This window comes from Sitophilus oryzae, unplaced genomic scaffold (assembly GCF_002938485.1).
Source record: "Sitophilus oryzae breed Bouriz unplaced genomic scaffold, Soryzae_2.0 scaffold_1525_pilon_pilon, whole genome shotgun sequence".
Taxonomy (NCBI): domain Eukaryota; kingdom Metazoa; phylum Arthropoda; class Insecta; order Coleoptera; family Curculionidae; genus Sitophilus; species Sitophilus oryzae.
In genome coordinates, this window is record NW_022146198.1 from 49873 (window position 1) to 194051 (window position 144179).

The following is a 144179-nucleotide window of genomic DNA, read 5'->3' on the forward strand; positions in this document are numbered from 1 at the left end:
ATATTTTCACTGCCAGCTGAGGTACGGGGTCTTTTTGAATTTTTTACCATTTGAAAAATTGCCCAAAACTTTTGTATTTCGCGGAATAATAAAATTTTGTAAAAACGTTCTTAAGGCACTTTTTTAGGCACAATCCAGTGGCGTAGTCAGTCTTTTTCTATACTTGCTCTTTTTGTCAGAAATAATAAAAAATATAATTTTTTAAATTGAAAATATAGTTGGCTATGAACTTAAAAGAATGCTGGCGTTTAACCCTTTCCAACGATATAAAGTTGTGGGTATCTATTTCTAAGAATGAGAGAAATATTAGGTTTTTTATCTTTGTATCGAAGCGGGCCTTGATTTTATATTGACCTAGTTGCCTAATTATTTTTTACCACAATTTAATATTCTATATTATTATTTATCTGCATAATTAAAGACTTTTGAAAGGGTAAATCAACATTCTATATTAGTATTACTAATTACAATTAAAACGCCAGGGGTTACAAATTGTGAAATATTAAATGGAAAATTTAGAGAGAATTGGATTGGAACATGGGGCACATATCTTGGTCTGCTAGGATCCTGTGATTTAACTCCTTTCGACTTTTTATGGGTAAAATTAAAGGGACCTTATATATAAGAGAAGAATCATTGGGACGAGAAGACTTGCAGAAGGCTACTAGGCAAGCTTTTGGACTTATTACACCAGTTCGCCCTAATAAATCGTTGTAACTCTTGACGATTTCAATGACTTTTTTTAGAAAACTACGAGGCATATTTTTTAAGTAAGTACCGTTTGCGATTCCCGCCGCCGCAGCGCTACGGTCGGCGTTCCCGCGCATGCGCACTGGTTACCTACCTGGTAGTGTAGTTTACCTGGTAATGAGACTAATCAATGCAGCATGCTGTTGTGGGGACATTGAACAATCTGCGCCGTGTAGTCCAAAACAAAAAAACGTGGCAAGTTGAGTAAGGGTATTGTTTGCTGCATGACAATGCCAATCCACATGTGGCTAATCGGACCAAAGATCTCATCAAATCTTTTTAAATGCAGGAAACTCTAGGATCATCCTCCAGCCTGGCCCACAGTCTGGCGCCCAGTGACTACCATTTTATTCCTGCACTTGAAGGAAACACCTGGGCGGTCAGCGTCTTCGGGCAATAACGAAAGTCAAAACGGATTTGTGATACAGTGGTTAACCAGTCAGGCCTTGGGGTATTTTATGAGGAGGGTATTGAAAGAGCTGGGTACCACGTTATGACAAGTGCCTCAATATTCACGGAAATTGTAGAAAAGAGTAGATTAAAGGTACAGGCTTTTCGTAGCAAAAATAAAATTATTGCGATATCTTTTGCACGTTTTTTAATTCCAAAACGATACTTGCTTAAAAACATGCCTCGTATGTTCTCACTCAAAAATACTTTTAGTTTTGTTCTTTGTTTATTGTATAGATTTCCAATTGTAATTAATAATACTAATATAGAATGTTAATTTACCTTCTCAAAGTCTTTAATTATGCACTGGGCAGCCTCAATATTCACGGAAATTATGAAAAGTAGATTAAGGTACAGGCTTCATGTAAAATAAAAATTATTGCGATATCTTTGCACGTTTTTTTTAATTCCAAAACGATACTTACTTAAAAAACATGCCTCGTATTCTCACTCAAAACATACTTTTTAGTTTTGTTCTTTGTTTATTGTATAGATTTCAATTGTAATTAATAATACTAATATATAATGTTAATTTACCTTCTCAAAGTCTTTAATTATGCAGATAAATAATAATATAGAATAAAGTAAAGTAAAGATTTCAGTTAACGTCTCCTTTTTGCTGCCAGGGCTAATCTGGAATTTTTTTAGTTTTAAGTTAAGAAAACATAATTTCTTGATAATCTGACAACTGACAATAGGTAGTAGATTAAATTTACATGAAAGAAAATACAGAAAAGATCCAGTGGTTCTCAAAATTTAAGCAAAAAAGCATTTTTTGTTTAAATTTTCAAAGTAAAATACCTCGGTTATTTTGGACTTACTTGAAAAAACGGTAAAGAGGAAGAAATGTTTCTTTTGACCAAATCTACCCCTTAAAATACTTCAGTACTTATTTCCCTGGGACACCCCTAGGTAAGGGTCAATTCACCCAAGTAAGGGTGATTTTCGCTCGAACGAAAAAACTCTTTTGCCTCCGATTTTTTAAAACGTTGAAATTGTCTTGATCCAAATTTGTATAAAAGATCAATATCGGGTCGGGACATCTAATTCTTACTGAAAATAGCTCAGTTTCACAGGGTTCTACAGTTTTATTTCCATTATCGATACCATTTGATCTTGAATATGCTACGAGTTTGGAATCACGGTTTTGAGAAACTTTTAAGACTTCCTGATTCATTCAGTTCAATAGCTGGCCCAATCCTCTGTGAAATACATTATTTTTAGATTTTCAGGTATATACTTTCTTACAGATTGTAGAAGAGAAAAAATCTCTTTTCTGGCACAGCAGCTGCCTCGTCGTATACGTGTCTTAATTTTGGTACAATTCTCATCACGTAACTTTTCCTAAGTTTCTACATTTGGCATCTTGTAAGATACAATGCCATGACTCAAACGAAAAACCCTAGGCAATACCTAATAGCGTGGATATAAATGTGTTTTAATAAAGGGAATACTGGTGGAAACTATACAGAATGAGTCTTAAATAAGTGAAAATATTTTCAGGGGTGGTATATTATGTCACCACCAGGTGCCAGGACACGTTAATGAGTTTTTTGTAAAAAAGATGTTGAAAATCGTGCTTTTCTTTAAATTTCCCTGTATATTTTAGAAAATTTTTAGAACTTCCTGTTCACTGCAAATTTTCCCACGGTATAGTTTCTTAATCTTTGATATTACGACACAAAAGAGAGATGCAAATACAGAAAGATTGGCGGCAATTTTTTTTTTTAAAAATCGGTTTTTAAATTCAAGACTTTATAACTCGGTTATTCCCGGACTTATTTGAACACGGTAAAGAGAATAGGTATGTTTCTTTTATTCATATCTACAAGCCCTGAAAATATTTGCACAAAGCAAACAAAAAAACATATCAAATGGAACAAACCAAACTAAAAAAATTGTAGATGTTTATTAAAATTATAAGTGTCTCAGAGGAAAACATCTAACAATAGTTATTTTAAAAATTGGTGTTTATGTTTAAAAGCAACTAACCATTATATTGATGCAAACTGATTAGTTAGTTAGGCAGTCACTAGAATCTTACGTAATTTTAGTTAGAAGATTAACCATTTAATTTTTGCTAAATCAATCTTTTTTTGAGTTCTGATCGGGACCGGCCCATCTTTCCACCGGCCCACCGGGAATTTTCCCGTTTTCCCATATGGCCCATCCACCCCTGGTCGTAAGTTCTGAGGAACTTATTGGATTGTCTTAGACCGCTAGAGCACACCCATTCCAAGTTACGGATGGAGTCTTCCAGATTCTTCAGTTCCGCTTTCAGTTACTAAAGATAGCCAATAATTATCAAAGTAAGTAATGCAAATTTGGGCGGACGAATTTTTATACATACATTTACAGTAAAGTGTTCTGGCTCTGACAGGTGGCAGGAATATGCAGAACTGAACGTTTTCGACAAGAAATATCTAAAAATAGTGGGAATTCTATTCTATATTAGTGGGATTCACTATTTTTGATAATTTTCTAAAAAATTTATATTTCTTCAACTCTGCTGATGACGTGACACTCCCCACGCATTATTTCGATTCTCGAACTGATTAAAAATCAAGGCAGTGGCGGACTGGCATAATTACCCAATTGAATAATGAAAATGAAAACTGCACGGCGTGAAAAAAAGTGACGTGCCGCGAATTCGCCAAAGTAAAACGAAAATGTCTCGGTTCGAAATATTGTCTATTATTATTCAAGGTTGGCGGTTTTTATTGCCGGAGCCAACATAGTTGGCGCCTCATCGCTGCCAGCCCAGAAATGTGCGCCAGAGCATTGTTGCCGATAAAACAATAATTCACTATAAAAATCCGATTACCTTTATTATACAGAGTGTAAATAAATAAGCGCGAAATTTTTTGGATAAAATTTCTCTATCTGGAGTTTTCTTACCGTTCTAAGTTCAAATATACTGTCTGACGTCATGCATGTCTGTGTCTCGGCGGAACTTTTTCAAACAAAGCCATAAATGCAGGTAAAATTCCACAACTTTTGAATTGATTTTTTATCTTAATGTGTCCATTTTTTTAATTCAGATTAATTACTGGATTAATTCAAAATAGTGATGAACTCACCTCTCTTTTAATAGCTGCTATACGTATATCTGCACTGTCAGTTTTGGGGCTAACCTGCAACAAAAACAAAATTCTATAATTATTGAGATAAAACAGACAGAATTCATCATAAGAAATATTTTGATTATAGAGTTATTGAAAAAAGTTTATAAGAAATGAATTCGGCATGTCAATAACCCTTCTGCATCACAAGACTGGAAGGTAGTGTTTTAAGTTAACATCTCCTTTTTGCTGCTGAGGGCTAATCTGGATGGGGTCTAGTTTTTTTTACGCGGAATCCGAACCGTGGTCCTCGTCATATCATGATCAATAACCTACCAAGTTGGCGAGTATCCAAATCGACTCTTACTTAGGGTACGTTTGTGTTGGAGCTGCGATAAACGATAAAAGCAGTGAATTAGCGCTGCTCTTATCGTTGGTCAACTGCCAAGCGTGGCTCGACGCGTTGCTCCAATATAAACACCTACATATAAATTAATATGATATATAATAATATTCTTTGATTCGCTACTATCGCTGCTCTTATCGTTTATCGCCGCTCCAACATAAACGCACCCTTACGAAATATCCTCGGAAATATCCATATGCATATACAGGGTGGTCCGAACTGTATTCCGGAAACTTCGGCAGCATATTCTGCAGATGAAAATAAGTAAAAAAGTTCTTATAAATGTATGTCCTAAAATGCTTAGTTTCGGAGATACAGGGTGTAGAAGTTTCATTTTTATTTCGATTTTTTCCAAATAATTTCTGCAGTGACGTCAATATTTGGATGAAAATTGGTGTCTGGGAGGTTTTTGACATGAGAAATTTGATGTTGATGTCAATATGACTCCTACTAGTAGAGGGCACCACCTACATATGTTTTAACTGGTTTGAAGAGTAGTAACTTTTCGTCCGTACCTGTATAAAATTACTGAGTAAAAAAATATACATTTACGACGTTTTTTAAGTAAAAAAGGTCTCTTGATAAAAACTGCTATGAGTATTGGTTTTCGAGATATGTTCACGCATCTCATTATTCTTTTTTTTTTGATTGGGGTTGGGTTTACAATATTTTATCATTTGTACAATATAAATGATGTGCAAAAATAAGTAAAGTTTAATTTTTTGTTTATTTTTCTTTACATTATTCGATTATTAATTGTTTGGTTGAGAATGATCACATAAATCAATAAATTAAATTCAATTTCGTTTCAAAATTCAAAGTCAGATGATTTCTCTATTGCCCAGTGCGCGCGATCATAGTGCGCGTACTACCAGAAGACATTCGCAATTCTGCCGGTGTGTAGAGACCAAGTCGCAAACACTAGTGCAGAGATCCGACACTGTTTCTATTTTTCTGGTACTATTTTTTCGCAACAACGTTACGTGCATCCGAAGAGTGTGGGCAAAAAAAGGGTAAGTCATTTGAGTGCCCTGGTATATTTATTTTTCAATATTTTCTTTTTTTCAATTCTCTTTTCGTTCAATTTCGCAACAAGATATTTGGAATCGAAATTATCAATACCTGACGTCATCATTGACATAAATTAAACATGTTGACTAAATAGTTTATTAGACTGACGTCATAAATTTGAAAGGTTTTGTGACCAAAATTTCAACAGTAACTGTTTTATCATTTTTTTGCAGAAAAATTTATGATTAATTTAAAAAAATAAAAATTTCCCAAATTTATTATTTCAGTGAAATAACTATCTACTGGACATGTTTATTTTTCGTCAATAATGACAGGTACTGACTATTTCCATTCTAAATATCTGGAGAACGGTTGCTCGTAGTGATTTTTACAAAGAGACATTTTTTACGTAAGAAGTCACAGAGATCTATATTTTTTCCCTCGGTAGTTTTATACAGGTACGGACAAAAAGTTATTATGTTACAAAATAGTTAAAACACAGGTAGGTGGCGCCCTCTACCAGTAGAAGTCATATTGACATCAAAATCAAATTTATCATGGCAAAAAACTTCTAGACACCAATTTTTATCCAAATATTGACGTTACTTCAGAAATTATTTGGAAAACATCGAAATAAAAATGAAACTTCTACACCCTGTATCTCTGAAACTAAGCACTTTAGGATATACACTTATACGAACTTTTTTACTTATTTTTATCTGCAGAATATGCTGCCGAGGTTCCCGGAATACAGTGCGGACCACCCTGTATATATCTTATGCAACTTTTTGGAGGACACCGTATATATACGAATTTATATTAACATAAATACCTCCAGTCAAAGTACTAACTGAAAGTACCAAGGGCGTAGATAAGACGCTTGACGAGATACGAGAATTGAAATAGTCATTGACTATGAAAGGATTTTTTTAATTAATATCCGATATATAAGAACACTTTGTATGCTTTTAATTATGTTGATTTATCGTTTATAATATGTTCGACCTAATTAAAAGCATACAAAGTGTTCTTATTGGCCAGGACAGATTAGTGGGGTTAACTCTAATCAATATCCATAAAGATATTGAAATAAATGTTGATGCTGTTATTGATAGGTTTTCCAAACGTACTAGAAGTCTTGATTTTGTTTTGTAGTTTTATTTATAGTTTATAGTTTTTATAGTTTTTTTTTGATAGTTTAGAGTTTTTTATTTATAGTTTATAGAAAATTAACTAATAAACGTCGTTGTTTCATTTTTGTTTATGTTATTTACAAATCTATATTTTAATTTAGTTATTAGTTATGTTTTTATATCTTTTTGAAGACAAAAAAATCGCCGTCGTCTTAATTCGACAAAAAAATTCCGACGGTGATTTTTTTTGCGACTTAATCATAGTACCACCCCCATAGCATACACCTATCTACGCCCCTGGAAAGTACCATCAAAAGCGAGGCGGTAACCGAAAACGGCTGCAAATTCGCAGAAATAATTATAGCGGACTTACTGCGCAAAAGAAATAGCATTCTTATTTCGGCACAAGATGTCTTTAACCTCGTTCTGAGAATTCGCGATTAGTACCGACTGACGTCTATTTAACTCAGTCACATACACCGAAAAAAATGTATGCTTCGTTTAAGAAAAAAAAACATCAAAAAGAATACAAAAAAAGCCAAGTTTCGCAACGCAAGCCTTCCACTACAAAAAGTTGTAATCTAATCTCATGTAAAAGTAAAACCAAGTCAATTTATTTTATTTAGTTTCTGTTTCAACATTTTTATTATAAATTGTTAGCAGATGTAATTGTAAAGAGTTAGTAAACGATACTATTTTCACAATTAGCTTTGTGTTTCCACAAATGAAATTTAAATCATAAATAGAATTTTTTAGATAAATTATTTTTTTTCTATTCGATTTGCTCACTGTGTCCCTCCATCTTCAAGGTCTTTACCAAAACCTGATCTAAAACTTCTTATTTCACCATTTTAACTGCCAGATAAAGTGTTTTCATTAAATTTTTCTGTGGTAATTATGTTATATTTTCTGTGGGATTTATGAAAGAAATACGTAGAATACAAATATGGCATGTTTTGAAAGAAAAAAAAAGAAACTACATTTTTGAGAATTTTTTTAAGACGCGGCATACGTACAGTTGTACAAATATAGGAAGAGGCTTGGGGATAGCACCGGTCGCCGTGTTATTTTATATTTCTCACGTCTCTAGCTATACTTGTTAGGTTATACATACATTTAACCATGGACTATCAGGAATGTATAGTGCGCAGACGTATGGCTATCGAATAATCCAACTACTACGTTAGTTTTTGAACGCTGGTATAGGTCGGGAGTAACCCAGTTTCGTGATCTGGTCTGATCGATACTTGATCCAGACGCGACGGTATTTGACAGACTAGAATTTCTCTCACAGAATTTTAGTTTTTCAAATTAAAAGTTCTGAAATATTATTCTAACGGGACTATTACAGTTATTTTTTGGGGTAAATACATAATATAAAATAAATCATTTAAATCAAAATAATATTTTTAATGTTTTTTATTTATTTCAAAAAGACTAAGAACAATTTCTCTGTGGATTTTTACCGGAACTGTTGTCAGACAAAAATATCTGATAGATCAAAAAAGGTAAGTATAGTATAATCGAAAAAAAAACGGCGTTAAGTTGGTATTAATATACGACCAAATAATTTGCATATCAAATAACAGCAAACTTCTTTTCCATGCCAACTCTGATGTCGTTTTTTTCGATCGTATGGAATGTCAGCAACATATATTATCTAGCTACACTACAAAAATATAGAGAGTAATTTTGAGCAATCATTTTTTTCCATAATTATACATACTCAAAATAATCCAAACTTTTCCTATTGATTTTATCATTCCATGAACTATTTGTCTATTTTTTAATTTTGTCCGCTATACTTGGTCGTGAATACCAATATTTCCGAGAATATTTATAAAATTTTCCGGTTTCTGATAATGCTTGGGGCGATGCTATCTTTAGTGCATTCACATTAAGTTTTCCAAGAACTTTCATTACATTTAGCTTATCTATCAGTAGAAGAGGTGGATTCCTGGAACTCTTTATTTTATGAATTCCCAACTTAACTCAACAATTTATCAACAAAGTGTTATCAGAATATATTAAAGGAAATATTTGCACTGATTTACCCCGAAAATACCAAAAAAGATAAGTATTCTCTCCGTAAGTTGTTTGGTGTGGATAATTATCAGTGGCGTGCATAAAATGTAGGCAAAAAGGCGTTGTTTTTACCTCAGACAATATCACAAATTTTTTTTAGCCGACCATACCAACAGGTATGGTAGGCTATTAAGACCGTCAAACATTTTTTTTTTAATTTCACTGAAAATGAGTTATTTTGGTCATAAATGACCTAAATACAAAATATTTTCATGGTGTCTGTCTGTCCGTCTGTAACACGATAACTCAAAAATCGCTAAACCGATTTTAACCAAATTTGGCTCAAAAATACTGTGGCACCCGAGAATCTGGCCATTAGTTTTTGGTGGGGGTGGGGGGTTGGCAAGGGGGGGGGGATATGGGAGGGTGTTAAAAATTTTAAAAAATCGTAACTCCAAAATTACAGTAGCTAGCGAAACGCGGTTTTCAATTTAAGATTAGGAATAATATTTGCAACAAAATTTCTAATAACCTCAAAATCAGTCAAAGTCGCAGTTTTTGAGATAATTGATTATTAACATATTTTAGTATGGGCGGCTATACGTGCCTCCCGGCGCCTATTTTTTTATATCATTCCATTGTAACTTATTACTAACCCAACAAATATTCGCAATATATATTTTTTATCTTATATCTTTGTCACTTTATGTTTAAACATAAAACAGGCGAGAATCAAAAGATAAACTAGAAAGAAAAACATCTCGAAAAATAATACAGAGGGTAATTAATTTTATTCTATTAAAATATATAAATAGAAACAAAAAACACTAGATAAATAAATCAGAGAAAAAAATGAAGAAAAAAAAAATGAGAAAATGCAAAAAAAAAAATAAAAAAGAAAAGAAAAAGAAACAAATTTGTGAGAACAAAGTACATTATAATAACACAAAAGATTATACAGACAAAAATAATTGGATAAAGACCAATAAAGACAACAAAAGCAAATTCTACCGTTCTTTGTTACAATCATATTTTCAAAACTGCGTCTTCTTCGCTTTATTTGCGCCTTTTCTATTTTTAACTGATATTCTCTCGATTAGTATTCGATTTGTAAACAAAGTGCAATGTAATGATAAAGCTTGAGTCATTGTTTTAACTTTTGATAGGATGATTTTAACGTTCAAGTGTCTGAACTTCTTTGTTCTTTCACAATGGAATGCTGATAAGTTATCGATAACAATAAAAAAGAAAAATTTGCTTTGTCTGTAGAGATAAGTCGCCATATACGAAGGCCGACTGTTGCCAAGTTTACTTAATCACAAATAGATATTGGTATGACGAAAGAATCAATATAAGAAACGGGATATATTTTTGGAATACACAGACTGGATTTTTTTTTTTATAATAATTAAATATACAGGTTGGTCCGAACTGTATTCCAGAAACTTAATTAGTCCTGAAATGCTTAGTTTCGGAGATACAGGGTGTAGAAGTTTCATATTTATTTCGGTTTTTTCCAAATAATTTCTGAAGTAACGTCAATATTTGGATGAAAATTGGTGTCTGGGAGTTTTTTGACATGAGAAATTTGATTTTGATGTCAATATGACTCCTACTTGTAGAGAGCACACCTACATATTTTTTAACTGGTTTGAAGAGTAACAACTTTTCGTCCGTACCTGTATAAAACTACTGAGTAAAAAATATACATTTACGACGTTTTTTACGTAAAAAAAGGTCTCTTGGTAAAGATCGCTACGAGTACTGAAATTATCAATACTTGTCATCATTGACATAAATTAAACATGTTGACTAAATAATTATCAAACTGAAATAATAAATTTGAAGTGTTTTCTGCCAAAAGCCCAACAGAAACTGTTTTATCATGAAATGTCCAACCAAGGCTAGGCCACAAAACGGTGGGTAGCCATGCAATCAATTTCTTTTGAAAAAGTTGATAGTAGAGTATTCGCCAAAATTCACGGTAGACCTGACAATGAGACAGTCAAAGACAGAAAGACAGTCAAAGCTTTAGTTTAGTCAAAGCTCTACAAAACAGGGCATTGTAAGCTGAGTAGACACCTAAAGATGATGGGATTAAAAGAAAAAGCCATGGGCAGGTTTTGGCAATAGAAGAAGACAGAACAGAACACATTTATGTCGGTGCGACAGCTTGGCAAATGTGCGATGTTTTGCACTCGGCAATGATAGGACATTGACAATGACCTAGATAAGGATAGGACTGCAGAATGTAACCTAAAAGTAGATCTGAAGAGGTCGCAGTGCAACAGGTCAATAGCCACCTCGAAGAATGTAATCTAATCTGGAAGTCCAGAAGTTTGTTATTAATCAAATATTTTTTCATCAACCTGTAAACTTCGAGTCAATTTTACTTCTCAACCACAGAATTGTTCTATCACCAGAAGACTGAAAAAGAAAGAAATAGTTATTTAATGTGATGTATAATGTACGATAAATGTGAACAAAAGCGTAGACGATGCTGAATGATGACATAGTGCACGAAAACAATGTATCTAGTGTATTAAAACTTAAAACATAAGAAAATAGACGTCGCGTCGGTGGATGCTCCAGATTCAAAGTCTCCTGCCTCACGTTTTCGGAAGATGATCAATTCAAAATTGAAGATGGTCATGAAATAAAACAAAGAGAAATAAAGATAATACAAAGACGCTGAAATAAGCTACATTTTGACTAACAGATTCAAAAATTACTTGAGCCTATAAAGGGTTACCGAAGAAATAAAAAATCAACAATCCAAAACTTACCACAAAAATCAGTTGGTCCATGACGCTTTTACAAACAAAAACTAACTGATTCCACTACATTTCCAGCCTGTACTGAGCGGTAGATTTGGGATATGGTTTCCAAAATCACCACACGCTATGGTGCACCACCGCGAAACTGACCCCGATTCACCGTCTCCTGCTTCGTACTCTCTTTGTACCGGGCGTACGTATGAGTCTTTAACCTCGCCGATTGCTAAAATAAACTCCAAACAAACGATTAAAAGACACACGACGACACCGCACGAATTTCCTTTTCGGCCTCCAAGGTTACACAGCGTCGCCGCCCGTCGGCCGGGAGAAAGGTTGACGCACCCGGTGCCGCCGCCGCCGGCCGCGGTTTTTCCGACGACGCCGATGACGCGTCGCCGACGCCGTTGTTCGCCAACGTGAAGGTCTCCGGTCCCCGCGACTCGGTAGAGATGTAGACGTTTTTAAAAAATATCGATACGAACTACTGCTTATTCAGTACATGGTTATTGGTTACCCGCACTTGTAATGGTGCAGGTGTTCTGGGGTTTCCCCATTTTCCCCACAGAATCTGCATTCGCTGTTGTTTCTTATCTTCAATCTACTGAGATGTTCATTGAGGAGACATTGTCACAAATTACCTATAACAAATGCGAAAGAAAGCGACTGCATCGGAAACCGCTCGGCAAACCCGACACGTCTATTGAGTGGTGTAAATACACCAGTCGTTTAGTCCGGAAACCCATGCTGTGTCGTATTCGCTTGCTGGAGTGACATAGTGCGTGGTTATATGTTTCTTTTTAAAAACGCGTGTAGGATTTTTGTTGAACTGTTATTTCTAAGTTTTGGTACTTTGTATATCTTATTTAAAATGGGATACAAATGTGTTTATTTATAAGGAAAAATAAGATATTTATAGTATAAAAAATTAATTTATTTAACAAAATTTAATTAACAATGTGACAAAATAGTTACCTGTCTATTGGTTCTATCGGACTTTTTTCGACTATATAAATCTTTATTTGTAAACTTTAATACATCAAATATTTTCAATCTAATAAATCATTTAATGATGTAAATAAGAGGAAATTTCTCACATGGGTGGTCAAATTCTATAGTTTTCATTATATCAAACAGCCTCCGAGAAATGTTTTCAACTCAAAATGCCTTTAATTATGTTTGACTACATCATTAAAAGGGGTCTTCAAATATATCAATGTGATATTTGTCTAAAATTTGCAAAAGAATCCGAATCTCTGGATAACTCGAAATTATTTACCCATTTAAAAGCCTTTGATCATGAAACTGGAAAAATTTGTTCATTTTATTTACAGGCTGGAAAAATTATTTATATTAAATTTTGATGAGTTTTGCACTGAAGAAAACATTCAGAGGCTGTTTGATATAATGAAAACTATAGAATTTGTCCAACCATGTGAGAAATTTCCTCTTATTTACATCATTAAATTGTACGGCCATTGTTCGGCCATTAAATTGGCAAGTTGGCCAGCTTTTACTGCATAGACTGTAAAATTAACAACTGACTGGCGAACGTTACCATAGAGAAAGTAAGGCCATTTAATTTTTTTACCGTTGTAGTTTGATTTCAATCAAAAATAATGAAGCGGCGGTTTGTGATAAGGCTTAAAGTATCGAAACTATTAATATATCGATATGGTAAAACATTCCTAGCGCTCAGAAGAGACAAAATGCGAGGCATATAACTATTTCGGGTGTATTTTTTGGACGTTTTTTACTGTCCGGTATTTTATTGTTTCTGTTTCGATGCGACGTACATGCAAGGTCGAGGACTTTTCTAGATACGGATTTCTAGAGTGTGATTCCCAAAAACAGTGGCGTGCTGTAGCGATAAATAAGCGTATTTCTATTTCTACGTAGGTAGTTTATATTTGAACTGATCCTATTTCAGGGTGTTCCATTTCCGTGTCTTATGGGGTTTCTCGTCTACGAGTGGAGATACAAAAATACGATTGATTGCACATCACTATTCTACCGTATGATCGAAAAACGGCGTCAGCGATGGCTATGAAATGAAGTTCGCTGTTATTTTATATGTATATAAAATAATATGGGAAATGTCATCGATCGTCATTTCCAAGCCAACTGGACGCCGTTTTTTCGATCATACGGTACTTTTTTATGAAACTAAAAATCTTACACACAGATTTGTCCTAATTTAAAAATGTTGTATTTTTCGACTCCTTTCGAATCTTCGTTACCTTATAACTTATCGAAATGTTAAAAAATAAGTCCCGTAGAGTTTTTTACGTAAAATCCAGTGCCGTAACTAGTTTTTCGCTGGAGGCTGTCATTTTCGAAATATGACTTAAACTTGTTGTTTTTTAAATGGGGCACCCTGGATAATATTGTTCTGAACTTTCTAAAAATAAAATATACTCTATACCTATTTTCATAAATAAGGTAAAAAATGCATTAACTTTATTAATTAATTATTTTTGAATAATAATAATTTAATTGTAATATTATTTTAGAATAAGAATTCAAACGAATGTTTTTAACATATTTTAAATTATTCCTAGACATACTGATGCGTTTAAAAATAACAGTAATCAATACAGAGACATACAAATTGTATAGGTATCGCGGAGGCGAGTAACAATACATTGTTCTATGGTGTTTAATCAATAACAGACTAGACATTTACGTATTAACAAAAACGCGCGATTAACGGATAATTATTAAAAAATTCCATTTTACCAGGCAAAATTTCCATGCCCGTCGAAAAGGAAACTAAAAATAATCGTTCTACATAATTTTATGACCGATTTTGACACCTTATACGTATAGTCGCTTTTTATAATACTGATAAACTTCAATATATACGCGGGTCATAAAAAATGCACGCCATTAATTTACGACAATAAGTACAAAGGCATAAAAAATATTTTTTAGCACCGACTTTATGTCAATATTAAGTAAAACTAATAAAACCATGATTTAATCTAAAGCTCTATCTACACCACAGTCTACACCCTATACTACGTTTTACTTGTCAGTTAAACCGGAGGCCATCTAGAGAACTCAAGCAGCTCTGTTCTCTGTAGACGGTCTTCCTTTTTAGCCCCATCTACACATAACGTTTTACCTGTCAGGTAAGTCTAATTAAAGACTATAGTACATACTGGACTATTTACCTGAGGTTTTATCAATTACAGCATCGTTTACTGAGTTTGAAACGAAGAAAATTAGGAACTTTACTAAAAAATTATATTTATGGTCTAAATTTCATTTGTAAACATGCAAAGGTGATTGTAATATAGTATAATAATAGTATTGTAATATAGTATATAGATAGTATTCGTTTGGTAATAGTGTGTGACCAATCCACCTCCATTTTCCTAAGTTTGATCTCTGATACACCTGCCTCTGGTTGGTCAAGCTCCATAAATTCCCATTTCTGATAGTATTTAGCCAGAATATTCCTATACAATTTTTCGCAGGCAGCGGTTTATGAAAACTTAGTTTAATATCATTTAAGAGGATATTAAAAAAAAAATGGCGACAGGACGCAACCCTCCCTCACCCCATTCCGAATGTTGATGAATTCACTTCGTTGACCCTTATGCAAGACTGCACATTGAGCCTCGCAATAGAGCGCCTTTGTGATCCAATTTTGTTAGGAATATTAGCTCTGCTGAGGGCTGGCCAAAGAGATTGGTGCTTTAGGCTATGAAACGCACGCTCAAAATCAACAAATATCAGGTATAAAGGTGAACGCCATTCCAATGATTGTTCCATGATACGGATTATACGGAGTATATTTATATGATCCACACACGATCGCTGAGGTCTAAATCCTGAAAACTAAACCGGTTTAAGGCAGGAAATATATACAGGGTGAGTTAACGATAGAGTAAAGTCCATTATTTCATTTGTTTCGAGGTTTACAAAAAAATATTAAATATAAAAGTTATAGAGATGGTTAAGATACACATTTTAAAATTATTATACAGTATACAGGGTGCTTCGAAAAAGTGTGACGAATATAACATATGTTTTTTTAAATGCAACACCCTATTTTTTATTTTATTTTTAGATTCTGCGTGAAATTCCATAACTTTTTTATATATAATGTTATATACCTAAAATTAATGGTTTTTGTTATATTTAAATTTGTTTAAACAAATGTTAGATTGCAGTGGGTTAAAAAATTGTCAAAGGTGGCATTGATTCTAAAGTTGGACAACTAAAATTTGGCAGGAGAATTTTATAGAGATATAGAAAAAGACCTATGTAAAGATATTTTAGTTAGATGTTACAGGATGTTCAAAATATATTTAGAAATTTCAACTACTTAAAATTAAGGAATTTCAATTTTTTTAAACAGTACACCCTATATATTATAATTTTTTCTGATAGATTTTACCAAACTCTTCAACTTTTATTAAGAATGTCATATACCTACTTTTATTAGTTTGCGATTTATTCCAATTTTTTCTATTTTTACCCATATTTTTAATACAGTTGCGCTATAACATCATAATTGCCATGACAAAAAGTAATAATTATCACAATTTCATGTCTGTTAAGCAAAATTTGAATTTTAGTTTAATTTGTTGTAATAAGTATAAATGGTAGAGATAATAGTTACAGATTTTCTTGAAATGAATTAGTCAATGTGATTGATATACACGGACAAGCTTAGAAAACCACATCTTTTGGGGATCAGTACTATATATTATATAGTACCTACTTTGCTAACTACTATAAGGATAGATGTATATTATCTAGAAAACATCTTCAGTGTATAATGGGACGGTTTCGCGGCAGCAGTAATATTGGCTTTACCAAATGAATTATAAACCAGAATTACTACGAGAAAAAACTTTACTGTATGTCGAAGAAAATTCATATATTAGTAGTCTTCAGCAATTAGGTAATCTACTATTACCCTAATCTGTGGCTATTCGCCCCGACGAAAAATCCCAAGTGTCATCTTTCATAATATAGAAATACACCAAGAGATTCACTACTGCGATTTAGTTTATTTCACTAAAGGTTATTAATTTTAACTAATACCAGCAATTGTAACTAATTATGAAGCTACTTGTTAAAGGTAAGTAATAAATAGTTTTGTTTTGTCATGGCAACTATGATTTGATAGGGTAATTGTATTAAAAATATGGGTAAAAATAGAAAAAATGGGAATAAATCGCAAACTATTAAAAATAGGGATATGACATACTTAATAAAAGTTGAAGAGTTTTGTCAAATCTATCAGAACAAATGATAATATATAGGGTGTCCCATTTAAAAAATTTGAGATTTTTTAATTTTAAGTAGTTGAAATTCACAAATATATTTTGAACACCCTGTATCATTTAACTAAAATATTTTTACATATATCTTTTTTTTCATCTCTATAAAACTCTCCTACCAAATTTTGGTACTCCAACTTCAGAAACAATGGCACCACTGACAATTTTTTACCACACTGCAATTTAACATTTGTTTCAATAAATTGAAATATTTACAAAAAGTATTAATTTTAGGTATATAACATTATATACAAAAAAGTATTGGAATTTTACGCAGAATCTAAAAATAAAATAAAAAATAGTGTGTTGCATTTAAAAAAACATATGTTATAGAAGCCACACTTTTTTGAAGCACCTTGTATACTCTATAATAATTTTAAAATGTGTATCTTAACCATTCCTATAACTTTTATATTAAACATTTTTTTGTAAACCTTGAAACAAATGAGATAATGGACTTTACACTATCGTTGACTCACCACTCACCCTGTACAGTATTGTCAGTGGAGATGAATCTTGGATTTACTCTTATGAACCCGAAAAAAAAATCCGAGATGAACCAAAACCGAGGAAAGTTATCCGTGGTCGAAGTGTTTCCCAAAAGATGGTAGCGACATTTGTCTCAAAAGCGGGTCATGTAGCAACAATTCCTCTGCAATATCAAATAACTATTACTGCTGATTGGTACATATCTATTTGTGTGCTTGAAGTATTTGCTGGGTTTCTAAAAACCAACCCTCAACGAGGAATGATCCTCCACCAAGACAATGCAAGTTCCCACACAGCTCAAAAAAACCTTGAACTTTTAAACTCAAGAAAAAACATTCTGGGGTGTCAATTGTTCCAGTCCCCAGAAGATGCAGACAGCGCCTTCAAAAACGCAATTTTGTAGGTATCAACAAGCGAGTGGAATAACTGCTTTCAGAATTTTATTTGTTTCGAAGGATGCAAAAATACATTTATTTTCCCGGAGAATGGAGAATACTTCGAAAAATAATAGCGTTTAAAAGTTTTGTAATGTTTTTTTTTCTACCTCTACATGCAAAATATAAAAGACAACTACCGTATGCACATTTTTTGTAAATTTACCTATATTTTTTTCAGTATAGGCACAACGACAAGTTTTGTTGGAAAATTGAATGATCCCGTCAGTTTTCAAAACGTTTTCCTATTTGAAGGTTGAAATGACGTCACCACACGTGTTCTTGTTACTTCAAAATTCCAACAAGTCCCGTTCGTCGAATTCAATATTATCCCAGAAAATATTTGCAGTGTAAACGTCTTGCCCACTCAGTTTTTTTTTCATTAACTCGAATGATGTAATTAATATTTGAACTGATGCAATGTGTATTGAGTTCCAAGATTTAATCACTCATCATTCTTTGTATGGAATTTAGTCGACACAAATCATTAAATCAAGGTGAATTATGTATTTATTGATATTTATAATGTTCCTGTAAAGCGTGGCCTACACGTAACGTTTTACCTGTCCGTCTTATCTGTTCAGGCAAAACGTATCAAGTAAAAACTTATGTCTAGACGAAAAACGGTCCGTTTTACTTGATCTCAATTAAGATTGAAGACGTTTTGCCTACACTGAAAAAATATAAGTAAATTTTCAAGTAATAATATGGATATATTACAACATCTTTAATCAACGACTTTAATGATTTCGACATATAAAATAAAAAAAAAACAATTCACACAAAAACTTGTTAAATAAATCAATATTTAAATGATTTAAATGAAAAAAGTAAAAAGTGTCCAGACACAACAATCATTCACACTCAGACGTATATTCAATATTAACATTCTATAGTTTTGTAATGTTATGTTTGTTTTTATTTTTTTGATTTTTTTTCTTTTGGTTTTGTCTACCTTCCTGTGCCCATTGATTTGGTTTAGTTTTGAATAAGAATCTCGATAAGAAAACTGTTTATATTTACCCTTATCACTAGACACGACAAAACGATTTCCATATCTATCAGACAAAAAAGCATAAATAAGCCAATTATTGCAAACTGCTGAACGCAGACCTGCTACAAGTTATCAGTTATAGCATTTTGTAAACAATGGCGGAAAATAGCTGGCTACACAATTCCCATGAGATATTTATTAACGTAGATTAACATGTGAACTAATTTGCATGGTTGCCTAGTTGAGAACAAGATGTCTGACAAAAAACCATGAGAACATTCGTGGTACAGGAAAGCAAAAAAATATATAGACAATTAAAAGGGCTTGATCATTGATAAAAGTCACTTTTTTTCATTTCTGTAGATTTAAACAGCGGTAAATAATGAATACAATCACAAATATGGAAAAACTTTCATTATCTTTTGAAGAGTAACATTTCTTATGAACAAAATATATTTGAAATTGTTCACACAATGAATATTTAACCTTAAAACTAAAAATAACTGAATGGCATGTCATAAAATTGTATTGTTTGTATGGCATCAGTCTTCAGGGACAAAACACGAAAGTAATTGACATATAATTATTAATTATTACAATGCACATGCACCAAATATTGTAAAAAGCTTTGAATTAAACGACTCGGGATAGAATACATCAACAAACTAGACGAGATCGCAAAGGGGTTACAATATGGCTGACTTGACTACCGGTTGATCAGTAACCTTCGTTTTTTTCTAAATGTTAAAATACAAGGCAAATTACATAAAATAATTTGCTGGTTTTGTTCATGTTGAACCATAAAGAAGATTATACCTAGACTTATTATAAGATTTTTCTTAAATAATATTTTTTTACTTCATATGTTATTATTTCTTTAATATTTTTTCTGTAACTCTGTCACTGGTATCAGTGGCATACGATTAAATTACAAACTGAGCGGGCATTCATTATATTATTACTCAGCAAGAGCAATTTGGCAATTAATAAATATAATTTGGGTTTATAATCTAATTTAAACCTTTAAACAGCTATAATTTATTCCGGTATACAGAGGCGTCCCGGATTTAAAGCGATAAATAAGTAAATATTGTTATTTATTTTAGTTACTTTTATCTACAATATTGTTTTTATTTTGTCCTAATTATTTTTGACTAGTATATGTATAGGCTTGGTGCATTTCAGTTGATTTTAAAAATTCTGACCCCAGCGCTCAATACGGCAGAAGTCAAAAGCTTTCGGCTCTGTATATAACCGTCCAGACACTCGTTACTAGTGCTGATCGCATTAGAATAATATTGAAATCGTGGCTGTTATAATATTCAAGTATTTTAGTTTTTTGCTAGCGCAGTTATTGAGAACTCAGTGACGAGGGGTTTGTGTGATGTAACTCAAGAAAGAAGGAAACAACAGGGATACATATACATAGTAGTGAAAAATTCTTCCATTATTTATCATGACTTTAATGTGGGAACAAGCGTAGGTACGCTGCACAAGCAATTATTTTTGAAGCCTGAATTTCATTACCTGACACAATGTTTTCCACTTTGCATAAAGTCCCATTATAAAATTTCAATTGGGAAAGGCGGTTTGCAAAATTTTGCAAAAAAAAAGAAGTTTTTCTTAAAAAAAAACAAAAAGAGGAAAGAATAAAACAAAAGCTTTCATGCATCGGGCAAACAGCATTGCTGTCCTTCGCCGAGCTAAAAATAAAGGCGCATCCGAACTTCGGACATTTTCTGGGAAAAACTAACGTCACAGATTTTGCACCTCCTCTTGTCAGTGTAGTAGGTTCTACTAACAAGGCATTATAAGCTTAATAAGCATCTAAAGCTGATTGGATTGAGGAACTAAGCCATGTGCAGATTTTGTCAATGTGAAGAAGAAGCGCCAGAACACTTTTATCTGTGCGACAGCCTGACAAATGTGCGGTTCTTTATGCTAGGCAATGATAAGCTAATGACAAAGAGCTAAATGGAAGGTTCAGTCTCCAAGTTGCTGGACTTTTTGAAAAGGAGAGGACTGGAACGGGCCCCCGATCCGGCAGATAGCCAAAAATCTAATCTAAAAAATAATTTTAAATTAATATTTCGTGTTTTTGTCGAGGAACAACATTTTGATACGTGTACAAGTCTAGTCTATCGATTTTCTGATTCGTCATCATTCTGCCAATTCTGTTGTATTGTCGTCAATTCACCTAAGCGACGACGCTGTTAAAATGGCTGGGAATTAGCATTGTTCGACCAATGGAGGATCTTCTTTTGAAATCCTTTCGAATAGTCGGCGGCATTGTTCATTGTCGTCGAATTGAGGCTACGACCGCGACCAATTTCTTAAAATAGAATTGACATTGGGTTGTTCGCGGACGAATTGTCTATGGAATTCGCAAATAGCCCACCTCGAGAAACGCTTGAATACTTATCTGTATACGGACCAGTGGTTTCAAATAAAAAAATAAATCTCTGATTTCAAAGAGAATGCTTTTGCTTGAAAGTTTTGAAGACATAGACCGTTGCTGTATTGTGACTGATGCCTGCAACTCTTGTACGCGTTACACTGATTAACAGGTTTTTATGTTTTTCATCATACAGTCTCAGTCATCATACAGTCTCAGGGCTTTTACAAAAGCCAGTATCTGAGACAGTTTGACAGAGGTCAGTTCTCCATCTCCGATATCAGTAGTATCAAAGTTCATGGCACGAATGGTTGTAGTCTTTGCGATGATTTGCACTCAAACAAAAAGTTGCCCCCTCCCCTTCTAGGCATTGATTAAATATCATTTTTCTTGGATTTATGCAAAGTGTATAAATCTGGACAAACATTGTGCCAGAAAACACAGTAGAGGCTTCAAAAATAGTTACTTATGCAGCGTACGATCGTTCTCAGATTAAAACTAACACTATATAACAAGCAAAAAAACAATATTGGAACATATGTAATTAGAAAGACTACTTATTTTTGACTTATCCAATAATTTTTGAAACATATATTTTATATTTTTTGTTGTCAATTATTGTTCTCGTTTGCCTTTCTTATTTATGTGCATTTGTTTCTATTTATTTATTATTATATTATTTTATATTATTATGTTATTCCATTTTAACAATTTGGAAGACATAAATTATTATCTATCTAATTTTTTGTAAATTTACCGATACTAACTTAATATTGTATACTAACAGTTGGGGATTGGAACCTTTGGTTGGTATTATAACAGCTAAATGAAACACTAATTCACCACAATACACCAAAACACTTTACTTTTAAACATTGGACGCGCGTTTCGCTAACCATGTTAGCATCATCAGCAGATGAGAAGTCCTCTCAGTTCTCTAGACGGTCTTCTATCTTATTCAGTGCAAGTTTATTTGATACTTCTTGACTGAACAGGTAAGACGTGAGGTAAAACCTTACGTGTAGACAGGGCTTTAGACACATTTATGTAATAAATATCGAAACAAAATGTAACCTTTGCCGCAACATTGACGCCAGACAGGCCACAAACTCACCAGACCAAATAAAATTAAAAAAAAAGAGCAGTAAAATGCTTAACGGGCGACTTTCTATAGTTTCTACACGACAGAGAAACAATGAAACCAAAACACATATTGTATCCGACAAGAGCGCGATTAAGTTTAGTTCGCCCCATTGCCCACGTAAACGTTTCGATTGGCCAATCTATCATTGTGCTCAGACAATTTGATCGCGTTATTGACACGCAGGGGTGAGTTTGAGAATTGTAATAATGTAATAACAGACGTTAAGAGCTGAGCAAGCTGTTTAGCGGAAAATACATTTGATTAACAGTACCGTAACAGAATAATTCATCATGTATGATTGAAAGAAACGGCGTCAAAGACGGCTGGGGACAATTGATGATAATTTTGGCGAGGTCAATCTATAGACGTCATTTTACTAAAAATTGACATAAAACTTGTCAAAAATTAATACATATTAAAATTAATACTTATAGAAAGATTAAAAAAGGATTGAACGTTTCCAGATATACAAATTTATTTCCAATAAAAAAATTCTCGAATTTTAAACTAGACACCATTTAAAAATCAATTTTACTAAATATAAAAAAAATTACAACCTTCTTAGGGTCAATTCTCAGTAAACGCCATTAAAAACAGAAGAATACGGGCCAAGGAAATGCCGTCTAGGGCTTGACTTCGCCAAAATCGATTGTCATTTCCCAGCCGTCTTTGACGCCGTTTTTTTTTTCGATCGCATGATATTTTTACACATTTTTATCAATTTTTTTTATCAAATTTCATAATATTGCAGGTACTTAGGTAATAAAACTTCAGTAATTAATCAGATTATTTGCATATTGAGTAGATACTAAGTGTTCATTTTACTGTTTATTCATGGTCATAAGACCTATAAATTCTTCGTCATATCATAAAATACGCAGTGATACATAAAATACTTGGAATACTTCAATAGCTATAAAGATATCTATACGTTTAACAAACGACTATATTAAAAGAGATATTAACTTAGTAATTAAATACTTCACATACAAGAAAATAAAGAAGATGGAATAGTACAAATACACAATTTCTAACAATAAGTTTATAAAATAAATTTCATATAGGAAATACGTATAATATTTTAATAATAAAATATCTATGTATAATGTATGTGAGTTTAATTGTAAATTTTAAAATTTGGCGCTCCGGAAGGAAGTGTTGGTACTGTCACTTGTCAATGATGCGTTAGGGGAAGGAGAAGAAGATCAGAAGATGGAGATTGTACGGTTTGTCGATTATGTATTAAATTGTAAATCAGTGAAAATACAGTCAAGAAAATATTAATATAGTCTTTAATTTATTGACGAGGCCGCCTGTATAGGTGTAAGTATGTAAATGATTACATTAAATTAGTAGGTAATAAAATACATCTACGTCATATACAAAAAAAAAACAGAAATTCATTTTTGAATGCTTGAATTTTCCTTTTTATTTTCATTTCCATGTTTCAAGATGTCTAAATATAGTTTAGTTTTATTATTTAGTGACCCCAAAAATCTTTTGGCACACTTTTTCAGCTGTAATTTTGTAGTAAACTTCATGTTTTTTCTTTCGAACCTCACTAAACCCAACTATAATTGATAAAACAGAGAATCGCTACACTGTTTTTTTGCAAATAAATTTAACAAAGATATTTTGATCAAACTGTCGAAAACGCCTAGAGAAATATTTAAGCATAAACCACCACAACATTTTAAGTTCTTTTTAATTCCTTGTTTTTCTAATATAAAAATACTAAACCACTGATCTAAACTCTAAACCCCTTCAATTGATTGAAACAAAATACCCTAAATCTGTTTTATCATCGAGAAATCCGATTTTCATGCTTAGTTTCAATAAAAAAATTAACTTAGTACTTACCTAGAATAAACTATCTACTCGATCAAATGGTTCCAGCAAATGCAGAAAATGTGCAAATCATCATTGCTCCACTTACAATCACCCATTTTTCAATGTAGCCTCGACGGTTTCTAAAGAGTTTTAATTTTTTTCTCACCGGCCTCAATCAGTCAGTCAAACGCGCAGAAATACTAGCGAAATTTACCGTTTGATTTTTAGGTTATGTAGTTACAAGCAAGTTCCGACGACGGTGTTGCACAGCGTTGCACAACAAACTGAAACTTTTCCTATCCCATATTTTCGTTCGTTCAAAGAGATTTTTCATTTGTTCCAGTTAGGACAGGAGTGTGCGGCAAAAAGTTAACCTAATTTAATTTAAATCCCGATAAATCCGGTGCGGTATCTATTTCGCGGCCTCGACTCGTCAATTGGTGGAATTATCTGAACAGGACCGGCTTTAATAGATTTTATACTACGATCATCAGGAGTAACAGAACATCATTTGATATAGAACAAGAAATATTATCAGAAAGCTAGAATTCTTAGGTAAGTAATTTATATTCGGAATATATTGACATGAGTGTCAGTTAAAAAGTTGGAAACTTAAGATTCTAATACTAATTAGAGTTTTTAAATTGACAGGGTCGGCTTCAGACATATGATATTATTAGGACATTGTGCTATAATAAATTAGATCTGTAGATACACGAATATATCGAAATATCACTGATTCAGATTAAGATCCATGAAAATCCGTTAGTCTCAATGATGCAGACAATACTAGTATGTCATTTAATAGGTAATGTGATGTAGGTATTTTTTTATTTTAGGATAATTAAGTATTTTAGAAGATTAAGATTTCCATATTCTGAATAATGAGTTTTTTGAGTAGAATAGATGTATAGGTATTTCTAATTTAGTTAGATTATTTTTTGGCCATATATGTTGAATATGGTGAAAGATACCAAAAGAACATTCAAGACAATAATCTCCTTTTTTTCGATCATTTGTTGAAAAATGTGAAGAGAATATTAAAAAAATTAATCAATTATCTCATGGTTACGCTAAATCGCCTTGAGCAACAGTCTAGACGGCAGTAAAGTCAAACAAGTCGACCCTGAATAATCTCCGGCTGAAAAAAGTTTCTGAAAAACCGTTCCTCCAAGGAAAAAGATCTATCGAGCAAAACGTGGCAAAAAAGGGGAGCGATCCAAGGTTACGGCACGGCGTGACGTCAGCGTCTGGAACTTTCAGCCAACGACCGGCATGTATGTGTGACCCGATTGTGATAAAAATTGATCTGAGCACAGCACGGGACACCTTATCCCACACGTAGCTCGCGCCGCAAAAATCGCCTGTTACCAAGCAGAATCGACCGACAAAAACCGGCGAAAAAAAGCAGGCGGCGTAGTCATGACCGCCTTGCTTTTTAGGACAAGGCTGTTCCGTCATTCGCCGGCGACGAAAGAAATTAGCACTACCGAAGGGGGCACCATTCACTCTTCCTTTTCGGAGGACACACTAAGCACTGCGACGATTCCCGCTCCTATCCCGAATTATTCTCCCTCAATTACAATAGTCGGTGGTGCGTATTTGACAGAGAAGGGACGTTGCCGGATATATCACGACTTTCCGTGACGAGGGTAGCGGCGAAACTAATTCCTGCTGGCGCGCCGCGAACTCCGAAAGAAATGATCGAAGTCGCGAAGCGGAGCCGCGCCAGATATCCGCGGCGCAAAGGACCAATAGGAACGCGCCGCCCACCGAACTCGAACGAATGCTGGCGAGCACGCCGGCGGTGCTGTGTAACGCGGACTGTCTGGGTCCTTAACCTAACATAATGACCGCGACGTGAACCGACGTTTCGTTGGTCGTTCGGTGTCCTTTTCCAACGCGCTGCCGCTGGCTGCTCCTGCTGCCGCAGTATGGATCGGAGAATTGCAGCAGGTCTCGACTGATGGGCGCTCTCCTCGCAGGATCGTATGGGACTTGGTTGTCTCGGACTTTCCGCGAGTCTGGAGAAAAACGGGGGGTTGTGCAGGAGTGATAATGACCGGATATAGATGGCCGGTGTTGCCAATTTGCAGTGGTGGCTGGTCATAAAGGGTACAAGGGTTAAAGAACACAATATCGTTTGAGTAGTGATGTTAATATTTCGGAAACTTTTGATTGTTGCAGGAAATTTTCGAAACTTTCGGAAATTTATGAAATTTTAGGAAATTTTACAATTTTACATATTTTTTGTTGATACAATGAATAAATTAGATAGACATTTGATACCAACATGTAAGTGAAAAAAAACAATAAACATAATATTAGTTGTTATATATTTAATAAACAATAGATAACTCCTAAAACTCATAAACATAACATATAACAAAAATTATTTGGTAACATTTGTACTTTGTGCATAACCATGAACTATGACTGTGAACTTAAAAAAAAACAAAAAAGCACGAAATATAAATTTAAAAAACGTAAAACACAAATAACTGAATTATTCTATTCCGGAATACTTTTCAGGCGCCGAGCTGGTCCCATCTTCATAGGGTATTATAGTAGTAGTAGTGTAGTATTAGTAGTACTGTCTTCGTCGGTTTTTATTTCCAAATCAGGTATATTTGATGTATCATCTGGTTCTGATTCTGAAGGATGGACCTCTACCTCTACGGGTTCTAGTAGTTCTGGAGGAGTTTTATGTTGTTGCATATCATGTTCCATATCCACTTTTTGTTTTTGTAGTAATAATTTATTGTTATGAGCTACGAACATTATTTTGCCGGCTCTTTGTGCAGTTAAGTGATTCCTTTTTTAGTATGGATAAAACTGTAAGTACTGAAAGTTCTCTCAGTGGCTGCAGATGACGTTGGTAAAGACAGCAGAGCAACAGCTAAATATTTCAATTGAGTATTATTACATATTGCTTGCCACCAACTTAGACAGTCTACATTTTTAACTGACATCCAAACGTAGTCGAGAGCCCATAAACCCGATTTGGCGCAATAATTTGTTACATCTGTAAAATGGCTTCTTTATTATTGACAAACTGAGGATGTTTCTTGGTGATATTGTTGATAAATTCCATAGCGGCTATGTGTTCTTCATTGTTAAGGTGCTCTCCCAGGAAACAGAGGGGGCCAAGAGATTCGCGGCAAAATGCATTATTTTAAGAGTCATACGATTTAACAATAGGCATACTTGATACACTTTCGTTAAATTTTTGCTCAATGTCTTGAATTTTGAAAAGAAATTTCTTGCAAAATTCGGATTTTTGCGAATATTCGCGATTTTGGGACCGAATATTTCGGAAATTTCTGAAATTTCCTGCAAAATTCGAATGGAAATATTCGCTACCAACATCACTACGTTTGAGGGCCTTCTTTTTTCACGGACGTCAATTCTAGACTAGTGTGGGGTTGAGTGTGTGCTGCAAATACAATGGGTGAGTGTAGCAATTTTACGTTAGCCGAGGGTCACAAGGGTAACGAAAGATGAAATAGCCAATCATGGCTCATCAACGCCATTTATAGGCCCAGAACCCTTCTTTGGCGTTGCGAAAGAAGTCACGAAACAAATCTCTAGAATGGTAGAGAAATTCACAAGGGCAGAAACAGGCGAAAAAGTTCATAGTAGAACATTCGCCAAAATTCACGCACGATAAGCAAAGACAGAAACATAGTCAAAAGTGTAGTGGGTCTACTATCAGGGCGTTGTAAGGCATGTGTAAGTTCTGTCAATCTGAAGAAGAAACGACAGAACATATTTTACGTCGGTGTACTGGGCAGTGATAGGCTATTGGCAGAGATCTATATGGAAGGTTCAGTCACCAAGTTGCTAGACTTTTTGAAAACGATAAGACTAGAGAATGTAACCTAAGGATCAGAAGAAGACCACAATAGATCTGCAAAGGTCGCAGTGGATAGCCACTTCGAAGAATCTAATCTAAGGGCACAGGTGCGCTTGCCTGCCAAACCGCCAAGCTAAAGCGAAAGAAATAACTAGATAATTGAGTGCATGATGATAGTGTTTGGCTTGGTTTGGTATTTCTAGCATGAAAACTAGAAGGATAAACTATGTTTTTTTTGTTCAGAACTCACGAGCCGCCATTGTCAATTTGGATGACGCGATCGCTTGATTGTTTCTTTTGTTTTATGTTAGTTCTATAGTGGTCTCATTCACTGGAAACTTACCCCCTACCGTAGATTGCCATGCCAATACTCAAAATATGCGCTTCCGTAAAAAAATGTGATTCCATAGCAATTAACGATATTTATAATAGAATAATTCCGCCCATCGCCTTCTGACGTTGTCAGTTGTCACCCACGTTAAACGCGTAAGCGATCGAGCCTTTTCTTCTCGGGTGTATTGTTAAGACTCATTCGTCCGTCATTATGACGGACTTTCATAAGACGTATGTCATTATGACGGAGAGTGCCATGTTTGTCCTCAAGATTTGTCCTTCATTCAAAATTGCCAACATAGATAAAAATCGCAGGTAAATCTTCCAGTGCATACGCTAGTCTTTAATCAGTTTTACCTGACAGAGAGATAAAACTGCTGAAGATGATCTGTCGTCAGTTCTCTAGACAACTTTACGTTATAACTGACAGTTAAAACGTGATGTGTAGACGGGGCTTGACGATGAAAATTGAAAAATTTCTAACCATTTTATACTTATTAGTTCTTGAAGGTGCCGATTTCTCCAGCATCATAGTTCCGAGAAGAAGAATTTACGGTTTTCAGTTTTTTGGTAAAGAAAACTGATTTTTGCTGTTCGGTTTCGCTTTAATTGCATTATTTATTGCAATTTTACGCATCATTAATAACATGTCTCAAGAAAATAAAATACACGTTCTGGTAAACTTACAATGTAGCAAGCAAAAGTAACCGAACGAGTCACGGATGCCTCGGAATTGAACTTGCCCAGCAAACAAGGGCGTAACTTGATTTTTTTTCAGTAAGGAACAAAAAGAAAATCTAATATAAAACCAATGTATATTAAAAATATTTGCTTGAATTCGTTGTAAAAAAATATGTGAGAACTTCAAACAAAAAGCCTGGTATGAGACTAAGATCTCATACAATAGAAAAATTAACTGTAGGGAATATAAAAGAATTTAAATTTTGTGTAGATCTTATGTATACGCATCTCATTAATTTAATGATGGTAGATGTAAACTGTAAATCACCGCGACCTTATAGATCTATTGTGTCCCCCTTTCTTGAGTTATAACTCATCATACAGTCTCAGGATTTTGACAAAAGTCAGTATTTGAGACTGTTACAGGTTAGTTTTCCATCTCCGATGTCCACCAAAGTTTATTGCAGGAATGGCTGTCGTCTCGGCACATTCAATGATGAGAGGTGTTTCCCCATTTTTCCCACAAAATTGGCTTTTGCCGTTGAGCCGGGGGGTGCCGCCCCCCCCCCTGGTACTTCTGGGCACCCCCCAGAGAAATCCTGAATTATGACTTGCCTACGTATTAATTTTTATTTGCTTGTGATCCAGTAAAAATGACGTTTTCTAGTTTTGTTTAGTTAACATTTTGTTGTCTTCAAAAAATGTGTTAATTTTTGTTTTTTTAGAAAATATGTAGGTATTTAAGTAATCTACGGGATCACGGTTTGATAACCAAGTCTATTAAATTTATTGATAGAGAAATTCATGTAAACGTTTTATTCAAAAAATGTGTTTTTTAAAGTTATTTTTCATTTTTAAAAAAACAAAAGCCCTAGGCCCCTCCTGGGCTCCTCCCCGACCCCCTCCCCCCCCAGGCCCACCCCAGGATAAATTTCTAGTTACGCTAATGAGCATACTACGGTTAGGATTACTAAAGCAAGCGATTCCAGTCTACCCCATCATAACTACGCCATTGACAATAAGGTACCTAAGTCAATTTTCGGAAAAGAAAAAAAAAACGAGATGTTTTACAGGTGCTTAACCAAATTAATGGACAATTTAAAGCGTTCTCATCGAGAAGAAAACACGACTGCTGCCGCCATTAGGTTATGGCTAATCGTAGCTACTCAGAGAACTAAGTAAATGAAGAGGGATCCAACAACTCACTGTAAAGGAGATATTAAAAAATACCGTTGGTAGATTAGACTAAACTATTTTATTAATTTACGAATTATAGAACATTTTCTAGTTTTAACCAGTGTGTATTATAAATAATAACTAGATAATACAAAATCAAGTATTCTAAATCTGCTCTAGATTTACTAATTTTTCTGAGCGTAACTACGTGAGTTTTTCTCTTTGTTGCAGTCATAATGTCTGTTGGAATCTTACACTATTATCTAAAGTAATGACTTAATTATGAAGTATGTACGTCGTTAAGAAAGCAGTGACAGATACGTCGTTAGTGCGTTTCTGAATTCTAATTTACTACTGTCACAGATTAGCTATAGTAATTATTTTAATATATACAAAAAATAGCTCTAAAAACCTAAAAGAGTCATGGCTTGATTAGTTTTCTGTCTTTCGCCTTTATTCTCCACCTATTAACTTTTATCCCCCCCTTCTCAAGTCCTCTCAACGTCTCTTTTCTCTCTGGTTCCCGGTCTACCCCTCCTTCTCTTTTCACCTATTTCACGTCTCATGATCATTTTAGTAACTCTTGTTTCAACCATTCTTTCCATATGTGCCAGCCATCTCAGTCTTTGTGCTCTTGCTACTCCCGTTATATAGACGGCGCACAATATAGTTGCTTTATATCTTCGTTTGTTCTTCTGGTCCACATTTTGTCTATCTTTTTTCATCCAAAAGTCTTCGTCAAGGTAGTAGGCTATTAAGATCAAGGGCGTAGATAAGGGGGGGGGGGGTACTGGGGGACAGTACCCTCCCCCCCTGACGCTTGACGAGATACGAGAATTGAAATAGTCATTGACTATGAAAGGTTTTTTTTTAATTAATATCCGACATATAAGAACACTTTGTATGCTTTTAATTTTGTTGATTTATCGTTTAGAATATGTTCGACCTAATTAAAAGCACACAAAGTGTTCTTATTGGCCAGGACAGATTAGTGGGGTTAACTCTAATCAATATCCATAAAGATATTGAAAAAAATGTTGATGCTTTTATTGATAGGTTTTCCAAACAGCGCACTAGAAAACTTGATTTTGTTTTGTAGTTTTATTTATAGTTTATAGTTTTTATAGTTTTTTTTTGATAGTTTAGAGTTTTTTATTTATAGTTTATAGAAAATTAACTAATAAACGTCGTTGTTTCATTTTTGTTTATGTTATTTACAAATCTATATTTTAATTTTTGTGTTATGTTTTTATATCTTTTTGAAGACAAAAAAATCGCCGTCGTTTTAATTCGACAAAAAAATTCCGACGGTGATTTTTTTGCGACTTAATCATAGTACCACCCCCATAGCATACACCTATCTACGCCCCTGATTAAGATCGGCAAAAAAAAGTTTTTTTTAATTTCACTTTTAATCTAAATTGAATTAGTTATTTGGGTTATAAATGACCTAAATACAAAATATTTTCATGGTGTCTGTCCGTCTGTAATACGATAACTCAAAAACCGCTAAACCGATATTAACCAAATTTGGCACAAAAATACTGTGGCACCCGAGAATCTGGCCATTAGTTCTTTTTTTTGGGGGGGGGGGTTGGTAAGGGTGTATGGGAGGGGGTTAAAAATTTTAAAAAATCGTAACTCTACTATTTGCAACAAAATTTGTAATAACATCAAAATCAGTCAAAGTCGCAGTTTTTGAGATATTCCGTGTTTCCGTAATCCGTTTTTGAGAAAGTCCCTTTGGAGAACTCCAAACTCCGATCGGACGCGACCACAGGTGGCGAATAGGGGAAATAACTGCGGACCAAAATTGGAAAAATTCCTTTACTTTGAAACTAAATGAACTGCCTACAAACTTTGTATTAACATATTTTAGTATGGGCGGCTATTAGGGGATTCAATCCCGGGATTTCGGGATCCCGGGATTCCGGGATCCCGACATTTTTTATCGGATTTTTTCAATCCCGGGAAAATAATCATAGATCCCGGGATTTTATATAATATAGTAAAACGCTAGTTTTAAGGTTGTATATGCAAAAATTTTCTTTTAGTTGAATTCCTTATAGCGCCGCCGCCGCGCGCCGCCGACAAGTGATACGTCCGTCGGTGATTCCCGGAATAATAAAAAACTTTTGAAACAAGAAGTAGCAAACCTATTAAAACGACTAGATATAACAAGTAAAATCATATTAGATTCTTCAGATAGTTCGAAATCGGATGAAGATTTGCCAGTTGCTACTATTCAGAACAGGTACCAGGCCTTAAATGATGACCTGTCATTTTCGGAGGGGCTAGATGAAGCGTTAACCAAAAAAATGTCAAATCGAATGACAGTGCCACCAGTAACAAAAACTGAAAACTTGGAAGCCCAAATAAAAAATGAAATGGATACGTTCCAGAAGAGTGGACAACGTGGAACAAACTTACAACTAGCTTTTGATTTTTTAAGTACAATACCACCTAGAAGTGTAGAATCGGAAAGGTGTTTTTCGTCAGCAGGCTTGACACTTACAAAATTTCGTTCTGCTATGGGAGATGACACAATAGACAATATTATATTTTTGCGCTATTTTTTTAAAAATATGGAATAATATTATCAATCCAGTTTGTTTTTTGTTTTGTTTGAGGTTTTTAATTTTTGTTTAATGTTATTTAAGAAGAATATTTACTTATTTTTGTGTTCCAAAGACTTTGTTTTTGTTTTAACTAATTAACGTTAATTTTAATAAAATGCTCTTTGAAAGTAACATTGGTAACATTATTACTGAAATCCCGGGATTGAATCCCGGAATCCCGAGATTCGGGGTTAACAATCCCGGGATCCCGACAACATAAAATTGTCCGGGATTGAATACCCTAGCGGCTATTCGTGCCTCCCGGCGCCAATTTTTTTTATTTTTATTAGAAAACATCCGAAAATTTTAGCCAGATTCACAAATTGTCAATTAATGTCACCCCATCCGAACAAACTATTATACATATATTCACCCACTGGGAAAATAAGTACAAAAAAATCCTGGCCTCCTGGACTAATATGTATGTCTGAACCGAGCTTTAAATAGCGGAGACGCTAAACTTTATTGTTAGATCATAACTTAACTTTAAACAATGATGATAAGCATATTTTTACACAATATTTCTATAACAAAATCTAAATTTAGAATTCGAATACAAACAACAATTATTTTCAATTTTAAAATTGGTAGATGAACTTGCATCCGAAAAAAATTGATACAACCATACAACTATTATAGTCATTCTGACAATGAAATAATAGAGACAAAAAATACTATTAATCATTTCTAGTTACCTGTTCTAATGAATTCTTACAGCTTGTTTAAAAAGTTTCAGGATGAGTTTGCGTAAATTTCTGTATTGTAAAATCGAGACCTTGTCAATTGAGTAAAACAAAAAAAATACAATTATTATAAGGGGGTGGTATATCGGGACAGAAAAACATGTAAATCGTTTGTTTTTTTCATCTATAGTATGTCCAGTGGGAGGATCCCTGACAGTGACTGTTGTGTCTGTCATTTTATTTAACAGGAAAATTAAATTTTCCTGATTTTTCTAATGCATATGTGTGTAGATCGGAATAAAATACCTAATAAATGGAAGTTAGCCTATATCACTACTATATATAAAAAAGGGAACAGAAAAGACCCGAATAACTACAGAGGTCTTAGTGTGAATTGCAACTGCAGAAGACTTTTTACAAAAATAATTAGGAATAAGTTAGAAATATCTACTTACAACAAAATCAGTGAAGAGCAGAGTGGATTTACTGCAGGGCGTTCATGTATAGATAATCTATTTACTATCCAACAACTGATAGAAAAACGGAATTCACGTGAAGGAGATACACATCTAGCTTTTGTAGACCTTCAAAAAGCTTACGACTCCATCCCCACAGTTAAACTTTGGTACATACTGGAACAACTTGATGTGGATGAATGTCTCATAAATTTAATTAAGGTGCTGTACAACAACAACACAGCTCGTGTTAAGAGCGGTAACAAACTGTCTGAGGTAATTTTTACAACTAAAGGCCTACGACAGGGATGTCCTCTGTTGCCACTTTTATTTAATCTGTATTTGGAAGTGGTTCTTAGGGACTGGAAGAAGAGGTGTGGGGGAATGGGCGTCCCTGTAGGAGATGACTGTTTGGTTACATTGAATTTTGCCAATGATCAGGTGGTCATAGCTCAAGATGCTTACGACCTTGAATTCATGATGAACAGGTTAAATTCGGCATACACGGAATGGGGCCTTACTGTGAACATTGATAAAACGGAATACCTAGTGACCAATTCAGATGATAAATTTGACATTTTTCTTACTGACAATGCAAAGCTCAGACAGGTTGAATGGTTTAAATATTTGAACCAGAAAGGGACTGGACAAAACAGAAGTATCTGCTAGAATAGAACAAGGGCGGAAGATTATAGGAGCACTGAATGGCATCTGGTGGGACAAAAACATAAGACCAAACACAAAAGTACATATTGGAAGAGCCCTAGTGGAGTCCGTAGTAACTTATGGGTGTGAAGTTTGGACCTTGAAAGCTGAACAAAAGCGAGCTTTGAATGCACTCGAAATGTACTATTTGAGACGCAGTGCGAGAGTATCTAAACTGGACAGAGTTAGGAATGTGGAAATCAGAGCCAAAATGGATGCCACACAGACAATAGTGGATAGAGTCGAACAGAGGGGCCTTAAGTGGTTTGGACACTTGCTACGCATGGAACACCAAAGATGGCCCTACCGTATCTACAGCTGGTCAACTCCTGGAAAAAGAAAAAGAGGACGGCCTAGAAGATCCTGGAATGAGGCCATCAGATGGGCAATGGAGGACCGTAACTTGGAAGAGGAAGATGTTCTTGATCGTAACAGGTGGCGGTTAGGCGTGGGGATGCGACGTTAGTTGCGACAACCCTGGAATATATATATTAAATTTTCCCTAATTTTTTGGATATCTTCTGTCCGAATCTTCGTTGAACAGACACAAGGTTTTATTTGATACGTTTTAAGTCAAGAGGTAAGACTGATTTATATCGTTATGTGTAACAGTGTACAGGGTGGGTCAAATTAGACGCTTTTAAAGGGAAACTCCCGTTTCTATAGGAGATAGACGAAAACTAATATCGGTGTTTGGAGCTCAATTTTTATCAAAAACATGATGGTGAAAACCGCACGTCGATATCTGTTACCGTTTATGAGTTACGGGGTGTTTTTCAAAAATGTGCATTTTTAACAAATCGCTGTAACTTTTTTGCTATGGAAAATTTTGTATTTTTATGAAAATATTTCCAAGGCATCTTTTTACGTAGAATTTAATGGTTTAAGTATATTTTTTTTTAATTAATAATTTAAGAATTATCAGAAGAAAATTTGATTTTTTATATGGGACACCCTGTATATTTTTAATTCATTGACAAGAATTTAAAATTATCTTTCCAAAAATATAACATACTTGACATTTTGCTCGATTCCTCTTTGAGATATAGAGTTTTTAAAAATTCGCCCACTTTGAATAAGTAGGCTTTGAACCGTGCCGGCTGTAATGCAAAAAAATTGTAGCTGTGAGCAGCAATTAAAACGAAAATAATATTTGCAATGAGAAATTTAGAATTTTATAATAATTTAAACTATATTTAATAACATCAACACATTTAAACTATATCTAGTAACAATAAAAATTAATAGCAACCCAAAACATGAGATTTTGCTACAGATGTTCGGCATGTCGACCGTCCTCTGTTATGAACAGACGAACGAGACCGTTTTTGAACATTTCTCCCGGAATTTATTAACTCAATGGGGGTGAAAGATACCCTCGCATAACCGCTAAGTACTTCTAATTCCTGTCTAGATTATACAGGCAATTTAAAAATAAAGACCTTTATTCTTTCGCAAAGATAAAAACCCATAGGCACTAAGTCCGGCGGCCTCGACAACCAACGGCTGGGATTTTAGTTAACTAATCAAGTATTGTTGAAATTGGCTGCAAAAGTTAGCTGATAACTTCAGCGTTCTGAGGCGGTGCCTAGTCGTGCTGGAAAAATATGTTTTCTAGTTCCATTCGGGGCTGATCATCAATAAAGGGTCCAAAGCCTACTTGTTAAAAGTGGCGAACTTTTAAAAATTCTGTATTTCGAAGGGGATTATAACAAAATATCAAGTGTGCTATATTTTTGAAAAGGTAATTTTAAGTTGTTTTCATTTAATTAAAAATATACAGAGCGTCTCAAACAAAAAATCAAATTTTCTGTTGATAACTCTTAAATTATTAATTTTGAAAAAAATATACTTAAACCATTAAATTCTACGTAAAAAGTTGATTTGGAAATGTTTTCATAAAAATGGAAAATTTTCCATAGCAAAGAAGTTACAGCGGTTTGTTAGAAATGCACATTTTTGAAAAACACCCCGTAACTCCGAAACGGTAAGAGATATCGATGTGCGGTTTTCACCATCATGTGTTTGATCAAAATTGAGCTCCAGACACCGATATTAGTTTTCGTCTATCTCCTATAGAAAAGGGTGTTTCTCTTTAAAAGCGTCGAATTTGACCCACCCTGTACATTGTCACCCAATGTATGTCGTGAAATTTCCATAATTGTCCACCCTGTTTCAGACATACGTCACAATAGGATTTGTTAAACAATTGACGTATATTCTCAGACCTGGGCTAGTAACTTAACTTATTTTTAAAGATCATGATGAAATAACGAAAAAATTCGCACGCTAACGCATTGCTAAAAAATATACAACGTAAAATTTTAAAGATAATCGTTCCGATTGCGCGATAAATTTCAACAATCGTTGCGTGTTTCTATAAATATTTGACGGTTCATCCGATAAGGAGAATTAACACAAAAGCCACCCAATCTTGACAGATTGACACAGGCTTTGTCTAACAAACACAAACAATACGAAAAGTTTCGTCCAATATAGTTTATTTACATAAATAATATTGACGTTAATGCATATTTGTTTTACTCTTTGTCTACCAAAACGTACTAAAATGTTTGTAGCATAAAGTATTGTCTACACATAACATTTTACTTGTCAGACCGTCTAGAAAACTGAGGACAGTTCTCAAGATTGTCGTCTGTTTTTGTTTCTTCCACACATAACATTTTATCTGTCTGGTAAGATGGATTAAAAACTAGCGTATACCGGGTGCGTCTCAAAAGTCGCTCACCACTATAACTTTTTTATTTTTTCAGTTAAAAAACGAGATTTGGTATGTTAGTATATGACATAAATTAGGATTTATTGGCGTATTCAATTGTTTTCGGTCACTTCCTGTTTTATCGACAATGACTGCAACTTTTGATTTGTAAATGGGACGCTCGGTATTTTTTTTACTTTATTCGATAGAAAATAACACTCTGAATAGAATGACATATCATAAATCAACTTTTGATATTTTCTCATATGGTTTATTTGAAATTATAACTTGCGGTTCGTAACGAAAATTTGACTTGATCTACCAAGTATGTGGTATCCACCATCCAATTATTCGTAAAAAAATGCTTTTTCCAATTATGCTAATGAGCCACCCTCATTCCATTTGAAAAAATTGAGATATGAGTAAAAATACGATTTGAGCATGTTCTAACTGGCCAGGGCAAGATACTAAAAACATTAGACGATCAAATCTATTTTTCCAAGGCTCAAGGCTCCTTGATTAAGAATTATGTTTTTAACATAACCATGGCACTCTAGATTGAATTTTAAAATACGATTTTTTATTAAGCGAGAATATCAAAAGTTGACATATGATATGTCGTTCTATTCAGAATGTCATTTTCTATCGAATAGAGTGCCATGGCTATGTTAAAAACATTAATTCTTCATCAAGGAGCCTTGAAAAAATAGATTTGATCGTCTAATGTTTTTATTGTCTTGTCCTGGCCAGTTAGAAAATCCTCAAATCGTATTTTTAATCATATCTAAATTTTTTCAAATGGAACGAGGGTGGCTCATTAGCACCTTTGGAAAAAGTATTTTTTTACGAGTAATTTGATACCACACACTTGGTATTCCGAGTCAAATTTTCGTTACGAACCGCAAGTTATTATTTCAAATAAACCATATGCGGAAATGTCAAAAGTTGACATATGATATGTCATTCTATTCAGAGTATTATTTTCTATCGAATAAAGTAAAAAAATACCGAGGGTGCTATTTAAAAATCAAAAGTTGTAGTCATTTCCGGTGAAAGAGAAAGCGACCAAAAACAATTGAATACGTTAACGAATCCTAGATGAATTTATTGACACTTTTTTGGCATTAAAATATGTAGCACTTATAGTAACTTTTACTCTCTAAATTTCATTCGAATTTTTAAAAGTACTTGGAAGGAAATTATAATAAATTGAAAGATTATTAAGAATTTAACATCCTGTCTCGTAGCGACAAAGCAGAATCGGACCCATGTTGATATGAAAAATAAATCTTATTTTTACGTGAGGAATCTTCCCACGAGAGATGGCACATGTTTTTTGAAACACCCTGTATAGTAGGTGCAAACGGCACCCCTCTATCTTTACTAATAACGGAGACACCGTATGATTTCAACTAAAATGGGACACCCTGTACAACTTTACTCTAATTTAACCGCCCTGGTCTCTCCTATAGTTTTGGAGATCCCAATGGTCGAATTTGAATGACCCTGTATATGACTGATGTATACCTCATTAGTAAAAGTTGTCAGAAAAGAACAAATTACTAGCGAGCCGGATGTGGCAGTCTTTCCGTCACTAGCCGAATCCGTCAGTGGGTCATTAAAAACCCATTCAGAAAAAAATAGCATTCCGGATTTCCGAACAAACGGAACACTTTCCGCCTTTTAACTAATGAAAACTTTTTTAGTTTTTTTTTTATTAACCAAACAGGCCAAAGTCGTTACCTACCGAAAATTGAAGTGTTACTTTTGATTCAAGTTTTTACGTATACGTTTGTACTGAAAATAATTGCAGAAATATATTTAACCACAGAATTTTTTTAGATATCTGCTTAAGAGGCATCTATTTATTACGTGAGACGCGTTATAAGAGCGTTATTTATTTAAAATCACACTTTGTGCTTTATTATTTTTATTAAGGTTACTAAGGACTAGCAAAATAAAACACTAAATCACCACAATACACAGATGATTTGAGTTTTAATCATTTCCGGATAATGCTAACATGGTCAGCGAAATGCGCGTCCAGTGCAAAAGTAAAAGTGTTTTGGTGTATTGTGGTGATTTAGTGTTTTATTTTGATGTTGTAACACCAAAGGTTCAAACCCCCAACTGTAATAATAGTAAGGACTAGTATTAGAGATTGTTAATATCGTCATCTAAAATCATAATGATAACATTAAAGAATAGTTAAGTGCGAACTATTAAAATTAATAGGGAACGTTTATTCTAATTCAGTCTATGGAGACTAGTGCATGGTCCTACGAATGACTGTTGGTCCGTAATAATGACTTGGTAAGTCACTATTACGGACCATTTTAGGGCATTGCAATTCTTTTTTAGTGAATTGAATCACACGATTCACTTTCTCATATTTTAATCGAATACTACGATTCGTTCATTTGAACGAACCACAGCACAATTTACGTTTCAGAAAAACAAGAATCGTAACTGGCACTACCGGCGATAATTTGATAGGACAATTATTTAAGGGACCAGAAAAAGAAATATACAGTTCTTGTATTTGTTTTTCAACACTTTATGACATTGGCGTTATTGGATTGACTATTTTTCCAATAATATATTAAATTATCAATCCAATTTATATATACTAGGTATTTATTAAAGACTTCTTAATACCAATTTAATATTTTTAGAGCCATATTTTAATTCCGATTTAATAATCATAATAAATATTATATATTACCGCGCGACCGAAAAAAAATGGCGTCCAGTTGGCTTGGAAATGAACATTGATGACATTCCTCATATAATTTTACATATAAAATGACAGCAATCTTCATTTTATAACCATTGCTGACGCCGTCTTTATAACATTGAGCAGAGGCCAACAATATTTATTTGGAGTTGCATAAAAGCACGATTTCCATTTTTAGTCCGACATTTAATAGTCGGTAATATCATTATAACAAAAATATTAACGTGAAAATTAAATACCTTACAGATACTCTCATACTAAGCACAGTATAAATAAGTATTTTTCTTGTAAATAACTTTCTTATGGTCATTTTATGTCCATGATGTTTGTTTAGGGCTTTTGTTCAAGTCTAAATACTGGTGTCTGCATTTGAATTTTTGCCTACATTACCGCCGCGCCGCTTAGAAACGAAAGATCGCGTTGTGATCCAATTCAATTCTCACGATTCTTTTTTACGGCTCATTGTTCAAATCTTATGGATCCGTGCTGGCCACGATTCGATTGAACGAACCATAATGTAAGCAATGAAACAATTCTTACGACTCTTTGAACGCACGATCGCATTGTGATCCGATTCAATTCTCACGATTCTTTTTTACGGCTCATCGTTCAAATCTTATGGACCTGTGCTGGCCACGATTCAATTGAACGAACCATATTGTAAGCAATTAATCAATTCTTACGACTCTTTGAACGCACGATCCCATTGTGATCGATTCAATTCACGATTCTTTTTTACGGCTCGTCGTTCAAATCTTATGGATCCATGCTGGCCACGATTCAATTGAACGAACCGGATAGCAAGCAATGAATCAAAAATTAATCAAATCTCATGACTCATTTTTAATACTCGTTAAAATGAACGACGCCTTCAATCTTTGCCCACCTCTAATTGAAACCGTGCACTGGTCTCCATAAACTGAATTTATTAATTGTTTTATAGTTTCTTTTTTTTTCGTTTTTTATTTTGATACAAAGACTAAAAATTAAAGACCCAAAAATTTCTCTATTTTCTCCAAGCAGTCAGCAAAACTATAGACATCATAACATCAAGTTCCGAAAAAAATCATTCAAATCGTCCACTCAATTCGACTGTTATATCGGTATCGACGGTGAAAAGGTTTAGAATTGCGACGATAATCCAAAGAAATCGTTAAAACGAAAATTAACCTTGAAAATCTACTTCCGTTTGGCCCAATTCATAATCGTGTACGTCAGCGATCGTAAACATAGTTTAGTCTTATCTCGTAGATGACGCGTTAGGATTACGCAAACGTCAAAAGCGCGTCGGGGCTCCAATATAATATTTTTAATCATTAAGAGATTAAACACGTAACACTCATTATGATCTATTCTTACCGATGAAGCGTTCAGCCAGTGGCGTAACTTCATATCTTTGTAGATTGTAGATTGTACTTCTTTGAGTTATAACTCATCATACAGTCTCAGGGCTTTGACAAAAGCCAGCATCTGAGACGGATTTACAGAGGTTAGCTCACCGATATCAGTCGTACCAAATTTTATGGCACGAATGGTTATCGTCTCGGTACAGTCAGTGATGAGGTGTTCTGGTGTTTTCCCATTTCCCCTACAGAATCTGCATTCGCTGTTGTTTCTTAGCTTCAATCAACTGAGTGTCCTTTTAAAAATCCCGTGACGATCCGAAGATTGTTCTTACTTAAATCAAGGAAAATCTTTGATTTTTCTCGGTCGTAAGTCCTGAGAAAGTTCTTCGAGTGTCTTAGACAGTTGGCAGATTCCCATTCCAGGTTATATATGGAGCCTTCCAGGTTCTTGAGTTGCTTAAGTTAGTTTCCACTTGGGAAGCAGAACGATTCTGGTCCAGTTAGTGGAGTATTCGCACAATAATGCTTAACCATCTTCTGATGCGTGTCAAATACTCGTCAGCGAGTAACGGCAATATTAGTATGGAGTATTTGCTCCTTTTTTAGCTAAATGCTTGGTCTTGCACTGTTGGTCTTGGTCTTGCAGATCAAATGCTAGGCTTGGTTTTGCTTTTTGTGCAAGACCAAACCTGCAAAACCAAGACTAGTCTCGCTCATCACTGCAAGAGACATGACAAGACAAGAAATCATTGGCTTTCTTTGAGATTTAGTCGTGCCTACGCCACTGCTTGCAACAAACGTCAGAAGCGGTCTTTGCAATATACACAATCGGACTTTGTAGTCGCGGCTAAATTTTGTTAAGCAATCCATTAAGTTAAGTAAATGTTGGCATCAGGGCGTAAATTTGACGTACCGCTGAAGAGCGGTGCACAAACTGATGGAATATCATTCGAGGACGCACAGCGGACACTTAAAACACTATCTATGCGCGTACGACATATGTGGCCACTCAAGAATCAGCACGAGCAAAATCCAACAGTGGCATCCGCGGCGTTTTCATTAATTACCTACAAAAAATTATAATACGTATGTAGTATTGGCTATTTAATAAACTTAACTGTTTTGTTGGCATTGGCGGGGCTAGCATTCTTTATTAAGAGTTCATTTCACATTTCATGTAAAATTGGCTAGGTATTTTTACACAAATGAAGAAGGAAATTAAAGATAAAGGATTATACTATATCCGTATTGTAGCACATTTTTAGACAACTTCTTTATTTTTAAGTTTGGTCAAACATGATCAAACATCAACAAAATATTTTTTGTTTGGATTAAATTTCTTCAAAAATAAAGACATAATTTAAAATTCCATTACAATACTAAAATAGATTGAAGTTTTGTGATTACAGTGATATATAATTTATATGGTTTTGTAACAAAGTGCTCTCTGTTTTATGGCAAATGCTAAAGCTCTGCAAACCTTAATCAAGCCTTAATCACAGCACGTGTGTTTGGAATTTTGGATATGGCTGAACACGACAGGATCAGGCTAAGCCTTTGGCAGATTTCTGAAATATAACATATATTTCCTTCGGCCACACACCCGCTTTCCCCGACCCTTGAGAGCGATCCGAACAGTGCAGCGTAATTAGTTGGTAATAGACTGTTAAGGTCGTCAATTGAATGATAATTAATAAAAATAAAATTTATTACACATTGTAATAATTATAAACTATAGAGCTAGGGACCAGAAACAATGGAGGAAATATTGACTTTTGGAAAACTTTAACAGTTAAACTCGTATATACACTCTTTATCTATACGAGTCGTTTTTTTAAGTATTAGCACCGGTTTCACAACGTCCATTCATACACTCACACAGAGACACTTTTAAAGTAATTATTATCGTATGACTGTTGCGTATTGTTCGGCAACTGTTGGTATGCGTAATTACAATAGAATGATTACGGGCGACCGGATGTGCTATAGCGGTGCCTGCTTAGGCTGTGTACGCCATGGTTGACTCAGTTCCTTGACTGATGACGCGACGGCGCGGCGGTGGCAAGAGTATGGGGTAACGCAAGGCTATCACGCGGTCCTTCGAGATAATTACCGTAAATTTTACTTAAAATGGCTACTTCAAATAGAAAAGGTTTGAGCTTCAGTCAGAACCTCGAAATTAGTGAAATAAATTAGTGGTTAGTATATGCAGATCTTAAAAAAAACGATTTACAACTTTGCTGTAAAATTAATAGGTGCGCCATTATTTGGACAGTTCAAAATTTGCATGGGATTTTCTATGTTTCCAACGACCATGCACCACCCGGTATATCCTTTATGACTTTATCTCCTTATAGTCTTCTTGATAATGAGATTCATTCACAAGAAGATTATAAGAAGATTAAAAGTTCAGTTTAAATTAACATTAAATACATCATTTTTGAACCAGGTTCAACGATAACAAGTAGAGGTGGGCAAAGAATGAACGAGTATTAAAAATGAATCGTGAGATTCGATTCATTGCTTGCAATACGGTTCGTTCAACTGAATCGTGGCCAGCACGGATCCATAAGATTTGAACGATGAGCCGTAAAAAACAATCGCGAGAATTGAGTCGGATAACAATGCGATCGTTGGTTCAAAGAGTGTGAGAATTGATTCATTGCTTACAGTACGGTTCGTTCAACTGAATCGTGGCCAGCACGGATCTATAAGATTTGAACGATGAGCCGTGAAAAAGAATCGCGAGAATTGAATCGGATAACAATGCGATCGTTGGTTCAAAGAGTGTGAGAATTGATTCATTGCTTACAGTACGGTTCGTTCAACTGAATCGAGGCCAGCACGGATCCATAAGATTTGAACGATGAGCTGTGAAAAAGAATCGCGAGAATTGAATCGGATAACAATGCGATCGTTGATTCAAAGAGTGTGAGAATTGATTCATTGCTTACAGTACGGTTCGTTCAACTGAATCGTGGCCAGCACGGATCTATAAGATTTGAACGATGGGCCGTAAAAAAGAATCATGAGAATTGAATCGGATCACAATGCGATCGTTGGTTCAAAGATACGTGAGAATTGATTCATTGCTTACAGTACGGTTCGTGCAACTGAATCGTGGCCAGCACGGATCCATAAGATTTGAACGATGAGCCGTAAAAAAGAATCGTGAGAATTGAATCGGATCACAATGCGATCGTTGGTTCAAAGATACGTGAGAATTGATTCATTGCTTACAGTACGGTTCGTGCAACTGAATCGTGGCCAGCACGGATCCATAAGATTTGAACGATGAGCCGTAAAAAAGAATCGTGAGAATTGAATCGGATCACAATGCGATCGTTGGTTCAAAGATACTTGAGAATTGATTCATTGCTTACAGTACGGTTCGTGCAACTGAATCGTGGCCAGCACGGATCCATAAGATTTGAACGATGAGCCGTAAAAAAGAATCGTGAGAATTGAATCGGATCACAATGCGATCGTTGGTTCAAAGATACGTGAGAATTGATTCATTGCTTACAGTACGGTTCGTGCAACTGAATCGTGGCCAGCACGGATCCATAAGATTTGAACGATGAGCCGTAAAAAGAATCATGAGAATTGAATCGGATCACAATGCGATCGTTGGTTCAAAGATACGTGAGAATTGATTCATTGCTTACAGTACGGTTCGTGCAACTGAATCGTGGCCAGCACGGATCCATAAGATTTGAACGATGAGCCGTAAAAAGAATCGTGAGAATTGAATCGGATCACAATGCGATCGTTGGTTCAAAGATACGTGAGAATTGATTCATTGCTTACAGTACGGTTCGTGCAACTGAATCGTGGCCAGCACGGATCCATAAGATTTGAACGATGAGCCGTAAAAAAGAATCATGAGAATTGAATCGGATCACAATGCGATCGTTGGTTCAAAGATACGTGAGAATTGATTCATTGCTTACAGTACGGTTCGTGCAACTGAATCGTGGCCAGCACGGATCCATAAGATTTGAACGATGAGCCGTAAAAAGAATCGTGAGAATTGAATCGGATCACAATGCGATCGTTGGTTCAAAGATACGTGAGAATTGATTCATTGCTTACAGTACGGTTCGTGCAACTGAATCGTGGCCAGCACGGATCCATAAGATTTGAACGATGAGCCGTAAAAAGAATCGTGAGAATTGAATCGGATCACAATGCGATCGTTGGTTCAAAGATACGTGAGAATTGATTCATTGCTTACAGTACGGTTCGTGCAACTGAATCGTGGCCAGCACGGATCCATAAGATTTGAACGATGAGCCGTAAAAAAGAATCATGAGAATTGAATCGGATCACAATGCGATCGTTGGTTCAAAGATACGTGAGAATTGATTCATTGCTTACAGTACGGTTCGTGCAACTGAATCGTGGCCAGCACGGATCCATAAGATTTGAACGATGAGCCGTAAAAAAGAATCGTGAGAATTGAATCGGATCACAATGCGATCGTTGGTTCAAAGATACGTGAGAATTGATTCATTGTTTACAGTACGGTTCGTTCAACTGAATCGTGGCCAGCACGGATCCATAAGATTTGAACGATGAGCCGTAAAAAAGAATTGTGAGAATTGAATCGGATCACAATGCGATCGTTGTTTCAAAGATACGTGAGAATTGATTCATTGCTTACAGTACGGTTCGTTCAACTGAATCGTGGCCAGCACGGATCCATAAGATTTGAACGATGGGCCGTAAAAAAGAATCGTGAGAATTGAATCGGATCACAATGCGATCGTTGGTTCAAAGAGTCGTAAGAATTGATTCATTGCTTACAGTACAGTTCGTTCAACTGAATCGTGGCCAGTGCGGATCCATAAGATTTGAACGATGGGCCGTAAAAAAGAATCGTGAGAATTGAATCGGATCACAATGCGATCGTTGGTTCAAAGTGTCGTAAGAATTGATTCATTGCTTACAGTACAGTTCGTTCAACTGAATCGTGGCCAGCGCGGATCCATAAGATTTGAACGATGGGCCGTAAAAAAGAATCGTGAGAATTGAATCGGATCACAATGCGATCGTTCGTTTCTACGGCGTGGCGCCGGCAATTAAAAAACCTTTTCACTAGTGAAATAAAAAAAGTGGGTTGAAAAAAATATTAATGATAATTTTTTATTCACTCAATTCTATGACAGCTACGGCCAATATTATATAACATTCGATCAATTTAATTTTTGAAAAAGATAGTCAAATGTCTTCTCTTTATATCACAGTGGCTGTGGTAATCACTAAATTTGCCATTTAGGCTATACAGATTTTTTTGACAGGCAGTTTTTTCCTCCAAAAATTTTAAATATATTTTTTTCAAAAACGGTTAATGATGTTATAGGTATAGAGTGTTTGATATCAAAATTCACAAAGTTTTACAGAGAATTTAAGTATATAATAAAAAATGGGGGTAGCCATTTAAAATAAGAAAGGTGGTGTCAACTTCCGGCATTCCCTGAAGTGCCGCCATATTGAAAATATTTTTAATCGATAGATCTCGTTGTGAAACACTGATGTGCAAAAAATCTCCGATCTAGATATTGTAGTTCTTAGAAAGAAACTTCTAATGCACGCTCAGCCTGGGACACCCTGTATATGAATTGGACTGATAATTTAATATTATTGGGGGTAAAATAATCAAACCAGTTACGCCAGTGTCATAAAGTGTTGAAAAACAAATGAAAGAACTGTATATTTCTTTTTCTTGTCCCTTTTAAGTAATTGTCCAATGAAATTATCGCCGGTAGTACCAGTTACGTTTCTTGTTTTTATGAAACAAGAATGAACGTATCATAGGAGTCGATTCAATACGAGAAATTGAATCGTGTGATTCGATTCACTAAAAAGAATCGTAATGCCCATCACTAAGAAGTCATTGAACAACCTATTAAAATTTTGAACTTGGTTTAAATTTGAACTCTTAGCAGTAACTCCTAGATTCTTCTAGAAGTTATTGGCCTTAGTCTGCCACTACCGGGTATCTGTCATCTTTTATTGATAGAATAAGAGGAAATACTGAGGAGGTTTATAATATTATAATAATAGCCTTCACTAATGTGATTTTTTCTAATTATCGACGACTCATCAGTGACCGCATATTTTTAGATCTCGTTTTAGAAAGTAAAGCAGTTATTATATTATTAAAAAGGATATGCACGGTTACTCATGTTGAAGATAACGCTTGTTAAAAATAAAATGTAGGTCGAATTCGATTTTCTCCGGTTTTTACATACGCGCTAAACACGTACACGCAAAAAATCCGCCGATTTCAACTATTTTAGAGCGGACGCCCCATCGAAATAAGTTAACATAGAGATGTTTTCAAACTTTTCATTTTTTTTTAATTAAAATATAAAAAAGGGTATAGCCGGATTAATACAGAAAATCTGCCCCGCGGATTTTTTGACTCGCACTCAGGGGATCGATTTGGTGTCGAATCAAAATAATTCACCTAAATTTTTAGCTCTTTAACTCAAACGGTTTTCGAGATTTTCAAAAAAAAACTGTTTTTCAATTTTCCTTTTATAGTAAAATTCAAAATTAATTAATGATGATTTTTTTCTAATTCTTAGAAGTCTAAGGCATGAAAAAATAATATGATCATGATTCTTAAACGAAAAGCCGATTTTTAGCGGAGGAAAGAAAATTAAAATCTTCATTTTTTTAACCTATGTGAAATATGTTACTCACTAAAAATCCTCAAAAAATGTCTTTTATATTCCTTTACACTCAAGGAATTTTTTTGGGCCAAGGAGTATTTGTGCCGAAAACTGAATACTCGGAACCAATGGGCACCTACCCCAGTATCCTTCAGGCAGAAATTTGCGCTATCGAAAGATGCGTACAATTTATCTTAGATAGGAACTATCGAAAACAGGAAATTGCCATCCTATCCGATAGTCAAGCAGCACTTAACGCGATCAACTCAGTAGCCATCAATTCGAAGTTGGTCAAAGAATGCCTGGAGAAGCTCAACAAATTAGGCAAAGAAAATAAAGTCCTCCTACTCTGGGTGCCTGCTCACCAAGGGATAGAAGGCAATGAAAAAGCAAATGATCTAGCTAGAAAAGGAGCGAACACTAAACTAATTGGACCAGAACCGTTCTGTTTTCCAAACGGGAACCAACTGAAAGCGGAACTGAAGAATCTGGAAGGCTCCATCCGTAACTTGGAATGGGTGTCCTCCAACGGTCTAAGACACTCGAAAAAGTTCCTTAGAACTTATGACCGAGAAAAATTAAAGGTTTTCCTTGATTTAAGTGAAAACAATCTTCGAATTGTCACGGGGTTTCTAACGGGACACTGTCTCCTCAACGAACACCTCAGTAGGCTGAAACTGAGAAACAAAGGCGAATGCAGATTTTGTGGGAAAAATGGGGAAACACCAGAACACCTTATCACTGAGTGCGCCGAGACGACGACCATTCGTGCCATGAACCTTGGTACGTCTGATGTCGAGGATGGAGAGCTGGCCTCTGTGGAGCCGTCTCTTAGATACTGGCTTTTCTTAAAGCCCTGAGACTGTAAGATGAGTTATAACTCGTTATAACTCAAGAAAGGGGAACACACAATAGATCTATAAGGTCGCGGTGATTAACTCCCCTCCTAAACATTCTACATTCTACAAGGCCACACACTTATTAGATTGCATTAATGTCTAACAATGCGAACTTCAGTGTTGGGACTGTCACTTTTTGAACTGCAGGAAAACTGTGTTTTTACACACAAAAACATATCGTCGGACTTATTTTTTTATAATAATCTTTATGTTTATTTCTTGGAAGGATGTATTTTTAATGAAAAAATATTTTCTACGCACTTTTTTAAACTAAACAAAAATATAAGTTAGTTAAAACAGAATATTTTAGAAAAAAATGAGTTTTTAATTTTTTTTTGTAGTACCAAATTACTTCCTCGGGAAGCATTTTAGAGAATATGTTGATATGAACCATGGGCGCCGGACAGGGGGGGCAAGAGGGGGCATTTGCCCCCCTCTGGACACTGAAACAGTAAAAATAAAAGTTACATTTTTACATCCATCTGTAAAAAAATAATCATTATTATGAAATTTTGGTAATTATTGGGAAAACTGGAAATCGTCAGATTTTCACCAAAATTGGTATACACCCTATTTTGAGGTCGTAGATTACGAATCTGAAGTTTTTTCTTGGCGGTCTCTTACCGTTTTTCAGAAAAACGGAAAATTATCTCAACATCGAATTTTTCTTAATTTCTCATATTTTTAAGGTTTTCTAGCACATATTTTGTTAGGTATTCAATAAACAATGATGTTATTGCTATTTTCTGTTACTTTTTTAACCAATTCTATGCATAATAGAGGAAAATTTGCTAAAATAAATTTGTAAACAATCTGAAAATGTTGGGTTATGTGTTTCTGGCATTTAAAGCAACGTTGCCAATGCTAAACCTAAATTTAGCGTGATTTTTTCGCTCATTCTGGGATTACGAAAGGCAGTCGCCAGAAGAACGGCTGCTTCCCATAATTGCTATTTTACCAACGAGAACTGACTATTTATAACCACGAAGTTGCACGAAAGAGATTTGATTGCATTGCTTACAACTTCCATGCGGAGGGTGTTAATCTTTTGTTGTTATATTATATCAAAAAAAGATTAACCCCCTCCGCAAAGAAGTTAAAACCAATGCAATCAAAACCCTTTCGTACAACTTTGTGGTTATAAATAGTCTTTATATAACTTCTTTGCGGAGGGGGTTAATCTTTTTTTGATATAATATAACAACAAAAGATTAACACCCTCCGCATGGAAGTTGTAACCAATACAATCAAAACTCTTTCGTGCAACTTCGTGGTTATAAATAATATAATATAACAAAAAAAAGATTAACCCCCTTCACATAGAAGTTGAAACCAATGCAATCAAAACTCTTCCGCGTAACTTTGTGGATATAGGTAGGTAGGTATATTTAATTATTACCACACTACCATACCAATAGGTATGGTAGGCTATTAAGATCGGCAATTTTTTTTTAATTTCACTCAAAATGAGTTATTTGGGTCATATAAATGACCTAAATACAAAATATTTTCATGGTGTCTGTGTGTCTGTCTGTCTGTAACACGATAACTCAAAAACCGCTAAACCGATTTTAACCAAATTTATCACAAAAATACTGTGGCACCCGAGAATCTGGCTATTTTTGGTGGGGGTGGGGGGTTGGTAAGGGGGTATGGGAGGGGGTTAAACATTTAAAAAAATCGTAACTCCAAAATTACAGTAGCTAGCGAAACGCGGTTTTCAATTTCAGATTAGCAATAATATTTGCAACAAAATTTGTAATAACATCAAAATCAGTCAAAGTCGCAGTTTTTGAGATAAAAAAAAATTGGAAAAATTTCTTTACTTTGAAACTAAAAGAACTGCCTTCCAACTTTTTATTTACTATATACGTGCCTCCCGGTGCCAATTTTTTGACATCCTGTATACGCACTTCTATGTTAACTTATTTCTCTGATGTTGCCACATACCACGCTGCTAGCATTCCGGACCAGACGCTGTAATAATAATTAATTCGAATTTACAAATACATGTTACATAGATAGCGTCATAATCATTTATATAAATTTCTGCAAATGTAGCGCGGTTTTCGGAAGCGCTTACGTTTATCATCACGGTTATTTTTAATAGGCTTACCAATTTTAGCTAGAAAAAATCATGTTTCGAATCTTTAACAGGAATCTTCTATATGGCAAAATTTTAATAATTATCATTATTTCATTGGTTACTTACTGTTGTATTTAGGGAGGTTCTCGATGAGTGTATATCTGAAAAAAAAAATGGAATTTTTAAAACAAATACAGGGTTAGTCTTAAATAAGTGCAAATATTTTCAGGGCTGGTAGATCTCGATAAAAGAAACATTTTTTTTCTTTACCATTTTTCAGTCAGTTTTTTTTCAGTTCTTTGAAAATTTCAAAAAAAAATATTTTTTGCTTAAATTTTGAGAATTGATTCATTGTTGTAAATTTAATCTACTGTCTATGTTGTCATATTATCAAGAAATTATGTTTTTTTAACTAAAAACTAAAAAAAATACAAATTTTCAAAATTTGTTTTTTACGAAAAGACCCTCATAATCGTGTTTCTGGGGTCGTAATACACTACCCCGAAAATATTTGCACTTATTTAAGACTCACCCTATATATTTAACAAAAATTGTATCAAGTCAGCTTTTACCGTGTCTAAGCAAACGGTTTTTTTACTTTTTTTTCCTTATAATTTATAATCTTATAACTTATAACCTGTGTCCGGTAAAGTTTTTTTATGTAGAATCCAGTAGCGTAACTATCGGGTGGGATCTGTCATTTTCGAAAGATGACACAAACTTATGTTTTTTTAAATGGGAAACTCTGTATATTATTTATTATTTTATTTGCCTTGTTATGAGCGTTCTAAATGCTCTATACTTATTTTAATAAATAAGGGAAAGATGCATTATAGTCTGTCCAACGAGAAGATCCTTGACAGTGATAGATGTGTCTATCATTTTAATTTCAAAGTAGTTTATTTTATTTTACAAAGAAAAAAGTTGGTACAACTGGAACGCATAGCAGGAAATCAACAGGAAATTAATATATTTAAAATTTGACTGACAAGTGATTACTTCAAAATATTGTGAAAGAAACTGTATAAAACTGAAAAAATGTAATCGAGTTATTTTATTTAATAAAAAACGGTATGTGTTAATACAAAACAAACAAGAGCAAGACAACACATACCAAAAAAAAATATAAAAAAGAACTATTTCTTACTTTCAAGCTTTATGAAACTTCCCGCAATTATGATTATATTTATTAATATAACTTATGTACATATACAAATTTGTAATATTCCACAGGAATAAATAACAACAAACTATAACAACTTAAATAAAACAAACTATTTTATTAATAATAACACTTACCAAATTTTATACCTTAAAGGTTGATTAATTAACTTTAATCTTAATTCTTTTAAACCAGTACCTTTTGACATTATTTTTCTGCAGTACTAAAATCCATTATTTACCTATCGTGTGATGTCGATATTTTACAGCTACTCCAGTTTTTAGTATGGTTCTTCTACCATATTCGAGATGCACTTATCTACGACGAGATGGTATACGACTTTATTGATGGTAACTTTATTGGTGTATAAGACTTTCTGCCTGGGCAGCCAGTATTAACCATAAACTGTGCTCTGGGTCTACAGTTAATTTTCACTCGATTTTTCCTCTACTTGACTTCAAAAGACACAAAACACACGTAATAACAAGAATCAAATTGCATCATCTTCCAAAATGCATGGTATTTGACAAAAGTTGACACAAAATTATAACCACAGAATATACTAACGAAAAAGAAGCCCAAGTTCCTTGTAATAAATCGGTTCCATTTTCGTAACGCCATCTCTCGACATAGCTGACATTATAGGTTAGCCAAAGGGGTGCGGGGCCGGGGGGAATTGTAAAATACACTTTTTTATTTTATTTTTATTCGCTATTTGCAATTTTATTTTTAAAACATATTATGTGAAACAATCACATAATATGTCTTAAAAATAAAATTACAAACGGAAACAAAAGGAATTAAATAATCTGAAAATCTACAAAGTTTATTGATAAAAAAGTTAGGCTATGCAAATTGATAAGTATATTAAGTATAACCTCTTTGGTATAACATTGTTAAACAAACATTAACAAATCATAACATATCAGATCATAGAACTAAAAAAAGTACTATTACATAAAAACAGGTGATACAATACTTCAAAATTAATTTTAACATAATATTAAAACCGAAAAATCAAACTGCAAACACAACCACACTTATCACAACAGAAATTAACACACACTTCCGCGGCAAATGTCCAAGAAAGACTGATCATTGATCATTCTGATTGGTCCTGGTCCGGTCGTAGCTCACGTCGTATTGTCGGTAAGCAAAATCCCTGTCCAAAAATTTTGACGATCAGCGCCATCATCCGTCATAATTGGGAAACTTTTGCTGGAAGCATTTTTAATATTTCACTTACATGGCTCTGATTATAACCTATAATTTGGCAAGACTTTGACAAGCGTCAAAAATCTAAAGGCGAGTTCATACGCATTGGCGTCCGTTTGTCGTTCATCGTTCCGTCAAACCAATAAAATTGATATACGATCTGCCATTTTTAAAATAATCCAATAAAACTGGTTAAAAACCACAAGACACGACGCATGACGGATTTATATTTAAACCTATCCATAGTTAACTTAAAAATTATTAGAAACTTTTTTTAATAAAATAAATAGATTGGGATGGGACGTCATCTGCTTTTCTTTTGTCATCGTCTGTCGAAATCTTACCTGCGAAAAAAAAACAGAGTTTATTTAACTTTTTAACATAAATCAACCTACAGTCAAAGTTTCCAGAGTGTACCTAAAAGTGTGTTATTTTATTAGCTGACCATACCAACAGGTAATTTCACTCAAAATGAGTTATTTGGGTCATAAATGACGTAAATACAAAATATTTTCTCATGGTGTCTGTCTGTCTGTCTGTCCATCTGTCTGTCTGTTGAAAATAACCGCTTACCAAAATTGAAAAAATTCCTTTACTTTGAAACTAAAAGAACTGCCTACCAACTTTTTATTAACATATTTTAGTATGAGCGGCTTTACGTGTCTCCCGGCGCCAATTTTTTAATTTAATTTAACCAGATAATTTTGCTTTCTATCGTGTTATATTAATATTTTGCCCTGAAAATAAATTTGTGAAGTTTTTAGAGAACACGCTGTCAACAAGAGTTATTGATATTTTTGATGCACATAAAAGTTTGGGCCATATTATTTCAAAAATGACAGATTCAAGAATGAGCGAAAAACTATTTACGCTTCTGAATTCTACAAAAAAAACTCATAGTTTTAACGTTTCCGATAGGTTATCAGATAACCGAGATGCGTGGCGAGTCGAAAAATACAACAATTTCAATTTCGCCCTGTAATTCGGGACCTAAGGGGGCTAGGACAAATCTGTGTGTAGAATCTTTAGTTTTACAAAAAAGTAGCGTAGTAATGTAAAAACCGCATCTTCGTGCCTCTACTCATAAAGTAGAAACCCTGCAAAACACACGAAAATAGGACACCCTGTACAGGGTGGGTCAAATTCGACGCTTTTAAATGGAAACACCTTTTTCTATAGGAGATAGGCGAAAACTAATATCGGTGTCTGGAGCTCAATTTTCATCAAAAACATGATGGTAAAAACCGCACATCAATATCTGTTACCGTTTCGGAGATACGGGGTGTTTTTCAAAAATGTGCATTTTTAACAAATCGCTGTAACTTTTTTGTTATGGAAAATTTTGTATTTCTATGAAAACATTTCCAAAGCACCTTTTTACGTAGAATTTAATGGTTTAAGTATATTTTTTTTAAAATTAACAATTTAAGAGTTATCAACAGAAAATTTGATTTTTTATTTGAGACACCCTCTATATTTTTAATTAACCGAAAAGAATTTAAAGTTACCTTTCCAAAAATATAGCACACTTGATATTTTGTTATAATTCCCTTCGAAATACAGAATTTTTAAAAGTTCGCCACTTTTAACTAGTAGGCTTTGGACCCCTTATTGATGATATGCCCTTAATGGAACTCGAAAACATATTTTTCCAGCAAGACGACGCACCGCCTCTGAAAGCTGAAGTTATCAGCAAATTTTTGCAGCCAATTTCAAGGATAATTGAATAGCTAACCAAGATCCCAGCCGTTGGCCGTCGAGGTCGCCTGACTTAGTGCCCATGGATCTAATCCTATGGATATATTTGCGGAAGAATAAAGGTTCCTTATTCTTCCGTATAATCAAGCCAAGAATTAGAAACACTTAGCAGTTATGAGAGGGTATCTTTCACCCCCACTGAGTTAATGAATTCCGCGAGAAATGTTCAAAAACTGCCCGTCTGTCCATAACAGAAGACGGTCGATATATCGAACACCTGTAGCAAAATCTCATGTCTTGGTTTGCTATTTATTTTTATTGTTATTAGATATAGTTTAAATGTGCTGATGTTGGTTAAATATATTTTAAATTGTTATAAAATTCTGCATCTCTGATAGCAAATATTATTTTCGTTTTAATTGATGCTCACAGCTAGAATTTTTTTGCATTACAGCCGGTGCCGTTCAAAGCTTACTTATTTAAAGCGGGCGAATTTTTATATACTCTATACCTCGAAGAGGAATCAAGCAAAATATTAAGTGTGTTATATTTTTGAGAAGGTAATTTTAAATTCTTTTCAATAAATTAAAAATATACAGGGTATCCCATATAAAAAATCAAATTTTCTGTTGATAATTCTTAAATTATTAATTTTAAAAAAATATACTTAAACCATTAAATTCTACGTAAAAAGGTGCTTTGAAAATGTTTTCACTTATAATATCACAAGAGCTTAAATTATTTTCGGAAATTTTTTTGAGGGCACGAATATTTTGAAAATTATCCCGAGTCGAAGACGAGGGATAATTTTCCTAAAATATTCGTGCCCAAAAGAAAATTTCCAGGAATAATTTAAGCTTGCGTGGTATTCGGTAAGAAAATTTCACACCTAAATTTGAAAAAAAAAATATTAATCCAACATGACATTTTAAAATAATTTCAATTTGTTAATAATATTAACAAATATTATTATATTTTTAATTAGTTACATCAAATGCTAAAACTCAAATGGGTAATATTTCAATATATAGACATTGTAGTTCATTCACATTATGATTGTAGATCTTATGTTTACCTTTTCAACTGTCAAAAAATTTCCACTAAAGTTTCGTGGCGCCTCGAAAAAAATTCCGGAAATTTTTTCAGTTGCCATGGTAACTAGTCAACATTAAAGCATGTTATTGGTTGAAAAGTAGAGGTGTGAAATTTTCATAAAAATACAAAATTTTCCATAGCAAAAAAGTTATAGCGATTTGTTAAAAATGCATATTTTTGAACAACACCCCGTAACTCCGAAACGGTAACAGATATCGATATGCGGTTTTCACCATCATGTTTTTGACAAAAATTGAGCTCAAGACACCGATATTAGTTTTTGTCTATCTCCTATAGAAAAGGGTGTTTCCATTTAAAAGCGTCGAATTTGACCCACCCTGTACAGAGAGCCACTAGAGAATACACTAGGTATGTTATTTCAATTATACAAAGCTCTACATTCTAATAAACCCTCAGATTAATGATAACAATAATTTAGATAGTTAGTTTGAATGAAATTACACGAAGACAGTTGAAAATTTTCAACTGAAAATTTTGAATAAAAAATTTATCGGGGAAAACCGAAATTAAATTAAAATGCCGCGCCTTCGTCGGGTTGTCGTAAAAACGATAGTACAGATATTTTCCCGACGACCAATCAAATTTGCGCACGCGAAAACATAAAAAACCCATCATTTTTATCTCTCTCTCTCTCTCTTTCTACTTTCCTTCCGAACTTGCCGAGTCTAGAAGCGTAATATATCGGCGGAGCAAAAAGAGAAACCTACCTTACCTACCGAAATTACTTTCTGCTGGCGAGCCACATCCGGGAACGAGCGACTATTTTTGCAAGAAATCACCTATTGGCCCGAAGGGCAAAGACTGCCTGTCTCTTTTTTAAAATTAGAACATTTTGCCCAATCATTTTAATTGAAATTCTTTTAATTCTTGAAATTTTTGAAAATATTGATTCTTTCGTTTGACAAAAATGTCAAAAAAGTTGATATATCCCAAATAACATTTTTGGATACATTTTAGGTAATGTTACTAATAATCGTGTCTGTTTCTAGACACAAAAAGGAAACGGTATGTCGCAAATAGGAAACATTTTCGAAACCTATATATTTTATATGGCGTTATTACATGTATTTCCAATGTTGTGGCACTAGACGTTTCCTGAAATATTTCGATGAGGAATCAAAACTTTTAGAGGAAATGTTCCGAAACATTTTCTGCAATTTGTGTCCAAGATGTTCCCGTTTTCAGCAGCCACTGTTTCTAAATGTAAAGTAACAAAATACCAAACTAAAATAGTCTGTCTGTGTGTGGATTTTAAAATGAAAACAACCATCAACGATATCGACCTCCGCAATAATTTTTTTGTTTTAAAATTTTTGTTTTTAGGTTTCCTCATACAAAAAATGTCAGGCAAAAGCAAATTCATCGTTTAATTTAATAATGTACTTTCATATTTGTATTGCACCTTCTATATATCATTATTAGCCAACATGGAGGAATTTTAATACATTATTTTATAAAATTAACATGGAGTCGGACACAAATCATCTACATTATATCATATTTGTGTTTAAAAAGAGAGAAACTCGTGTTTCGAAAATAAGTCGACAATAAATGGAAACCTTGTTTCCCAAATGTTTCGATTTAGCGCTATCTGTGTAGAAATTTCGAACTAGTCACCTGTCAACAACGCCAATCAAAACTTGTGGTCAACATAATTAAAACATTTTTATTTACTTATTATGACACAATTAAAACAGAAAAACATAATATATTCCATTGTGGAAAAAAGAGAAAAAAATTGCTGGTAACATTTTTGGTCTCCTGTTGGGTATGGGTAGTGGCTGCTGTTACATTTATTCCAAAAACAAATCATCTCTGTAATGCGTATAATAAATTATTATAAAATCGCATAAGAAAAATATCTGTATTTGTACTCACCATATATCCTTCTCCTTCTTTCTGCTTTTTTAATTATAGTGTTATAAAAACTAGAAGAATGCTTAAATGCAAAAACTGCAGTAGAAAATCAAAACAATAAAGTAAGGTTATGTTCTCATATTTAACACACTATCAAATAAATTATGGAAACTTTTCATGCACAAAACGGGTACGAAATCTTTGTAAATATGAGCCACATCTGTTTCTTAAAAGTTTCGAAAAATTTGTGACACTAAGATCTTTATTGTTATAGCTTATGTAGTGAAACCATATTTTGGTAAAATGTTTCCAAACAAAAAGCGATTTATGTTACGAAATATATGTATCAAAAATGTGACGAAAGTATTTCGCAATGTTTCTCGGTAGAGATTTTGTTTCGATTTTGTGTCTACAGATGCTACTTGGGATGAGATGTCATTCTATTCAAAATGCCATTTTCTATCGAATGAAGTAAACAAATATCGGGGGCACCATTTAAAAATTAAAAGCTGTAGTCATTTCCGGTTCCGGTGAAGAAGGAAGTAATCGAAAATAATTGAATACGTCAATCAGCCGACTTGATTTATGTCATATACTGTCATATAGCTCTCATTTTTTTTGTTGGAAAAATTAAAAAAGTTTTGGGGTGAGAATCAATATCATTAAATCCTGATATTAATTCATAGATTTATTTTAGATTAATACTTTATAAAAAAGATATACAGAGAGAGACGCGGTTATATTCAGATTTATTTTCAATCGTAGCGATTGGTAAATTGTATACCAACAAAAAATTATCGAATATATCTATTATAAGAGAGCGTTTTGTTTCACAAGGTGCTTGCACCCGGACGTTAGCAGTGTCAGAGTATTTTTAAATAGGTTAGTTTCTCTTTGGTCGTTGATTCGGTGTTTAAATTACTACTTTATTCGTTTTTTTTTCTCGTAAAGAAACTTATATTAATTTTATTTTTAGTGGACTGATTCACTTAGATTTATTTATATAGACAGGGCATCGATAGCAAAAGAGATGAACAGAGAGAGAATAGATACAGAGAGAGAAATTTCATTTTTATTTCGATTTTTTCCAAATAATTTCTGATGTAAAGTTAATATACGGATGAAAATTGGTGTCTAGAAGTTTTTTGACATGAGAAATTTGATTCTGATGTCAATATAACTCCTATTTGTAGGGAGCGCCACTAATATGTGTTTTAACTGTTTTGAACAATAATAACTTTTCGACCGTACCTGTATAAAACTACTGAGTGAAAAATATACATTTCCGTGATTTTTACGTAAAAAATGTCTCTTGGTAAAAATTGCTACGAGCAACCGTTCTCAAGATATTTAGAATGGAAATAGTCAATACATGTCATTATTGACAAAAATAAAACAATGTTGAGTATATAGATAGTTATTTGACTGTAAATTTTTCTGCAAAAAAATGATGATAAAACAGTTTCTGTTGAGCTTTTGGCACAAAAGCATTTCAAATTTATGATTTCAGTCTAATAACTATTTAGTAAACATGTTTAATTTATGTCAGTGATGACAGGTATTGATAATTTCGATTTCAAATATTTCGAGAACCATTACTCGCAGCGATTTTTACCAAGAGGCCTTTTTTCCGTAAAAAAATTGTAAATGTATATTTTTTTACTCAGTAGTTTTATACAGGTACTCTTCAAACCAGTTAAAAAATACGTAGGTGGCGCCCTCTAGAAGTAGGTTAGTAGTTATATTAATATCAAAATCAAATTCCTTATGTCACAAAACTTTCAGACACCAATTTTGATCCAAATATTGACGCTACTTCAGAAATTATTTGGAAAAAATCGAAATAAAAATGAAACTTCTACACCCTGTATCTCCGAAACTAAGCATTTTAGGACATACATTTATGCGAACTTTTTTACTTATTTTTATCTGAAGAATATGCTGTCAAAGTTTCCAGAATACAGTTTGGACCACCCTGTATTATTGCACTTTTAAATCTTTTTATATTATTTGTAACGTTTGAAATTGTTTAAAAAACTATCTGTGACGTTTGTAAAAATGACTTTTTGCTAACGCTCGTCCGTCAAACGTATCTATAGCCTCACCACCCATCGAAATTGGTGATATCGATTATTTGTTTCTCAAAATTGTTGGTCAAAATTAGTGGTTGGTCAAAGTTAGTGGTTTCAGTTAGTAGAAAAAGTTAACTAGCTTTTATCATTTTTGTCTTATTTAGCCGAAATTTAAACATACGAAAAGAAGCAAAATACCGTGGACTACTATCAGTGACGTCACTGGGTGTAAGGCGGTAAGGCCTGTAATCTGCGACGGCCACAGCATTTTCAACGATATCAAAACCTACTTGACATTGATGAAAGTTTATATCAAGTTTAATTCAGATTTAACGCCCACGTTGGCAACGGTGTCCGATCCAAGACGCACAGCAACGTCCTCGGGGAGAAGCGGGCGACGTCGCGTGACGTCAGCGACGCCCCCGTCTAGACGAGCGCCGCCGAGGCGTCTCTGCTGCGCACACCCGGACATGCATCGCACCTCACCCTTTCCGTCGTATTTTAATATCCCTCCCAGCCCGATTCTTGCCTGTGAAAGACTGGCGAGACAAGGTCGGCGATACCAAAAGGGTTGTGCGGGAAAAGCGTGTCTTGATATAGTGGAAAAAACACTTAAGAGGGATAATTAGAAAATAATATTTTCAGAAATTTCTTGAATATGCAATGAAATCTGTATCTTGGGAGAACAGAAGCCTCAATGTCAAATTTTACACATTTCGATAAGATGTGAGCTAACATAAATCTTAAAACTACTGAGCTTATACAGGGTGCTACTAATTCGAGGTACGAGCAACCGTAATAGATACGTAGATGGTTAAATTCGGGCAAAACAATCCGTTTTTTGGAAAAAACGGATTTTTTTGAAAATCAATTTTATTTCTTCCTGTCGTTACTTTTTAGAAAATAGAAAAACTAACTGCACATTCTCACAGCCACTTTATTAGGGCTATCTGATAGTATTTTTAGATTTTCAAATTAGCTTATAATTTGTGAGATACAGAGGCCAACTTAATTTTTTTAAATACGGACCTGCATTTTTTATTTCAAGTTTTGAAAAAGCTCGGTCTCCTGAGTACAATGATATGCCACACTTAATATTCTTTTGGTTCGGACATTTGAACACAATTTATTTAAACTAATTTCAAGTCCGGCTCTGTTTTTTTTAATATTTAATCTATTCACACATCGTTACAAGATTTCAAACTTAACAATGACGTGGAGTAAAACATTGAATACGGAAAATCAAATGCAATAAAATAATAAAAAATGGTATAAAATAAATAATATAAATATAATATAATATAAACAATCAAAACATTTCCCTGGAAGATGGATTGGAAATGGCAGAACAGTATAATGGCCAGCGAGGTTCCTGTCGTCCATTAAGAAGAAGCTATGTTCAAAGAGCTATAACGAAAAATAAATTTGTGCATTAGGGAGGGTTGTAACCCTTTCTAACATGTAGAGCATTAGAAACTAGTTTGTAGAAGTTTATTTATTTATATTAACTACGATTAATATTATGCATATTATTAGATCGTACACTGAAATTTCAAATTCATAATGAGAAAATTTAAAAATAATATCTTTAAATTGCTGGCCTGTATATTATTTTTTTGATAGCATATTATCAATTTGCTCGATTTTCCTTATTCAATGATAATTAGCGCTGATCAATATTATTGCAATGAACATAACCAGATTAAATAATTTAAAAAAACAGAGTCGGACTTGAAATTATTTTAAATAATAGTTAAATAGTTTTGTTATTGTTATGTTACCCAAAACAAAAGAAAAATATCAAGTGTGGCATATCATTTATTCAGGAGACCGAGTTCTTTCAAAACTTGAAATAAAAAATGCAGGTCCGTATTTAAAAAAAATAAGTTGGCCTAGGTATCTCACAAATTATCAGCTGATCTAAAAATATTATCCGATAGAGATTTAATTTTCTAAAAAGTAACGACAGGAAAAAATAAAATTGATTTTCAAAAAAAACATTTTTTTAAAAAAACTCAGCAATCCTTGAAATTTTTAAAACTTTTTTAATGGCATGGTGAACATCCCAAGGAGCAACTTTGCCTCATTTTAATTATCTTCGTATCTATTACGGTTTCCGAGATATACCAATGCTCGTACCTCGAATTTGTAGCACCCTGTATACTAGAGCAAAGCATTCATGATGTGATGGATTTGGGCAGTTGGGTGACTTCAAGTGTGAGATTGTCCGCTGAGGACATCAGCATTGATACGTTTTATAAATAGCCATATTATTGAAATTTTTGTATTTATATTACTAAAGATGATATTATTGCTTGTTATTCCTTGACTAGCCATTAAACAGAATAAGTTATAAGAAAATTAATGCTATTAAATTCGTTTCAGCCTAGTTTTTTTTTTATTAATAGATATTTTGGTTAAATAAATAATACTGAGTTAGAAACACTTTTCAAGGTAAAGAATCCCACACAGTGGTCAACCCTGCGATTGGGTGTTATGACCCTACGATCCTGGACAGTGGTGATGAAACGATGTGGGAGGGAGGGGTATACACGTGCCTTATTGGTATTTGGATTTGCTGCGTGGGCCCTAAATGGGAAAAGTTAATGTCATGGGACGAAGTTAAAAATAGACATTTCAAGGATAAAACGCTACGTGGAAAATATTTACTTTAAAAGGAAAATGTACACCGCTAGTTTTTTAAGGGGTTGTAAAAATATGATTACACCAAATATGAAAAAGATGTTAAAGTAAAAATCGTGGAACAAAAAAGTAGAATAACAACAGAACATACATCTTTTTTGGATGCAGGAATATACAGAAACAATATAACAGATTTTTGGTACCAGTCTAAAAAAACTACCTACATTGGATATAGTACCTTGGAACGACATCGGTAGCATACTCAGAAACCTATATCCCATTAAAAACGTAGAATGTAAAAAAATGCAAAAGTTTCGCAACACAATTCTTCCACTATAAAAACTTGTGAAATCTCATGTAAAACCAAGCCAGTTTATTTTATTTAGTCTCTCTTTAAGCACCTATTCAACAATTTTGTTATAAGTTCTTAGTATCAATATTAGTCATCTTTATTTCTGTAATAATTATAATGAGTTGGCAATTGCACAGCACCATAATTATAAAAGAATAATCTACCATCTCGATTACTAAGTAAATCTAAACAGTGCCCTTAAAAATAATTTTTTTTTTAATTATAATAGAATATACAGAAATAAAGATGTTTAATATTGATACTAACAATTTATAACAAAATTGTTGAATAGGTGCTTAAAGAGAGACTAAATAAAATAAACAGACTTGGTTTTACATGAGATTTCACAAATTTTTATAGTGGAAGAATTGTGTTGCGAGACTTGGCATTTTTTACATTCTATGTTCTTGATGGGATCTCATTTCTTTTTGTAGGTAGTTTGACTAGAAAAAAATCATAATCCTTGAATTATTGTTGGTATATTAATATACAAACAAAATCAGAAGAAACCGCTTGGATTAATTCTAGTTTTCTACCTTTTTCAGTTTTTCCTGACTAGAGAATCAGTTACCGGTAGCGGCTAGGCAGCTAACTTTTAATCCATAAGGATATTTTGAGATTTTTCATTTTTTCCTTCTTAAAGCTACCTAAAATTCGAAATTTGAAGTTTCTGACATATCTAGAAGTATCTTAGAATTTTGATGACTGTCAGTGAATCAATGTCGAAATTAAAGAAATTTGACAAGCGATAAGTCATAAACTATGAGGTATAATTACTAGATATTTTGGTAACCTAGCCAGCTATAGCATGTCCTCATGTGTAGTGAAAATTAATATTCTTGCTTTATCCACAATGAAGTTACAGGGTGGTCAAAAGTGCCACTAATACCTTCGAGAAAAGGATGGTACGGCTGCAAGAACAGTTAACTTAATAGGACTGATCATTCAGCCAAAAGTGTCTGCCAGGTGCATGCGAAAACTCCTCGCTTTGTGACGTCATTGTAGTACTTGTCGGGGTTATTAGTCCTTATCCGGCAACCAATAATACACACACGTGCATTATTGGTTGCCGGATGCAAAACGTTCATTATTTAGTTTATTTATCATCATCAAACATCTTATATGTATGCAGTATAGAAAATTAACTGTATAAATCGTATTAAATACTCGGATAATGCATTTTTCAGAACATCAGTTCCCAACATCACCTTTTGCAGGCATTCTTTTTAGAGTACTTCCATATTTTGCTTTAAAATAATTAATAGACAATATCGTAGGCACTTATTAAGCACTTTGTCACAGTCCACAACACAAAATGAACGTATTTATACACTCTATAGATCTAAAAACTTTAAAAACACCTTTTTCACATTTAAAATTGACAAAATAATTAACTCAAAATTTCTCAGCTCTTATTTTTATAAGTTTACCATAGGCAACTAATAATACACACTATCATGACAAGGACTACAATGACGTCACAACTGTCAGCTGAAGCGCGGGAAGAGGCGAACGTACGTCTTATGAGGATGAGCAATCCTAGTAGTTTACCGTTCTTGGTACGGTTGTGCTCGACTTGGTGTGCCCCCAGATAACAGAGCAAAAATATAATGCAGTTCTGAAGAATCTTTGTCACAGGAAATCGTCAATATAAGAAATTACTTAAAACAAAATGGGTGATTTATAAATTTCATACTATCAAACAACTATCAAGAAAACTGATAATCATATTTGTATGATGAAAATTTTTATATTACATATTACCTACGTCTCTCAACTTCTATATATCACGTATACTTAAATAATTCGGCCACGTTATGCGGAGGAATACTGACTGTATGAAAAGACTCATTTCACAGGACAAGGTTCCAGGAAAAAGGCCGCTCGCCCTCCCATGGATAGACCAGCTATTAAAGATCACCCACAAGCCACTGCACACGCTTGTACATGAAGCACAAGGGGAAGATGGGGAAACACCAGAACACCTTATCACTGAGTGCGCCGAGACGACGACCATTCGTGCCATGAACTTTGTACGGCTGATGTCGAGGATGGAGAGCTGGCCTCTGTGGAGCCGTCTCAGATACTGGCTTTTGTTAAAGCCCAGAGACTGTATGATGAGTTATAACTCGTTATAACTCAAGAAAGGGGAACACACAATAGATCTGTAAGGTCGTGGTGATTAACTCCCCTCCTAAACATTCTACATTCTAGTATTGCTTTCTTTAAAATTGTATGCAAAAGTCCGGAAAACAGGGCAGCAGATGCATAATATATGGTAAGTTTATGGTCGCGACTAAATATGTGTTTGACTAAAACTGTTTTTCTCTTTGTGTGTGCGTCCAGCCTTACTTTTTTTTGTTGCTTTCGTCAAACCAAACCGATTCATGGGTAATTCCAAAAAAATATTAACATAAGCCATCGACACCTATTTAAATATTAGAATGGAAAATATTTATCACATTTCTGAAAACTATTTCTGCTAATTTTACCGCATTAACCATGATTTTGCGTGTTATAATTTTTAAATTCGTTAATGACTTAACGTTGACTGTTGCCTCGCACCATTACGGGACAAATACCTTACTGGTTTTTCAAGTTCAATTAATGAAATATTACACCAAGGTCCCCAGCACATATAATTGCTAGTTTGTCTCTCCGCAAATGCTTTAAATAGAACCAAGCAAATATGTTACATGAATCATTCAATCGACGACCTTTCCTTATTTAGTAAAGGCACGGCAACACCCACAACTTTACTGAAAACACACGAATTCAAAACTAAAATAAGAATCAGCTGAGATGTAAAAGTGAAATCGTTTCATTATGTTTCGGTGGATCGAATTATGTGTTTATTCTTTATGTGAATATGTTAATTCAAAACAAGTTCTGTTAATAAAAGAAAATCTATTTTTAAATTATATCCTGTTAACAGCAGCTGTTATGTAATTTATGGCTTAATTCAAAGTCTATTTGAAAAAAAACTGAATATTTTATAGTATCCACATCCTAGTTAACTTAATATTTATACGAAGTATCATTAAATTATTTGAAACTTTGGACTGATTTTTATTTTACTGAATTCTGAGTTATCTTGCGTTGTATACAATAATAACTCACCCAGCTAACTTTTTTTGTCAATTTTGTTGTGCGGATGACTGATTGACTAAATGACATGGAATAATTGAGACCAAAGATTGAGACCAATCGTTTTGATAGTTGCTGTCATTTGTTCTCTATATTTTTGTGTATACTTCGATTTAAGTAAAGGGAAATTAAAACAACTTTGGGTGCACGTCATCAATGACACCGTGCGTCGTCTTATATGGAGTTTGCTGGTGGTCGTATTATGATGTGCAACCAAAGTTATTTTAATTGCCCTTATACTCTATCTCCGATATCAGTCATACCAAACTTCATGGCACGAATGGTTGTCATCTGTGCGCACTCTGTGATGAGGTGTTCTAGTGTTTCCCCATTTTCCCCACAGAATCTGCATTCGCCGTTGTTTCTTACTTAGGTTTATTTTACTGAGGTGTTCTGAGAAATTTGTTCGAGTATCTTAGACCGTTGGAGCATTCCCATTCCAGGTTACGGATGGGGTCTTCCAGGTTCTTGAGTTCTGCTTTATGGTGGCTTCCACTTGGGAAGTAGAACGGTTTTGGTCCAGTATGTGGAATGTCGCTCTTTTTCTAGCTAGATCGTTTGCTTTTTCATTGCCTTCTATCCCTTGGTGGGTTGCCACCTAGAGTAGGAAAACTTTATTATCTTTGCCTAATTTGTTCCGGTTCTCTAGGCATTCTTTGACCTGAAGAATGCTGGTGTAGGTGCCCATTTGTTCGGAATATTTACTTTCCGGCCCAAATCCCTGTCCCTGCTTTGGTTTTCGAAGCATCAGTATACCAAGTTATGGTATGGTCTTTTACCTCAGCTGAGCAAATTTTCCTCTTGTTCAATCCTTTTTATTGCTCAATACTACAGTGAGCTGTTTCTCAAAGTTGTACGTTCTTGGTATATCATCTACTGGGAGTTGGGTGAGTGGAATTTTCCTTTTGAAGGTCCAAGCTCCTCAGCTGACAATTCTCCCAGTACTATTTATTGTCTAGGATATGCAGACGACATTGTAATTATGGTCAAGAGTAAGTTTAAATGGCTTGGTTCTCCTTCTGGTTACATTTGCTCTCGTCCATTAATATATGTTTAATAGTTCTTGAATATCGTTTCGACCATCGTGTTGTTTCTCGTCCAGGACCGTACATCATATCGGTGATTTGGGTGCAAAAAAACGCGACAGAATCCGTTCCATTATCATTCCCACCCACACCACCGTCATCTCCGACACCTCTTATGGTCGTCGTCGACGAATGAGGCGTTTCCATTTCCTTCCACGTCTTCGTCCGCTAATTCTGTTCGACCTACCTTAACAGTTTCTAATTCTTCGGCCGGCACCCACCCGATGGCCGATGGTCCGATCGTACGATCGCCATCGTTTCCATAGAGAGGTCCTATGTGTATCGACATCCTTGTTATATTATCGATATTGTTACGTTGCACGTTCTCATTTCTATGACATTGTGATGCTTTCAGTGGGTCCTTTAAATAAACACTTTTAAACGTAGTAGCACAGATATAATCATCAGGGTCTGTTTTTTTCTGGTCAGTTTTATTTCAAAATACCTGTATTTTTTAAAGGACTAACATGCATTGTATTAAATTGTTTAGCTTAACTAAAGATTCACGTTTCCAAAACCAAAGCAGGGATAGGAGTATTTAGCCCGAAAACTAAATATTCCGAACCATTGGGCACCTACCTCAGCATCCTTCAGCTAGAAATCTACGCTTTTGAAAGATGCGTACAACTTATCATAGATAGGAACTATCGGATATTAGTTTCAGATAACAGACACTTTAGTTATGCCAAAACAAGCTATTAAGTCCCTTGGCATATGGCTCGACACAGAGGAATGTGGACAGATATAACATTCCTTCAGGATGGACTAACCTGGTATACAGACGGGTCAAAGACCGCTGAAGGAACAGGAGCTGGAGTATTTGGGGAAAGACCAAGGGTAAGTTTATCCTTTTCCTTGGGTAAACACTCAACCGTATTCCAGGCAGAAATCTTCGCCATTCTACAATGTGCAAGAGAAAACAATAGAAGAGCTTATTCAGGTAAGCTCATCAATATATGCTCAGACAGTCAGGCGGCACTTGGGGCGCTTGTGAACCCAAAGCTATCGTCGAGACTCGTCTGGGAATGCCTGGGTGAACTGGGAGCTCTGGCACGAAGGAACAGAATTATTCTGGGTGCCGGGCCACAGCGGCATCCAAGGCAACGATAAAGCCGATGAGCTAGCTAGGCAGGGATCATCGGCATCCTATCTTGGTCCAGAGCCAGTACTGGGAATACCCAAATGTATGGCCCGTAGTGCACTAAAACTATGGATCAAGGAAAAGCACATATCCACTGGAGAAACAGACAGGGGCACAGGCACAGCAAGGCTTTTATCCAAGGACCTAGCTCTAAAACCGCAAGAGAACTGCTAATGCTTAGCAGGAATAAAGTGCGGATTACAACAGGCCTCTTGACAGGACACATGGCTGTCAAGTGTTATCTGAACAAGCTCAACCTGTATCAAGGAAGTCTTTGCTCCAGACTCTGCGATAAAGATCCTGAAACAGCGGGGCACATAATATGTCATTGCGAGGCTCTGGATCGCAAGCGACACTCTTTATTTGGGAAAGCTAGGCTAGAACCGGAGGAACTATGCTCCCCCATCCTATCAAGGACCTTCATAAGCTAGTGCAGGGCACAGGGATAGGAGAATGGGTGCAGATATAGAAGGGGGACAAACACAATAGGCCTAACAGGTCGCAGTGTTTCCGGCAGAGGACGGCCCCTTGTTATGGAAAAAAAATGGCTTGACACAAAAAGAACCTTCGCTGAGCAGATAAATAAAACCATACAAAAGGTCGAGAACACCACGCGTTTATTAACTCGACTTTTACCTAATATCGGAGCATCAAAATCATCTAGAAGGTGAGTTCTCATGGGTGTGATGCATTTACAAATCCTTTATGCAGCTCCAGCGTTTCCCAAGGTGACGAAAAACAAATGACTTGTACAAAACTAGATAGGATTCAAAGAACTGCATGCATCCGAGTTGCACATCGAGTGCAACAGAGAGCATTGAGTGCGTATCGTTCAATATCGAGAGAGGCCTTAAACGTAATATCTAAAATTCCATAGAACTGCAAATAACAAAAAGTCTTGAAGTTTAGGAGGGTTGGGTTGGAACGAAAGAGCCTAATGAAACGCTGGCAGCGAAAATGGGACAACGGAAAATACGGACGCTGGACGCACAAGCTTCTCCCAGACATCGATACGTGGATGAACTCGAAAGGTGAAGTGGACTACTTTTTGACTCAAGCACTTTCTGGACACGGGTGTTTTAGACAGTATCTCTTTCAATGAAAAAGGTCAATACTGATCTTCGCAAATACTGCTGCGCACTGGATGACGTTGAACATACGTACGGTACGAGTGTTCCCGATGGTATCAACAAAGACATCGATTTCAAATACTTACAGGACTTATATTTAATAACTATAATATGATGGAAAGTTTAACTAAGAGCATAGAATCATGGGAAAGTGCATATAGGATGGCCAGAGACATTGAAGGGAAAACAAGGGGAGAAGGGTTTTTTTTAGTCGGTAAGAATCCGACACTACCAAATATCACAAACCACTGGCATTAAGGAGTCTAATGTAAGATTTTTTCCCACCTCCAAAAAAGGAACTATCGGAAACAACAAAGAGCCATTTTATCTGATAGTCAAGTAGTCTTAAGAGTGACCAACTCAGTAAAAATAAATTCCAAGTTGGTTAAAGAAAATAAACTGAAAAAAAAGTGCCAGCCAGGGTTCGGAAAACTACATGTTACTTTTAAAAACTACATAAACTACATTACATGTAGTTAATGTAGTTTATGTAGAGGGTGTAGTTTATGTAACCTATGTATATAACTTTCAAATGTCAAAGGTTTGTGGCGAGGTTATAATAAGTTGAAGCTTTAAAAACACATAATGTATTTAAGAAAACAGGAGAAATATGGCTTTAAATATATACATATATTTACATCATATTATCTCTATTACACCTCATACAAAAGAAAATTATTCATAATATCAATACATAGTTTATTAACGTAGTTTTCATGTAGTTAATGAACGGGAAAAGACGTAGTTTTTGAAGAAAAACTACACGTAGTTAATCAGGTAAATTACGTCTTAATTAACTACTTCCGAACCCTGGTGCCAGCCCACCAAAATATAGAAGAAAATGAAAAAGCAAACGATCTAGCTAGAAAAGGAATGAACACTGCACTAACTGGATCAGAGCCATTCTGGTTTCCAAGTGGAAACCAACATAAAGTAGAAGTCAAGAACTTGGAAGACTCCATCTGTAACCTGAAATGATATATCGGAGATGGAGAACTAACCTCTGTAAAGCCGTCTTAGATATTGGCTTTTGTCAAAGCCGTTAGACCGTGAGAGCTGCCGCCATACCCTACAATCTGCAATGTACAATCTACTCTCGTTGACATACTATCGATACAATTTCTAGAATTCTACATGTCTACTGTTCCTGTGCCACGAGAAAGGTCTATAAATACGTGGAGACGGTTGCCGGTCGAAGCAGCAACATTCCAGCCGATGCAAAACAATAACAAAAAAGAGAAGAGACTCGGTTGCCGGCGAAGATCGCCAACGCGAATTACGATCGCGGCCGTGGGGCGATGTTGCCGATGGCCATGCATTCCGAACGCGAGATCATCGATGTCAAGACAAGAATTTACCTAGGCATCGATACTGGGAGAAGGCATCGATACTACTTCCTACTGTTGAGATCGGCGTTGTATAAGTAAGCCGATTCAAAAAATCAAGCTATATAACATAGGTAGTTATGTCTAACAGTGATATGTTGCCAAGGGCTGCTATGTCTAGCATTGGGAGACCGTGGAACTGGCTTAGTAAACCATAGAGCGTTTTTGGGTCAGTTCAATGGTTTCTTCACTTCACAAGCAGAACCGGAATTCGACGTGTGGCAATCTCAGCACACAGTGACATATATATATCAGTTTTTTATAGCGTTCTCCGTCGCCGTTAGGACTTCATGCGCCTCCTTTGTCTGTGATCCCAATCTCCTAGTTACAACTTCCTTTGCTCTATCAATTCCTTGGGTCTATCAATTCCCTGATTCACGGAAAATGACAAATGAGAAAATTATTACATAATTTTTAAATAGTATTTTAGACACACCACATAACAACCATAATAATATTTACATATTACATCCCATAGCTCATATTAACTTTGAACTTTCCATTCCTTCTTTTGTTATTACTTTCTTCGTATAGAATAAATGTGATAATATACATAATTATTTCTTTAAATTAATAGAATTCTAAATATTGCCATTGCGGTTATTCAAAGTTATCTGCACATTTCCTGTCCGTGTCTATCTGATTCATTTTCAGGACTGTTTGGTGACGCGGCCTTCGGAAAAACCAGTGTCTCAACATCCTGAGTTTTGCTACAGGTAGGTGGTATACACTGAATAGTAAAGGTCACAAATATAACGTCTGCATTCATTAATACGATGATTTTTATAGATGCAGAACATAAAATTAAATTTTATTACTCACATGCATATATTCATAACCTATCTTAACACCTTTAATCTATTATGCAATATAAAATAATTGATCTATTAGATGAAATTATTCTTGCTAAAAGTTAATGCAGTTATCAGTTGTGCATTATATTCGTGATTGTGTCTATTGTCCCTGATCCATAGATTACCCAGTTACCCAAGCTTTCTGCCAATGAAATACATTTCTCGAATCGAATTCTGGTAGAAATGGAGAGAAAACACACACGATGTTTCGTTATTCAATTCAATGTTTGCAATAGCCAACATCTGTTGTTTCTACCAGACTATTTTTTAGTTTAGCTGGATGGTGCAAGCAAGCTTGTTAGGTGTCTCATAAATTGACTTGGACACTAGGACATGTAAGTAACGAGGATAATGAATTGGCTGATTCTCTTTTCGTAAGAGTGCTAATCTATTCTTCTTCACGTACACGACTCTTAACTCAGGAGCTTGGAGCACCCTGAAAAAGAAGATTCTGATCCTTTAACAACCAGTAGATGACATACCAAGAAGTACAACTTTGAGAAACACCTCTCTGTAGTATTGACCAACCAAAAAGAATTGGAAGAGAGACGCTTGCTCAGCAGTTAAAAGACCATACCATAACGTGGTATACTGATGTTTCCAAAACTAAAGAATGAACAGGGATAGGAGTATTTTGCCCGAAAACTAAATACTCAACATCAATGGGCACCTACCCCAGCACTGGGGTAGTTGCCTAGAGAAACTGAACAAATTAGGCAAAGAAAATAAAGTCCTTTACTCTGAGTACCACCCACCAAGGGATAGTAAGTAATGGAAAAGCTAACGATCTTGCTAGAACAGGAGCAAACACTCCAATAACTGGACCAGAACCGTTCTGGTCTCCAAGTGGAACTTAAAGCAGATCTCAAGAACCTTGAAGACTCCATCCGTAACCTTGAATTGGAATCCTCCAACGGTCTAACACGCTAACACTCGAAGAAATTTCTCAGGAGAAAAATCAAAGATTTTCCTTGATTTAAGTAACAACAATCTTCGGATTGTCACGGGTTTTAACAGGACACTGATGTCTCCTCAATGAACACCTCAGTAGATTGAGGCTAAGAAATAACGGAGAATGCAGATTCTGCGAGGAAAATGGGGAAACACCAGAACACCTCATCACTGAGTGCGCCGAGACGACAACCGCATTCGTGTCATAAACTTTGGTACGACTGATATCAGAGATGAAGAACTAACCTTTGTAAAACTGTCTCAGATACTGGCTTTTGTTAAAGTCCTGAGACTATGATGAGTTATAGTCGATTAATGAATAAGGTGACTTTCCCCTCCCCATACAATTGATTCCTTTGGCATCCCACACGCATCTTCCTTTGGCATCTTTGAAAGATACTTGAAGGAAAATATCAGTAAGGTGATTTGTCATTTCATTCTTTGAGATGGAGGATCGATGATCCATCTATTTAGATTAGTAAATATTTTTATTTTGATTACTGTACCCGGCAATTATTAGGCGTTTATTTGGTCATAAATTATCTCTACAATAATCTTCTACTCCTTTACGATAAGAATACTACAACAGAAAAGAGTGTAGGAATGAATACAAGATACTGGAACTATCTCATCTCTCTCTCGGTTTTAAAAATAGATACACAGGTTCGGAACCATGGTTCTAAATGTAAACCGAACCCGCGAATAGATTTCGAGCGGCACCTGGCAACTGCGGAACCGCCGAACCGTCTTGCGGCCGGTACTCGCGGATCCTGCGCGACCTTGCCCCGACCTTGGGCTCGGCCGGCCCGACGACGGCCACCAACCAGAAGAGGCGCGCGTGCATCGCTCGCTTAGCAACTGCAAAAAGGCCCAAATCGGTCGCGTTGGAAACGGGGGCGGTCTGACGTCATCGCGGGCGGCGGCGGAGGGCTTTCAGCTTTCTATTTGGCGGCGGTTGCTGCCGACTTTCCGTTGCCTACCCGTCGGGAACCGCGGATGCTCGCGACCGTCACCGCGCAGATGGTAGAAAGTCTTTCACGTTTCTCTTTGCGAAGATAACGTTAATTTATCTGTAAGTTCTTCGATGGTACTTGTCTTGTAATTCGAGTTAAATAGTTTTGCATGGCGCTGAGTAGATTTGGACTGGTCGGTGAAGGAAGGGCAGGTTATACCAGAGGACTACAGACTTAGGTTCCTTTAAAGCCCGAGTCGTTCCTCGAGAGGAATAGCTTCTTGAACTAGGTCTTTAGTTCACAATAGTTCCCGACTAACATTGACATCCCCGTTGCTTGCTAATAGGTTTCGTTGTCAGTCAGAACTATTCACAGTATGATCTGTATAATTTTTATAATGTACGAAATATAACGATACGTAGCTATATACCTAGGTAAGTCTTATTGCAGATAAAAAAAATAAAAAATAAACTCAAATCAGAGTATAAAAAAATTTATCACAAATTAATTGGAGCAAATAATACGAAACTTTTACGAAAAATTTAATTTTTCCTGACTTCAATCTTTTTGTTTTTGTCTAAAAATTCAGAATATCTACTTCATTTTATACGATATTTTTTAATTTTAGGCACCTAAAGTGAAACCTTCCCATAAAATATTCAGAGAACACACTAAAAATCAAAAACAGTACTCATGACAATTATCTGTGGTAATTACACCGGCTGTGGTAATAGACAATTCAGAATCCATCGTCGTCGCCTTGTATTATATCTGGGATCTGCCGACTGAATAGATTCCCGTGAACTAGTCTTTTAATTAGTTCCTCTCAGTCCTTTCGGTCTGGGACAGGTCACAGGCTACGATCGCGCTGGCCAATCCGTACGTAAAGTAGTATTTTATTTAGTTTCTCTAGGTCTGCATCCGATAACGTACGACTGACACTCCCCACTCCAGTCTAGCATCGGGCTACGATCGCGCTGGCCGATCCGTAGCCGTCACATATTATTATATATCGGTCACAATCTCGATCCCGGAATAGCTCCTAAGGAACTAGTTCTTTGAGAAACTGGAAACTAGTTCCTCTCATTCCGGGATCGGAATAGTTCATTGGTACTAGTTAGTTATAGAGGTTCTCTCTATATCCCCACTCCAGTCTAGCATCGGGCTACGATCGCGCTGGCCGATCCGTAGCCGTCACATATTATTATATATCGGTCACAGTCTCGATCCCGGAATAGCTCCTAAGGAACTAGTACTTTGAGAAACTGGAAACTAGTTCCTCTCATTCCGGGATCGGAATAGTTCATTGGAACTAGTTAGTTATAGAGGTTCTCTCTATATCTCCTTATCCATCCACTTCCAAACCTCTGTACAAAACTTCATTGTCAATATCCTCTCTCTAGCTCTTGCGTGGTCTTCCCCTTTCTCTTCTACCTGGGGGGTTTCAATTTAATACTTTCTCTGGGATTCGATATTCTTCCATTCTTTGTACATGTCCATACCATATTAATTGTTGGGTTCTGATGTCGTCTACGATGTCATGTTTTATTTCCATTTAGCGTCTGATGGTTTAATTTGGTATTTTATCTTTTTTGGATTTTCCAGCGGCTCTTCTCCAAAAGTGCATCTCCGTAGCTTTTAGCGTTCTTTCAGCTTTCTCTTTCAAGGGAAAAACTTCAGAGCTGTGTGTAAGTATGCTTATTACTATGGAGTTGTTAACTATTTTGTTGTTTTCTATTTTTCGTATCGTTATATTCGTATCCCATAGTATTCCATTTAGAAATGAAACTGCTTTTCTGCCTTGCATGTTCCTCATTGCCTCATCTAGTGTTCCATCTTTAGTTATTTTGATACCGAGATGTTTATAGCTGATCATTTAGTAATTGTTTTAGTTTAGTTACATCCGGCTAGAAGGACCAAAATGTCCGGCGAGCGCTGTTGCTCATTGCAGACATGAATATACAACTTGAGGTAGTAGTAGCAAGTGGATTGCAACACCAGGAGCCACAAAATGTTGCGAGCTGATTTGCGGGGATACAATTAAAGGTGGGCATGCTCGTCATAGATTGTCATCTCAAGAATCGGCGGATTGGTTGGTGAAAACGGCACCTAAGCTTAAGAATTGGCAGAGGCCGGGACTGATTGCAGTGAAGGGAGAAAACATCCCTAGAGGCGACCATCATCGCTTTTCAGCGGAGGAGCAAAGGGAAAGACACAACCTACCTGCTGAGCCTTATCAAGGCTCAGAACTTCAACGTAAGGACATTGAGTTGCCAAATCATCAACTCGAGGGAGGAGGGCCATGGTCAGGTTTTCACAATAGGAATTGACCTCTTCATTCTAAGGAAAGAGAAGTTAAAGAGGTGGAAGAAGAAGTTAAAGAGACGGAGACAGATCCTCCAGCGTCCACCTCACGGGTGCCTCAGTCGGAGATCAGCTCTTTGACTGTGAAGGTGGTTTTTCTTGAGATCTCACAACTTTTTGTAGTGGAAAAATTGGGTTGTGAAACTTTGCATTTTTTATATTTCATGTTTTCGATGGAATATTTATTTATGCAAAAAATCTTTAAATCTCCTGAATTTCTCCGTCATCTGGCAACCGCGCCTCGGCCACCCGTTATCATTGACTAGAGTCCGTCGCGGGAACGCCTCGCCGCCGTCGCGACGGGCCAGACGTCTGCGGCCCGCTTTACACCAGCGAAAAGGCCGGCAGCCGAGTCGGGGGGAGCTTTGCGCGCCGCCGTAGCCCAGTTTGCACCGGTGTGACAGAGGCGACGCACGGTCGAACGCTAGACAGAGAGAGAAAGAGCGAATACGGGTGTGCGGAGGTGAGAGGGGGGAGGATTGGCGCGGCGTTGAAATCGGCGATCGCGACGCCCATAGATCGCGCCACCGACCGCCGAATATCGCGTTGGGATCGCTCGGGGGGAATTTCGTTGAATGGGAAGGATATGGTGAGGACGGAGACGTCAAGGTGAGAATAGGCAATTCAATGTACCTAGATTTGTACTTCGTTTTAATTAGATAATGTTATTGAAATCACTGTCCACTGGACCAGGATCTTTCACTTTGTAGATTTCGTTTTTTAGGGAAGGTGGGTTTCACTTACGTTATTTATCTTTTCCTAAAAAATAGGGACACGTAGATCCTTCAGTATCACTCTGCTTTGATCGTGTAGCCTCCATACTCGTCATAATTTCTATTGTCGTGTATCTCGGCCTCGTCCTCGAGTTCCTCAATCCATTTTAACAAATAATGTCCTGGATCTTTGTTGGGAAAGATTTTCCATGCATGGTACATTTTTATTATACATGGTGGTTCGAACTGTATTCCGGAAATTTCGGCAGCATATTCTGCAGATAAAAATAAGTAAAAAAGTTCGTATAAATGTATGTCCTAAAATGCTTAGTTTTGGAGATACAGGGTGTAGAAATTTCATTTTTATTTAGATTTAGATTTTTATTTAGATTAATTTCTGAAGTAACGTTAATATTTGGATGAAAATTAGTGTCTGGGAGTTTTTTGACATGATAAATTTGATTCTGATGTCAATATGACTCCTACCTTTGCTCCCACTTATAGGGGCGCCACTTACATGTGTTTTAACTGTTTTGAAGAGTGATAACTTTTCGTTCGTACCTGTATAAAATTATTGAGTGAAAAAATATACATTTCCGTGATTTTTCACGTAAAAAATGTCTCTTGGTAAAAATCACTACGATTAACCGTTTTCACGATATTTTGAATGGAAATAGTCAATACAAGTCATTATTGACAAATAATAAACGTGTTGTGTAGATAATTATTTGACTGAAATGACAAATTCAGAAACATTTTATTTTTTTAAATTATTCATAAATTTTTCTTCGAAAAAATGATGATAAAACAATTTCTGTTGAACTTTTGGCACAAAAACATTTCAAATTTATCATTTCATGCTAATAACTATTATGTCAACATGTTTAATTTATGTCAGTGACAACAGTTATTGATAATTTCGATTCAAAATATCTCGAGAACCATTACTCCTAGCAAATTTTACCAAGAGACCTTTTTTACGTAAAAAATGTAGTAAATGTATATTTTTTTACTCAGTAGTTTTATACAGATACGGACGAAAAGTTATTACTCTTCACACCAGTTAAAAATATGTAGGTGGCGCCCTCTACAAGTAGGAGTCATATTGACATCAAAATCAAATTTCTCATGTCAAAAAACTCCCAGACACCAATTTTCATCTATATATTGACGGGACTTTGATGTTTAGTAGTTATGAAGCAATTCAGTTGTTGGACTCAGATAACTTCTTCTGAGTTCTCTGAAATGAAAAAACGAGTGTTTAAAAAAACTAAATCGGGTATTTAGATCCGCATGCATCAGTTCCGTTGTCCGACGGCAGCGGCGGGAGTTAAAAAAAGAGCAGCGATAGACTGAGTAAAAAGGTCTATTGGCTAATCGTAATTAAGCGGTAACCTCGGCTGGGCCAGGCGGCAGCGACGAAGCGCGTCGGCCAGACCGTCGCGTATCCTTTTTCGCGGATTTTTTGCCAGCACTCGCCAGCGATCCGTCGTCGTCCAAGGTCGGTGGCGCCAATCCGATTCGGGTTGGTTACTAACCGAGCGGCCGATCTTTCCGTCTCTCTGTGTGTTTTAATTCGCTATAAATACCTGCCTATTATAAATAAATGGGAATATATGAAATCTAAACCACAGCCTAAACGATGCATGTGTCCTGTCAAGAGGTCTGTTGTAATCCGCACTTTATTCCTGCTAGCATTAGCAGTTCTTTTGCGGTTTTAGAGCTAGGTCCTTGGATAAAGGCCTTGCTGTGCCTCTGCCTCTGTCTGTTTCTCCAGTGGGCATTCTGCTTTTCCCTGATCCAGAGTTTTAGTGCACTACGGGCCATACATTTGGGTATTCTCAGTACTGGGTCTGGACCAAGATATAGGATACCGATGATCCTTGCCTATGTCTCGTGTTTAGTTAGTGTTTCTTTAGTAGTTTTTTAATACCTTCCAGTATAGATGGGATACGCCTTTAGGGCCGGAGTGTGAGGATCTCCCTCTCTACTCTATCCAGAGGGCCTACCCACTAAAAACCCATCTTTGTCAAACCTCAGTCTCCGTCTCGGAACCGCCCGGGGCATTACTTCAAGACAGAGGGTTATCTTATGTGTGCATCCTATGTATTAATCGTTGCGCCAACTCTTCCTGAAATTTGGTTTTCATAATAACCCTCAGCATTTCCGCAACCGCTATGGTCTTCTCTTGGTTTTCACCCATAAGTGCCCCGACGTTATCCAACGTGACCTTGGTGCCGCACCTTGCCTCTGCCACGTCCATAAACTTCCTCCATCTTCCACACTCGAATAGATGTGCGCAGGAGTATCCTGCTCCTGGCAGCACACACAGCGGTCGCTATCTCTTTTGCCCATCATTTTCAGGTATGTGCCAAAACACCCATGACCTGTGATAGCTCGAGTAAGAAAGTGATCTACCTCCACCCATCCATTCTTGTCCCACTCCGCCACATTTTCAATAAATTGCTTTGCCCAGCCATCATATCTCTGCCAATCCTCCTGCCATTTCATCAAGATGTTTTTTCTTACTTTCAACCTATGTTCCTTGCCCAGCCTGTAGGTGTCGCATCTTTCCTCTACCTGGTGTACTCCTAAAATTATTCCTTACACTACAAGATAATTTAACAATACGACACATATAAACTGAGTCTATCAATTATCGGCCAATCTGAGATCGGACACATTATGAGAAATGCTATTTTTAGTCGGCGGTCGTTAAAGAGAATCGACGTTTTCGAATGTGATCCAGACTGGGATAACAATCGCATAGAATTGGGACGACGCGAGTTGCCAGACGCGACCTGCGTGCCGTGCAGCTGGCAAACGGCCGCCGACATTCCCATAAATAAAAATCGGCTGGAATCCGCGGCGCAACAATATTTTTGGATCGGACGACACGAACAGACAGTGGTCAATTCTTCAGACTAATAAAAAGATAACATTTCATCTATTTCTTTTGGCCAAGGTCGCTTTTATTTTTTTTTTCCAATAATAAGGGGCCGTCAACATTGCGACTTGTAATACCTATTGGGTTTGTCCTCTTTCTATATCTGCACCCATTCTCCTAACCCTGTACCCTGCACTAACCTGTGTAGGTTCTTGATAGGATGAGAGCATAATTCCTCCGGTTCTAGCCTTGCTTTCCCAGATAGAAAGTTTCGCTAGAGATCCAGTGCCTTGCAGTGACATATTATACCGCTGTTTCAGGATCTTTATCCTTTATCGCAGAGTCTGCAGCAAAAAGACTTCTTTGATACAAGTTGAGCTTGTTCAGGTTCCCACTTCTATTAAGCATTAGCAGTTCCTTTGTGCTTTTAGAACTAACCCTTGGATGAAGACCTTGCTATACCTGTGTCCCTGTCTGTCTCTTCAGTGGACATTTTGCTTTTCCCTGAACCAGTATTTTATTGCACTACACCACAATTACGGGTTATACATTTGGGTATTCCCAGTACTGCCTCTGGACCAAGACAGGATTCCGATAATCCTTACCTTGCTAGTTCATCTATTTTTTTGTTGCCTTGGATACCGCTGTGGCCTGGCACTTAGAATAATTTAATTCTGTTCTTTTCTGTCTGAGCTCTGAGTTTACCCAGGCATTCACAGATGATACCTTTGGACTCATAAGCGCCTTAGAGCACACTTGAGTAAGCTCTTCTGTTGTTTTCTCTCGCGCATTGTAGAATGACGAAGATTTCTGCCTGGAATACGGTTGAGTGTTTACCCAAGGAAAAGGATAAGCTTGCCCTTGGTCTTTCCCCAAATATACTCCAGCTCCTGTTCCTTCAGCAGTCTTTGACCCGTCTGTATACCAGGTTAGTCCATCCTGAAGGAATGTTATATCTCCACATTCCTCGATCCAATATCTTCACCATGGTTTGTGATAATAACAATAAAGACGCACTCGAAGACACATAAATTCCATAAAATCAGTTTCTTATTTAGTGTGATTTTGCCTTCTTGATCATCAAAATTGGTGTTAAATATGGCAAATTTTGATATTTTGGGAAGACCAAACGGTGTTAGAAGGCGTTTAAATATTAAAGAAGTCATCAGAGTCACAACTTTATTGCAGGAGAGTCGCAGTCGGTCGCAACGATACGTGTCGCAGCCAGATTCATTTTGGATATTATGGAGGTTCCGTCATGATCTGGGGAGGTATAACTTTAAATGGGCGTACAGACTTGCATGTCTTTCTAGACGGCATAATTAATGCTGAACGATGCAGAGATGAGATTCTTGAACCATTATATGTTATTCCATTTGCTGCTCAGCATGGTCCAGAATTAATCTTACAACAGGATAATGCCAGACCTCATACTGCAAGGGTAGTTACTTGATACCTTGAAGAGTCCAATATCATAATTATGGATTGGACTGCTAATAGCCCTGGTCTCAATCCTATTGGGCACCTTTGGGACCTACTTAAGAAAAGACTACAAAGTCGTCCACAAGCACCAGATTTTCAAACTTTGCGAAAAAATCTTGGAGAGGAGTGGAACGCCTTTTCTTAAGAGATTATTCGGAGCCTCATGCACTCTATGGCAAATCGGTGTGCAGAAGTGCATAGAAATCGCGGAGGACAACATACATGGAGGACATAAAAACGAAATTTATCAAAGTGATCCTTAATTCGTGTTAACTAGTTATAAGTATCATGAGCAACTGTTACTATTTCTTATATTTTTATTTTAGACAAAATTATAACTTTAGTTTTATTTTTCTAGTTCTAGTTCCAACTTTCTATAACAAAATTCCTTCACATTTATTAGATAAATAATCTAAACTTTCTAAACCTTCGGCAGCTGTGCCGGGAACGATTTTTCCGTATGGCGTTCTTTTGTTGCAACCAGTCAGTCACAAGCACTGTCACCGTATAAACCCATTAGTCATCTTCCGTATATACATTGAAAAAGCAACGTAAATGTGTATACCTGTGTCAGGTTCCAGGTAGATGACGTTTCGACCCTTCTAATTACGTGCGGTTTTCTATATACGAGGTGAATGGTATTGGTTCGCCAACAATCAGCTGCAAGGAAACGTACAACGTGGTTTAAGTTTAGTGTTTAGAACAAATTGATTTCCTATTAAAAATACCCTAATAAATATAATAAGTTCTTATCTGTCCGAGAGAAAAAACCTTATTGGAAACTGAAGAGAGAACGAAATTGGTGAGACTAAGTTCCGGAGTTCCGCAGGGATCTATTCTTGGTCCCACATTGTGGAATATTTTGTAAAATCTCCTGTTGAAGTTGGATATGACAGAGAGTATTACTCTCATTGGCTTCGCGGATGATGTAGCCATGGTAGTGATTGCTAATAACGAAGAAATACTTATGAATAAAGCTAACACCGGCCTCTTGAGAATTTCTAAATGGATGGCCCAAAAGGATTTACAGCTAGCACCATAAAAGACAGAGGCGGAACAACGAAAACTGATGGCACTAATTCTTTTTAATGTTGAGGGAACATCCATCGTGCCTAAGAATGGTGTAAAATATCTCGGAGTCTGGTTAGATAGTAAACCAACATTCTATGAACATGTTTTCCAAAAAATCACTAAGGCGGAAAAAATTCTAGTAGCATTATCAAAACTATTGCCGAACATAGGGGGCCCTAGGGCATCAAAGCGTATAGAATTCTTGTAAGCGTAATACATTCACAATTGTTATATGCAGCCCCGATATGGTGTAAGGCAATGGACAAAATAAAAACAAATCGTATTAGAATTTGTAGCGGTTACAGAACTATATCTACTGATGCAGTTGGTGTCATTACGGGCAATCCTTCTATCCACTTATTAGCTCATGAACGAGCGGATAGATACAAGGGAGAGCTCAAAACAAATAGCCAGGAAAACTATGATGGAGAAGTGGCAGGATCAGTGGGATAAAGGTAAATATGGAAGATGGACCTCGAGACTTATACCCAACCTTGAAAAATGGATTGACAAACCACATGGTGAAGTGGGATACCACCTGACACAAATGCTGTCTGAACACGGGTGCTTCCGAAAATACCTCTACAATCTATAAGATGCGGTGGCAAGCTCTGAATCATGTTTATTTTGTGGTGAGATAGATGATGTTGAGCATATATTCTACTGTCCCAGGTGAGAAAGATAATTTTAAGAAGGAGAATGGACTGGATTTCACTGAAACGAACATGAGAAGTCTTTGGAAGGTAATTATGGGAAATAGCATACAGATGCATAAATAATTTACTAAGTAGAAAAGAAGAAGAACAACGCCATATGGCGTAGGTAGCCCCCACGTCGAAGTAATGCATAAGCGGTTCCGGCGTGGTATGCTTACTTGAACTACTACGAGGAGGTTTTTTTTAGCCGGTAAGAATCCGGCACTACCCAACTTTGTGTATCTTATGGAAGACTTTTTCTCTCCTCATCGAAAAAAAAGTTAAATAAATAGTACTTTAAGTAATTTAATGCAAATGAAACTTTCTGAATTTTTATTTTTCAATATACAGGCTGGTCCGAATTGTGATCGGAAAATGTCAGCAGCATATTCTGCAGATAAAAATAAGCAAAAAAAGTCGTATAAATGTGTGTCCTAAAATGGCTTCTTTTCGGAAATACACCGACCGTGTAGAAGTTTCATTTTCAATAACGTTGAGTCTGTGTGTATTTTTTCCCGGGTCTGCTCATTCCGAAACGAATGTGTATGATTAATGTCGAAGAACTGCAGCAGCAACGACAAAGAAATACCAGTGGGCTTAGTCGATGCGAGATGGTTTTGGTAGGTGACGAGTGGGCCGATTAAAAATATGCAAGGCGTTCGTTTTTCGGAGAAGATGTTAAGTCAAACGACGACGCCGGCCGGGCAGCCGCGAGATAAATAAGACGCCAAAAAGCGGTCGTAAAATGAGATTTTAGAGTTCCCACACGGAATGCGGCTGGATGGCATCCGATTCTCGGAATCGTAATAAAGGCCCTGGCCGAGGAAATAATGGATCTTGCTTTTGGAATTGATAAATAATTATTCGCTGCAGTAGGTTAAAGCTATTTGACCCTCATGAAGAGCTTAAGGGATATTATGACACCATAAACTATAGGATGGATGATTATAATGAACTATATTAGCATTATTAGGCAGCGTAATAAAATAAATTAAATTAAATTTAATATTTATCAGCATCATAATTTCCAGCTTATTCAATCATTTTCAATTATGGTGTTGCTTAATGTCGGTTTTTAAGTGTCCAGGTTTCGTCATGATTAGTAATACACATTGATCGAATATTTCCTTCTTTACGTCTTCTTCTTCCTACTCTATATTAGGCAGATTGCCTGTTCATTCTTCATATCATGCCTACAGTTTCAATCGATGGTAATATTGTCACACCATCTTTTTCTTGACCTTCCCGTACTTCTTCTTCCCAGTGGTGATTTGTCTCGAGCTGACCTTACAATTCTTCCCTCGTCCATTCGGCTTATATATGTTCATTCCATTCGCGTCTCTCTTCTGCTCAATACCCACTCATTAATGCTATCCACCTTGCAAGTTTGCCTTATGTTGTCGCTTCGTTCTCTATCTAGCAGCGTTTTATCTGTGATTTTGTGGAGGATTTTCATTTGCCAAAATTCTTTTTGTTTTTGCTGTATCCGGTCTGGTTTCTGCTGTGTAGGTCATTATGGGTCTAACTTGTATGGTCTGACTGGCGTCTTGTATATTCTTGACTTGACCTCGACACCTATGTATTTATTTTTCCATATGGTGTCGTTCAGACATCCAGCCACTCCCATTGCTTTTGTTGTTTGTTATCTTACCTCTGTTCCGATATCGCCACAACCGGAAAACTATACCGAGATATTTAAATTTCATTTGTTGCTGTATTATTGTGTTATCCACGACAATCTTGCATCTGATAGGTATTTTAGATGTTGTCAGGCTCTTTGGATGCAGATATTATCATGTTATAAGATTTTGCTACTAGATTGAAGCGATATACTAGTCTTTGGAGGTCGTCTTCATTTTCCACGAATAGCACAGCGTCGTCGGCATAACATAGAATTGTCATATTGCGGTCTCCCATTTTGTATCCATTTGATTATTTCGTCCATGATTATATTAAAAAGAAGTGGGCTTAATGAATCGCCTTGTCGTATGCTTTCTCTACAGCTATTGGTTCAGTAAGATCCCCGTGGATATTAGCCTTCTTTAAGTAAAGTGGCATTGTAGATATAAATATGATTGAGTTTCTTCTATATATATACTCCATTCTAACTTAATTCTTCTGTTGACTTCTGGTTGTAGAGATCCTGAGCTGTGTATTAGTTGTCCCAAATATATATTCTTTTACTATTTCCAATAGCAGGCTTTAGAAGCCGATTCAGCACGATTGATCACATACATATACACTAAGAGAAATATCCACTAAAAACTAACACTAGCCATAGCCCTTATAGACTTGGAGAAGGCTTTCAACTCGATATATCCTAATCCATTAATATGAGAAGCCATAATACAAGCCCTAGCGAAACAAGATATTGCCAGACCTTATATAACAACACTCGCCAACATATACAAAGAAGCAACAGTAATGTTATTTTAAACAACCCCAGAGTTCCCAACTGGTAGTGCAGTACAACAGGGAGACGTTATATCCTCTGTTTACAGCAACACTAGAAGAAATCTTTTGTCAACTGGACTGGACCAACAAAGGATTAAAAATAGATGGAGAATATCTCAATCATTCGCTGATGACATAATTATAAATAGATAATTACCAATAGCCCTGAAGAACTACAAGCACAAATCAACGAACCAAATACAGCCAGCAATAAAGTGAACTTAGCAAAAACTAAAGTAATGTATAACGAACTAGTGGACAGGAAATACATTCCAATAAATAACGCAGCACAGGAAATAGTAGAAGAATACATACATTTCGGACAAATTAATTTGTCCAATTACAAACTAATATACAGCTCGGGATCTCTACTATCACAAATCAACAGAAGAATTAAGCTGGCATGGAATACTTATGGAATAAACTCAACCATATTCAAATCTAGAATCCCACTTTATCTAAAGAAGAAAACATTCGACCAATGTGTACTACCAGTGATGACCTATGCATGCGAAAACTGGACAGTTAAGGAAACTGCAGGCCGCACAACGCTAAATGGAATGAAATATGCTGGGAATAACCAAGAGAGACCGTAAAAGAATAAAGTGGATCCCTTGGGGGACACCTGGGTAAGAAATGGGCAGGACACCTGGTAAGAAAGACAGACAACATATGGACCTAGGAATCAAGAGACCTAGAGGAAGACCAAACTTGAGATGGGTCCATGATATTAGGAAATTAGCAGGGATAACTTGGGCCCGCATAGCCAACAATAGACAACAATGGGCCCATCTACAAAGAGAGTATTTAAATATGTAAGGGAGTCTACACCATAATTGGAAATGGTTGAATAAGCTGAAAATGATGATGATGATGATTATTCCAGTGCTGTATTATTTATTAGAATGTATTTTCTTTCTACCAGTTCTTTGTACATTACTTTAGTTTTTGTTAAGTTTATTTTGAGACCTATTTTATTGCTGATTTTATTTAGTCAATTTGGGCTTGTTGTGTGTTCTTCAGGACTATTATTGGCAATTAAGACTATCTCATCAGTGAATCTTAGATGGTTATGATATATTCTCTATATATTTTTTATCCTTTGTTGGACCAGTCTAGGCCTAACTAGACTGGACCAAGAACCTAATAGAACACAGCATATTAGACTCAAAAATCAAAATGTTCACATATTATTTTATTTATAACTATTACCGCATTGTCTAGACGTGGCATACAGGAGACGTCCTTAATGAATAATGTAATTAAAAACAAATACGTGAAGTGTCTTATACATGCAATATCCTAATGTGTTACTATTTTTTTCTAAAAATAGCCATTGTACTATTACTTTCCGAATTGCTTACGTACTCTACGTGTATTGACGTCGACAAAGACAATTTATACGAAAAGTTCTATTCATGGAATAAAAGGAATTTGTTTATTTTTGCGAAAAACATAACGGATATTTTTAGCGATTTTATGAAGGTGGATTGTATTTTTATTAAACACGGGCTTATGTATTGGAAGATTTAGAAATATTGTTCTAGAGGAAATAACTATAAATGATGTTTTGAGATATTGATTAGTGTAGTTATTCTAAAAATACAATACTATAAAACAAAGTCGGTAATACTCATTTTTTTATGAATTTATTCTAGTCTGCTATAAATAGTATTCTTTTTTCTTCTTTAATCTATAAATTATCCAGATTGGCATGTTGTATATAATCATGTTGAGCAAAACAGAGTATTGTGCGGAGTGTCCCAAAATTATGGATTAGCGATTGGGATATTAGAAACTATAGAATTTTTTTTAAAAAGAATGAAATACTCTAAAATCGTTTTTATTTTTTTCTGGCTTTGTTGAAGACATTTCAAAATTAATGCCACTTTATCGTTGTCACTTTTTTCTCTCTATGAAATAGTGATAAATGCCAAACCCGACGTTTTGTTTCCGAATTACTATCATCAACATTATTTCTTTGAAATACGGACTTGGATTATTTGTAATATGTATATTGTATTATTACTCAATGTAAAACATTTACTGTTCATGAAATAAAAAGAATTTGTTTATATTTTATGAAAATACATTCATATACCGGTTATTTTAGGAATTTCCTGTAGGTGTTTTATTTTTCCATTCAAACGATTTCACTTGAATAGTTATGAATAGAATTTATAGAGAAATATTTTGCTTGTCTGGTGGAAACTACTACTAATCTTATTTTAAAATATTGATGATTGTTTTATGGCTATTCCAATAATTATGATAAAACTACATAAAAATTTACCTTTCTATTTATTTGTTTTATTAATTACATACTTTGTATCTTGTGTCTCTTTCTTCAGGTGCATCTTCTAAACGAAGATTGGTGATAACCTTTATCTAAGTTGATAACTATAGCGAATTGTTCTCGTCTTTCTGCTGTTCTGACGAATGTTTGAACTTTGGAGGGTAGATGCATACCTCTCTACCCTCCATAGTTTATGGTCTTCATTCCTTAGAATTATATGAGATATTCCTGTATATTACATTCCTAGATATTATACTCAAAAGGCTTTGAAGCTCTCTTCATCCATCTTCAGTATCCAGCAAAATAACAATAATACAGGATTCCATCCCATATAAGAGCACAGAATAAATGTAGCAATTGACCGAGTGTTCAATGTTAGATCTTTCTTTATTGCAAAAGAATTGTTTTATTTTAAGGAATTTGCTAGGGACCTGCTCTATACCTATACTGGCTTTAATCTCTACATCCTGATCCAAATCCTCAGTAATTCGAAATTCAAAATCCAATATCTAAGATACCTGGATTTAACTACATGTTCTTCATGTTTCAACTTATCCGACAGTCAAGCAACACTAAACGCGATCAACTCAGTAACCATCAATTCGATGTTGGTCAAAGAATGCCTAGAGAAGCTCAACAAATTAGACAAAGAAAATAAAGTCCTCTTACTCTGGGTGCCTGTTCACCAAGGGATAGAAGGCAATGAAAAAGCAAATGATCTAGGTAGAAAAGGAGCGACCACTCCACTAACTGGACCGGAACCGTTCTGTTTTCCAAACGGGAACCATCTGAAAGCGGAACTGAAGAATCTGGAAGACTCTATCCGTAACTTGGAATGGATGTCTTCGAATGGTCTAAGACACTCGAAAAAGTTCCTCAGAACTTACCACCCAGAAAAATCAAAGGTTTTCCGTGATTTAAGTAAAAACAATCTTCGGATTGTCACGGGGTTCTTACTAGGACACTGTCTCCTCAACGAACACCTCAGTAGGCTGAAGGTGAGAAACAACGGCGAATGCAGATTCTGTGGGGAAAATGGGGAAACACCAGAACACCTTATCACTGAGTGCGCCGAGACGACAACCATTCGTGCCATGAATTTTGGTTCGGCTGATGTCGAGGATGGAGAGCTGGCCTCTGTTGAGCCGTCTCAGATACTGGCTTTTGTTAAAGCCCTGAGACATGATGAGTTATAACTCGTTATAACTCAAGAAAGGGGAAGCTGGGGAAGACACAATAGATCTGTAAGGTCGCGGTGATTAACTCCCCTCCTAAAAGATTCTACATTCTAACTACATGTTCTATGTCATTTTTACTTTATGTAACCATCTGAAATCAAGTTTCTTTAAATATCATTTATTATGGTAACTAAAAGAAATGCGGAAATGCAGGTTCATGCTCTTTTATAAATAGATTTTTGATTATTGCATTCTTTTTCACTGAAACTATTTTTTGTAATCTAAAATCAATCTGTTGGACATATCTGGCAAACATTTCTTTATCATTTAATACTCTGTATAAAACCTCGCCTATTTCGTAAGTTCTAGAGGCTTATTTTTAATGGACTTTTCAACGTACAAGACTCCTGTTAAATCTTCCGTTATCGCTTCATATTCGGCCCTAGATGGAAGTTTCAAATTCAGATATTGATTTCTCAATTCTCTATACCTTCTTTTTAGATTTAGTGGATGACTTTACGGAAATGCTACTCGTAACCAATCCAAAGCTCTGACATATACAATATTTTTCTATTTATTTTAGAATGCACGACACGAAACAGTATTTTATATAAGGATATCGAGTGGTAACCTTTGTTACTCAACCTATTCAAGACACCTGATTTGAATATCTTAATAAAATTATTTTTTGGAATATATTCGTCATAGTTGTTTCGTTGGTTAGTTGGCATTTCTTAAGATTTCCTATTTTAGAAAACCCGGAATATACAGGGTGATCCGAACTGTATTCTGGAAACTTCGGCAGTATATTGTGTAGATAAAGATAAGAAAAAAAGTTCATATAAATGTATGTTCTAATATGCTTAGATTCGGAGATACAGGGTGTAGAAGTTTCAATTTTATTTCGATTTTTTTCAAATAATTTCTAAACTAATGTCGATATTTGGATGAAAATTAGTGTTTGGGAGTTTTTTGACATGGGAAATTTGATTTTGATTTTAATATTACTCTTACTTGTAGAGGGCGTTACCTACATATTTTTTAACTGGTTTTATGAGTAATAACTTTTCATCCGTACTTGTATAAAACTACTGAGTAAAAAAGTATACATTTACGACGTCTTTTACGTAAATAAGGTCTCTTGGTAAAAATCGCTAGGAGTAATGGTTATCGAAATATTTGAAATCAAAATTATCAATACCTGTCATCACTGACATAAATTAAGCATATTGACTAAATAGTTATTATACTCTATTTTTTTTCTCAGGTAACATTTCGACAGACGATGACAGAAGAAAAGCAGATGACGTCCCATACCAATCTATTTATTTTACTAAAAAAAGTTTCTAATAATTTTTAAGTTAACTATGGATTGGTTTAAATATAAATCCGTCATGCGTCATCTCTTGTTGTTTTTAACCAGTTTTATTGGTTTATTTCAAAAATGACAGATCGTATTTCAATTTTATTGGTTTGACGGAACGATGAACGACAAACGGACGCCGATGCGTATGAACTCGCCTTTAGATTTTTGACGCTTGTCAAAGTCTTGCCAAATTAGAGGTTATAATTTTGTGTCAACTTTTATCAGTTTTGTCAAATACCCTGCGTTTTGGAAGATGACGCATTTTGATTCGTGTTATTACGTGTGTTTTGTGTCTTTTGAAGTCAAGTGAAGCAAAAATCGAGTGAAAATTAACTGTAGACCCAGAGCACAGTTTATGGTTAATACTCGCTACCCAGGCAAAAAGTCTTATACACCAATAAAGTTACCATCATTAAAGTTCGTATACCATCTCGTCGTAGATAAGTGCATCTCGAATATGGTAGAAGGACCATACTAAACACATACTAAAAACTGGAGTAGCTGTAAAATATCAACATCACACGATAGGTAAATAATGGATTTTAGCAAATTTTAGTACTGCACAAGAAAAATAATGCCAAAGGTACTGGTTTAAAAAAATTAAGATTAAAGTTAATTAATCAACCTTTAAGGTACCTATAAAATTTGGTAAGTGTTATTAATAATAAAATAGTTTGTTTTATTTATGTTGTTTTATTTATTCCTGCGGAATATTACAAATTTGTATTTGTACATAAGTTATATGTGGTTATATTGATAAATATAATCATAAATGCGGGAAGTTTCATAAAGCTTGAACGAAAATAAGTAAGAAATAGTTCTTTTTTATATTTTTTGGTATGTGGTGTCTTGTTCTTGTTTGTTTTGTATTACCGCATACCTTTTTTTATTAAATTAAATAACTCGATTACATTTTTTTAGTTTTATACAGTTTTTTTCACAATATTTTGAAGTAATCACTGGTCAGTCAAATTTTAAATATAATAATTTCCTGCTATGCGTTCCAGTTGTACCAACTTATTTCTTTGTAAAATAAAATAAACTACTTTGAAATTAAAATGACAGACACATCTGTCACTGTCAAGGATCTTCTCGCTGGACAGACTATAGCCTGAAATCATAAATTTGAAATTTTTTTATGCCAAAAGTTCAACAGAAACTGTTTTATCATCATTTTTTCAAAGAAAAATTTATGACTAATTTAAAAAAATAAAAAGTTCCTAAATTTGTCATTTCAGTCAAATAACTATATCTACTCAACATGGTTATTTTTTCTAAATATCTTGAGAACGGTTGCTCGTACCAAGTGATATTTTTTACGTAAAAAATCACGGAAATGTACATTTTTTTACTCAAAAAAAATTTATGTCAATGACGACAAGTATTGATAATTTAGATTCCAAATATCTGGAGAACCATATTACTCATAGCGATTTTTACCAAGATACCTTTTTTACATAAAAAACGCGGTAAATGTATATTTTTTACTCAGTAGTTTTATACAGGTACAGACGAAAAATTATTACTCTTCATAACAGTATACACATGTAGGTGGTGCCCTCTACAAATAGGAGTCATATTGACATCAAAATCAAACTACTCATGTCAAAAAATTCCGAGACACCAATTTCCATCCAAATATTTTGTGTTTCAGGAATACAGTTCGTCCAGGAATTTCGGAATAGAGTTCATCCAAATATTTCCGGAATACAGTTCGGACCACTCTGTATACAGGGTCTTCCTTAATGACATGCTAATATTTAAGGGAATGATTTTTGGACCTATTCTAAGAAAAAAACTTCATATGAATGTATGTCCTAAACATCTTAATTTCTGAGATATAGGATGGTAAAATTTTCTAAAAAAAACTTTTTTCATAATAACTCTGATTTTATTATAGATATCTTTATGAAACTTAATACATGTCTTCTAGGTATCAAAATACCTTTTTTAGGGTACAAAGAATTTATTTATTTCAACCAGTGCCGTCCATACGGGATTTACATTGAATATTTTTGGAGAAAAAAGTAGTACACCACTGACTTCTATTAAAATAAAAATTATTGTTCAAATTTGGCATGCGTGTATTCAGCATTCGCAAGCCTTTAAAAAACCTATTTACGACTTTGCTGTAAAATTTAAAGGGGAGTCAATTTTTGGACAGTTCAAAATTTGCCTGCACTGAAAAAAAGGATCTCTCAGTCGAAATGAATATGACTTTGGCCCAAAAGATTGGCGCTTTTCAATAGGGTCAAGAACGACGTTTCTTTGCCCAAAGCATTAACTATCTTTTCATAAGCTTTAAAAAATTACTTTAGAGAATAGAAGAATCTATTTGTCCAAAGTATTTCACTCTTGACCCAAAATGAATATGCAAAGAAGTTCTTGCTACAAGAACAATAGTCTCTTTGATTCATGCAAAAATTTTTATTGAAAAGGGACATTTCTTGGATTAAAGACACTTTCTTAAACCAATAGCGAATACTATTGACTCAACTAAAATTTATTTTGATCTAAGAGAAGTCTATACATCATATACAGGCATATTACGAGGTATATTATTTTCTGATAAATTTAGGTTTTTCTGGTCTGTAGTAAGTAAAGTGATATTATTTTCCTCGATAGTAGTTATTTCTTCTTCTTCACCTCCTTGGTATTTTTTGGGCTGGTTCATCACTCTACAAATTACAAAGAAATGTTACATCACGATTTCAAAGTAAAGCAAATAAATTATTAAAATTATAAGCTTTGGTCACATTTTGAATTTTTTAATACGACGACTTGAAATTCTAAATTTTTTGTAATTATTTGCATAAAAAAATCGATACCTATATTCTTATTCTATCTATAGTCACACATGCATTATCTAAACAGGTGCATTAGGTAAATGTCTCTTACCTTCAAATATAGCAAATAAATGCTCTAATTTCCATTTTTTCAGAAATTCCTTTAAAGAATCCATATATCCTAAAATTTGTACATAAAAAATGACAAATGCATGTTAATAACGATCACTAATTTGTTATGCGATATGCGTTTAAAAAGCAAATTATGCAAAATTCCAAATGGAAAATTCCAAGCAACAAAACCCGTGCGTACTATGATGTACGACGGATCGGACTGCCGACTGATTGTATATACCGTCCTTCGTCATCGTCTTTGCGTGTTGTTATTATTTTTCATCAAAAGAGTATTTAGCTATTGGAAAAATGACCATGTTTCTTGAATGAAGTACTTCCTAGCGTATTTTTCTTATTATCTTAAAACAAAGTAACTTGCACTTGATCGAATGAAAATAGATTCAAGAGAAATTTTCGAAGTTTTCTTGAGTTAAGAGAGTTTTTCTTCAGGCAAAATATTTTCTTTTGCGCTAAAATAAATTCTCTTGCCACTAAATTTTTTTTTTCAAGAACGATGACGACTTTAGTTCAAGTCTATTTTTTTTATCAGTGTGGAACAATGCACCACTAGGTATTATATTCACTGGTGTTTGTTGATTTTACATTTAGACGGTTATGTAGTCTAATAGTTTATGTTGGTTACAAAATATCTATAGAAAGAGCGAGTCAAGATATTACATGCTCTAAGGCTGTTTCCACGGTCGAAAAGATTTTGCTCCGTACTGATATGAGTTCAACGAGAGACCTTATTGTCGTTAATAACTATAATGAGATTGTAAATTATAAGCGACCGGCGGGATTTGGTTTATTTAAAAGTGGTTGTGGCTGGGTCATGGCTCTAGGCGGCTGCGGCGGAGGTATTTCACCCCGATTGCATCGAAAAACTATTGATTAATGGGTGAAATTGCCAGCTTTCTTTTCAATGGACCGACCGAATGGATGGCGTGATTCCAAAACTGGGTCGATTCAAAGAACAATACGTAACGAGGACTATATTTGACGTATTCAAAAGCAATGATATATTTTGTCAATAACACATACAGTGTAATAGATAAGGACAGTTTGTACGTGCATCATATGCGATTATGGTATTTTTATTAATGGATTTAGGTGAAATTTAATTTTAATGTTGCTCTGAGGAGTTTTTCAAATTTGACATTTAAAAAGATAATTACCTAAAGTTGCTTTTTTGGATAATTTTGATAAACAATATTTGGTCGTCTTTCGATATTTGTATAGAGCTTAAAATTCTCTTTTCAATCTTTGGTATTATTTTGAAAATAGTAAAAAATGTCTATACCTCTGTGGCGGATTCATCTCTTCAAAAAATTCCTATGGGTATTTCGCCACTGTAAGAAAAGCTACAAAACAAAATAGTTATTTTTTGTAAACACTAATTGTCAGCAGTGGTTTACTAATAAACAAATTTGCCTAACGGAGAAAAAAATTCTTAACGTTTCGGTTTAAGTTTATCTCTTCCCGTCGTCAGAAGCAAAAAGACACAAAGAACGCGAAGAAAGAAGTGCAACTATTCGAGAACACTTGAATTTTTTTCAAACAGATATGTCTATAAAAACCGTTGACATTCTGTTAAAATGACATTATATCAAGTTAAATTTGAAAATTAACAATTACTATCTGATTATACTCTGTTTTTTTTCTCAGGTAAGATTTCGACAGACGATGATAGAAGAAAAGCAGATGACGTCCCATACCAATCTATTTATTTTACTAAAAAAAGTTTCTAATAATTTTTAAGTTATCTATGGATGGGTTTAAATATAAATCCGTCATGCGTCGTGTCTTGTTGTTTTTAACTAGTTTTATTGGTTTATTTAAAAAATGACAGATCGTATTTCAATTTTATTGGTTTGACGGAACGATGATCGACAAACGAACGCCGATGCGTATGAACTCGCCTTTAGATTTTTGTCATTTTTAACGCTTGTCAAAGTCTTGCCAAATTATAGGTTATAATTTTGTGTCAACTTTTGTTAAATACCCTGCGTTTTGGAAGATGATGCATTTTGATTCGTATTATTACGTGTGTTTTGTGTCTTTTGAAGTCAAGTGGGGGAAAAATCAGTGAAAATTAACTGTAGACCCAGAGCACAGTTTATGGTTAATACTCGCTGCCCAGGCAGAAAGTCTTATACACCAATGAAGTTGCCATCGATAAAGTTTGTATACCATTTCGTCGTAGATAAGTGCATCTCGTATATGGTAGAAGGATCAAACTAAACACATACTAAAAACTGGAGTAGCTGTAAAATATCGACATCACACGATAGGTAAATAATGGATTTTAGTACTGCAGAAAAATAATGTCAAAAAGGTATCTACTGGTTTAAAAAAATTAAGATTAAAGTTAATTAATCAACCTTTAAGGTATAAAATTTGGTAGGTGTTATTATTAATAAAATAGTTTGTTTTATTTACCTATGTTGTTTTATTTATTCCTGTGGAATATTACAAATTTGTATTTGTACATAAGTTATATTGATAAATATAATCATAAATGCGGGTAGTTTCATAAAGCTTGAAAGTAAATAATAGTTCTTTTTTATATTTTTTTGGTATGTAGTGTCTTGTTCTTGTTTGTTTTGTATTAACACATACCGTTTTTATTAAATAAAATAATTCCATTACATTTTTTCAGTTTTATACAGTTTTTTTCACAATATTTTTAAGTACTAATCACTTGTCATCTTGTCAATCAAATTTTAAATATATCCTGCTATGCGTTCCAGTTGTACCAACTTATTTCTTTGTAAAGTAAAATAAACTACTTTGAAATTAAAATGACAGACACAACTATCACTGTCAAGGATCTTCTCGTTGGACAGACTATACAATTACTTAACAAGGTAAAACCAAAAATCCTCAAATTTTCTGCATAATTATTTTTTAATTTTTACTTAGGTTCTTTAGAATCAAGGACATGGTACAAAGAAAACAAGGTATGATCGATAGCGGCTCCAGTTTCGTTAAGTTTGCGCATACCACCTGTGACGTCATACGCCATACAAAAAAATATCCATATTGTTCAATTGCCACTAATAAAAAAAGACCTAAAATAGGGAAGAATTAGGACATAATCCCAAAAGTTATGTCAAATCATCGAACTTGACATTTGAAAAATTATTTTCACATTTTGACACAATCAAATTTCACAGATGACACAATCTGTTTGACAATTTGAAATTGGCGCGCAGAGCTTGCCGACCAATGGTGCCGTTTATCACCTGTGACGTAGTGACCAACCTGCGCAATATCATACCTTGTATTCTTTGTATCGCATGAGCAATATATATATATATATATTTTTATTAGATTGTATTAAAAAAACCTCTTTTATTTTTTAGATGCTATCGCTTCTTTCATTATAATTTTTGTGTTGTTAAAGTCTACTCTATGCCCTGTGTCCCATGAATGTTGACAAATCTTAGATTTGTGAAAATCGCCCTTTCTGAAATAATCTTTATGTTCTTTAATTCGAACATTTAAGGGTCTAGATGTTTCACCAATATAAAATTTATCACATTCACATGGTTTTTGTATTTTAGATTTTTATTTGTTTTTCAGTGTTTATTGGTTTAGTGTGGGTTAAAATGGATCTAAGTATATTTTGTATTTTGAAGGATGTTCGTATGTTATATTGTTTTCCTATCCTTATTTTTACATACAAACGCCTCGTATGTACGGAATTGTAAGTTCATTGTGTGTATTCTATCTATGATTTGGGGTTTGTATTTCGCTTAATGGTTTGTCAGTAAAAGATGGTGAATAATCGTTTTTTATTAATGTATTTTTTTAATAAAAAACGACTATCCCCATTGCATAACCACAAACCTTTTTTTGGTTAATGTGTAATGATTAATCCTTCATAATTTTAAGACTTATTCATCACTTCCTTAAATCTTTTTTTTTGATAAACTTGATGAAGTCAGTTTTAATATGTTTGTCATTTAATACAATTACTTCACTATGACAGCGTTCATGTTATACGGGGAATTATTTGTCATACTCTAGTAGCATGACCGGAATTCATACTAATTTAAACTATAATAGGACGTTCTCTCAAACGATATCGCTTGGTTTAATATAACATTAATTTTTCTCTTCGAATGCTGTATATTTTTTATTTTAAGATAAGAATTTCATAGAGAAGGTTTATTACATTGTATTGACAAATTGACAAAGTAAACGGTTAAATGGGACAGTGCTTATTTTTTGTGTGCAATACCAAAGGTGCTTTGTTTTAAAACTATACCGAGGTTGTTGTACCTTTATCTTAGCACGTTGTATATGGGTCCATTAGTGGCTCTTGCCCTCTTGCTTTTAGCCGCTTTTAGTGTCCATAACAACCGGTTTTTGATATATGGAATAATATCGATATTTTATAAACTTCTCTCGTCAAAATTATGGCATAATTTTAAGAGCAACGTTTATCTCTGTAGGATGTATAGTATGTTCAATGTTCAACGAGAGGAGACATGACAGTGACAGTTATCATTTTAATTCATTGGTAAATTGTATTTTCCGTCATTTTTTGGATGTTGTCTGTCGAAATTTTCCATGATTGGTTTGACAAACTTGATATATGCTACTATGAAAGTTCGAAATAAGCGAATGTCAATATTCACCTGTCGATGTCAACAAACAATAAACGAATGTTTTGGTTTCAACCTTTTTTTTGTGATTCTTTGATTCTTTAAATACGATTTTGCCTCGACGTAAGAATATACTAGTTTGTTGAAGATATGGCAACACCACTGGCGTAGTTTCATGATCTTTCTACAAACGAGTAAAAAAAAGAAAGAGTATTAAATAATAAGTATCACTATTTATGACCAAAAGCATTATTGGTAATTAGTAACATTAGTAATTACATGAATCGACTGATATCATAACATACAAAATATTCACATAGATACTGCCATTACTCGCTGACGAGTATTTGACAGGCATCAGAAGATTGTTACGCAAGGCATTTTCTTTCATGAGCTTTTCTGTGACTGAAAAGCCCGATACGTGATGTTATCTGTCTACCGCACACATACATTTCCTTTGCTTTGAATTGACCAACTTCGAATTGATGGTTACTGGTTACTGAGTTGATCGCTCTTAAGGCTGCTTGACTACCGGATAAGATGGCTATTTCTTATTTCCGATGGTTAAGGTAAGTTATAGGCATCTTTATACAGGATGTCCCAGAAATAAGTGCAAGTATTTTAAGGGGTGGTAGTATCGTTTTTCAATTAAGTCCAAAATAATAGAGTTATTTTACTTTCAAAATTTCCAAAAAAAAAATCTTAATTTTTTTTCTTTCTTTTAAATTTAATTTAATACCTATGTTGCCATATTATCAAGAAATTCTGTTTTTTAACTAAAAACTAAAACAAAATCCTAAAAATTTTTCAAAAAATTTCGGATTTTCACAATTTTTTTTCGCGAAAAAAACTCATAGGCGTGTTTCTGGGGTAGAACTATACTACCAGTTAAAATACTTGCACTTATTTCTGGGACACCCTGTATAGCGTAGATTTCTGCCTGAATGATGCTGGGGTATAGGTGCCCATTGCATTGGTTCTGAGTATTTAGTTTTCTAACCAAATATATTTATGAATATTTTTGTTAAAGCCGATTTCGACAAAATTAATTAATACCAACTTTATCCTCGTATTACCGTCGGGTCGTAAAATTCTCGCTGAGCCCGGCCCTGACAGCGAGCGGGCGCAAATCTCGCAAAATCCCCCGATAAATCTGGCATTTCACTGACCGCCACGCCATTTTCGCATTTTTTCTGGTCCTTTTCGGTGCGCTGCACCATGTCCCGAACGTTATTCTTTGGGAACGGGCCTCTACTAGGAAACCATAAATTGTAAATCACTTTGCAGCTTCTTCGAGTCTGCGAGCTCCTTAGAAGACTATTTGTCTTTGTTTCTCGCGAAGATAGAGTTAAGAACACAGGAGAACAACTCTTGTTAATGCCATGGTAGATTTATTGATATTATTTAAAAAAAAAATCGTAGACGAATTACTGGTGGTCAGATATCATTTTAATTTTGCAAGTTTGTTTTCTATATTGTTAATTATGATAATAGTCTATAATTTTTTTAATATTAGATATGATATAGAGATGAGCAAAACTGTTATTTCCAAATTACAGGTCTGTTACTGCTATTTAAATATAACAGGTTAAAATAATTAATTTCTGCTATTTTAACGGCTTCATTCAGAACCTCGCAATTCGTGGTTTCAATTATACTTTTTAGTTTACGATCATTCACAATGTTTAGAAACACAATTAAAATTAATAGAATATACTAGCAACAGCTTACGTTAGCCAGTTGTATCCATAGAGAAAGCTTAATATTTAGCTTATAAAACAATATACTTTTGATTTCTAACCACAATTTCTCTTGACGAAAGATGATCATAGGCCAAAATGACATTTCTCGCAAATTTTGGAGTATATAATTAGTGGAAAAGTTAAAAGTTTAATAACTTTTTCGACTAATTGAAAATGTCTACCACTAATTTTGACGTTCTGAATGCTTACATTGAAATTAAAGAAACAAACTTCTACGCTAATTCAAACCACTAATTTATTCCACTAATTGCGAGGTTCTGAATGAAGCTACAGTTAAGAAAATTATAGAAATAACACTTTATTGATATTCTTGTTAAACAGAGAAACAAGAAATCATATCACAGTACAGATGCCTTCACTATCTGCAATTTATTGCTGAACAATCATATGTGATTATTAAATTAAATCTCTATCTGGAAAACTTTAACAATATCAATAAACTGCTAAAAGAAGTATAAAAAATCAGTATATCCTCAACTCACAACTCCACACCGTTTATTATCGATGTCAGCATACTGTTATTTTCATAACTGATATTTTTTAACACAACAACGATTGAAAACCTTGTAAAAAATCGTGGCGCAGCGTTTCAGACTTAACATCGTAAGCCATCGCTGTCACTGCACTGACATTTTCACAACTGTTATTTTTTGGAAGTAACTGTTTTTATGAGTAAGCTCGCTCGTAAAATTTCTTTCCACGGCGATCCCAAATTCATGACCTGTCGCGTACCTGTTATTTTTTCACCATAACAACTGTTATTTTTGCTCGTAAGTAACTGCTGTTATGACAAGCTCGGTAATAATTTCTTTTGCCCAGCGATCGCGACTATACATCATGAGCTATCGCTGTATCGTAGTACTGTTATTTGGTTACCTGTTATTTTTTCTCGAAAGTAAATGCTGTTGCGAGCAGCTCGATAGTAAAATTTCGCACCGCAACGATCCCAACTTTACGTCATAAGCTATCGTATGGTACTGTTATTTGGTTACCTGTTATTTTTTCAACGTAACAACTGTTATTTTTGGCAATAACTGATATTGCGATAATTTTACTCATAAAATTTTGTGCTCAGCGATCCCGACTTTACATCATTGCTGTATCGTACTGTTATTTGCGTACCTATATGATATATTGAACGTCACAAATGTTACAAACTGTATTTTTTAAACATTAGTGTAAAAGTGTTTTGATATATTGCAATAGAATTAATGTACTGATATAAAACTCCTAAATTCTAATTTTATGAATAGTTAGTAAAAACATTAATTTGACAAGGGTGTCCCAGAAATAAATGCAAGTATTTTAACTGGTAGTATATTTCATCACAACCCCAGAAACACGCCTATGAGGTTTTTTCGCGAAAAAAAAAATTTTGATAATTCGAAATTTTTGAAAAAATTTTGGAATTTTTTTTAGTTATAAGTTAAAAAACATAATTTCTTGATAATATGGCAACATAGGTATTAGATTAAATTTACAAGAAAGAAAATCCAGAAAAGATCCAGTGGTTCTCAAAATTTTAGCAAAAAATCATTTTTTTTGGAAATTTTCAAAGTAAAATAACTCCGTTATTTTGGACTTATTTGAAAAACGATAAAGAGAAAATACGTTTCTTTTATCTAGATCTACCACCCCTTAAAATACTTGCACTTATTTCTGGGACACTCTGTATAATAATTTTTTAAATTATATTTTTTATATTTCAGATCAAATCAGCATGGACACTGGATTTTCCTATGACAATTTTGAAAAGTGTATAACAGAAATTGTCAACGTTTCCAACAAACTTTTAGATGGTTGGAAAATCGAATCTAAACAAGTATGTACATTTTTTTATATATTATATTTATATTTGAAACAAAAATCTAAAAATAACATAATTATCACACAAGTATCCAGAAAAATCTGGCTTCTAGGTGATTCGATCTTGCCAGGTCATGAAAAAAGTGCTATTTATTTTTCTATTTTTTCGTTTTTTTAGAGATTAGTTCGTTATATTTAGAAATTACTTTCGAATTTTTTCGTAAAAACACCAAGGTCTACATTCTTGGCCGTGGGCCATCGAATTACATTTTTAATGTTTTGGAAATGGCTGTAAATAATAAATAAAAACGTTAGATAGACAGGCTACATGCCGAATATTTTTAGAGTAATTTAACGATCGACAATTATCCTTTTTTTATCTTACAAGTATTTATACGGGGTGTTAAATAAGTGCAAATATTTTTAGGGGTAGTATATTTCGACCCCAGAAACAGGATTATAAGGTTTTTTGCGAAAAAAAAATTGCAAATTTGGAATTTTTTGACAATAGTTTTTAGTTAAAAAACATAATTTCTTGATAATATGGCAACATATAGATAGTAGATTAAACTTACAAGAAAGAAAACCCAGAAAAGATCCAGTGGTCCTCAAAATTTAAGCAAAAACATTTTTTTTTTATTTTCAAAGTAAAATAACTCGGTTATTTTGGATTTATTTGAAGAGAAAAATATGTTTCTTTTATCGAGATCTACCAGCCTTCAAAATATTTCCACTTATTTAAGACTCAAGTTGTATTTTTCGATTTTGTTGGGCTTATTTTAGTTTTTAGTTAAAAAACATAATACATATCTTGATAACATGGCAACATAGGTAGTAGATAAAATTTAGAAGAACGAAAACCCTGGAAAAATCCAGTGGTTCTCAAAATTTAAGCAAAAAATAACTTTTTCTCATTTTCAAAGTAAAAACTGTTATTTTGGACTTATTTGAAAAACGGTAAAATAATATATATTTCTTTTATCGAGATCTACCAGCCCTGAAAATATTTTCACTTATTTAAGACTCACCCTGTATATTTAAAATTGAAAAAATGAATAGCCATATTAAAATATTAAAGGCCGTTATCATGTGTCAGTCACACTGAAACAGTTTGACTGATTCAGTACCTGAAAAATCGGAAAATGGGGCTTGTCTTCACACGTTTCATTTTGCTAGCAGTGGCGGATCTAGGGTAAAATACGTCGTGGGTAAAGACAAAATTTTGCGCCCCCACAAAAAATGTGTAGACACCCCCCCCCACCTCCCCCCAACCAAAAAAAAATATGAAAAAATATTTCAAACGTTATATTATATTACTTAAAACATTAAAACATAAATAAAAACAAAACAGAAACAAAAGAACATATTTAGTACTTATGCAGTCTTAAAAACCCTGCGAAGATCACGAAAATACCTGCTTACTACAAAATATTGCACGAAATTGCGCTTAAAATTTGACTTTTCTAGCCTTTACAGAAGCCATTTCATCTATCATTTTATTAAAGTTAATTTTTTCGGCTATTTCATACTCTATACTTAATATTCCCCAGTCAGTCAGTCTATCCTGTGTCATAGTTGAACGCCTAAAATCTTAAATTAATTTAAGTTTACTAAAGCTTGTCGCCCACTTGGCCGTCACGTCCCGTCCCGTTCCGGCCCGTCAAAATACGGATAGGATTAAAACCATGCAAGTGAATAGACTATCGCATATTAGCCCGTCACGGCACGGAACGGCGAGTCCGTCGACGGAACAGATTCCAGCTCTCCGACTATCCCCGTCAAACGACGGTCCGTGCAGGGACGGGCTGGTCAAGTGTGCGCGGAGTCGGTCGGCGCTGGCCTGCATTAACTCGTGGTAGCCTGTTGATCGCATATTTGTTTTGCAGTTATTTCGGCAGTTGTTGAGTCCGAGAAAGCAGTCCTACGACAAGCCTTTCTTCTTTCGATATTGCTCTTCGAAATGAGGAATTTTGAAATGATAAATTAGGCTCTAAAATATCAAGCAGTTCTAGGCATTTATTGGGCAACAGTCTAAAATATTGAAACCATTTCTTTTCGTCTTCTTTTAAATGGTTAAATAATTGATGGAACTCTCCGAGTTCAGCCCTCTTTTGATTAATGGGATGGACCCACGTGTTTCTCTCTTTTTCTTTTCTTCTTCTTCTGCCAAAAATGTCGGCCGCTACATTTCTTCATCAGAACTGCTGCTTTCACACATAGTGACTCTGTCACTGCTATATGTAAACTAAAATAAAAAGATCTTCGCAGCACACGACCACGACGTGACGGTTTGCCGGTTTCCACCGGAAAAGTGGGCGACCAAGCTCTCTGTCGCCTGCAAGCGACGGGCAGCTACGGTCCGTGCTGTGCCGGACAAGTGGGCGACAAGCTTAAACGACCTAGCCGGAGAGCTGGCGACATATTTAGAGAACATATTTTAGGCAAGTTAAAATAACAAAAAAAATACAGTTTAATAACTTGTGAACCCAGAATCCTAAGTCTGGCTGGGGGGTTAGGGGTATTTCGCTACTGCGCAACCCATAACATTTGCAAAAAAATAAATCCAAAAAACATTCTTTAGGCAACTTGAAATTTGATTATTCTTAAATTTTAGCATCTATCTAGAAATAAGTGTGCCAGACTTTTTTTTCGGGTTTAAAGTGTAACCAGACCATTCCAAATATGTTTAATTATTATACCTGGAAAACATACTTTAGGCATTCAAAAATTTTTACAGCGTGTTTAGTAGATGATATTAAAAAATATATGTTAATTGCCAGACGAATTCAATGGGATTTAATACTTGCCAGACGCGAATAAAGATTTTAAATGAGCGCGACAAAAAAGTCTTATGAGTATCTATAAGCGCGAGAAAGATAGTTTATTTAGACTCGTCGGCAGCCGATGCGGCTGACGTAACAGTATTTTGGAGTACTTCAAATTTTCATAAAAACAATTTTTTTTCGGTTTCATTTCAATTATTTGCAGGCTTTTAATTTAGAGATTATTTTGTTGGAATTAAGTTACCATGTACAAATATGTATTTATAAATTAAATATTGACGTGCACAGTGTAAATAGTTTAGAATAATTACTGCAAATAAACATTTTAGTACTAATTTCGCTACTAACTACTAAATCACAATGGATAAAAAACATTTAAGTTGTGTAGTTTGTAAAAAAGTTACTAGTGACAAAGTTATTGTTTTTGATGAAGGCAGACTACAAAAATGCAAAGAATTTTTAAAAGTGCGCCAACAACATGGTTTAAAATGGTTTTAAAGAAGTGGTTTTACCAGAAAACGTAGTCCCGACAAAAGGGTTGTGATAATAATATAATATGTCACAAAAGTATAACAATAATTATACTTTTGTGACGTTTGAAAAAATATATTTTATATTATGCTAATTTTTAAAAATTATTCGTCTTTTTATTCAAAATACTTAAATTAAAAAGTCTTCTTATTGAAAGGATTTCAATCATTCATTTTTATCAAAAAATGTTTCTTTTTATTTATAAGTTTTAGTACTCCAAAATGCTGTTACGTCAGCCGCATCGGCTGCCGACCGGGTCTCAGTAAACTATCTTTCTCGCGCTTATAGATACTCATAAGACTTTCTTATCACGCTCATTTAAAATCTTTATTTGCGTCTGGCAAGTATTAAATCTCATTGAATTCGTCTGGCAATTAACACATATTTTTTAATATCATCTAATAAACACGCTGTAAAAATTTTAGAATGCCCAAAGTATGTTTTCCAGGTATAATAATTAAACATATTTGGAATGGTCGGGTTACACTTTAAACCCGAAAAAAAAGTCTGGCATACTTATTTCTAGGTTAAATAGATGCTAAAATTTAAGATTAAACAAATTTCAAATTGCCTAAAGAATGTTTTTGGATTTATTTTTTTGCAAATGTTATGGGTTGCGCAGTAGCGAAATACCCCCAACCCCCCAGCCAGACTTAGGATTCTGGGTTCACCAGTTAATAAACTATACATTTTTAGTTATTCTAGCTTGCCTAAAATTTGTTCTCTAAATATGTCGTCAGCTCTTAGGCTAATCGCTCACATGACACAGACACAACACAGAAGTGACTGACATGATCAGAAATATTCGCAGCGCGGTCTGCAAGTCCGGATAATTCGGAATTAAGCAATATTTTTCTAGCATATTAAGAATATCTATATACAGGGTGGTCCGAATTGTATTCGGGAAACTTCGGCAGCATATTCTGCAGATTAAATTAAGTAAAAAAGTTCGTATAAATGTATGTCCTAAAATGCTTAATTTCGGAGGTACAGGGTGTAGAAATTTCATTTTTATTCTGATTTTTTCTAAATAATTTAAGAAGTAACGTCAATATTGGGGATGAGTTTTTGGACATGAGAAATTTGATTTTCATGTCAATATGACTCCTAATTGTAGAGGGCGCCACCTACATATGCTTTAACTGGTTTGAAGAGTAATAACTTTTCATCCATACCTGTATAAAACTACTGAGTAAAAAAATATACATTTAAAACTTTTTTTACATAAAATAGGTCTCTTGGTAAAAATCGCTACGAGTAATGGTTCCCGAGATATTTGAAATTGAAATTATCAATACCTGTCATCATTGACAAATTAAACATGTTGACCAACTAGTTTTTAGACTGAAATGTTAAATTTGAAATCTTTTTGTGCCAAAAGTTCAACAGAAACTGTTTAATTATCATTTTTTCGCAGAAAAAATTATGATTAATTTAAAAAAATAAAAATTTATTATTTCAGTCAAATAACTTTTTTTTTGTCAATAATGACGTGCATTGACAATTTCCATTTTAAATATCTTGAGAACGGTTGCTCGTAGCTATTTTTACCAAGAGACAGTAGTTTTATACAGGTACCGTCGAAAAGTTATTACTCTTCAAAACAGTCAAAACGCATGTAGGTGGCGCCCCCTACAAATAAGAGTCATTTTGACATCAAAATCAAATTTCTCGTATCACAAAACTCCCAGATACCAATTTTCATCCAGATATTGACGTTATTTCAGAAATTACTTAGAAAAAATCGAAATAAAAATGAAACTTCTACACCCTGTATCTCCGAAACTAAGCATTTTAGGACATACATTTATATGAACTATTTTACTTATTTTTATCTGCAGAACATGCTGCCGAAGTTTCCGGAATACACTTCGGACCACCCTGTATAATATCTAAATATTAGCAGGTTTGGTTTGGTTATTCGTGAAATTTTCCAGTTCAAGATATAGCTCTGTTGCATCCAAGTCGTTAGCATATTTAATTGCTAAATCGGCAGCATGTTTTTTTATTTCTTCTAGTGGTAAGTGGTAATGATGCCAGTGACTTTCCAGAAATTCCGGACATACTACCGAAATTTTACTTGTAGGTATGATGTTTGCAGAAACTACTAACATACCTTACAGTTGCATGCGGTGCGTGATTAGAGTTTTTACCTATCGATTTCGGACACATTTTGGCGCCTCTGCGGCACCCCTGGCGCCTGGCGTCGTGGGCAGGTGCCCACCTTGCCCACGCCTAGATCCGCCACTGTTGCTAGTTGAATACATTCACATCTGTCGTTGATCTCATAAATATAAAATATCTACAAAATTGCAACCAGTTGTTCGAGAGGTATGTTTATACAAGGTGAGTCTTAATAAGTCCAAATATTTTAGGGGTAGTAGATTTCGACCCCAGAAACACGTCTATTAGGTTTTTTTCGCCAAAAAATTGAAAATTACGAATTATTTTTAATATTTAGTTAAAAAACTAAATCTTCATAATATGGCAATATACGTACAGGGTGGCCCATCGAAAATGTTCCGCAAGGCATAACGGCCAGGGTATTTATTTTTTCAAAAAATCCAAAAACACGTCAATTTTGTTTGTGAGGGGGACAACTTTTGCCCCAAAAATGATTGCAAAATATTCAACCCTCTAAGCGGGGGTGTCATCCCCCAACTTTTTTCAAATGGAAAGGGGGGTCAAGTGGCACCGCAATGAAAAGAGCTTTCTATTCTCTATATTTCCCCGCTTCGTTTTTGAAAATCGGTCGAGTCATTGAGAAAATATGAAGGATTGAAATTTGAAAATTTTAGTTAAGCATTTATCAGAGTAAATGATAATTAAGGATAAATTCGACCAATTTGCTGTTTTTTCTTATTATTTCTAGATGTTTACGCATTCTTTCACTTGCCACAACGTTGAACGACCAGGTGCGGTAGTTGCTAGATAGCTGTTCTGTGACTTGTACGTTGAAGTTCTTCTCAATATCGTTAAACTGACCCACAATAGAATTTCCAAAAATACCAGCCCACACGTTCAATTTCTGAGGGTTTTGTGTGTACACCTCGTGAAAAACCCTGGGGTTGTCCAGCCCAGTACCGACAGTTGTGCCGATTAACTACACCGTTCAAAAAAAAAGTACACTCATCCGAAAAACACACATTAAATAGGAAATTATTATCATTTGCCACTCGTTCACTCATAGTTTCACAAAATTGCATGCCACGATCAAAATCGTCTTCGTTGAGTTCTTGTACCGACTGAATTTTGTACGGGTGGAACTTGTGTTTTTTTTAATATCCTTTGGAAACTTGTACGATTCCCGCCGGTCTCATTGGCTAATTTTCTTGTACTCAGAATACTGTCCATGGCAACTTGGTCCAATACCAATACCTCGATAGCTTCATTTACTACAGGATTTTCCCTCTGCCTCTTTTTATTCATAACGGAACCAGGGGTGCAACTTTGTTCAAGTTAGCAACCGATCGTTTAGAAGCGATGTCGAAACCAGATCGGTACTATGTTCATTGCAAAACTATTGTCGCTCAAATGCTGCGAAATATGATATCACTATCATACTCTTGCACACGTGTGCGACACGGTCTAGGCTATGTCTAGGCAGTCGCCTCGCCACAAAGCGAGAAATCAGAATATCGCTACGAATCGATGTTGCTACTGAACATAGTGCCTCAAGCTACAAATTACTTTACTATCGCTTTGAAACATGAACAAAGTTGCACCCCAGTTTCGCGAAATTTTGCTACTATCTGGCGAACAATTTTGCCATAAAGGTGTTTGTCAGGATTGCGTTCATTGAATATCTGCGCAACCCGATTGCAAACATCTAGAAATAATAAGAAAAAACAGCAAATTGGTCGAAGGAATTTATCCTTATCATTTACTCTGATAAATGTTTAAATAAATTCTTTTCAAATTTCAATCCTTCATATTTTCCCAACGACTCGACTGATCTTCAAAAACGAAGCAGGACAGTATAGAGAATAGAAAGCACTTTTCGTTGCGATTTTTATTGCGATTTTGCAATAATTTTTGGGGCAAAAGTTGTCCCCCTCACAAACAAAATTGACGTGTTTTTGAATTTTGTGAAAAAAAAATTACCCTGGCCGTTGTGCCTTGCCGAACGTTTTCGATGGGCCACCCTGTATATTAATAATGTATATAAAAAACAACGAAAATGATATAGATAATACACCACTTTAAAATTTTTAAAAATGAGTAATGTGAACATTAAATATATGTGGTTGTAGATATATTATTTAACACTACCCACTTCTTGGTACAGAAATATATTCACAAATTTCGACAAAGACATTTCATTAATTTTTTAACCGTAACCGTAATCATGATTTCACCATTGTGACGTAAATAGATTTCCCATTAAATAGATTTGATTCAAAATAGGTCATAAATTACGTCAAACGGTTTGGTTTGAACGTGGGCTAATAAATATATATCTTCTATTTTATCATTGTGGTTTATTTCCATAGTTGTTGATGTAATTATCTTTTTTGTGTGTCGATTTCAGGACTGTGACGCGAAATTTATGACGAAGAAACATTCCACCTATTTAGACGGACTTGACGGCTCCAAAACATTGGTTACATTCGAGTATCATGTAGCTTATAGTCTTAGTTATGGAGTTCCAGTGTTGTGCTTCAATATTTGGAGACAAGGTATATAGTAGGGGAGCTAAAGATGCTAAATGGGGATTTACTTGAGAAAAAAAATACTTCAGAATCAGCGGCGAGCGGTGACAATTATAGGCGGGGAAGCGAATCGATAAAAAACGCTATTTCGAGACATTACTTTTACATTTTCTTAAAAAACTTACCTTTGAAAATTCCGAGGCCAATTCCATTATTCGATTAAAATTCTATCGAAAATTGTTAAACAAACAAAAACACATAAAGTTATAAGAGTTAAAATACAATATTTTAAATTAATTTTCCGAAGCACTTGACTTTTTTTGACCCGTTCATTATGCAGTTTGCTACTAATTTTTAATTGATTATCCAAACTATGTTCAATTCGAATTGTTCCAAAAGTTTTTTCTTTTATAGTAGCAGTTAAATGTCCTTTACTATTGACATGCCTTTTTACATTTTTGTGAAAATGATTTAAATCTGTAGTCCCGGCTACGTTCCAGTTAGTCTTCTCACTTATATTAAAAAGTAAACAGGACAAAATAATTTGGATAATTTATTGCAACCGGTTAACCACTCATATTTGTCGTAAAACCCAACATGAAAATGTCTAGTGAATTTTTTTTACCGACTTCTCCACTCTGGTCTCCAAATTGACAGGAACCGTTGGCCTACCAGACTTAATAATGTCACTTTTTTCTTGGAAGTTCCGACTAGAAAATCCCTTTTTTAATAACATACATACAACACAAACACAGTCTAATTTTTGTCCACACCAGCAGAAGCAGAAGATTGTCCTTCTTGACCCTCCATTACAAACGAAACAGTAAACACTGAGTTAAATCCGAAAAAAATACAATATTACCTATAAAATCGCAAGCGAACCCGTCCCAATAAATTAAAAGTCGAGGAAGGCGGCCGAAAGATCGCTGCCGTGGCTAGCAACTGTGCGCGATTTTCCGGCTTAAATTTGTCGTTTGCGTTCGAGGTCAATAACACCTACATGAAGGAGGGATAGGTGACCGGCGGCGATTTCCAGACGCGCATCCATGCAGTAAAAGACTAATTAAATTTACTACGTTTATGTAAAGTTTCAATTAAATAATTTTAACGAATTAAATTAATCTTTAGTTATAAAAGAACAGTATTATTAACGTTTAACTATTTATTTTTTTTTTATCTTTAAAAAGTTTAGGGAAGCGGTGCTTCCCCCGCTTCCATGGACCGCACGCCGCTGTTAAGAATCTATAACGCTGTATTTTCCGGGTCGCTCTCAGGGGTCGAAGGAAATATTCAGGGTGGTCCGAATTCTATTCCGGAAACTTCGGTAGCATATTCTGCAGATAAAAATAAGTAAAAAAGTTCGTATAAACGTATGTCCTAAAATGCTTAGTTTCGGAGATACAGGGTGTACAAGTTTCATTTTTATTTCGATTTTGTCCAAATAATTTCTGAAATAACGTCAATATTTAAATGAAAATCAGTATCTACTTGAAGGGGGCGCCACCTACATGTGTTTTAACTGTTTTGAAGAGTAATAACTTTTTGTCCGTACCTGCATAAAACTACTGTGTAAAAGAATATACATTTAAATGATTTTTTACGTAAAAAATATCTCTTGGTAAAAATCGCTACGAGCTACCGTTCTCCAGATATTTTGAATGGGAATAGTCAATACATGTCATTATTGACAAAAAATAAACATGTTGAGTAGATAGTTATTTGACTGAAATGATAAATTTGGGAATTTGGAATTTTTTCTTCGAAAAAATGATAATAAAACAGTTTCTGTTGAACTTTTGGCACAAAAACATTTCAAATTTATGATTCCAGTCTAAAAACTATATTGTCAACATGTTTAATTTATGTCAATAACGACAGGTTTCATAATTTCGATTTTCCAAATATCTCAAGAACCATTACTCGTAACGATTTTTACCAAGAGACCTTTTTTACGTAAAAAATGTCGTAAGTGTCTGCTGTTTTACTCAGTAGTTTTATACAGGAACGGACGAAAAGTTATTACTCTTCGAACCTTTGAATAAGAAGACTAAGGAAGGAGCATAATGCTATCCATGTATTCATGCATGGTGGGCGGAAAAGCCACCATAAAAGCTCTCTAGGGTGGGGATCCTTGACAGTTCTGTTTGACGATTCATTTGACACATTTGAATTTGATTTGAAATTTTGTGGATTTGTCAGTCTTTACGGAGCTTATTTTATGTTATTTATTATTTATTCTACTACTGATAGTTGTATAAAGGTAGTAAATCTAGATGGAAATTGTGGCAGAACTTAAATTAACAGTGACACTATCGCGATTTATGAAAAAGACTCTAAAATAGTTGGTTGTGTAGCGTGCGGTAAAATCTCGGCAAAAACTGAGTGAAATAATGGAACAACTTTTCGCTAGTAAGTGACTATATAATATACTTACGTGTAGTAAACCGATCATTTATGAAATTCACTTAAATTAACTAAATTATATATTTTTCTTGCATTTTAGCTTTTATTTATTACTGTCAAAGATTAGATGTCAAAGAATTTAGATACGCTAATTTGACTTACCTGCTTCAGTAGCGTATCGGATGTTTGTGTTAATAAATACTTATTATAACTTATCTATTTTTATTAGAATTATATATTTTTATAACCATTTTAATAACTACCAACATTTATTCACAACGTAAAATAAAACAACAAATTATTGAGTCTACCCCACGTCTACCCTACATCATAGTTTTACATTTTTTAAATAAAATTAGAACGACACTGATAAACCGGAATTTAAGTCGGCCATATTTGAGGCCCATCGCGGTGTACCTAAGATTTTTGATATGCTCCTTCCTTAGTCTTCTTATTCAAAGCTTCGAACCAGTTAAAAATATGTATGTGACGCCCTCTGCAAATAGGAGTCATTTTGACATCAAAATCAAATTTATCATGTCAAAGAACAGTCTACTGGTCGCAACGCCCAACGGACGGCCAGGACGTTAGTGTGCACGGTATCATTTGATTTAATGGTTTTAGAGGTAGCAGCGGCCTGGCCGGTGCGACCTGGTCGTCAGTGTGTTCGAGCCCTTAGAGTGTGTACACTGAGATCAGTTCATATTGTTTGTAACAAGGTGCAAGTGTAAATCCCAAAATCCCCGCTTGGGCTCCTCTACTAAGAGTAAAAAAACGTTGTTATACAGGATGAGTCTTAAATAAGTGCAAATAAATTTAGGGGTAGTATATTTCAACCCTAGAAACACTATTATGAGGTTTATTTCGTGGAAATTTTGAAAATTTGGAATTTTATTTAGTTTTTAGTCAAAAACGTAATTTGTTGATAATGTGGCAACATAGGTGGTAGATTAAATTTGCAAGAAAGAAAATCTAGAAAAGATCCAGTGATTCTCAAAATTTTAGCAAAAAATAAATTTTTGGGAAATTTTTAATGTAAAGTAACTTTACCAACACAGAAAATATTTATACTTATTTAAGACTAACCCTGTATAGAAACTTGTAATGTTCAAATTGAAACTATTCCTACAATTTCACATTGTCATTGAATTTCTCAAAAAAAAATTTTTTTCTCGAAACAACAATCCACTAAAAAACACATTTTAAAATTAAAAAAAAAATATCAAGATTAGTCAGTTGTAAAACCTTTTTGGAAATTGAAAGTTGAAAATTCTTTTATTTAGGTAAAATTCATAAATTCATATAATATAGAAAATATATAATTTTTAGATGGAACGATGTTAACAATAGAAGAATATTGGTCACTGAACCAAAGCTTGAAGGACTCTAACATGCACGATACTCTGACACAGATGGTAAGACTTCTTTTTTAAAGAAGGGAGCATTAAAATTCAATTTTCATTTTGCTGTTGTCATTTAGGACCACCCGGTTTTGTGCAGGCCATTTTTGACCCTCCACCCTTGCAAAACTTCCGAATTCTTCCAACCCTTTTTAGAAAACAGGTAGGTCCTTATATAATTTTATTACAAGCTTAAAATTAATTGTTACTTATTAGTTTTGTTGATATGCTTTTTTTTTTAGTATTTTTATTCCAATAATAAGAAACAATTATTCTTTTTTTTCTATTATTAGGAAGTAGTTTCTATACTATTAAAAAAGTAATCTAATTTTTGTATCTGACCTTTAAGAGTATATTTAAAAAGGTTTTAATTTTTTTTTTGTTTCAGCAAAAATCCAGTGGTGTCGTGGCTGAGCGTCGTGGGTAGTTTCGTGCATTTACAACTTTTAGAAGACTATATAAAGTGTTGTTGATTTAGGGTTTGAGAAAGATAAGGCCCAACAAAAGCATTTCCTCTTTATATTTATTTAGGGTGCTCCCTAACAACAGGTTTCATTTAAAAGGCTGCGTATTTATAGATTTCTAAGGATAAATATGTAAACTTTCCACTTATAAACATAAATTATTTGTTTCTGCTTCATTTAGACCCTCGAAATTAGTAGTTTCAATTATATATCTTTATACTTATGAGTTTACGATCATTCACAATGTTTAAAAAATACAATTAAGTTTAATAAATCCTAGCAACAGCTGGCTGTAGTCAGTGGCATCCATAGAAAAAGCTTAATAATTAGCTACAAAACAATAAACTTTTGATTTCTAACGATAATTTCTTTTTACGGATGGTAATCAAAAGTATTCAAAAGCTAAAATGACATTACTCGGAAATTTTGAAGCAAAATTAGTGGATAAATTAAAAAGTTTGATAACGGCATTCACAGGCAAGAGTTTTCTACCAGCGGCTCTTTCTCAATAGAAATAATGTATAAGCTTAGCGAGTTCTTGTTCAAAGGCTAAAATGACATTACTCGGAAATTTTGAAGCAAAATTAGTGGATAAAGTTAAAAGTTTATTAACGGCATTCACAGGCAAGAGTTTTCTACCAGCGGCTCTTTCTCAATAGAAATAATGTATAAGCTTAGCGAGTTCTTGTTCAAAGGCTAAAATGACATTACTCGGAAATTTTGAAGCAAAATTAGTGGATAAAGTTAAAAGTTTGTTAACGGCATTCACAGGCAAGAGTTTTCTACCAGCGGCTCTTTCTCAATAGAAATAATGTATAGGCTTAGCGAGTTCTTGTTCAAAGGCTAAAATGACATTACTCGGAAATTTTGAAGCAAAATTAGTGGATAAATTAAAAAGTTTGATAACGGCATTCACAGGCAAGAGTTTTCTACCAGCGGCTCTTTCTCAATAGAAATAATCTATAAGCTTAGCGAGTTCTTGTTCAAAGGCTAAAATGACATTACTCGGAAATTTTTTGAAGCAAAATTAGTGGATAAAGTTAAAAGTTTGTTAACGGCATTCACAGGCAAGAGTTTTCTACCAGCGGCTCTTTCTCAATAGAAATAATGTATAAGCTTAGCGAGTTCTTGTTCAAAGGCTAAAATGACATTACTGGGAAATTTTGAAGCAAAATTAGTGGATAAAGTTAAAATTTTGTTAACGGCATTCACAGGCAAGAGTTTCCTACCAGCGGCTCTTTCTCAATAGGAATAATGTATAAGCTTAGCGAGTTCTTGTTCAAAGGCTAAAATGACACTACTCGGAAATTTTGAAGCAAAATTAGTGGATAAGGTTAAAAGTTTGTTAACTTTTTCTACTAGTTGAAAATTACTACCACTAACTTTGGCGTTCAGAATGCTTACATTGAAATTAAAGGAACAAGCTTCTACGTTAATTGAACCCAAAAAAATTATTCTACTAATTTCGAGGTTCCAAATGAACCTTAAAGATTCATTCAGAACCTCGCAATTAGTGGAATAAATTAGTGGTTTCAATTGCACTTTCTAGTTTTTATTTTACGATCATTCGTAATATTTAAAAAACAATTAAAATTAATAGAATATCCTAGCAACAGCTTGCGTTAGTCAGTTGTATCCATAGAGAAAGCCTAATATTTAGCTTATAAAACAGTCAACTTTTGATTTCTAACCACAATTTCTATTGACGGAAGATAATCAAAGACTAAAATGACATTTCTCGCGAATTTTGAAGTATAATTTGTGGAAAAGTTAAAAGTTTGATATCTTTTTCTACTAATTGAAAATGCTTACCACTAATTTTGGCGTTCTGAATGCTTACATTGAAATTAAAGGAACACTCTTACGCTAATTGAAACCACTAATTGCGAGGTTCTGAATGACGTTTAACTTTTAAATTTGAAATGTCTGTTATAATGTTGTATTATTTTTTGTGAATAATTGTTGAATCAACATTTTTTTAGAAGCCTATTTAAAAAATGAAAGTTTGATAATAGTTTCAACTTCTTTGAGAATGCGTTTATAGATTTTGTCTGTCAAAACAAGCTCTTTAAAAAATAAAAACAAAAACCGGAAATTTCAGTTTTTCCGCTGTATTTCTTGGCAAAGATCAATTACTAAACGGATTATCATCGATAAGCAACTTCGCCCCAATTTAAGCCATCCGCTCTATGTATAAAACTAAATTATAATATGAAATATTATAATTATATAATTTATTAAAAATATAATTATGGAAAACATCCGTAGCAATACAAATTGAGGCGGAAAAACCAGTTAAAAATGAACGCGTTGTTTGGTTTGATTGACATTCAAAAAAAAAATGGACAAGTTGAGGCTAATGATATCGCTTATTATGAGGATTATTTGCGGTATTCTTGTCTTGGACGGAATGCAAAACAACTAGGTTTTTCTTACAACCAAACTATCTAATCGGTTTCCTGTTGATATTTAAACCGCTTTTTTTCGAATGCATGGTAAAATTCCGTTTTGAATAGTTTCGTACTTAATAGTAGAAGACCAAATTTTGTTTAATTATTATTACTTCTTCATTTTTTTAATTAATAGATATACAGTGCGAGTCTTAAATAAGTGCAACTATTTTTAGGAGTGGTACTTATATTTTGACCCCGGAAACACGGCTACGACTTTTTTTCGCAAAAATATATTTTTTTTAATTTTGTATTTTTTGATTTTTTTGGATTTATTTTAGTTTTTAGTTAAAAAAACATAATATCTTGATAATATGGCAATTATAGGTAATTAAAATTTAGATGAACGAAAACTCCAGTGGTTAAAATTTAAGCAAAAAATAACTTTTTTTTTTCATTTTCAAAGTAAAAACTGGGTTATTTTGGACTTATTTGAAAAAAGGTAAAGGAAGAACAAGCTCTACCAGCCCTGAAAATATTTGCGCTTATTTAAGACTTACCCTGTATAATTTCATTCTAACAATTTTTAAAAAAAATTCTTTCATCAAATAAGTTGACTTTAAACTTACAGATTGAATGGCACTATTATGAGTGCCACAATTCATATTAAATTTAGCTATACAGGGTGAGCCTTAAATAAGTCCAAATATTCTTAGGGGTATTATATTTTGACCCCAGAAACACGATTATGAGGCTATTTTCGCCTCAGAGAAGCGTTAGAGAGCATCAAGTTTTAAAGCAATAAACAAATTTTTAAGATATTTTAAGGATAGATTTTCAGATTTCAAAGAGATTTTGATGTCTATGTTTTTTAGCAGAAATCTTTTACAGTTTCAACAACGACTGTTTTTTTATATTTATAAAATATACAGGGTGGTCCGAACTGTATTCCTGAAACTTCAGCAGCATATTCTGCAATTAAAAATAAGTATAAAAGATCGTATAAATGTATGTCCTAAGATGCTTAGTTTCGGAGATACAGGGTGTAGAAGTTTCATTTTTATTTCCATTTTTTATAAATAATTTCTGAAATAACGTCAATATTTGGATGAAAATTGGGGTCTGGGAGTTTTTTGACATGAGAAATTTGATTTTGATGTCAATATGACTCCTACTAGTAGAGGGCGCCACCTACATGTGTTTTAACTGTTTTGAAGAATAATAACTTTTTGTCCGTACCTGTATAAAACTACCGAGCAAAAGAATATACATCTCTGTAACTTTTTACGTAAAAAATATCTCTTTGTAAAAATCGCTACGAGTAACCGTTCTTAAGATATTTAGAATGGAAATAGTCAATACATGTCATTATTGACGAAAAATAAATACGTTGAATAATAGTTATTTAACTGAAATCATAAATTTGGGAAATTTTTACTTTTTTAAATTAATCATAAATTTTTCTGCAAAAAATTATGGTAAAACAGTTTCTGTTGAAGTTTTGGCACAAAAACATTTCAAATTTATGATTTCAGTCTAATAACTATTTAGTCAGCATGTTTATTTTATGTCAATGATGACAGGTATTGATAATTTCGATTCCAAATATCTCGAAAACCATTACTCGTAGCGATTTTTACCTAGAGACCTTTTTCACGTAAAAAACGTGAATTTATATTTTTTTATTCAGTAGTTTTATACAGGTACGGACGAAAAGTTATTACTCTTCAAACCAGCTAAAATGTATGTAGGTGGCGCCCTCTATTAATAGGAGTCATATTGACATCAAAATCAAATTTCTCATGTCAAAAAACTCCCAAACACCAATTTTCATCCAAATATTGACGTTACTTCAGAAATTATTTGGAAAAAATCGAAACTTCTACACTCTGTATCTCCGAAATTAAGCATTTTAGGACATACATTTATACGAACTTTTTTACTTATTTTTATCTGCAGGATATGCTGCCGAAGTTTCCGGAATACAGTTCGGACCACCCTGTATATTCATCAAATAAATTCACTCAAAATTCAAATAAGTGAAGAAATTTTAGCAACAAAAACAGAACGATGTTTATGTCATGTGATATTGAATTTTATAACTTCCTATCTTCATTTTTGTCCTGGATTTAAGTGTAACGTTTTATCTTATCGTGGGTGTTGATATAGCTCTTAAGGTAGGTGTCCACAATGAAGTTAAAATGTCATGAAATTTTTATTTCATGAAACATTTGTTTCGTGGTGTGTTTTCACATGGAGGTAAAAATTTCATCACTCGCGATTGTTTGAAATTTTTGGTTCATGAGACACGACGTAAAGTGAAACTGCTATTTCCACAGTGATTTAGTTTTTGTGCATGATACAGTTTATAATAATAGAAGTGATGGCCACAAGTTGGAGAAGACGAAAATTTATGTTGTGAGGTGTTTTATTTCAACAATGCCAACAAAAAAAGATAGAAGAAAGGCAGCAGCTTGTTATTATTACCTTGCTGTTAAGTCTCGTTGTACAGAAAAGAAAGGTCTCATAGATATTGGGTGAGAGATTGGATTAAAAGAAGAGAGAACATGAATATAATGGAAATATTATTAAAAGAACTAGAACAGGAAGATGAGGTATGTTACAAGAACTTTCTTCGAATGTCTGCCGCTGATTTTCGTTATTTGCTGGACAAAATAAAATTTGTAATAGAGAAACAAAACACACATATGCGAAATTCAATTCCAGCAGCTGAGCGGCTAGCCATTACTCTTCGATTTTTGGCTACCGGTAAGTACTATGTACATTAAAACATTAATTTTCAGTTTCAAGAATCAGACATTTTTTTAGGAGACAGCTACCATTCCTTAATGTATTTGTTTCGCATACCTGTATGTACTATTTCGCGAATTATACCAGAAGTGTGTTCTGCTATTTACAATGTTTTAAAGAAGAATATCTACAAGTAAGTGCATAAGACATTTTTATTAAAGTATTATTCTACATTTTGAAGTAAGTAGGCGATAAGCTTTCGTAATATTGTTGAAGCTCGTTATCAGATCTTGCAAGTTCTGGCTCAACATGAATAATTTGGTTCTGCGATTGGGACTCATAAATAATGTTTTCTTTGTTCATGTTCTGCTCTAATGACGTATTTGTATTTGTCTGTAATCTAAGGTCGTAATCATCGTTCATTTTTAAGACAATTCGCTGTATTTCTCGCTTGGCCCTTGACTCCAGGTCTGCAGCTTTTGAACTCATACTTCGCAGTTCGTCTGCCACATAATCCCCAAATATTTCAAAAGAGTCGGCTGAGTGTGACATAACGCCAAGGCAGCGGTCAAGTACAGCTTGTTGCTCTTGCTCTCTCTTTTCTTTAATGTTTGTTTTTGGATGAACTTGGTGTTTCATCACCGGACATTGACAGCGATGTATTTTCTGATATGTTTGAAGCTGAAGCGTTGTCTAGATCTGCATCAGCTATAAGGGAGTGTCGACTTTCTGAATTTTCGGTTACAGCTTCGGGTTCATTAATCTAAAAACAAAAATAGTCATAAAATAATAATACTCTTAATATTAGCTAATGTTAATATTAATTTATTTTTCTAGGTTCCAAGCTCTGAGCAAGAGTGGCTACAAATTGCACGACAGTTTGAAGAAAATGGAATTTCCCACAGTGCATAGGTGCACTGGACGGCAAACACGTCGCCATTAAAGCACCTAAACACAGTGGAAGTCTCTTTATAATTACAAAGGCACGCATAGCATTGTTCTGATGGCACTGGCTGACGCAAATTACAAATTTTTATACATAAACGTAGGAAGTATGGGCCGAATTTCCGATGGAGGAGTTTTTAACACGTGCTCTTTGGCAACAAAACTTGAAAATAGTAGTTAAATATTCCAAAACCTAGACAACTCCCAGGACGAAATAATTCCCGGAAACATTCCCTTTGTTATTGTAGCAGATGATGCTTTTGCCATGAAACCATATATTAAACCTTACGCGTTTTGAAACTTGCATGGTGGACAAAGAGTGTTTAATTACAGACTGTCTCGTGCTAGACGAATAATTGAAAATTGTTTTGGAATTGCTTCAGCTAGGTTTCGTGTTTTACGAAAGCCAATTGAATTAGAACCAGAAAAAGTCTCCATTATAGTGTCGGCAATATGCGTTTTACATAATTTTTTAATGACCCGTTCTCAGAACCTTTACGCCCCTAATGGCACATTTGATATTGAAAATCACGAAAATGGGACTATACAACCAGGTGAATGGCGACAAGAAACTAAAGCCTTACTGCCACTGCAACTGAATCGAAATCTTCGAGGAAATCTTTATACCAAGGAAGTACAAAAAAGAATTAACGAAATATTTTCAAGAGGAAGGTGAAGTTCCGTGGCAATATGAATATATATAGACTTCAATGTTTTTTATTGACAGAAAATAATATAAAAGATCACCCGGTACATTAGTATGACTTTCTCTATTATTTGAAACACTTTATACATAATAAATAAAAACATACTTACCAATGAATCAATTGCGTTTTCATTCATACCATTTGTTGGTAAGTCTATGAATTTTAATGCCTGATAAAACTCCCATTTCACAACAAAATTATCGCCTGCAGCTTGGCCGCTTTTTGTTTTTTTCCATTTTCTAGTTATGCTTTGAAATTGACATCGAAGGCTATGAATTTTATCGTTAACCTCTTGAGCAGATATTCCCATAACTTCTGAAATAGTATCAATGGAGTTTTTCGAGCATTTCGGTTTTTATACTGCTCCAATGAGCAATCCCATAAATTCGAGTGGGATTCGTATAATTCAATTAAATTTGAATGTCATTTGTCGAGACCAGTTAACACTACACGCTTTTCTTTTTTTCTCATTTACAACTTCACCCATTTTTCACAATAAAATAATAAAAATAATAATCAGACCCGAAAATTGTAAATACACCGCCGCGCCAACCAAATTTTATTTCAAGTACATCACCATAACTCACGTGCAGCAAGTGACACAAATATTTCAAATGAAACACGACGCATATCATGTATACACGTTGAAACTTGTTCATGAAACAAATATATCATGAAATATTGTGTCATGAGAGTTTTAACAATATTTCATGCATTTCAAGTGTGTTTCCATTGTGAAACCTGAAATTTTTGACTCATGACACAAAAATTTCGTGATAAATTTTCATCGTGGATACCTACCTTTATATTAAGTACCTTCCCACCCAGTTCTGAATGAAGGATGACATCTAATATACGTAAAGCTCATTCACAAACTCAGATTTCCACGTAGTGACGTAAAATGTCCCACGCCTATCGATCTGTTGTTACAGAAACCTTGTTTATTGTCTACGACAAAGTATAAAAGTCGTATAAATAGAGAAGATTAAAGTGCGTTAAAGTGATTCTCTGATCACCTTTTTCCATTGAAAAAATTATATGATTAGGGAGGTCTAAAATGTCGATATATCGAAATATCGATTTATTGAAATGTCAAAATTTCGATACAGTCGTTTTGTCTACACTGAAAAAGATATAAGTAAATTTACAAAAAATACTGTAATTATATAATACAAATAATAAAAATAAATCCGGAATCGTTACAGTTATAACACAGCATCTTTAATCAGCGACTTGTAAAAGTCAAATTTTTTGTATAGTTTTACAAAATAATCGAATTTTATTTTTTTTAGAAATAAACTCGCCAGCAAAATTAACGCATAATTTGATTTTTTTATTTTTTGGAAACATTTGGAAATAAACATTTATAAATATTTACAATGTCAAAGAACAAAAAAATAAAAATAATATTCAAAAATATTTAGTTAGTTTATAGTAAAATATCAATGACCTCTAAATAAATTTATTTCGATGTCATTAGTAAATATAGCAATAGCAAACATTAGACCAGTGTTTACAAGATCAAATTCGATTTTCAAAATATAATTCATTTACGGCGTAGAAAGCCTTGTCTAGTAAATAAGAGTTCAATGCTTTGCGAAATGAAAAAAATGATGTGATGGATTTGATTTCAAATGGCAGGTGATTGTGCCTTTTTTTCGAGTTGTATAATATTGAACTTTTAACTAACTCTGAGTGTGGGGTAGGTAGATAAAGATCTTACTCCGCGTTCCTGAGTGGATAAATGTGAGATGGCCTTTCTTGAGAAGCTGATACATGTTTACGTATTAGGCAAACGGATTCAAATATAAATAACGAAGGAAGAGTCAATATTTTTATTTCTTTAAAAAAGTCCCGGCAATGAGTTCTGCTGTTTAGTCCCAGTGAATATCGAACAGCTCTCTTCTGGGGCTTGAAAATGCGGTCAAATTGAGTCGCACAACACGCACCCCAGAATGGAAGGGCATACCTGAGGTGTGACTCAAAAAGTGCATAATAAACAGATCTAGCCACTGAAAAGTTAAGCTCCTTAGAAACAGACCTTAATGCAAAACAGGCAGAGCTCAATTTTTTCGACAAAGCTTCGATATGTATGTCCCATTTCAGAGAATTGTCCACAACAAGCCCTAAGAATTTTACAGATTTTACGACGTCAATGGTGGTGTTGTCAAGTACAAAAGGCTGCAACGAGTATTTATACGACAAAGCTTTAGTTTTAGAAATGTTGAGACTCTTCGTTCGAATCGAAGGACGTTCGAATCGCACCAAGATTTAATGGTGATTAAGTTATTTGATATAATCCTATGAAGTGCCGTGATGTCCTTGTTGCTCCAAGTGAAGCTAGTGTCGTCGGCAAAAAGACATATTTTGCCACTGATGTTTATGTTAGCAATGTCGTTAATAAAAAGAAGAAACAAAATAGGGCCTAGTACTGAGCCTTGTGGTACTCCACATTCTATTGGCTTGCTAGAAGACAACGTGGTATATAAGTATACATAAGTTCTGAATTTTTTTTTCAAGTATCTTAGACCGTTGGAGGATTCCCATTCCAGGTTACGGATGGGGTCTTCCAGGTTTTTGAGTTCCGCTTTAAGTTAGTTTCCACTTAGGAAGCAGAACGGTCCAGGAAGAACGGTTAGGAAGCTAACTGGTCCAGTTAGTGGAGCTTTCGCCGACTTTTTAGCTAGATTTAAAGTTATTAAATGTCGTGTGTTCCAAAAAATTACTACGTTACATTAAATAAACTATCGATAATTATATGAAAAATTGACATCCCTACTTGTTATTGTCGAAGACAGAAAAATCATACAAACAGAAAAGATTAAACATTATAGCGAATCCCTGATTATTTTCCATTCAAAAAGGTTTATTGTAAGCAACTAAAAAGAGAGGCAGATTGGACAAAGCAGCGCGATATTTTCATAAATGCTATTTTAGCATTTCATTTGGAAAAAAAATGTTAATCTGGTGGGAGCATCGTCTCGATGACATTGAAAACAGATTCTGTTTGACCTTGATAGTGTGATATGCATTTTTGCTTGGATACTCCAGTAGCGCACGTAGGTATATAGCTTGAATTTGTTAAATTAGTTTTTTTTATCAAAACTAAAAAAAAAATCAAATATAACCGGATCGATATAAAGACCTGTTTTGTGATTTCGAATATAATTATAAAAGAACAGCCATATTTTGCATTATGAAAAAACATTGATTTTTATTACAGAAGAAAACTAAGAATAATTTCAAATACTAGCTTAACAGGTATACAGTTCTACATAAATACAGGATTCTGAATTTTTCATAAATTAGGATTCTGGTTCAGACAATAGCTGCACACAGTGATGGGCGGTAGGTAAATACCAGTGGGTATAATAAACCCAGATAGCACATTTACGTTCTTTTCATATGCGAAGCAAGTGACTTTGGAGAACAACAATGTTCTATTCACATTCCTTTTTTTTCATTGGGAACATATATGGCACATGAATAGCAGAGATTACGTTCCACCCTATTCAAGTGATATAGAAGTGCGTTTCACATTCCAAGATATATTCTATGAACGTGAATTATATGTTCGTAAAAGAATGTATTTAAAAATAATATTCCAATTTTATGGTATTCATGTTTTTAATATTCTATATTTATGCTTTTCATATGTTTCTCATATTTTTTTATTGTCTACAGAGGCAAAATAAAACACTAATTTACCACAATACACCAAAACACTTTACTTTTGCACAGGACGCGCGTTTCGCTAACCATGTTAGCATCATCAGCAGATGGTCAAAATTTAAGTTTTAATCATCTGCTGATGACGCTAAGATGATTAACCAAACAAGCGTCCAGTTCAAAAGTAAAGTGTTTTGGTATATTGTGGTGAATTAGTGTTTTAATTTGCTGTTGTAACACCAAAGATTCCAACCCTCAACCAAACCCTCAACTCTGTATCTACTGGGTGTCCTGTATAAGGATGCCCTGTATCAATATCCTATAAACTATAGATATAGATACAATTTTTTTCATATTTAGCAATTTTTTTATCTCTTAAAATCTATAGGATACCTATACAGTACATTCATATCTGGAACACACTACAAACAATTTGCTGAAATTAAATAATTTGGTGTGTAATAATCAAAAATTAACTAATAAATAGAACGGTTAAAAATAATAGGTAAGGATAAAGACGAACTTGAGTAATATATGTTTATTAATTAAAAATATTTTAATATAACGATATACATTGATATTATCTTCTATGTCTATGTTTCTACATTCTCTTGTCTACCCTTCTGAAATAATATCAGCAGAATTATACTGTTCAAATAAATTTGCACAACTTACCTTGGTATTTTTTAATCTTTCTTTTGTTTTTACAAGCCATATTTTAATTATATTGATAATTTCGGTTTCTTTTGACTCTTGAAATTGACCTTTCATGGAGTCTAAAATATATGTTATTACAGTCTTTGCAACACCAAATATCTTTAAGTTCAAATACCTAAAATTGCTTTTGGCCACTAACAATGATTTTAAACTTCTCTTCTGTTCCCCATCCCAAGAATATTTTGTGCAATTTCATTGCCCAGAACCTTATAAAGCATTTTCCTTGTACTTTGTGCTACTCCTGAACCACCAAGTCTAGATAATTCTCGAACCTAATAATTCTAAAAAATACCTTTCTCTTAAAAAAATACACAATAAATGATTATAGAAGAGCCTACATAAATACCTATATAAATACTATATTGTAAGAAATTTCAGCACTGGAACTACACTTATCAGAACAGAAATCTTCAATGATACTACCAGAGATACTACTACTTTGATGATGTACAGAGGATAATAAAAAATCACTTTGGTCTGAATCCAGTTTAATGTACAATATTGAAGTCATATTTGCGTAACATTGACTTAATAAGATTTTGGCTCCTTTTTTTTTGGTTGAATTTTAAAATATTTTTTAGTATAACCTATTTTTTCTCGAGGTCTCATGGTTTTAAATTCACTCACCTTAAAAGAAGATACTGAAAACACAAACATAACAAGAACTATTTTACCGATTCTATCCTTAAAATAATTATTTGCATCACTTATCTTTACGTTATCTCAGTGTTTTAATAGAGAACAACGACATACGGTCGAGTCGGCCTACAAACAGGTAAACGTTTACGTACGCATGCGCATTTCTTATATTTTCTATTTTTTATACAAGTAAAAGATTCTTTACGTCTACGTATACGTGCCAGGAGCGGCCGACTCGACCGTATGCCGTTGTTCTCTAATTATTAAAATAGTTTGGATGAAGCACGTTTACGTTTATAGTTCACTTGTTGTTTTTTTATTAGGTTATGTTATGGATGTACGATTCGAATCGATTTCAGTCGAAGATCGATCTTTTTACCCAAAAAATCGATTAAAATCTATTGAGTTTTATCAAACTATCTTTTGGTATAATCGATCTTTTTATTTCATAATGGAAGATCGTTTTTATTTATACAGTTTTACAGGTTTATTTATTTGTTAGAATAAGAAACACTGTATTTTTGCTTGAATATTTGTTTACAGGGCATCTATATACACTAATATATAAAATCCCTAATTATTTAATACACAAAAACTTAATAGTAACTGATAGTAAGAAAATATACAAATATAATGTATTGTATTCATTTTTTCATTTCGAAATCATTTTTATTCTCCTGTATTTTTATTCAGATATTGATATGTTTAGAAGGTGAATAGCAGATACTTAAAATTTATTGTAAACCATAATTTAAGAAGACATTCTAAGGTCATGCTGATAACATACCTTTAAATCACATTCGTAGTAGAATGTACTATTCATATGCCATACTTATTACAAAAAGAATATACTTATAAGAACTTAGGAGGAATATTCTTAGAATGTAAATGTTCCTTTTGTGCTATCTGGGAAAGAAATTTGGGGTATATACCCAGAAGGTGTAGGGTATATACCCACTGAGAGAATATTTCGTCGGGAAACCCCCTTGTCTGCGTTGTGCTGTATTTTCGATACACTTAAAACTCTATTACGCTGTACTGTTTGGGTCGCTCTCAAGGGTCGGGTAAAGCGGGTGTGTGGATGACGAAGGAAATTAATATTATATTTCAGAAATCTGCTTAAGGCTTAGCCTTTTTCCTGTCGTGTTAAGCCACACCCAAAATTCCAAACACACGCGCTTTGATTAAAACTTGATTAAGGTTTGCAGAGCTTCAGCATTTGCCATAAAATAGCGAGCAATTTGTTACAAAACCATATAAATTATATATCACTGTAATCACAAAACTCCAATCTATTTCCGTATTTAAATGGAATTTTAAATTATGTTTTTATTTTCGAGAAAATTTAGTCCAAACATAAGGAATATTTTGTTGATGTTTGACCATCAAAATCTTAAAAATAAAGAAGTTGTCTAAAAATGTGCTACAATACGGATATGGTATAATCCTTTATCTTTAATTTCCTTCTTCATTAGTGTAAAAATACCTAGTCAGTTTTACATAAAACGTTAAATGCCGAACGCTTATTTTGCTTTTTCGAACTAGTAAAATTGACTATTAAAGATTTTTTTGCTATCACCAATAGCTAAGCCTGGGGCCTGACGGTATTACACAGGTACATAAATATACAAAAAAACGTAAATATTCACTAGAATCTATCCATATCTTTTTCTGAAATTTACATCCCTACTAAACTGTCCCATTTATTCGCAACCGCTTTCACTGGATACAACGACAAAAACCTAAACTTTCGCAAATCCTTCCCCGAAATTGTTTCTTGACACAATTAGCGGCATTTGTCACCGTTCCCCCATTTTCGAAATCTATTCACGCAGACCTCCGTCGCAGCCTCCAAATCCTTTTGTGGGATTTGCACAAATCTTCTGTGCCAACTGCAACATGAAAAATTGCACTTCGCACACACACAATACAATGAACAGCGCTAAATGCATTGCCATTTTTACCTGGGCGCAGAGTATTTCTTCTAATACCCCATAGAAACCGGTTTGCGTTTTTAATTTTCGCAATTTGCATTTGCGGACCGAGCAGAACGACAGACCGACCGGCTTTCGAAATGAACTTTTCAAAGTGCGAGGGGCGGCCGCCATGGAACAAAGAACTCGCAGATTTCTCTCGACCTAGTTATTTTTAGAAATACACATCCAATTAAGGATTTTTTGCCAGGTTTTGTGATTAGGTTCATTCGAGGTGCATTTCGTGGCGAAGCCGAAAACGAGTTTATAGTTTTCGTTTACAAGCATTTATTAGAAATGACATACGAGTAGCAGTAACGGCTGTATATACAAGGTGGTCCACCACACAGAGAGAGAAGAGTCTCTTATATCAAATCATTGCCAATTATAGTTTAAAATTTCATTTCACTAGACCGAAAAAGTAGCAAAACAAGCGTTCGGCATTTAACGTTTTATGTAAAACTGGCTAGGTATTTTTACAGAAATGAGGAAGAAAATTAAAGATAAAGGATTATACTATATCCGTATTGCAGCACATTTTTAGACAACTTCTTTATTTTTAAGATTTTGATGGTCAAACGTCAAAAAAAATATTCCTTTATTTGGACTAAATTTTCTCGAAAATAAAGACATAAGGCGGTGGACCCTTGGTATATTTTTACTTTATTCGATAGAAAATGATACTCTGAATAGAATGACATATCATATGACAACTTTTGACGTTTTTGCTTTAAAAAAATCGTATTTAAATTTTGAATCTAGAGTGCCATGACTAATTTTTAATCAAGGATGACTAATTTTTAATCAAGGATTCCTGGAAAAATAGATTTGATCGTCTAATGTTTTTCGTGTCTTGTTTTGGCCGGTTAAAAGAGGCCCAAATCGTATTTTTAATCAAATCTCAATTTTTTCAAATGGAACAAGGGTGGCTCGTTAGCATATTTGGAAAAAGCATTTTTTACGAATAATTTGGTATCACACACTTGGTATTTCGGGTCAAATTGTCGTTATGAACCGCATGTTATAATTTCAAATAAACCATATGCAAACATGTCAAAAATTGACATATGATATATAATTCTATTCAGGCTGTCACTTTCTATCGAATAAAGTAAAACAATACCGAATATCAAGGATACTATAGAGATAAGGATAGTTCGATTCCTATCTTCCTGCACTGTCAGTTTTTTTTACGTCATCTGGGGACCGAGTTGAAGTTGGCGCGAAAGATTTTAGACAGTGACAGTTATTTTTGCATTTGACGGACGAGCGCACAGTGCGTTGGAAGATAAATTTAGCGGGACAAAAGCGTTTGGTTAGAAATAAGCCAAAAAATGTGTGCTGTAAGAATAAATAGTAGACATTCCAATTGATATAAAAATGCATGAATATTCTGTGTATTTCGATACATTTTTATCAACCAAATTTGGTCGTTTTCTGCTCAGCAAGGCAGAGATCATACGAAAACAAAATATTTACAAGTGCTTATACATTTTATTCCAAAGCCAAATTATGTTGAAGATTGCCAAAGGTATGTAGTTTTCTACTGTACGTATATTATTTGTTAAAATCCTTCGTGCCTTTATTCTGCAGATATCAAACTTTCACTTTTTTTCAAATATCGATATATTGAATGATGTAGATCTTTTGAGTTACCAATAGTTACCAACACAGGTAGTCACAGTCACAGGGAGTTCAAGAAAAAGTTTGAATGCCCAAAAAGTTTCATTTCAATCGGATAGAAACAAAACAACTCCATCAAAAGGCACTGAGTTTAAAAAAGTGTCTTAGATACTTACTATATGTATATGAATTTACAATTACCGATTGTTAAAATTAAAATATATATCTTAATTATTATTTTTAAAATAAAATATAATTTTTTAAAATAAAATATAGAGGGTGTCACAAGATTACAAAGTAATTAAAAAATAACTGGTAAGAGTTCTTTGTAAGTATTTCACCTGATATCATAATTTTATGTATTTGGCAATAGTTTACAATACATAGTTTTATTATCTTGTATTTATTTATTAATAAATTAAGTTGTTAATAAATAAATAAATTTAACCATATGGTTGCTATACATATATTAGACCATTTGCTACCTTCTTAGATTTTAAGTCCCAAACATTGCCCTTGAGATTTAGTCCCGCTAGAATAACCATCCGCCGCACTGTGTAGCGCTGGTCCCTGCGTGACGTAAGCATCCACGGCGACTACGACAGCGGCGATTTGACGCGATCGAACAGCCCTTTAGATTATATACAGTCCTTGACCGAAGGTGCCATTTTAAAATCAAAAGTTCTAGTAATTTCCGGTGAAACAGGAAGTGGGAAGGAAACACTTTTAAAAGGCACCAGGTATATCTGTGTATTTTTTTTTACTTTTTGAAAACCTATACACGCTCGCCCCACCAATAAAAAGCATACATCATATAACCCAATTTTCTTTTTAGCAGCTAATTTTCACAATACAATAGCCCCCCTCCCCTTCCCGACACTCGAGTAACTCCCCTATTTAGCATCTCCGGCTCCTAGCTCCCCTACTACAAAAAGATGATACTCCTACTCGAACTAGCTTAACTTAAATATTTTCTCGCTTTTTCTGTTTGTTTTTAACGCTATTAGTTTATTCAGTTTGAGTTTACAATGTCTCGTTCACTGAAAATACTTAATAGATTATTCACCTTCGTTGAAACATTTTCATTTTCAATGACTAACGGACGCAGAATCATTCTAAAAATGATTCATTGGATTGCGCTAATTCCATGGGTGTTATATTTTCTGTTGTTTTAGATACCTACATTGTTTATTGTAGAATTCGAGAAAGATAATAAGATTATGACATCATTTATTCAAGGTAGCACTGTAGTAGCACGTGATTATTTCATTGTTCTAATTTATAATTGTTGTTAAGTACATAAATTTAAATATTTTTGAGAGTTTCATTATTTTAAGAAATACCATTATTCGGTGGTATGTATGCTATTTCTATATTTGTAAATGGCGGTTGAAAATAAATAAATAAAAACAAAGCAATAAAAATCGTATGAAAATGAAATAAAAAACCGATCAGTCACAAAAAAAAGGTTGAAACTGAAGCAATGAAAACTCATTCGTGCAAATTTGTGTTGACTGGGTATAGAGTTACTGGTAGCGGCTACGTGCTTTTGACGATGGGCGACCCAAAGCAGTAAATGCATTCAATTTTAAAATCAAAATATTCAGAGCAATCAGATGTGCGTTAATCAAACAGAGAAAAACGGAAAAATTACAAGAGAGTGGAAACGAATGCAATCAAAACACGCTCACATTTATAGCAATCAAAACACGCTGTAAGCGTTTCTATGGTAATATCATTTCGTTTTCATTTGTAAAGTATAATTGATTATAAAACATCTTTGATCACCATTTTAGACTATACTAAAATATTACAACTGCAGGAATCATTTTATATTTATTATAATAATAATAGCTCCTGTATATAGCGTTTAACGCCTTGGGAGTAGCAAGGTACAGCTTGCCATTCTAGAGCCGTTCGGTATACAAGGAAGGTAATGTGGCTAGCACTACACTGATAAAAAAGATAGACTTGAACTAAAGTCGTCATCGTTCTTGAAAACAAAAATTTAGTGGCAAGAGAATTTATTTTAGCGTAAAAGAAAATATTTTGCCTGAAGAAAAACTCTCTTAACTCAAGAAAACTGGTTCTCTTCAAAAATTCGAAAATTTCTCTTGAATCTATTTTCATTCAACCAAGTGCAAGTTACTTTGTTTTAAGATATTAAGAAAAATACGCTAGGAAGTACTTCATTCAAGAAACATGGTCATTTTTCCAATAGCTAAAAACTCTTTTGATGAAAAATAATAACAACAGGCAAAGACGATGACGAAGGACGGTATATACAATTAGTCGGCAGTAGGATCAGTCGTACATCATAGTACGCACGGGTTTTGTTGCTTGGAATTTTCCACTTGGAATTTTGCATAATTTGCTTTTTAAACGCATATCGTATAACAAATTAGTGATCGTTATTAACATGCATTTGTCATTTTTATGGACAAATTTTAGGATATATGGATTCTTTAAAGGAGTTTCTGAAAAAATGGAAATTAGAGCATTTATTTACTATATTTGAAGGTAAGAGACATTTACCTAATGCACCTGTTTAGATAATGCATGTGTGACTATAGATAGAATAAGAATATAGGTATCGATTTTTTTATGCAAATAAATACAAAAATTTTAGAATTTCAAGTCGTCGTATTAAAAAATTCAAAATGTGACCAAAGCTTATAATTTTAATAATTTATTTGCTTTACTTTGATTAATCGTGATGTAACATTTCTTTGTAATTTGTAGAGTGATGAACCACCTCAAAAAATACCAAGGAGTGAAGAAGCAAAAATAACTATTATCGAGGAAAATAATATCACTTTACTTCCTACAGACCAGGAAAACCTAAATTTATCAGAAAATAATATACCTCGTAATATGCCTGTATATGATGTATAGACTTCTCTTAGATCAAAATAAATTTTAGTTGAGTCAATAGTATTCGTTATTGGTTTAAGAAAAGTGTCTATTTAATCAAGAAATGGTCCCTTTTCAATCAAGACTTTTTGCATGAATCAAAGAGACTATTGTTCTTGTAGCAAGAACTTCTTTGCATATTCATTTTGGGTCAAGAGTGAAATACTTTGGACAGATAGATTCTTCTATTCTCATCGAGTCGACCTAGGTACCCAAACTATTTTTATTTGAATAAAAATAGTCGGCTGATGAAATGCCGGGTGTGGGATTCGAACCCACTACCTTGAGATTGGTAGACGAGAGCCTGTACCTCTACGCTACCGGGCACCTTTTTATATATAATTATATTTATTAACGTGTATAAATAACACTTTTTTATTATTAATTATTTTTTTAATTTTTCTTCTTTTTTTAATTTTTTATCTCTGTTAAATGTTTTCCAATGATTTTCTGTGCACTTAACTGAAGTATTAATTAACCAATTTTCACTTATATTACTAGATTAATTTGTTACAACATATTTTATGCAAGTACCGAATGATAAAAAACGGCGCCGAGCTACCTTGCAAATACGAAATGTAATCGATCTTCATTTTCAAGCCAACGCTGGCGCCGTTTTTTTATTTCGATCGTGAAGTAGACACTTCAAATAGTATACTTATAATTAATAATGTTAAGGAATTGATAGATACATTATTTAAGTAAAAAAATTAAAAGAAATAAAAATGTTTTTTCGCTAAATATTCATAAAATTAATAAAGGGGCATTCATTAATTCCGAAAAAACAAAAACTGATATCGACAAAATATCAAGACACAACTTTTAATCGGCATTAAACGACACATAATTTTGCTAACAAGAGAAAAAAGTCAGTGGCGCACATGTTTCTTTTTGAAAAATGTTCCAGTGATAGCCCATATGCACGTCCCTAGTAAATATGTCGACATTTTTTTTATGTTACTATATGTCGCACTTATAGTGACTTTTACCCTCAAAATTTCATTCGAATCGCTAAAAGCACTTTTAAGAAAATTAGAATAAATCGAGAAAAAATCAAGACTTTTAACACCCTGTAGTTACGAAACAAAGCAAAATCAAACCTATATATGTTGATATAAAAATTAAAAATACATCTTATGTTTACGCGAGGAATCTCCCCACGAGAGATGGCACATCTTTCTTGAAACACCCTGTATATTAAAAAATCCAGGAATTATATTTCATAAGTATTATTTAATTTTTATCAATGCGATGTTAGATTAGGATTTAAACAATTTCAATTGCAATGGAGCAAATTGCTTTTTTTAAATACCTATTTTAATTACCTTTACTTGTAATTTTAAAAGATCTTACGTGAGATTAGGGGTGGGGGGAGGAGGTCGAGACAAATCTTACGATACCTCATCAGGAGAGTAAGGGGATTAAGTTTAGGGGGTAGAAAATATTAATAATGAATTAGGAAAAAAATAGAACATGGAAAGGGTACTGCGCATTTAAAAATTGCCATAGATTAGACGATTTCTTTAAGGTAATATATCTGCTTCTCAGACACAACCTAGGGGTTTTATGAGGGTGTAATAGTTGTGTGAAACTCATACATAAAGTTATTAGATACAGGTATAAATAAAAAAAAATATTATATATAAAATAGAAATACAAACTACTAAGTTTACAGAAATAGTGAATAGGTATAATTTAACATATTATTTCAATTTATCATTAGATCATAGGGACAAACAGTAATAATAGATTAAGAGAAAAAAAAAGGAATTAGGACGTTTGAAAGTTATTGCGCATTTAAAAAATACATCACATATTGGACGATTTTCTTCAAAGTCATGCATTTGTATCCTTTCTACTTACCTTCGCCTGCCTTTATAGTTCCATTCCGAGCACATTTTACCATATAGAGCAAATCAATTTATACCGGCAAATTTGAGAAAAAAATCGGCACATTTCGCAATAGAGAGATGCGACTGCAGCTAGAACTGTATGCAGCTGGGCGAGTCTGCGCTCGGGCATCCTTCTAGGGCGCGACGCACTTGGGACAGACGGGGTGGTGTCCGCCCCCGGGGGCCCCACTTTTTTTCTTCCCATTAGCTAGACTACGGAAATATGCAACTGCGTTGTGGGAAATAGTCGGAAAAGAGGGCTTATTTCAACCTGACTCCCGTTTAAATTAAATTAGTTTTGAATCGTGTTCATCTACAGGGTCCGGCAAAAGTGCGTCGGGCATCTCTATATAGCTACTAGAAACACAGAAGAAGAAATAACTAGAAATATGCAATTGCGTTGTGGGAAATAGTCGAAAAAGGGGGTTTATTTCAACCTAACTCCCGTTAAAATTAAATTAGTTTTGAATCATATTCATCTACAGGGTCCGGAAAAAGTGCGTCGGGCATATATAGCTCCTAGAAGAAAAAACTTGGAAATTTTGTTTAAGTACAAACGTAAAGCATGTACTAGGATATATTTTTTAAACTATATAAACCATTAAAAATTTTGAAATATTTTAAATACTATATAAATTTTAAATGTTTATTTTTTAACTTTCCATCTAATAAAAACATAATATTGGTGCTCCATTTAAAAAAAAAACGAAGAAAAATTATTTTATATTTTAGAAAGTTTGGCGTAGAATTTTAAACACCCTGTATGATTTAAGATTGCGATATTTACAGCAAAGTAAGTATAGACCATCTAAAGTAAATACCGAATATAGTTTTTGATTTCAGGACAGATCTCGTATTTGTAACATAGATTTAGGAAGAACAGATATCACATTTTGCATTTTAACCCGATCAAACAATCGGAGGTTGACTACGTACTGTAAAAACCAACTGAGATAGAGAAGGCGCCATTGCCACATCTCAAATTTGCGCCTATCTACTTAGTTTGATTTGCAGAAAAGGTGACTTTAAAACCTTCACCGGATATCAATAAATCTCAATTTCTTAATTAAATTAATAGTTTATTTTTAAAGAAGCATGCGTAATAATATGTTATTAACCAGAGGATATATGCTTTACTATTAAAGGACATGTTTACTGTTTAATGTGCTGAAACGTCTAGAACTATTGGCAACGTCGCTGCTAGTCTTCCAGAATGAAATGAGCCGTCCGTCCCACCACCCCTCGCGACGGTCCTTGGTCCGTTATAGCGTACTACGTTTAGCTTACGGTGTGTTTGAAGTCGGAATCAAGTCCGAAGTGAACTTTTCAGTGTTTTCAGTAGTTTTTGCTTTTGTTTAACGTACTTTTGAATCTGCGAATTTTCAATATGGTACGATTGTGGTACGACAGTGTCAAATGTGTGGAAAAATAAGCTCAAATTACCCGAATTTGTCTTTTCACAGGTAGGTATTGTTTCCGCGGCGCCGTAATCGCCGTACATAGGCGTCCCACAAGGGAGTCCCTTACAATAAAAATCATTTCTAATTATATTTGTTGAATTTTGATCTATTAAAACAAGAACGTAGTAGCCGGTAATTGAATTATAATTCGTCTCAATTACTACTTAACTGTTGTAGATCATAACAAATTTGAATATAAACGTTGCATTTGAAACTTTATTATAAGCCAGAAAGTGACATTTTTTTTCTTAAAATTACGTCATATTTTGGTCATTATATACGATATTCTAAAGGAATTTTGTTCAACAAATAAACAAAGGTGTTTACCCGCCCTTTTTTACATTTTATTGCATTATTATATCTGCCCCTTCGGCCTCGTTGAAACAATTTTTCACCACAGTACAAATACCTCTTCCTAGAGTTATTTGTACGGTGTGTTTACATTTTTTTAGAATGGGACGAACTGTAAATAATTCTTAGGCTACTAGTTTTATACATACCTAATATACAGAGTGACTCAGGCCAAAAAATCTTTTTTCCTATTACGTTTTTGGTTTGTAATTTTTATCTCAATTTTTACATAAGATGGGGGCCATTGTAACGCACATTTTCAAAATATTTTTGTCAACATACAGGGTGATTCTCGGGGTGATTCAAACCGCAATACATATGCTTAATACAGTTCATGAAGATTGGGACATTTAACTAAAATTTGATTGTCTGATGAAGCTACCTTTAAAAGTAATGGATTTGTAAATAAACGTAATATTCATTATGCGACAGAAATCCCATACTGTAGCACACAGATTTGATACTTTTAATGATAAATGCCTTTTATTGAGAGACTAAAAGGTAATTGCCTCGTATCAGAGCCATCATAATACAAGAAGAAGACCGAAAGTCAAATCTTGTCTTATATTTTCAAAAAAACACAATTTTCTCATTAAATATTGATTTTAGGTATAGGAAGTTATTAATAATACAAGATTAAACAACTATTACACAGTACTTTACAGGAAGCTGTCGATTGCGAACTAACTAAATCGTTACTAATTACTAATTTTAAAAAGTTCTTTTTAAGATTGTTGTGGTCCTCTTCAGAAGGGCCAACTTGTTGAGGGTCTTTTCGGGTGTGGAATTAATGTACACTGTTGTTTTTTAATATAACTTAACTTTAATTATGATAAACTAATTACAATAGTTACTCTGAGGGAAACTGTGAAAAATAATAACGTGTTGAAGAGTAAAAAGAGAGTTGAAGAGCAAAAGTAAAAGAGTGTTGAGCAAAAGAAGTATGTGACTGAAACAGGGTTTTAGCAAAAGAGAGTGTGAGGGCCTGTCTTGCAGTTCCTTAAATAATATCTAAGCTACAGAAATGCCAGAGGCGTACAGTACAATTTTTATATCCTTAATCTAATATTCAGAGCAGTGGACGACACTGCCCTAAACTTACATTATTCAGATAGACAGACGTCTGCGAAAGCTATATAAATTTATGATCAAAATTCCCAACAGTAATGGTTAAAGTTATCAATTAGAATTATATTGTAGGGTCGTTTATGACCTCAAAGGTATGAAGGTTTTTATTAGAGATGGGACATTCCTAAACTAATATTACAAATTTGATTAAAATGAGGACGGGATTATAACACCTCCCCCCTAAGAAAAATTTTTTTCATAACAAAAAAAATTAAGAGAAAAAAAAAATCGTCAAATTAAACAATAAACAATACACACAATAACTACACTATTCTAAGAGTAAAAGTTTGAGAAAAAAAAAAATAAAAAAAGTAAAAATACACTGAACATTTTAGTCTTTAATTAGTCCATATGAACTGATGGTGTTCTAGTCGAGCGTCGACCACTTAAGTTTAAAAATTCCACGGCTGAACGATTACTTGGGAGTCCACTTCTTCCAGCTTCTTCTTCCAATATTTGTTCGAATTGGGCCTGAGTTATTGGATTTGGAGTATTAATATTTGTATTAAATAGTTTAATACAGCAACCTTCAGAGAGGTCCTGGGCTCCTTGGTACAGCATAGTAATCTTCTTAGCAGGTGAACAGTCCACACCATTTTAGAATATTATACAATAAGATGATCGTTACAATTGAACCAATTGCTGATAGTCCAACAGTATACCAGTATGAATGTTGCACAATAAATGGTTTCTTCAATTCTATGTCTAAAAGATCGTCCATCTGTTTAAGCTTGTGATTAGCGAAGTTCAGTTCATCCAATTTTAAATTTGTTCTCTTCACTGGCTCGAGATTTGATGGGGTTAAGTTAAGTTCTTGAATTCTTATAACTTGAGGATGCTTGCATATGAATTCGTTTTCGGTGGTTTTCGTACAACTTGATAGATCCCACATCGCTACGTATATATCTTACTAGTTTGATTACTGAATTGATTAAAGAATTTTGTATTTATATTTAAAAATTGTTAATTTAAGTTAAAGCTTGTGAATACTAGCTTTAAAATTTTGAATAGTATTTGAAATAATTCTTATTTGTTGTTTCATAGTAAGTTGAGTTTCGTAATTAACGGTTAATATAGTTATTTTATGGCTTGATCATAAAATTTTGGCATCAGGTATATTAAATAATCAATTAAAAGCGTATGAAATGCCATTAAAAATTCCTCTTTTCAAATTATTATATCAAAAAAATATTATCGAAACCTGAATCTTCATTACTATGACATAAATTAAAAGATCTTTGATGTTATATTATAGAGCGAATTTAGTTTATCATTATAATATGATAAATTTAGGTGTGTGAAAAAAAATAATTTCAGAACCGGATATTTTTGCATTTCCCAATTTATGGTAATATATTCCCATTTGTCCGGGTAGATAAGTTATATGATAATTAGAAGTGTTAGAGGGTAATGGAAAAAGTACAATAAGGTATAAAAATAAGGCAAACATTTTAATCTGAAATAAAAGGTTTTATCATGTTAGTATGATAAATAATATGCTTTTTCCCAATTTGAATTTGAACATTTTTTTCATTAAGTACTTTTGTTATTCTATACGGGCCTTTAAAATTAGGGGATAATTTTTTGCTTAAGCCTGGAGAAACTTGTTTATTTAATATATATACTAGGTCATTAGGTTTATAAATAGTCGTTTTAATTTTTTGATCGTAATATTCTTTTGATTTAAGTTTTGATTTATTTATATTTTCTTTAGCTTGAGTTATAAATCTGTTTTCATTCTCGGTAATGGGTAATGAACCAACTATATCAATCGATAATTTTTCGAAGGCCTTTTGGCTGGTGGATTCTTTTTCTTCCAGATCTGAAGAAAAATAAATAGCAGCAGGTAAATTATCGAATAAATTTGAGTTTTTAATATCAAGTTTCGGGGTAATTTCTGAGGTTTGATAATGATATTTAATAAAATTTTGATAATCGTCGTCTTTTGATATTATATTAATGTTGATATTTCGTGATAGAGCATTTACATTAGAATTTATTCTGCCTTGTTTATGGACAATCTGAAAGTTTTGTTGTCCCGATACATTTTGTTTTTTCGAATATCTATAAGTTTTAACGGATATTGGTTTTTGATTACTTAAATTAATTTCGTTGTTCATAGTTTGAGTACAAGTTAATTTATTGCCAGGTAGGTGAAAATTATCATTAAATTCCGTACATAAATTTAAAATCTGATCGTTTTCCTCAATATTTAAATGTTCTAGTCTAAGGTTTTGATTTAATAATTTATTTCTGCTAAATAAATCTGATGAATTAGTAAAGATGTTAAGAGTTTTAGCATTATTAATATTCATTTTTAGATGTAGCGGAAAAGGTAGCGAGTCAAGAAAAAATAAATGCTTTTTTAAATCAATTTGCGCGTTTTGTGATTTAATAAAGTCGTATCCGATCAGACCGTCATAAGGAACGTTTGTTTTCTGATTGAGAATATGGAACTTTATTTTCAATGTATGATTCCTAATATTAAATGGAATTATAGTACTACCCGCCGTTAATACAGGAGAATCTGTACTTAAACCGTGTAAGGTTAATTTCTCGCTAGGAAAAAATTTAGTAATTTCAGGATTTAACTTATCTAATTTGATTAAAGATACACTAGCACCTGTATCTAATAAAAATCGAAATGTTTTATCTTTATTATTGGAAAAATCAGACTGAAGTTCTAAAAATATAGAGTTATTATCGTCACTGAGAATTTTTAAGTTTGATTGAGTATCTGTGAATGAATGAATATTTGATACTTCATTTGGTATTTGATTCTGATTCGATACCCTGTTAAAATTTTTATTTTGTATATCATTAGGATTTTTGTTTTTGTTAAATACATTGTAAGAATTTTTATATTGCAATTTCCTACATTCATCTATTGTATGTCCGTACTTTTTACAATATTTGCATTGTTTAATATTATTATGTTGACTATTTGAAGAAGGTTGATTAAATGTATGATTAAAATTATGATTATTAGATTTATTAGAATTGTTAACATGAACTCGGTAATTTCCATTAGATTGCGGATAATTTTTACAACAATTATTTGTAGAATGCGAATTGTTACGACATATTTTACAGTATTGGTTGCTTTTATTAGTTTTTAACATATTTAATATCCTTTCTTCACAGAGGGCAGCATTATGAGCCTCCTTAATGCAATTAAATCCTTTATATCTTAACATTTGTGAAATTTCTGGTTTAGAATGGTAAATGAATCTGTTTAAAGTTAATTCGCGTATTGTTTGAGTTTTACCCGGTAATTCGGCATCGTTTCGATAACTCTGCTGAGCAGAAGAAATCGTACGATGGTATAAAACTTCTAAACGTTGAAAGAAATCATCTACGGATTCATTAGAATTCTGTCTACAGTTATTTAGTTCTTCTATTAATTGGACATAATGTTTTCGCTCTTTATATAAATCTTTTAACTTTTGTCGTAAAATTTCCCAAGATTCAAAGCTTTGTGTTGTTAGTTGCTCTTTTGCTGTACCTGATATTCTTGATAATATAAAATATAATAGAGGTAATTTTTGATTTTCACTGGCTAACTCATTAGCACTATTACAATTTGCCAAAAATTGTCCTAATTCGTTTCTATCACCGCTAAATCCGAAAGGAATCAACCTACATATGAAATCTAACGATAGTGAATCGATATTTGAATTGGTATTCATGATAAATTTTGTTAATAAATTTAGTTAAAAAAAATGATTAATAAAATTTTGTAAAGTACTTTTTAACGGAGTTAAAAAAATTACTAGTAAGTTATATAAAACGTTCGATACAAAATCTAAACAAATATACAAATTCCACTTACCAACGGTATTCTCCTGGACCAGTTTCCTGTTTCTCCTTGAGAATCCTTTTGTCCCGTACTATCCAGTCTTGTCCTGAATTGGCCTAACCAATCCTGAATCCTTATCTGGACTAACCCAATCCAATCCTGTCCTATCCTATCCTGTCCGCAGCGCCAATTTTTGTTGTGGTCCTCTTCAGAAGGGCCAACTTGTTGAGGGTCTTTTCGGGTGTGGAATTAATGTACACTGTGTTTTTAATATAACTTAACTTTAATTATGATAACTAATTACAATAGTTACTCTGAGGGAAACTGTGAAAAATAATAACGTGTTGAAGAGTAAAAAGAGAGTTGAAGAGCAAAAGCAAAAGAGTGTTGAGCAAAAGAAGGTTTCAGCAAAAAAGTTTGTGACTGAAACAGGGTTTTGGCAAAAGAGATGTGAGGGCCTGTCTTGCAGTTCCTTAAATAATATCTAAGCTACTGAAATGCCAGAGGCGTACAGTACAATTTTTATATCCTTAATCTAATATTCAGAGCAGTGGACGACACTGCCCTAAACTTACATTGTTCAGATAGACAGACGTCTGCGAAAGCTATATAAATTTATGATCAAAATTCCCAACAGTAATGGTTAAAGTTATCAATTAGAATTATATTGTAGGGTCGTTTATGACCTCAAAGGTATGAAGGTTTTTATTAGAGATGGGACATTCCTAAACTAATATTACAAATTTGATTAAAATGAGGACGGGATTATAACAAGATCAAAAAAGGTAAAACTAAAACCTAAATTATCATTTGAGATTAAACGGGAAGTTCTAAATAATGTTGCCTATTCTAAACAAAAAAAAATTATTTATAAGTTTTATAACATCTCTAATTAAATTTGGACGAAAATAATATTTCTGTTTGCTGTAGGTAATTTTCTCAGGGAAAATACGTAAATAAAAATGACTTGTTAAGTAAAAAAAAGTCAAAAGGACAAGTTATTCCAAAAAAGGACTGTCCTTTTCAAAAAAGGACAGGTGGCAACCCTAGGTATTTCTGGAATGGGAATTTAATGGCAAATCTACAACTTTAGTTTGAAAATATGTTCCGGCCACCTATGTTTACAAAAATGTCTAAAATGTGCTTTACCATTGCCTCCATATTCTGAAAAAAAAATGAAAGAAAAGTCACCAACCACAAACCTAATATAGAACTGTTTCGGAAGCCTGAGTCACCCTGTAAATATTCAAAAGTAACTGAACGTTTATATAGAATTAACTGAAAGTTTAAATTGAAAATCGACGTTGGAGCGATTTTCGAAAACTACCTACTAACGTTTCAACATAAGTATATGTGGGATATTAATTTTATTATTATATTAGACCTTATAACAAAATTCATCTGACGAAAAAGTGTTAATGTAGTATATTAATATGGAGTAAACATTTTACTAATTACTTTACTTTTACTTTACTAATTAAATTCGTTCCAAAAAACGATACGCCACTGGCCATTAGAACAATCCAAATGCGCCTAGTTGCCCGGGTCGGAAATGTTAGACTTCTCTGTCTCTTCTGTCCTTGTTTGACACATTGGTATGTTTGATACACTACCAACGAGTATTTATGAATGAGATGTTCGGTCTATATTTATAATGTCTTTGATTTGTAATCATTTTTTTAAGGAAGGTTGAAAAATATATATTTTTTTATATATATATACATCAATATCTCTGAAATTATCGAAATATATTTACTCATAGCTTAGTATTATGTAAAGTGAACTAAAACGAAGCCAAAAATTCTACAATATACAGGGTGTTCCATTTAAAAAAAATCATCCCCATCTACTCAAACTTTTTTGAGCCACCCTATAGAAGTTAAAATATTTTCCTCTTCGTACATATAATAATAGCTCCCGTATATAGCGTTTGACGCCTTGGGAGTAGCAAGGTACAGCTTGCCATACTAGAGCCATTCTGTATACAAGGAAGGTAATGTGGCAGCACTACGCTTCAACCGCCTATTATTACCTCAGGATTGTGAATCCCAAGTACTCATTTAAGGCTGAGTCGACCTAGGTACCCAAACTATTTTTATTTTAATAAAAATAGTCGGCTGATGAAATGCCGGGTGTGGGATTCGAACCCACTACCTTGAGAGCCTGTACCTCTACGCCACCGGGCACCTCTTCGTACATACTTTAGTTAAACAAAATTCTCACGTTTTTTATTCTAGGAGCTACATATACCCGACGCACTATTGCCGAACCCTGTCAGAAAATCGGAAGATTAAATTAGCAGTGTTTAGTTAGTTTATTAGCATTGCTCAGAAGCAATCTTCAAACTGTACTTTTCAATTTTTGTTTAGAATTTCTTCTAAACGTATATATTGCCAACTTAATGGATTCCTTCATAAATTACAGCTAAGAGACACTCACTCTGCAGGTCTTCAATTTGAATCGACAGTGACAACAGTAAGTAAAAACCTTTAAGAAGTCTCACAAGTAGATATCTAGTAGATTTAGATCTGGTGATCATGCAGGCCAAGCTTCTGGACCACGTCCTAGTCCTATCCAACGCCTACCAAAAGCATAAGAACATCATTATGTATAAGGTTTCATTATGGAGGGTTCACTCTCTAAGTTACTAGACTTTTTGAAAAGGATAAGACTGAAGAATTTAACCTAAGGATCAGAAGAAGAACACAATACATCTGAAAAGGACGCAGTGGAACAGTATTTACATCTAAGTCCAAATCATAATGCTACTTATACATATTATACTGGATCTAGATATAAAATTGACAAGGAAAAAATAACTGCAAACCATTATGTAGGAATTTTAAGTAAGTATATATCGTGAATGTTATCGTAATATTACTTCGCATATTTATCCTTTTATGTTAATGTAAAATATCGAAAACTTTACTTAAAGTGTCCACTATCAAGAACATTCGTTTGGATTACACTGATGTTTTCTACATTAATATGCTCATGCATAATAAATATATCAATAAAATTACTCGAGCTTATGGATTCATGGCATGTGGTAAATAGGCCTGCTAATGATGATGAATTGACATAATGGCGCATTTTAATAATGGCTTTAAGGCATGCAGTTACAAAGGATTGATGTTCCAAGCAATATTATGCTGCCATAATACATTCATATTTCAAATAAAAAGGAACTAAATGTATACGAGTTATACTACATATTGTACCGTATGATCGAAAAAAAGCGGCGTCCAGTTGGCTGGGAAATGACGATTGATGACATTTCCCATATAAATTTACATATAAAATGACAGCGATCTTTATTTCATAGCCATCGCTGACGCCGTTTTATTCGATCATACGGTACTTGTTATACAGGGTTCAAACAAAATTTTTATTTTTAAATTAAACATGTACGGTTCAAAACATTTTTTCTGTTTTAAACACAATTTTAACTCCATGGTCGGGATTA

The 144179-nt window shown here is 34.1% G+C and overlaps 3 protein-coding genes and 1 long non-coding RNA gene across 6 annotated transcripts; 3 read left to right on the plus strand and 1 right to left on the minus strand.

Moving 5' to 3' along the window:
* Positions 1 to 24431: 24431 nt before the first annotated feature.
* LOC115878775 (ubiquitin-like-conjugating enzyme ATG10) lies at positions 24432 to 115263 on the plus strand. Of its 3 annotated transcripts, XR_004049600.1 has the most exons (7): positions 76617 to 76908; positions 101427 to 101539; positions 109369 to 109516; positions 113222 to 113307; positions 113373 to 113455; positions 113681 to 114942; positions 115090 to 115262. XR_004049600.1 is itself a non-coding variant. In XM_030895373.1 (6 exons), the coding sequence occupies exons 2-6, from the start codon at positions 101438 to 101440 to the stop codon at positions 113763 to 113765; spliced, it is 504 nt and encodes a 167-aa protein (XP_030751233.1). In that variant the 5' UTR covers positions 24432 to 24752; positions 101427 to 101437; the 3' UTR covers positions 113766 to 115263. The 3 variants fall into 3 exon arrangements, 2 of the variants coding, with proteins under 2 accessions (XP_030751233.1, XP_030751232.1); XM_030895373.1 differs by lacking the exon at positions 76617 to 76908 and adding an exon at positions 24432 to 24752 and having other exon boundaries at positions 113681 to 115263; XM_030895372.1 differs by having other exon boundaries at positions 113681 to 115263.
* Positions 34844 to 35170, plus strand: LOC115878795. Its single transcript, XM_030895401.1, has one exon. It carries the CDS (start codon positions 34844 to 34846, stop codon positions 35168 to 35170), a length of 327 nt encoding a protein of 108 aa, XP_030751261.1.
* A 3059-nt stretch (positions 115264 to 118322) lies between the features above and the next one.
* On the plus strand, positions 118323 to 119876 carry LOC115878794. Its single transcript, XM_030895399.1, has 3 exons — positions 118323 to 118915; positions 118976 to 119090; positions 119735 to 119876. The coding sequence occupies exons 1-3, from the start codon at positions 118714 to 118716 to the stop codon at positions 119838 to 119840; spliced, it is 423 nt and encodes a 140-aa protein (XP_030751259.1). The 5' UTR covers positions 118323 to 118713; the 3' UTR covers positions 119841 to 119876.
* A 4936-nt stretch (positions 119877 to 124812) lies between these two features.
* On the minus strand, positions 124813 to 125099 carry LOC115878792. The gene is made up of 3 exons (XR_004049606.1): positions 125051 to 125099; positions 124894 to 124994; positions 124813 to 124841 (listed from the first exon to the last, which is right to left on the minus strand). It is a non-coding gene; the product is annotated as an uncharacterized LOC115878792 (long non-coding RNA).
* Positions 125100 to 144179: the final 19080 nt, after the last annotated feature.

Coding starts and splice junctions, on each gene's coding strand:
- LOC115878775 (XM_030895373.1), top strand. CDS start 101,438: ATGGACACTGGATTTTCCTATGACAATTTTGAAAAGTGTATAACAGAA. Junction 109,517..113,221: donor CTTCAATATTTGGAGACAAG/GTATATAGTAGG, acceptor TATAATTTTTAG/ATGGAACGATGTTAACAATA. Junction 113,456..113,680: donor CAACCCTTTTTAGAAAACAG/GTAGGTCCTTAT, acceptor TTTTTGTTTCAG/CAAAAATCCAGTGGTGTCGT.
- LOC115878795 (XM_030895401.1), top strand. CDS start 34,844: ATGTACTATTTGAGACGCAGTGCGAGAGTATCTAAACTGGACAGAGTT.
- LOC115878794 (XM_030895399.1), top strand. CDS start 118,714: ATGAATATAATGGAAATATTATTAAAAGAACTAGAACAGGAAGATGAG. Junction 118,916..118,975: donor TCTTCGATTTTTGGCTACCG/GTAAGTACTATG, acceptor ACATTTTTTTAG/GAGACAGCTACCATTCCTTA. Junction 119,091..119,734: donor TTAAAGAAGAATATCTACAA/GTAAGTGCATAA, acceptor TTATTTTTCTAG/GTTCCAAGCTCTGAGCAAGA.